The sequence below is a fragment of the Tetrao urogallus genome, assembly GCF_951394365.1.
Source record: "Tetrao urogallus genome assembly, chromosome: 1".
In the NCBI taxonomy this organism is placed as follows: domain Eukaryota; kingdom Metazoa; phylum Chordata; class Aves; order Galliformes; family Phasianidae; genus Tetrao; species Tetrao urogallus.
In genome coordinates, this window is record NC_136813.1 from 124,942,659 (window position 1) to 125,086,837 (window position 144,179).

Below are 144,179 nucleotides of genomic sequence, written 5' to 3' on the forward strand. Positions count from 1 at the left end.
GGGAATGGCTTTAAATTGAAAGGGGAAATTTAGGCTAGAAGTTAGGAAGAAATTCTTTACTCAGAGGGTGAGTGGTGAGGCATGTTCTTGCCTATGCCAATGGTATAGTTAGTGGAAGCACTTGCTAGAAATAAGTTATTTGTTTTTAACAAGAACAGATTGCTTTACTTAGGTCTTTTTTGTTTTTGTTGTTTTTAGTATATTGGTAAAAAGTATTGAAGAATTTTGGTGTGTTTGTGCGTACACATATCTGTGGATTTTAAAAAGTCACCTATAAATGAAATAAACCTAGAATCTTATCAGCTTATTGGAGCTTTTAAGCATGTCAAGAACAGCAAACTTCCCAAATTCTTGGAATAAATTCAATACAATTTTGATGCCTGCTCCATTACGTAGGTCTTGGCTTTCAGCCTATAAAAAATCATGGCTACCTTTAGAAAAATGAACATTTCTAATAAGTGTAAATTTGTAAATTTGTTGTAATTATTTACATAAGTAATCTGATGAGTTAAGTGGATAAAGTTGTAAGAGTGGAAACATATTTTTCCCATAAAACACTTTGGGTATGTTTATTTGTCTTCCGTGAGCATAATAATAATAATAACATATATAATCATCATCCCGAATAAACATCACAGAAGTTAAGTAATGGTTTTAAAAAACATTGCTATGAAAATATGAAATATTCTTTGCTATGGCAGATGTGTCATTTGAAGTAAACTTAAGTAGTTTATAACTCTTGATGAAACATGCTTGTCCAGAGTTGAGAAATGCTGTGTATAAAAAATTTCTGCTTTGGTCGGCATCTGTGATGTTTTTTCGTTTGTTCTGCTTTGTTTTGTTTTTGTCAATACAGCTTCAGTTTTCTTTTCCCTAACAAAACAAAATCATAGAACCACATCCAAATGGTTTTTAAACACATTCAGGGATGGTGCCTCAACCTCCTCCCTGGGGAGCCTATTCCTGTGCTTAACAACCCTTTCCTGATATCCAACCTAAACTTACTCTGGCGCAACTTGAGGCCATTTCCCCTCATCCTGTCACCTGTCACCAGTGAGAAGAGACCAACCCCGCTCTTGCTGTAAGCACCTGACAGGTATTGGAAGAGAGCAATAAGATTTCCCCTCAGCTTCCTCTTTCCCAGACAAAACAGCCCCAGTTCCTTTAGCTGCTCCTTGTAGGACATATTCTCCAAGCCCTTCACAAGTCTTGTGGCCCTTCTTTGGACTTGTGTACTTAATTTGGGAAAAGATTTTTTAGAGACAGACATTATCCTGCTAAAAGAATTGTCATGAAGAAAAAAAAAATTAGAATAGAAAGGAAATCTGTACGTTATGGAATTCCCTTTGGAAAATATAGTCTGTTTTTTATTGACTTTGATACAGAGGCTAAACTACATTTAAATATTTTACAGCAATACAGCCTTTAAATGGGTTATAAATAATTCACTCAATAGCTGAACAGATGTCTCTGGAGAGCAAACTCTCTATATCTTAATGAGTAGATTTAAAAGGGTAAAACAAACTTCCAAGCTTTCAGTTATCAGAAAACAGATGACTGAAAATGATGCTCTTTCCTGTATAAATAGATAAACTACTGAAAAAAAAAAAACAACAGGGACTGCCTAGATTTTTGTTTGCTTATTTATTTATTTGTTTGTTTATTGAGCAGTCACGTTGCACAATGTCATGGCCTACAACATTTTGTTCCTGCAGCAATATTTACAGAAGAGAAGGAAAGAAAAGGATTTGCATTAAACAAAACTTGAAAAATTTCAAAACCCTATTTAAAATGTAGGTTGTTTCTGAAAATTCAACATCAGAAAAAATTCTTCAGGACTGACTTCATCTTCCTGCTGAAAAGGAGAAATAATGTGGCAGTGGAAGCATTGCTGTTCTCTACAACTGGACTATGCTCTCGTTGACCATTTAGTGTTCTGCATTGCTGTTGGGAAGCACTCCTCAGAATACTAGGGAAGATCTTGAAAAATGCATACAACAATAAAACTTTGCAATGGAGAATATTTCCACTCAGGTTTTTTTGCACTTTTAGTGCAAAAAAGCTTATTGACTTGGAATCTGAAAAAAGTATTATGCTGTAAAAAAATTATGTATCTGGAATTAATAATTCAGATTCTTATATTTTAGAAATTAATTAGCTACAATGACTCACAAAACAAAACCCAATGCTAAAACTGGGGTCATCCCTCCAGACTCTATAGCTTCTCTTCTTCCATTTAGCACTTACAGAATGTAAAATGACAAAGGAAAGAATAAGGAAATAGAAAAGGAAAAGAAAAAGGAAAAAAAAAAAAAAAGGAAAGGAAAAAGAAAAGGGAAAAAGAGCAACAAGAAAATAAAAGAGAAGAAACAGCAAAATAGAGCTTGGGTCTTCTCACTAGAAATACAGCAACCATAAAGAGACTGTGTGATGTAGTGGTGCTACTGAAAAAACAGAAATTATATGGAAGTATTTGTCAGTGCTTGGCTGTGGCTGAAAGAAAGAACAACTCCAGTTCATACAGTTTTCCAACTTTGCTCCTATTTCACTTACCACTATTCAAACTGTAGTGTAAAATCCTTTCCTTTGAGTGAAGACTGTAGTTTAGTACGTATTGTATAAAGTATATATACATATATGTATAAAGAATTTGTCTTCCTCACAGTATTTATAAAATTACTGAAAGTGTTTTGACTAGAATATAGTCAAAACTGTTAGTGTTACAAAAGCTCTTTTACAGTACACAAAGTCCCAAACTTTTCCTTGTAAGATTTGAAGATTTTATACTGACGGAGGATACTTGAGAATATCAAATCTTTAAAACCAAGAGATAAAAAAAAGCAAAGAAAAATATCCAGAATGTACTGCAATTTGTTAATTTATCTAAAAGCGATTATTCTTTAATACCTGAATGGTGTTATAGGGAAAGTTACTTTACATATTCAGAAAGTGCTTTTCCTTAGTCTTTTACGTAGCCTTTCCCAACCCTAAAGTAATGTTGAAAGTACATTTTTTTTTGTGTGTCTCTTTGTAAGGTGAACCTCTGAGGGGCAGCAACACAAAGTCTCTTCAGAACAGTAAATAAGAAAGGTTCAAGTTTGTGAAAAGTCTTGTGATAAAGCTGGGGCTGAAGTGCCAAAGGCAAGTACCTTCACGTGCCTGAGTAACTCAGAGTGCTAGACTGGAAAACATGACCTGTGAGTAAGGACAGAGGAAACCTACAAGCAGTGGCATTCGTGCCTGGCTGAGCAGCACACTGCTCACCAGGGGCATCCATTGCTGGCAGGAGCCTGAAACTTTGCAAGATCCCACAGGTGTCCTTGTTCAGCCCTGTGCTCATGAGGGAGTAGCTGCCTGGAAGAACAAGTGTATTGAGTTCCTGTATCATGAGTGAGACCCATTCACAAAGCATGGCTTCAGGGGAATGGTAGAATTACAAATATTTAAGCTCTATCCTTTTGTAAATGATGATGAAGTCTTAACTCAGCCAAGTAGAACTTAAACACTTACCTGTGCCTCCAGACATGCTCTACTCACAGAGTATATTAATTTCAGTGCCCTGTGGTTCTGCTCCCATTGTGTCAGATGACAGAAACCTTTGTATCTATCTATTCAGCGCAGAAGTATTAAAATGCAATGGGAAGCAAAATGGGAAGCTTGTGGAGCAAAGCCAATCACCTACTTGGAGCAGCTAATGTTCTTTTGTTATCAGATTTCTGGCAGTCCATGCCAAAATGCTACATCCCATTCCTTGAATGGGGATGTTGCATGCAGTATGGAGAATTCTAAATTGGACATATCCTGTTTTCCCTCTGTCCAACAGTCATCATGTTAGGAAGGTGTACTTGAATACACCCTCTGCAGGCTGTTTTCCAGCCTCTGTACACTGTCATGGACACTGGCCCAAGTGTATAACAAGAGCAGGCAATTAGATGCTGTGGGATGTGCTCTGAGCCTGGCCCAGGCTCCAAGTAATTTCTCCTGAGCAGTGTGTGACATCCCTCAGAACGTGCACTTGGGAGCAGATTGCTAGTGCCGGGCTAGGCCTCGTGCTTCATGGCAACTGCTCCATTGTTTAGCACAGGCATTTGTGACTGCCAGAAACAGCCCAGGATTGCTGCAGGGAGAATTCAACCTCGTCTCTGTGTGAATAAGCCAAATGTGCGTTGGAAAATGTTGTCCATTAGAGGCATTTGAATTCCATATGAGTAGAGGCACTGCTGAATATTGTAGATAATTTCTGCTGTTGCCTTCTGCATTTGGCAACTTTTTGATTCTGAATGGATATGTCATACAATTCGTAATACTAACATTGTTCCCAAATAGATTATTATATCACAGGCATTGTGTACATATTTCAGAAGCTTTTTCTTGTATCTATTCACAATAACTATCGTTACAGAACATTTTGTCAGTTAATTTTGAGTTTATATTTTTGATTTAAAATTGTGAGAAAAAATTGTGAAAAAATGTTGCAAAGGAAAAGTAAATGTTTAAGAAACACCAGTCACATTTTTAAAATCTAAATGAATGATTTGCATTTTCTTTAAACAAGGATGTTATTCCCTTTAAAGCAACACAAGCTAAATGCTGTTTCTAGACAAAAACTCTGAACTGCTATTAGCTGCAGCTGGATTACTGAAGGACCAAGTAAAAGTAACTGTCTTGTGCAAACAGTATAATTGGTGGAAAGATTTCTCAGCTTTTCTTCTGACAGGTCTCAAGTATTAGGCATTTTTCATTTCAACAGCATCCCTTTTGTTTCTTTTAAATGTATTTCAGGAAATTACTTGCTGTCAGTAATCAGGATGGAGGGAGAGTGCCACTATTATTTGCAATAATAAGATGCAGCATATGATGAGGACTCCCTCTAGCCTTCCCCAGCCCAGCTGTGCCTCAGCTCTCCTAACCAGGTAGGTCATTAGAGTAAGCCAGGGCTGCGTGATGAGGCTGCAATGTCATCAGCATGCTGAGCGCTCAGCTCTGTTTTTCACTGAGATAAGCAGCAACAGCATTACAGCTTTCTCATCACCTAGTCGACAAGTTGGCTGATGAAAGAGCGTGCCAAAGTTCTTGGAGAACTGCCTTCAAATCAATCTCGGTGAGACAAGGGACAACCTTTTTAGCACAAGCATCCTGAGCAGCAGTTTGGACTAGTGTCGGCAGCAATTACTGAGATGGTCCTTTTGCTCTTGTCAAATTATTTTGCAGCCTGTGGATCTCTGTCCTCAGTTCCCAAGTAGCAGACAGGTCTTGTTATCGTCTGGGTGAACCTGGAAGTCAAACTTTTCGCTCTCCTGCGGTGTTTGTTTGTCATATGTGCTGTGAATGTTTCCAGCCAGCTTACTCCAGCAGGTGGGAAATGGCATATAGCTTCCCATTTAAACACCAGGGTAAATTATTGAATTCATTTGGCAACAATACAGCTGCAACCTTTGAACAGACAAAAGTCTATTCACACATCTCTCACTGAGTTACACCGCTGTGAGGATGCCTTATATTAAACAACAGTACTGAAACATCCTGAGTAAAGGAGCAGGAGGGAGGATGATTTTGCAGTCACCTTACTTGTAGCTATCAAAATTGAGAAAGAGACAATTGAGAGCTAATTGTTTGTCAACTTTGGCTATTAGTGATATAGGCCAAATCCTATTTGTATTCCTGGTGTAGTCCAGCTGAAGTTGATAGTGATAGTAATTGCATCCGGTAAGCAAGATTTGTTCATTTGCAATATAGGGTAAAAAGAGCTGGCAGATATCTGTGAAATAATTGGCACACAACTAGAATACATTGGATGATTATCTCAGCTGAGCTCTTCCCAAAGTAATTGCCAAACTAATTTAAATGTGTAGAAATACCAGTGCTATCACAGATAGTTCATCATGAATTTTGCCATTTTATATATTCCTCAATTCCTAAGTGTAGAGCCTTTATAATGAGATGGTCATTTACAGAAGCAGAGTAAGACAAGATTACCATACCAAACATTTTGTAAAGTAGAAGGAGGAGAGGGAGAGAGGGACAGAGAAAGGAAGGAATGAAGGGAAGAAGGGAGGAGGGAGGAGGGAAAGAAAGAAGGCCTATATTTTGTATTTTCTTAGCTTTTTTTTTTTTTATGACAGTGTTTTCTGGAAAACTCTAAGTGCCCTAGAATGAGAAGAAATTATTATAAAACCATTTTTCAGAGAAAATGAATTAGCCTATTAATGCATTTCTGTGGGTAGAGAAGAAAAATTAGTACCTTTACTGAAGAAAAAAAGAAATTATCATTTCTTCCAATTAATGAAATGCAAAATCTGTTCAGATGTCTCAGCCAAAATGTTACTTCTTTCTCCAGTGCAGAACAATATAGTATTTACCTATGACTTTTTCTTTAAAAACTCTGAAAAATGTCCTAAGAACTTGATACCTAAAATGTGACTTCTATCCTCACAGTTGTGCAAATACAATGGATTATATTTTCCAAGGGGTTTTTCCTTGAGATTTCCCATGCAATGGAATCTGAAAGAAGTATGCAACAAAATTCAATTGTGATATCTGAGTCAGTTATATTTCAAACATGTGTTGCATTACTTTTATGGCCACTGAAAGGCAAAAAGACAAGGGAGAAATATTGCAGCTTGTGATGTGAACTGTATGGCAAATGCAGCAGTAGCCAACTGTGTGAAGGGATTTTTGCATTGCAGAGAGTTTTCTGTGAACAGATTTCCCACTGATGCAAGGGAGCTTCAGTGGTTGCTCTGACTTATCTTGTTTGTTATCTGCCTTGGTGAAAGTTGATGAGTGTCATATGTAACTACCTAGAACTGTAGCCATTCTAAAGGCTAAAAGGCACAAATGAGGAAGAGAGTTTATAAGGGCATGTCGTGACGGGACAAGGAAAAATGGTTTTAAACTGGAAAAGGGTGGATTTAGACTAGATATTAGGAAGAAATTCTTTATCGTGAGGGTGGTCACACCCTGGAACAGGTTGCCCAGTGAGGTTGTGGATGCTCCCTCCCTGGAAGCACTCAAGGCCAGGCTGGATGGGGCTTTGAGCAACCTGGCCTAGTGGGGGGTGTCCCTGCCTATAGCAGGGCGGTTGGAACTAGATGATCTTAAAGGTCCCTTCAAACCCAAACCATTCTGTGATTCTATGAAATGAGTAGTAATATGAAGCACTGAGTCTGGTCTCATCTTCATAACAGAAAAACATAACAGAAAAATGTGTGCATCACTTTGTTGACCCAATTTAGTTCAGTTCCTCATCATATGATTTCTTTAATGAAAGGATTCAAACAATATTTTTAAAAAGATGCCACATAGCTGCATTCATCATAAGTTCTTGTGTGTGCTTTTTTTTTTTTTTTTTTGAAATTGCAACCCTCCATGAAGCATTTGTAATATAAATGTAACCTTTCAATCATAACAACACTCAACAGTACTGAAATTCTAATCAACTGTGATTATATGAGAAGTGATGAAATCAAATCTGGGACTCATGAATAAATGAACTGTAATGAAATTGTGTTGAGCTGATGTATGGCAACTATCATCTTTAATACGGTCTTACAATAAAGACTTTTCAACATACAAAAGTTTCTTGAAAAGAACAAAAACTGGAATTCAAATAGATATATGTCCCTGCCATTGAATTTGACAGGTGGGATGGGTAGTGTCATCTGCAGTTCCTTCCAGCAGCCCAACCTCTCTCCTCGGACACTGTTTTTCTTGGGAAATCCAGCTAAAAGTCTCATTGTCAAAGAACCCCTTTTACTTCTAAAAGGCACTGTGTAAGAACAAGTTTCATGATGGGCCTTCAGGACTGAGTTAGCAACTCCCAACGTAGAAGTCATTGGAAAAATCCTGTTATATATGAGTACTGTCACTAAGCAGAATGAAATGCTTTTATATACCTGAGTTCTATTAATTATGATTGAAGGGGGAACTAGGTTTTTATCGGTGTTTTGAGAAGATATGAATGTGATAGATGAAAACTGCATGCCACACAGGTAGTGCAAAGATTCTAGTAAGGCTCAGATGTTTGTTATCACTTCTTGTTTTGGATCGTTGTAATTAAGTTTTCCAAGATATTGTCAGTTTCATCAAAAGGTACATTGAAAGTAGCATTGCATTGATGTTTGTGATGTGAAGCAAGTTTACTATGAAACAGATGGTGATTTCCTTCTTTTGTATGTAGTAATGCATTCGAAGTCAGGACCTGGTCTTACTACAGTGCCTAACATTAGGATAAGGAAAGATTATTTCTTTACTCAGGTTCTCTTTCTAAAATCTAAAAATACATGCTATGTATACCTAGTCTTGTTCCTTTGCTTTGATTCTGATGGAAGAAAGTTTATGTCCCAGTTCAGGATTCCATTTGGAATAGAAGAATATTGACAAATATTTTAAACATCTTTTCACTGGGCACAAGTTCTCTGCTGTTCTTGCAATGTAAATATTTCAGCAATGTGCTAATGCATTCTAGCCAGAACTTGAACATAAATAATCTTTCATTTTCATGTCTGAATTTGGTGCAAATAGTAAAATTGTATAAATGATAAAAAGCAATTAAGGCTATTATCTTAATAACATGTACACACATTAACAGTTCCAGCTAACACAAAGCAACTAATCTACTGCGTGAATGTTTTAGCTATTTAACATGCTTTCAGTGTTAATAACTTAAGACTGAATGTTTTAAATAAATGTTTTAGGCTTTACTCAGTGTTTTTGACAGCACTCGGAATGGCAGTGTTTTGCTGTTTCCTCTGACTTTGTTTGCAGTTCTGTGTGAACAGATCCATATACAGAAGCCTGTTGGAGCTATCAGGAACAACCACCTAAACTGTAAGGAGTGGTGAAGGCAGTACTATCCATGAAAAGATTGGATTAAAAAGGATGAAGTCTTATAAAACAATATGAACAACTTGCGGAAATGTCTTCCTTACTACCTAGAGTATGAAAAAAGTGGATGTTGAGTGTCATTTTGGGAACATTCAATCCTCTTTTTCTAAATACTCACCTTCTGTCACAGAATTTATCCTTCTTTCACAGAGAAGAGGGAAGAAAATAATTAAGTTGATTGTTGATTGAGTGTATATGGTCTACCACATTTACACACTAGGCTAGCAAGTCTCAAGGGATGTGAGAGAAAATACATCTTTAAAACAGCTGAATTTTTATTTCAGTATAATAGAAGAGATAGCAACCTCGATGTTTTATTGCTAATTTTTTTTGCCATATCAGCAATGTGCACCTCTGATGTTGTGGGTCAACATAATAAAATAGGAGGCATTACTTGCAGAGCACCCTTGTAATATACATACTGCAAAGAGACACATAGCTTTCTGACTTCAACATGTCTGTGATGAGCCAGGAGTCTCTGGGGCATAAAAGTCTGGCTCAGATTTCCTCTCTTTCTACAAAAGTGCTCAAAGGGAAGACTGGAAAGGGGATACTGCAGAGAAAAGGAATGTTTCTGGGGAAACAGCCAACAGTCTCAGGATTTTCAGCAACCAGAGACTTTTCAAAAAGTATTTTTATTATTTTATCATTAACATTTTTCTGGAAAAAAAAAAAATCTTTTTCTGAGTCAATTAGACAATTTACAAACTGCCTCCAGAGCAGACCAGATATTGTGGTAAGAGTGTTCCACAGTGTACTGAGTCTCTTGCAAAATAATATCTAACCTATGGCACAATGAATTATACATAAAGAAGCAAGCTGGAAGATGAGGATTTCTGCATAACCATCTCTTATTGATAGTAGCATCTGGGTCAACTTAAAAGTATTTTTTTTTATCAATAAATATTCAAGTTTTGAATGTTAGCAATGATTTTCACCCTATTCTGGAGAGAAGCATAGTTGTGAAAACCTTTTTTAGCAGAGTTGAAGATGAAGTCATAGCATGGCAGAACAAACTTGATGGATTCTCACAGGGTCCTCTGGTGAACATCAGACAAATTTATGCATTTGACTATTGTTTCCTTTTTCCACTGTTGTAAATACTACTTTTTATTGGTCGTTACCAGTAGTGACATGAATAAGGATCAGGACTTGTGATCACTCTTCAGGGTTGAAATCATTGAGGCACTGTAATGAGATACTACAAAGTACCATTTCCAAAGAGATTATACACTTCAGAGTACAACTGCTCTTTAATTTCCAGAAACATCACTTGGAGCTAATCAAATTGCCTTTTTTTACCTACTATTCTTTTGGGTGATTGAATAAAAAGTAAGGACAAAGGGAATTTATTCGAGTTATTGGAAGCTGTTATCTTTAAGATTCAGCACCTTCAGAGAGACTCTGAAGTGCTTTGACAGGAACAGAAGACAGAACAGTTGCAATAAAGCAGTTTGGAAGAAAATCATTATACCATATTATGTATATATATATATTCAGGAAGATTTTTTAAAAGAGCAAAGGAAACCTGTTGTATTCTGACATGAGCAGGATGAAGAAGGTTTGAACTAAGCTGTTTCCCATGTAACTGACTGTGTGTTTGAGTAATGAAACTAACACCATCCTAGGCAGGGAAATAGCAAGAAGAAAAAGGAGGATGGAGCTGTGGTGCTGAAACCAAAATTCATGCGAGAGCTTGTCATCTATGAGCTTCTATTACCATCTGTTTGTTGTTAATTAATAGAAGTATTTAACATCTATTTATATACCTCTATCAAAATACTATCTCGGAAGTTACTATCGTAGAATTTTACAGGAAGTGTAAAGAAATGTGATGAATATCTGTTACAAAACAATATTGGAAGTCCAAATTCTTATATCATGACTTAATGGAGGCTGATGTGTTTTACTGAATTCTGAACTGAGTAATAGAATCTCTGAAACTGATCACTGGATCATGAGGTATTACTTAGAGTATTTTAATTATTTCTTTTCTAGTACTTTTACTTCTTAATTTAGTATATAATTGTTACATCACTCTGCATATCATGCACCCATTCAACTTACTCTATTTCATATATAATTACACCAAAGTAATAGTATATTCAGAATATAATACAGAATATAAAAATACACTAAGAAAGACTCCAAATGACAACTTTTAAACTAGTCAGATTTTAGCTTATTGTCTTCAAAAAAAGCAAAATCCCCTCCAAGAAAATTAAGAAATTAAAATGTTGGAAGACCAAGTTCTCTTACATGCAGGACTAAAAAAGACCAACCCAGTATGAATACGTTTGGCAGACATTGAAAACTTCTTTTTCCCCAGTATACTTCTAGAAATTGCATTCTCTTGATTAAATGTGTGTTTTTGGCTTATGACTGTAAATGCTTTGAAAAGAAAGTAGGATTTTTCAGTACTGCTATATGCAAAAAGTTATAGTGATGTGTGCATGAGTTAACAGCTTTGATTCATCATAAGGTTTTCATGCCATCTGCTTGGTGATATTACTTTGGAAACTAAGGAACAGTTAGGCTGAGACAGTAACATCAGTTCTTTGAAAATCATAAATGCTAGAGTAGAGGAAACATGATACTGTGTCCTTGGAAGACATTAAAAGTATTCATTAGTTAAATGATATGCTATTCGCTCTGCTTACTAACAGAGCGTCCTCAATTTTGTTTCTCAGGTCAGTACTCTCAAAAATACACTCATAATTAGTGAAATCAAACCTGAGGGCCTATTTTCACAGAACTAAGACAACAGAATGAGTCTAGGGCAGTGGCAGCACAAAGCAAACAGATCATTCAAAAATCAGGTGGTCACTGTGAACAGTCTTAACGAGAACTGATGCAGAGCCATATGTAATTCAGCAGTAGCAGCAGAGAAATTCATTGTGATTGATATGATTATGGAGAAAAAGAAAGCCTCAGAGCAAATTCCTGAGTCTTACTGTGATCGTATTTACATGTTGCAAGATTGTTTGCACAGTAGTGTTCTCCTACTTTCAGGTAATGGAGATGTCCTGTTGGGTTATAGGGAAAATCCACCAGAAGGCCATTCTGAGGGCATGGTTTGACATACAGGTCTCAGTTGGATACGTGACTATCCATTCCCAACAGGAATAAATTCCTAAAGCCGTATTTGGGAATGAATCTCATCCTGGTGTTGTAGGATTGTTCCTAAATATGTCAGACTACTCTGTTCTGTACCACACCCACCACTTAATGTAAATTATTTTTTAATTGCTGGAACAAATGCTAAAAAGGATGATAATGACCCTTTGGACACGGTCTTGGACTGGGGAGGAGTAAGAGAAAAAAGGAATAGAGGAGTTTGACAGTAAAAGATAGGAGAAGATGGAACAGAGATGGAGGAAATGCATTTTGGAAGAATTAAGAGAGAGGGTGCGAGAAGCACTCAGATTCCTGGTGTGTGCTGTTGCTGAGGAACAGAGAAACAGAAGGTATTTGAAATAGAAATATCTGGGTAATAGGAGATATGGGTTAGTAAATATCGCAAAGGGATCTATGGAAAAGACCTTTATCCTTTCTTACAGATACTAAGATCAGAAAACACAAGACCTCTTCTTGAATTAGTGCTTTCTAGTTCCCAGCTTAACAATATTCACTTCCACTAGAAGATCAAGATGGAGGCAGCCTAACATCTGTTGCTGAGAAGGTGATACTCCAAGTAACTGGAAAATTCCAGGACATATGAAGGATAGGAAAGTGACTGGGAGTAGTCATCATGTGTTCATGAAGGAAGAGCGATGCCTGACCTACCCAAACATCTTCTGCAATGCGGTAATTGGCATGCTGAGCGGAGGAAAAGCAGGGAATGTAGCCTATCTCAGCTTTAGTAATGCTTTCAGCTCTCTCCCATAAGATCTTCATAGACAATCTAATGAAATACAAAGTAGGTAAATGGACAGTGAGGTAAGATAAGAACTGATGTCAAGCTGACAGGGTTATGGTCAGTGACAGGAAGTCTGGTTGGAGGTATGCCCCAAGTTTTAATACTGGAGACAATTCTGGTTAATGTCTTTGTTAATGAGACAGATGATAGGACAGTGTGCACCCTCAGTAAATGAGTGAATGATACAAAGCTGGAGGAGGAGTTGTTGATGCATGAGATAGCTGTGCTGATGTACAATAGGCTGAAGAAGTGGGTTGAAGGACTCTCAAGAAATTCAACAAAGGGAAATGCAAAGTTCTGCGCAAGTGCATGCCATGGACTGATCAGATGGGGAAAAAAAAAACAACCAAAAAACAAACAAACAAAAAAACCCCCCACAAATTTAACAGAAGCTAGAAAGTGCCCTCATGGCAAAGGAAGTCAACCTCCTCCTGAGCTGCTTTAGGAAAGTGATTGTCAGCAGGTTGAGGAATGATCTTTCCTCTCTACTTAGCCCTGGCTTAAGTTGCCTTAGGAAGTTATGTTTTAAATTCTGGGCTCCTCAGCAGGAGGGAAACATAAACACCCTGGATCAAGTTCACCACAGGACCACAAAGGTGATTAGAGGATCGAAGCCTCTGTCAAGGAGAGGCCAATAGAACTGGGACTACTCAGTCTACAGTAGAGAAGGCTCAGAGGAAATCTTATCAGTGTGTACAAGTATCTGATGAGATTGAGCAGTGAAGACAGAGCCAGACTCTTCTGTGTAGTGCCCAGTGTCAGGACAAGAGGCAGTGCACACAAAGTGAAATACTGGAATGTCTATCCAAGCATAAGAAAAAGCCTTGGTATTGTGAGGATGACTGAACCCTAGCACAGGTTGACCAGAGAGATGGTGAAGTCTCAAAACCCAAGTGGACATGATCCTGATAAACTTGCTTTAGTTGGCCCTGCTTCAGATATATAGATGCTATTAGATGGATACCTCCAGAAATGCCTCTAACCCCAACCCTTCTGTGATTCTGTGATCCTGATCACATTAGTAGAAGTGGGAAACACACTGTGTCTCCAGTGACAAGTCTTTATTACAGTTTTGATTTCTAGGTTCTTGGATCCTATTTATATATTTGGAATGTCTTTGGCTGGCACTGAAACATATGATTTTAAACTTCATGGCAAGATCTTAATGTTCCTGATGACATGTAATTGTCAAATCTTTTTTACTTAATTCCAAAACATAATGTGCCCTCATTTTAGAATAGTATGTCCTCGTTCTTCTTGTATATATTTTTATACTGGATATGTAGTTGTTATTTGATGTACATCAAATAGGTTTGCTTTTGGATGTTTAGTCACTAATGTAGCTTGTGCTAAGCACCTATTGTATTACTACTATCAGTATGTCACTAGTGCTTTTCAGCATTTTCAGGAGAAGGACTGTGCTAAATAAGTTCCACTTTAGAGATCTCCCTTGGTTCTGAAGACAATAACCCCTCCAGCCCACCTGCTAAGCAAAGCACAAGCTCATGCCAAGATGAAATCAATAGGCTGTGTGGAAGCTGGAATCTTTTTCAATCTTTTTTTTTTTTTTTTAAATTAGGTAGAAAGATATTGAAAGGCAGTGTAACTGGATGAAAATTTCTCTTTCAGACAGGAAAATTTAATCTGTTAGTATGGCAATGGTCATATTCCTGACTTGGTCAGTTAACAGCTGTATGGTTCTGAGGTTACCATTTCAATTCACTTTAACATGTTACACTTCTAAAATTCTGATTCTGGCATCGAGGTGGACATAACAATCATTACAATAAAAGCACTTGTAAACACTACTTTACCTGGAAAAGAAGTGTTTGTTTGAAATACTTTCCTTCTTCTACAGGAGATCTCAGAGCAGAAGGATATATCTTTATTTCATTGATGTTCTACTTTCAGTTCTGAAAACTTTAATCTTTAAAATTATGAATGTTGTTCTGGTTGTTTGTTTTCTGTTTCTCCATTTCTTTCCATCATTTTATGTAGTAGAGTGAAAAGGCAGCTGTTGTATTTCCTCTTTCTTGCGGTTACGTTATGAAACATTTCCAATCACAGTTTCCCTCTCATTTGCTGTAGCTGCTTAAATATTTATTTTTGTCATATGGGAGAATTCAACCAGTTATAAGATGAGGAGCACCAAAGAGATTAATGATCAGGACTGTGTGGGCAGCTAACGGAGGAGGAGACTCAGAGGGTGTTACTTTACCACACTGGGAGAAAGGAATACTTCTAGGCTTGATATGCTGTGAACAGAGGCCAGGTGAAAAACAGGCTTAAAGATTTTGATGAGGCAAGAGATGTATAAATGAGGCTTGTCAAAACGCACTACGTGAAAGCATAACTAATTTTAAAACTGCTGTTCTATTGGCATTATTAATTGTGGCCAAGAGGAAGTAAGACAGAGAGATTGTAGCACTGCACTGTCCAGGTAACTTCTCTTCCATTTTCTGACTGTCCCAAGCCTCTTTGGCCATTTTTCTAGTGAGCTAGCTTATTCCTCAAACAGCATGTCTAGTTTAGTCCTAATAACTCCTTTGCTATGTGCTGAAGATAAGCAGCCTTTGATTTGAAAATTTAAAAGGGATTAGTTAATATTAATTAGAGGTATAAATGATGTTATTTCTGTCCTATGTTTTAATTAGTCTTAAAATAACTGTTGCCATAATGTGTAGTTTCATGATTTTCAGTAGAAGTTGAGAGGTATTTTCTTTCCTCAGGTATGTCCCCCAGGTTTCTGCTTTTTTGTCTGTCACTAAAATGTTTTGGAGAAGAGTAGCCCAGGAGGAAAGAACAGAGCTGAAGCAGTTTGAAGTACAGACGTGTAGAAGAAACTTCTCTGAAAACTCTCTCCCTGTTTGTGAGGAGGGTTTTGTAATTCAGCATGAATCACACTTCTCCATTGGCAATTGCTGTAAGGCAATTGAAGGTCAACTAATTACTTTAGTAGCTATTTTGTTTACTAAGTCTGTTCCAAGAAATATTTTTGGCAGAATCCGGGGCTAATTGAATGCCCCATGTGAATACTTCTTTAAGAATGTCTTTTTGTTTTTCTTTCTTTTCTGTTTGTTTTATTTTGCTGAACCAGGCATTTTCAATCTTTCTTGATCTGTCAAACCCTAAAATATGCAACAGTAGGCTCAGTAAGGCACATTTTCTGATAGGAATAAAATGCTTTCTTAGTTATGAGTTTCTTAGTTGCAGCTCCCTAAAAAAACTCTGTGGATTCTCAGACTGACCTATGGATTGCAATTTGAAAGTCTCAATGGCAAAGAGAATAGAGCCTCTTTGGAAAGTAAACAGTTTAAAGAAAATGCTTTCATCAGAAGGCACATTCTTGTCCTTCTTAGTATCTGCACAGTCTGTAGAATATTAACTTCAGAAGACAGGAACTTAGTTGAAATCCTATAAGCATTTAATCTTTGTTTCAACAACTGAGCTCAGCTGCATAATCACTTATAACAAATCACCCACAAAATACCTTGGATTACTCTTGAGAGCTCTAATATTCAACCTCAAAACTCATAAATTTCAACTTTTAGGAGTATTCCCCTAACATATCTTAAATAAATATAGGTTTTCTTGAGGATTTTTGTGGAAACTGACCATAAAAAGTAAATATACAATAGTGCAAACTCCATTTCAGTGACTGCTAGCACTGAAATATCAAATTGTTTTCACATCATCTGAAGACAGTGTTTCAGGAAAAGCATTTAAATGTCTTAGAATACAAACTCAGTGCTGTGCTTTCTTGATAAGACTGTCTAAAAGATGCTGTTTTGTGATCCTTTGCTTTTAATTTGTTTTTGTTCTCAATTAGATCTGCTTCATGTTCTATGACAATCCACGGTAATTAGCAGTTGTAACCAACACTCAATACCCTACTTATGCTTCCAGACTTTCAAATGACTCTTTGAGACCCATTTTAACTTACATATTCTTAGCATGTACTAGTACCTGGACTAATGTACTATTTGTAATATTGGCGTACAGCTCTTTAGCGTATACTAATATCTGGACTAATATACTAATATTGGACCAAACCTCAACTGTCTTGCATAAAGTGTTTGTTTCACTCAACATAAAATATGTCTAAAATATGAATGTTGTGAATGACTGGGCTGCCTCAGTGTCACAGTGTGAAGGAGCATCAGGTGTATGAACAGAGAAGAGGGGTCCCTATTTCTGCCAGCCTAGCAGTATTTGGAGATCCTAAACGGAGAACCACACACTGTCTCATCCCAGTCATGGACTGTTAGTGTTTGATAGTTAATTCATGATCAGATGTCCATCTTCATACAAAAAAAAAAAAAAAAAAAAAAAAAAACAAATATCTTATTTCTCCACAGCTGTTTGTCACCACCCACTTGGCAGAAATCATTGGCTCTGCACGGGCATGATCGCTGCCAGAAGTGTTCAGACATTGATTTCTGATGATGGGAGCCAAGGTAGTCCATGAAGATTATCAAGGCAAACTTGGCTGCAGGGTCAGTGGGCCAAAGGGAAGAGCAGGACATAGTAATACATAACATTATTAAGTGCAGAAGATGTCATTTCACCATGTCTGTAGTGCTTCGATATTGTAACAAAACAGCAGGAATTTCCAAAGAAGTAAAACTTCAAAACGCAAATAATTCAAATTTGGTATTCATCATTTACCATCATATTCTTACAGAATTTTTTTTCTTGCCTCTGTGGTCCCTCAAATGAAAGTCTTACTTTTCCATGCAATTTGACAGCTTGTTTCCCATTTTCTTCATCAAATCACTAATAAGTATTCTCATACAAGGTATCTTGGTGTCTGAACTCTCCCCTCAAAGAATAATCTGCTTTCTGTCCCTTTGTTTCCTATTAGTTCGTCAGTTGTTTTTAAATCAATGAAAATGTTTACTTAACTTCCAGTAGATTTTCTAGGTTGGAAATGGATTTTTTTTTTTTCTTGTAAACAATAGAAGTATCAAGTTGGACTTTTGTTAGTAAAATCTGTAAGAACAAGCACTGCATGCGTGATTTTTCTGTCTTCAGCAGGAACAGAATAGGTGATCTGCTCCTCTTAGATGTACATAATTGATCTGAACAATATCATTCTGAAACTTCAACAGAGAAATAACTTCACAGTATCATGATCGGTATCTTTAATGAGGCAGAAGAATCACTCACAGTTACAAAGTGTGCTGGGTTTCACATCCAAGTACTGAGGTCAGCTTGTGGGAGCCAGTTTTGTAACCAGACACTGTCACCTATCTGTATAGCCAGGCCACAAGCACTATCCATAAGCAGTCCATAAGCTGGAGGCAACCTAGCAGCAATTGTCATGATTCTAGCGAAATATCTGGAGGCAAGCTGAATTTTGCTCATGATGGCTTGTTTTTTTCTGCTAGCTTTTTCAAAGTTCTTACTAAAATTCGAGAAATCATCAGGGAAAAAAAAATGAATAAGGAAAAGAGAAAGAGAAAGATAAGAAAAAGAGAGAGGAAGAGGAAGAGGAAGAGGAAGAGGAAGAGGAAGAGGAAGAGGAAGAGGAAGAGGAAGAGGAAGAGGAAGAGGAAGAGGAAGAGGAAGAGGAAGAGGAAGAGGAAGAGGAAGAGGAAGAGGAAGAGGAAGAGAAAAATTCTGGTATGAATAACTGCTTTTAGGTTAATTAGCCAGACTAGCTACCACAGTTTATAGGGGAAATAAGATCTGTACAAAACAGAATTGTATACTGTGCCTGCAGAAGTAATGTAGGAGGGTGGACATCCATGGCAATGATCCCTCAACACTGGGAGGTTTCAACCCAATCATATTAGGGGAGCAGTGCAAATTCTGCCCTCATGCCCCAGCTCCTGTTTTCATGCCTGTCACAGATTGCTGTTTTTCATGTCAGGAGACCTGTTTTGGCTTCACCTCTTAATCTTCAGAAGCACCACCAAAATACTTTCTCCTTTTGATGCTTTGCCTTTGCACAGTGCCAGGGTGCAATGGAGCTAGGATCTCCCCATGGCCAGCAGCAGAGTTGCATGGGGCAGCCTGAATCCCATTGCACATCTCTGTGGGGACAGGGTGGAGATGGGACATCAGGCTATGGTTTGAGTTGAGATCAACCAGGCCCACAATGAGAGTGTAAGTGGCTCAAGAAATGTTGTTGGCCTGAGTGAGCAGCACCCTGGGGTTGGCAGAGCTGGGAATGGCAGCTCTTGCAGCCACCCACTGGAAACTTGGTCTACAGGGAAGCTGTGGTCATGACCTGGTGCAGGCATATATAAGAAGGTGCAGCAAAATATTATGTCTGCTTGATGACATGTAATTGCTTCTGATTATTGTCTACCATAAAACATCTCTACTGCTCTTCCTATATCCTCCAGTCATTAGAATTTCTGTAGATTAAAAAAAAAAAAATAAAAAAAATAAATCTTCTAGTATACTTTTATAGTATATAACTGCTTCTAGACTCTGCATTGCATTAATACGGCTACTTTTTTAATTAACTACACTAACTGTATACCAAGCAAACCTGAAGGGTGGTTCTGACCTGTCACAGCAGTTCTGCCCAAATTGGCATCAACCAATCTGCAGAAACACACACCAAGTCCCAGTGTGGATACACAGCTAGATTCAGAATGCAGCTGGATTCAAAGGGTCCACATCTGGATTATTCAAATCTTCTTTCTATATTGACGATCTTTTCATTTCATTCTTCTCCTTTTAATGTGAGACATTAGAACACCTCACTTTTCTATCTGTCACCTCACCTTTCAGCTCTCACTGTCTGCAGTGGCATGCAGCATGCTCCCACATCCCTGAGCAGGATGTGACTGCAAGTACCTGGGCTAAATGGCTGCAGCAGGGCTGAAGATACTCAGCTTTTACCAACCTGAGACAGCTTTTTCTACTCTAAAAATGTTATTGTGGAATACAGAATGCTATGGGCATGCTTAAAAAAAAAAAAAAATCAGGGGCAGGGGGAAGGAGAACAGAAGCTGCCACCTGTTAGGAAGGTGAGAGAAAGGATTATTATTTTTTTTTAAAGCTTTTGATGCGTTGTCAGACTGTAAACACCAAAGCAAATGGTAACCGAAGTCACCATAGCAACAAAACCTTGGTCAGTGAAAGACTGTTTCCAAGAAGTGGTGATTATGTCCTTCAGGTAGCAGAGAACAGGGCCTCATTATATTCAACCTCTGAATACTTTAATTTGCACTTCGCTGTGAGGGAAAAAGCAAAATTAGGAAGGGAAACAATGAGAAAAATTGCTTTTGTTCTGCTCTGGGGTGGATGGTGGAGCATAGCAATAGGAGCAACAATAATCCCGCAGCCATCCTTCCCTCAAAAAAGGAACAAAGGATAAACAGTTTCTGACCCTTTTTTTTTAAGATTAGAAAAGATTAAGCACTCTTTAGTGATGCTGGTAACATTCTTTCTTCCCTCTAACCCCTTAGCCTCAAATTAAGCTCTACTGAAAGCAGTAAAATATTGAAAAATATTTACCAGGTGGGAGGTGAAGCTTTCCCTCCGCACAGTCCTGCCTCCCAGCAGCATGTCTCCTGCCACCCCACGGCTGAGCAACCTGCTAGGGCATTAAGCACCGGGAGGCTTTGGGGGAGCCCACCAGCCAGCTGCAAACCTGCCAGTGCCTCAGGGGAACAGTGCCACAGGCTGACCTGGCTGCAAGCCTTCAGGGGCTAAGCTCCTCTCAAAAACAAGTGGGCCTCAGTACCCTCAAAAGCTGAGATAAATGAGCTGATCAGGTACAGCTCTGTTGTTTTCTGATGGCACAAAGAATGAGTGTCTTGACAAGGGGATGGAGTGCACGCTCACTATGCTTCCAAATGGTGCAAAGTTAGGCGGAAGTGTTAATTTGCCTGAGGATAGGAAGACCCTACAGAATGATCTAGATTGGCTGGATTGCTACATCCGATTGTATGGACTTCAACAAGATCACACATTGCTACAGGCTTGGGGCAGAGTGGCTGGAAAGGTGCATAGAGGAAAGTGATTTGAGGTTTGAACGTGAGTTGGCTGAACATGTGCCACTAGCATGCCCAGGTAGCCAAGAAAGTCAGTGGCATTCTGGCTTGTATCAGATCTAGTGTAATCAGGAAAACTAGGAGAGTAATCTGTACTCAGCACTGATGAGGCCACATCTCGAGTACTGTGTTCAGTTTTGGGCCGCTCACTACAAGAAATACACTGAGGTCCTGGACTGTGTCCAGAGGAGGGCAGTGAAACTGGTGAGAGGTCTGGAAAACAAGTCTTACCAGGAGCAGCAGATTGTCACAGAGTATCTCTAGATCTAAGTATATCCACCACAGAGGGACAGCAGGCCCACAGGCCCACCAGCCTGGAAAAGGAAAGGGGAGTGGAGTGTCGACAGTTTTGTGAATAATGGGGCAGGGAACCCACGGACCCATGCCCTGGGAAAGGGGGAAGGGTAGAGAGATGGGAGATGGGCCTAAAAACAGAACAGTGGCAACCATCTGAAGAGGAAAATTAATTTACTAAATATGATATCGGAATGCAAGATAGCACAGTATAACACAATATATAATTGGAATTGAGGCTAATAAATAAAATAAAATGAGAGAGAGAGTGTCTGAAACCAAAGGCTTTACTTTAAAATTGAGGGCCAGACAGCTGCAGAGCACACCCATACAAGGTCAGGCAGTGAGAAGGAGAACAGTATCATGACTTGCAAGGAGTTTTTGTCTTTCCCTCTGAACATAAAGTCCTCTGGGGTATGCAGTTTTTTGTGAATCAGGTACCCGGAAAATCAGCAGTCCACAGAAGTGGAGCATTAACTCTTTAACTCCGAGTGCTTTACATGATGTTATGATGTGGTATACCGATAACGAAAATCATAAAACCATGACACTGAAGGAACTGGGGTTGTTTAGTCTGGAGAATAGGAGGCTCGTAGGAGACCTTGTTGCTCCCTACAACTACCTGAAAAGAGGTTGTACTGAGATATGGGTTGGTTTTCTCTCCCAGGTAACAGCAACAGGACAAGAGGGAATGGCCTTAAGATGCATCAGGGGAGGTTCAGGCTAGATATAAGGAAAAATTTCTTGGAACTATCTACCCAGGGAAGTGTTGTATACATCTTCCTTGGAGGTGTTCAAGAAATGTGTGGATGTGGGTTGGGGATTTAAGGGTCCATCGTTTAGTGGGCATGGTGTTCATGGGTCGTGATTGGACTAGATGACCTTAGTGGTCTTTTCCAACTTCGATGATTCTATGATTCTATGATCACAAGATGTCTGGTCATGAACAATTTGTAATTTGCTTTCTTAGGATCTGAGTTATCTTCATACATAACCCTGGCCCAAAATGAAATGCTGCTTGCTCTAGATTTCCAGAGAAGACAAGAAGATATTGTAGTAAACATATTTAGCACCCATTATAGAGAATGACTTAAAGTTTCCTGTTAGAAATACTCTATGTTAAGAATTGCTTGAGGAAAGGATGTGGGGCCTAGCTACCAGCCACTAACACACCAAAAGCAAACAGTTCTAAGAATCCTTTTAGATTCTAAAAACAGTCAGAGCTGGCATTCTATAATGTTCTGCCTTAAAACAATAGTTTTTGGTATTTGATGCAAAATTACAAGACTTTGTGGTCTTCTTCCCCTTTCTTCAACTCTGTTAATCACATGCAGACAGAAGTATGAATTCAAAACAAAGAAAGATTTAATCTTGTAGAAGTCTAGACAAACGTTTAGTAAGAACACTGGCTTAATTGATTTTTATTCTCTGAAATGCATTTTGAAATGCTCTCCTTTGTGATATGATTTATCCTGTTGTTTTTCATATCAGGCAGTGTCTGAATGGTACTTTCACCTTCCTAGAATTCAAAATCAGATCTTACTAATTAAGAAATAATAAAGTTTAGTCTGGAAATGTAGGCCTTGATCTGATATGGGATTATGAATCTGGCATCTTCTACTTCCAGAGAGTAATTCCCATTTATTCTTCACGTTTGTCATTTGACTTTAGCACTGTCTGTGGTTAGTCCTGTTGGCCCTTCAGAGCTAATACAGCTAATACTGAGTGCAGTTCCTAACTCAGACAGCCTAATTTATACATACAAACATGGATTATACACCTCTAAAAATAATTGAGGTTATGTATTTTTTTTCACGTGTATGGCTCACTGAGCTCAAACAGGCCAGCTAAAGCATTGTACCACTCCACAGGACTTCTGTTCTTCTGTGTTGTGTATGTGATGTACAGAACTCTTTTTGAAGAGCAAGTGGAATGTGTACATAGCAAGCAGTTGTGAAGTTCCTTGCTATGATCTATGATTCTTTGCTGCTAAACACGATGTGATTTTTAACAGAAATCACAGAAGGCCTATAAAGTCAATACTTGGATGCCATTTTCACAAATGTTATACTTTCACATATGTTATATTTTTTTATAACATTTGTGGGAAATCTGTCAGAAATAACAATGTTCATAGAGTCAGAGAGCTATGCAAGCCTCTTGGTTTTATGAAAAGGTAGAAAACTGTATTGTTGTGTTCTTTGTGAAAGCATGAGAGGAAGGAAGCCAAACATGATGACGTGGTCAGGATTCTCAGATAAGTTAACTGATAGTATCCAGCATTCAGCATTTTTGTTGACCTGTCTGCATATAAAGCTGTATGCATATTTTTGACTTTTGCCCATTTTCATGAATAAAGCATGTGTATGTTGCTGTTGAAATGCAAAAGTGCACAGTAAGTCTGTAGCAAGAGGACAGCTGAGTAAGACGGTTCGACAAGTGTTTGCTTACCTGCTCATCAGCTCATTTGCCCTACGATTACCTGGCAGACCACAGACGGCTTGAAATCTGATATCTTATATCCAATATCTTAAAGAATAGCCAGAGGAAATATTTTGGGAAGTTATTCAGTTTGACATTGCTGAGATGTCAAGGAAATTTGGCACAGCTGTTGTGGAGGCTGAAAATACGCAGAAGTGAGAATCTGCTGGTTGGAAAACTCCAAGGAAAAGACAGCAGTCTGGGAGATGACAGGATGGTTCTTTGCATATTTGTCATCTGTCAGGGCCATAATCTTGGTTTATGTATGGAATCTGTTAATTAGAGCTGTAATGAACTGTTCATTTCCCTTTGTTCATGCAGTAACTTGCAGACATAGGGACAAAAAACAGTGCCTGAAGACCCAGGGGACTAATTAAGTACACAGTGTTTCAAGTAATTAACATCCTAGTCAGATGGTTTCAGTGACAGGAAGTATGTTATGCTGTCATTTGCCCTGACCCAGATCATCCTTAGGCCAGGCTTTTTAAACACTCTTGTTCTACATACTGTATCTGTTAACCTACACAACTGTCAGGAATTCTTTAATAACATATAAAATAAATTTTCAATAAAAATTGTTCTTTCCAAAGTAGTCATTGCCATGGTGAGATGACCCAACTTGTGATCCTTAAAATCAGTTATTTGCACAATTATTTTAACTAACTAAAACTATTGGCAGACAAGATTTTTGCATAGAGATGTAAATCTGATTTAAATATGCCAAACTACAATATTATCCTAATTGTACCTGTGCCTATGTCCATATCCCTACAGTTGTTTCAGTGTCGTTTGAGTGGATGAGATGCAGCCTTGATCCATCCATGATAGGTCACTGGAATACTCTTGTGGAGTTTTCTGCCTCTTGAGGGTATCTAATGCAGTGAGCTATCTATAATTTGCCATGCCATGACACTGTTAGTGGGTTAAGTAGGAAACATGGAGAAAGAGGATTCAATATTGTTGAGGCAGTAGAGCCCAAATCCCAGGTGGGTCAGAGATCTACAGATTTTTTGTAGTTTTTCCTTCTTCCATAAGTGAATAATAATTCTTAGGTATCATCTAAGACTTTTCAGCCTTGGATCCTTAAGCTGATTATAAGTCAGATCAGTGCCTTTATACATACTTAACAAGTAGAAAAGCCAAGTAATGCAACCAAGCAAAGTAATGCAAGCCAGGAGCAGGGCACAGGCCTCCAGGATGCCAGAATTTTGCACTTCTAGTAAGATTATGTTGTCCATATAGATTATAAGATCAGTTAGACATCTTGTTGCATACAGACAGTTTGTCCTTTTGCTCTTGCACCTCTGTAAACAGGAGGTTCATAGTGGATTTAATATTGCAAAATGCCACAAATGAATAATTAGCAAAAAATACCAAAAGTCTCACACTTATGTCAGTAAAATAATAAACCTGAGCAAGATGAAAATGAGGGGAAATACCATCAGTACCTGCCACTGTGGCAATGGCTGCATGCATTCCCATGTATTGCAATTGAACTCTAGTTTTGGTGCATGCAGTAGGCTAAAGCCCAGTGGAAGTAAGAAATACGCACCTGCTTTCTAAACAAGCAGAAGTCAGTTATCAAAAAAATGTTTAATCTGAGAAAACAGATCAGATCAGCCCTTAAAAACCTGTTCAAAAGGAAAAAAAGGTAAAGTAATTCTGAGCCAGCAGCAAGATTTTGTTTCTAGTGAGCCAGTTCCTTTAAGTGGCCTGAAACAATGTTAAGAAACGGCTTGTTCGTTGAGATCAGCTTGTCAGTGTTTGCCTGATCTTCTGGATTAACTGTTCACACTCATGCTGAGATCTCTTCATCTTTCCTTCCCACTTTCTGATTTCAGGAAGTCTGTGAAAGTTTATGAGTAATTTTCATGATTTTGCAGCTTTAGAAAGAGTACTTGTGATAATTTGCTGTTTCCTTTGAGACTCCAGATTGAATGTAGGCCTGCTTGCACCCTCTGCTTTAACTGCTTTATAGTAATTGGAGGATATGGAATATCACCTTTGTTTTTGTCCAAGTATTATCAAAATTTATGACCAATCCTTCGTGCTTGTAGCTAGCAAGAAGATTGGCTTGCTTCTGAAAGTGCAAAAGTTCAGTTTTAGACATTCATCCACACCCACTCATATGCACACGATTATCAACTGCCTGACAGCATTATAATAAATGCTATTTTCATCTATCAAAAGGGCTCAGCCTTTGTACAACACAGTGCAACAGAACTTGACTCCATTCTCTCCTATACAAGACTTGCACCACCATAAATCAGATTTGCACAGAATTATGTTATTATACAATGGAAGCTGCTGCAAATCATACTCATTGCAGCTCTTAGTGATAAATTCTATGCATGTTTCACTGAGATTGTCAGGAATTCCAGAGAACAGATCAGGAGGAATACAGCAGTGCCCAACATAAGACCTTGGCTCTGTCTGGTGGACCTGTGTATTTTTGTTCAGTCTTCTGCAAAAATTCAAATCTTTTTGTAATGTTAGGTATCGTCAAGTATTTGCCTATTTCTTTCCTACAAAGGACAGGCTCCTTAGCTATCTTTATTAATATTTGATCTCTACGCACACACTCTGAACCCGAATACAGTTATAGTTTTCCTTCAGGGTCAGTGAGTAATGAACTTTATTTTGACGCAGCTGAATGCATTGACTTAAAAAGAGGCTATTCTAGCCTCTTTTTCCACATTGTCACAGTTAGAAGAGCTTATCTGCTGTACATTGTCTGCATTGTCTGCTCTACAATAGTTCTCTATCACTATTTTTATTCCTCAGACATTATTTCACAACAAATACGACTGTTGTGAAGTAGCAGCACAACTAATGCTCCTGACAACCTTCCTTAATGCTTGCTTCTTTACGGCAGTAAATAACCTTCAAAAGGAAGTACCTGCGTCTCAAATGGAGCAGCAGGATTTCAGAAGGGGTATCCCAAAACTTTTCTTTCCTTTTCTTTCTGTTTAAATGTATTGGTGCATTTAAGACATGTTTCTACAAGCCACTGACTAGAAAACATACGCATGCACTTCTCCAAGATATTCAGCTCATTTGTCTCACTGGAAACACTTTTCCAGTTAAGCTAACCAAGTTACAATTTCTCTTGAGGCATGAGGGTCAGCTGCTTCTGTGTAGTGCACGAGGATAAGCTTGACAGATAACCTTGCTTGTAGGTAAATTAGTTTAAATGTATTTTATTTCTTATATAGAATTACAGTTCTGGGGACCTAACGGCCCATAAGGAGCGAACTCTTAAGTATGCTGTGATCTGTTTTGTCCTGCCACACCCGATAAATTATGCTAATCCTTATTAGGATATACTGGATCATTAGCATCGCTTCCAATTTTAATTTATTGTAGACAGAAGAAATTGTGCTTGCATCCTTGTTTTTAATTTTAAGGAAAGGCTTCCGAATGCAGAAGCAGACATAAAGGGGCATGGGGACAGACAGAGAATACAGGAAACGTGGCTAGGGAATCCCCCCAACAGCTGGCAGAGCTGCATGCTTGAAATGCATGGATAAATGTTCCATTGGGTCAGTATTTCACCCTTGGCTGTTCAAGGAACCAAGAAAGTTAAGAGCTATGCAGCTCTTTACACTTACTTGCTAGCTAATAAATACCAAAACTCCTTGGGTCTGCTCAAGGATGGATAATATTATGGAAACAAAAGGCTGGAAGTCCTCTCATTCTGTCAGGCCTGTGCTAGCATACGCTATTATCTCATCCCTCCTGAAATACATGAGTTTTTTACTTCTCTCTTTTTTTTCCCTTTTTTTTTGGTTTCCACTGATCTTAGTTTATTGTTATTCCAGAATGTCTGTCCTCTGATTAGACAGGCACCAATAGGATAGAATCCTCAAAATCAGAAATTCTGCTTTTATAAAAGCACCAAATATTTTCAAGGAAGTTTAAAATGCCCCAGAGACGTCTTTGCTAATCTTCAATACTACTGCTAGACAAGCTAGCAATATCAGTCAGATCTTTCTTAGAGCCCTGGCATGAAAAACACTGAATAACATCTAAGGAGACAATCTCCGTTTAAGAAACTATTGAGTCCACCTCTTACGTTCTCACTCATCTGAAAAAAAAAAAAAAATAAAAATAAAAATTCTTGCTTCTATAATGATAACATGGTCACTCCAGAGCCGCAGTTGGAAGATTACAGTTTTACGAGCAATATATGGTTGTAAAGTTTTGACTGCCATTCCATCTTGAATTAAACAGCCCAGTTCATTTTAAATATTGATTCCTGATAGAATAGTACAACTTACATCATCACACATTTCTAATGGAAGTCTTACTTATAAGGCTGTGCATCAGCCAATGGTAGGACCAAGATTTCGTCAAATGTGATCTCAAAAATACAACATGCTATTTAGTAGGGACAAACACAAAGTTCTATATTTAATCAGAAATAATGGGTTGAACTAGATCACAAGGAATGATCACAGGAGTTATATCACTGAGATATTCAGAATAGGGCAAATATATCTAGTTTTGTAGAAATATAAATTTGGCTTGCAATGTAGGTGAATCATTTACTTCTGTTTCGTACTAGGGAAGTTTCACATGGAGCAGTGACCAGTTCAATATGTGATACTTCATGTAAAATGCAGTTTGACTGGGGACACTCTAGCATAGAGCAATGTAATCAGAGTTCTGGCAAAGACAACTTGCAGAGAAAGTATGAGGCAATGGGGATCAGTTTACCTGAGAAAAAGAGGCTGAAGAAGGATGTGATTAAGATATGTAAGAGGCTGCCATAAAGGAAGGGGAATGTTTCCAGTGTTTGCGTGTGGAAGGACAACAAGTTGTTGATGTATGCAAAAGAGTGACCTAAAGTTGATATTCAAGCATATTAGTATTCAAGAAGATAAAGTGTTCTTAATTTCCAAATCAATCACGGATGGTCAATAGTTTGGTCTGCCTGGGCAGCATTAAGTGAAGAGGAATTGTCTTGATGCAATTATATGTAGATTACTCTGAAAGTAATGCCTCATGTTTATTTCCATGGAAACTACAACAGATACAAAGAGCACAATAACACTGTTTTCATTGAGAAAATTCTCAGCTACAAAACAGTATTCATCAACATATCATCAGCATTAGCCATGCTGCTTTGTATTTGAAACATAGTAAATACCTCCAGTGTCAACCAAACATCCTATTTCAGATTCAGCTTCCCCAAGCTTAATTTTAACCAGAGGATCTGCTGGCGAAGATTACTCTAGCCCCGTTCAGTCCCTAGTTTCCATGGCTAACATGGGGATATCAGATTTCCTACATCTCCACAGATAAGGACAATCTCCCTTCCAGTGTCCCTCCTCTCTGCAATTAGCACGCTGTTCCTCTCCTAGCCAGGATTCCACCCCCAGCTTGCCCCTCCTGGCATCACTGGGATGCCAGATGCCCCGGCCCCAACCCAGCTCTGAGGCCTTCAGGTGGGTTTTCACCCCATATGGGAAGACCAGGAGTGGATGCAGGAATCCACACACGGATTCTCAAGTTCAAAACAACAACAACAAAAACCAACAGAAGAACATTCAGGGGTTTAGGGTTTTTTGCTTGTTTTATTTGTTCATATTTAATTTTTTCTGTTCTAATTTTTTAAATCTTGTCCAAGATTGAAAGAGTCCTTCATGGTGAATGTCAGCCTTCCTCCTCAAAGTCTGCTGCTTCTCCACAGAAACAGTGGCTGTTCCTGCTGCCTTTGGTCCCTTGGTGACACCTTTGACACCTCCTCACGTCCCCGGGCAGCTCAGGTCCCTCCGCTGGACTCCTCCTGTTGCCCCGCAGCAGTGTCTCAGAGGCTGCCAGTCCCTGGCCTTCCTTCTTCCTCTCGGTGAAGAAGAGATGTCCTCTCATGACTTGGGGAAGATGGGGAACTTGAAGATGAGATGTGATCCTCTCATGACTTGGGGAGGGACGGGAGGTGGGGACAGGAAGGGTGGGTTCACAGGAACCTTGGCTGTCAAAAGAAGAATTCACAGGAGATGAATGTCTCATGTGAGCCTGCAGAGAGGTCTGACAGCTGGGGCTGTATCAGATAATGATAAACTTACAGGATGGGAGGATCAGGGTTGGCATCGAGGCGGCTACCTGCCGGGAGGTGGACCGGACCTCAGGCCACTCCAGTAGTAGGGGTGGGCTCTGGGTCTGGCTCTCCTCTGCCACTTCCCGAGAGCGATGGGCTGATGGTGACTCTGCCCTGATGGAGGCGGATCCACCTCCATGGGCTCCTCATCGCTCTCGGGAGGGTCCACCTCCATGGGCTCGATGGTGGGGAGCCTCTCCATTAGCCGCCTCTTCTTAGGAGGATGAGGATCCATTCTGCCTCCTCAGGAAGAAAACCATCACTTGGCTTGCGAGCTCAAAATTGCCACTGGCGTCTCAGGCTCAGCGACTGGGGTTCTGGGCCCAGGGTCCCCCTATTTGTAGGGCTTGTAACAATGGGCTGTGAGGAGTCCTGTGACATCAGGAGGCCATGGTGATGCCGTCCTCAGAATGTCCCATGGTGACCAAATGTCAACGGTCACCATGTTGGGATTTGCGGCCTACAGCCTAAAACTTGCCCCAGTTTTGAAGGAAGAGGAAGGATGGGGGTGCTGAGGTTCCCTTTCCTGGGGATGGCTTTCCCATGCCATGTTGCTTGCTAAAAAGCATATCTTCCCCTTGGGCACAGGCTCTCTCAGGGCTCCAGCCACCTCTTTATTCCAGTGTGTCCCAAGTGGTTTGAGAGATCTCCATAATCCCACCCAGTTGCCTGTAAATGGAGCCACCTGGACATGGAGCTGCTGCTGTTATTGGGGCAGAACCAGTTGCAAAGCCACGTGAAAGGCTGAGCAGTCATTGATCAGTTGGACTGAGTAGAGTTGCTGGGCAGCTCTACCAGTACTGTAACTGAAGATACGGGGATTCCTTGCTAAAACATTAGTGCTCTGAGAAATTGTAGCCAGCTCGTTCTACTACCTGAAAGCATTTGCTCAAGCAGGTGGATAACGTGGAGTGGAAATAGAAAGGACAGTTATACCTTGCCTCAAATTTTGCCTCCGTTTCCATGAAAACTGTAACCATTTCACTGAGTACAATAACACTGCTTGATTAAACAAATTCTCAGCTACAAAACACCCTTTTTTTTCCAGATGGGCATCACCAGTGGCAGATTTTGTATGAGCTGATTGAAACGCTCTTCACTTCATAGTGAGACAGCTGTGCAAGGCAATATGAAACATGACTTATCTACCACACTGCTGTCATTGCTGTTGAAACACACTACCCTCCTCCTGAATAAAGAAGAATGGTGAAATGGTCACTGTGAGCCAAGCTGGTTTTTTTGTTTTTTTCTTTTTTCCCAATGACTTTGAATGCAATATACCATACAGCAAAAGAAAGCAGTGAAAAAACAGTAATAACAGGTATTCATTCATTAGTATTAAAAGCAGATACAGATGTCAGTCTTCTCAGTTTTGCCATCTACAAATTTCTATGCAAATAAAGTATATTTCTGCTCTGAATTTTAGTTCAGAAATTAGCTTCACTGTTATTACCAAAATGAAAACCAAAAAACATCTGGCAAACTAATTTGCCAGATGCTGTGTGCTAAAGATCCAACATCATCTTAATGATTATACAGTTTGACAATAATAAGGATCTGCAAGTCCTGTTAGAGAAGCGAGTCAATTATTTTTAGCATATCAAAGCCAGCAAATTATTAAATACCAAGATGCTCTAATTTATGCCATATTTATATGCATCATCTTTCTGAAGTCCTCAGGTCTCATCTCTAATTTCTGTACGTATTTAATTCCTATATCGGCATTCTCTCTGAGTCACTTTTTTTTTTTCTTTGGCATTTTGATCCTCTTCTCTATTTTCATTACTGCTGTTATCAGTTTTACATGTATCTTCGTAAATATGGTCAATTATCAGAAAACTATTTGACATCATTTGGTCACCCGTGCATTTCCATCAAAAGGATCTGAAAAGAATACTTTCTTTTGCTTGACTCATTCTGAGTCTCTCTGAGCAAGTCAGCATGCTTGAAGTTCATCTTTACCACCAACACTCACAAGAAGACCTGAGCAGTCTGAAGAGACTATTGTTTGCAGTCTGCAAATAAATGCCCAGATGTCAATAACCATAGGATTGGGAGTGATAAACTGCAGAGCTAGGCAGCGGGCAAGTAAATGCTCACCTTGTTGACCTATTCCATGATCTAAATCTTCTAAAATCCTGCAGCAACGGCCAGTATCTATGAGTAGACTTGTCTTGGCCCTCCCTTTGTCAGCAGAAACTTCACTACAAAGTTGTTACAGACTCTGTTTCACATTTCTAGATTAGGCAGCCCTTCCCCAAAAGCTTACAAGTCATAACTGCAAAGCTACTGACTTTTTGTTGCTGTTTGAAGCCAGGATGTCCTCAACAAAGAGCTTGATGCAGTTGTTCCCTTTGGACTACACATAATAAGGAAAAGAGAAAGAGAGATATTATATATATGGAATGCATATACTCCCAGTTGCTGCTTTTCTTCTAACTCATTGAGATTGCTATCCCATGAATTTGCTGGCAAAGCAGACTATGCACACTAAAAGGCAGAGTCAGCTGGATTGCCTCAGTCACCAAGGCTGGATCACATAAATAAAAACTTAAGGTGAAGGAAGATGTTCTCTGAAAAGTCCTTCCATAATTCAAGTTTTATCTTCAGGGTTTGAAGATCCATGTTCTCATATTTTCAGAATCCAGCACTTTTTGCTATTAATATGCAGAAATAAATTTTTTCAATTACATTTTCCAAAATATCCAACATTTATTGACCTAGCCTAGGAGAATATATGCAGATCTTCTATTTGTAAGCTTTTTAAGATTTGCTAGGGTACTTTATTTAGTATTATCCAGATTACCACTGATATGTCAGTGCACTAGCAGATGGAAATTGAAATAATAATGCTTTTAAAAAATTAAATAATTAAAGTGAGAGCTGTGAGACTTCTTCAAAATGCCATTATGAAAATGCATTCTAATGAAATTAGTTCAGTCTGCTATTTGAAAGTTTATTTGCTTCCATGAATATTCATACAAGCTGCATTTTTCTTAGCAATAACATTCCTTAAATAAAACCCTGAAATTAATCAAGCCAATATGCATTTGCCCTGAAAGTGATTTGAATTCCCAGGTGACTGTTTGCACAAATTTTCATGCGACAAAACTTACTGAAGTTTTCTTTTTCCTTAGAAATGTGATTGGATGATGGAGCCAACCAAATGAACAACCTGGGATTTGAGAAGGTAACAGCACTACATGAACAGCACATTAAAATTAAAGAATGCCGAAAGCAAGGCTGGGCTGAGACAGTTAATGAGCAAGCTGTGGGCAAGAATATGATAATATAAAATAAAATAAAACAAATAGGCCGAGTATTTTGTAGAAATTAAATTGAATGAATCCAGTGGCCAAGTAGCAAACACAGAAATAAATGATTTGTAATAAATTCATTGTTCAGGCACCTATAACTAAGAAGTGAACTAATGTCCATTACTCTTTTCCTGAATTATTTTATCCCTGCCTTAGGATAATGAACAATCTTGCTGTAACCTGCAAGGAATGAACAACAGATTGCCTTAGCAAGTTCACAGCAGACATAAGAGATTGACTTTTAATAAACGTAATACATTCATGATAAGCTTTTTAGAAAAAAGTCCAAAAAAAATCCAGCATTGTTTCCTAACATGTGATAAAGCCTTAATTCTTGCAAGCAGAATGCCAGAGTTTAGAATCAGCATTAGGTTGCTCCCTCAGTTTGATCTCAGAATGACAGAGCACATACAGATATTTGCTGCTCTGGGAACTAAAAACAGAGTTGAAACAAACCTCAAAATGTAAAGGACCTGGGTTGAGAACTTTGAAAAGCTGGAACAAAGCTTGGTGGCTTATGATTTGCTTTTGTAGTCACACCACTCCAGCTTTTCTACAGTTCATGCATAAATGCAGTGAGTATTCCTCTAACGTGTTATTATGTTGTAGCCAACTTAAGTGTTGGGGTGATCGCCTGCATAACTATTAGGTGATCATGCAGCCTCCGTGGTAAACAGCTTCCAGTAATGAATACCAGAGAAAGCCTATTCACCCATAGGTGAAATTCTAACATAAACAAGTTGAAGAATTTGAAGCTGGGGAAGAAGAGGGAGGAGTGAAGAAGAAGGAGGCTACATGTGCTCAACGAGGAAATGAGGGTTACCTAGAGATGCACCCACAGAAAAGCTGTATGACAAAGCAATATGAATAATTCAAACCTTTATTTAAGAAGAACACAGCTAAGAAACTTCTGAAAAGGGAGAAAATGTGTCTGCTTCACTAAAAATTAAGGAATCTTGTGTCATTCATGTAAATACATGGAATTACCTATCCAAAAGAAAAATAATCAGTGTTTATTTTCTAAGAAAATACTACCCTTATTAGAACAAAATTTATAAGTAATCCTCTAGGAGAAAATTGCTCAACAATGAAAATTTTATTTCCCCAACCAATTCCAGAGCCTTATAATTATGCTCTAAAAAAAGGGTGGCTAGCATTGTCATCACATTACAGTGACGAGTCTCCTCCCAGAGCCACTGCCTGCTTTGTCCTGCCTGCTATCTATCATGCTAAAGAATTACTGGTTGCCTTTTAATTGAGTGAATGTGCTCTCTGCAGCAGCTATATCCAGGCCGGATTCTTACCCTTTACTAGTAGAGAGATCTTGCATTTGCCTGAGCAAGTCACTGGCCTGCAGCCAGTCAACTACTTTGCACACACTGCAGTACCGAGTATATCCAGTTTCTCAACTTGACTGGCCTCCCATCATTCTGTGACTCAGCCATCTCCTTAGGGTACTTTTTTGGGTGGTCCTGTATGGGGCCAGGAGTTGGACATGATGGACCCCTGTAGGTCCCTTCCAACTCAGGCTATACTAAGATTCTATTATTTCTTACTTCCTATGGATTTTAAAATATTAAAGACTTTAAGGCTCTAGAGAGGGGTGGGAGCTATGGAAGTACCTAAGACAGATACACTGCAAAGATAGAATAGTCAACAACAAATTACCCTGCAATCACTGATAAATTTCGTACCAACTTCTTGATTTTTTGCTGAGAGTCACTATTTCATCTTACTGAGAGGCAGAATCAAACTCAGTTGAATTCTTCCATATTATTTTTTACTTTCAGATGTTGTTGTATAGCAGAAAGAAGCCATGCTAACTTTATCTGTATGTACAAAATTTAGCACTCTAATGAATACGGTGATTATGAGAGATGGAAAATTACTAAATTTCTGGGATAGATTCAGTAGCTGAAGGGTTTTACTTATCATTTGCTCGATCTGGTCATAAAATATCAGCTGAGTCAGTGAGGAGGAAGAAGGAACAGATATGTCAGTTTTAAATACCAGCATTGTTTAACTCAGGTGTACATTCTGTACTATTACACAGAGAGGGCACAGTGAGGTAAAAATATCAAGTGACTAACTTTCAAATTCAGTCAGTTCTGAGCCTGAAGTACCAGGAATCCTGAATGATTCTGCAGATGGATCCAATTCTTTTTATCTTGAGGCATCTTACAAACTTAAAAATTGCTTTACTGAAAGCTTTCTCCTCTGGATAATATAGATGAGTAACAATAAGACAATCATGAGGACACATAACCCCAAATCCTCCCAGTTTGTTTAGAGCAGAGGATTACCAGGTAATCCTGTCAAACTCTTCAGTTAGCTGGGGATTTATTAAAAGGAAAAAAAATAGAGGAATCATAGGAAATCATAGGAAAGATATTTTTGAAATTACAGTTATAAATGCCAATAAACATTCTCCTGGAACATGCTGAAAAAGTAGAGCTAGTATGATAAGGCAGAAAGACCTGCTGAAGTAATGTCTCTCAATTACATTCATTAACTACTGAAGGTTGTTATGAAGTATGCCCTTTCCATTCCACATAGTGCTTTGAATGCAAAAAAAAAATAAAATAAAATTATGCAGTAGAGAGAGTACTGGACAGATAATGAAGAAGTTTGGATCCCCATCCCCCTTGACTGGCTTTCATCTGAAAGTCAGCTGCATAGCACGTATGTCTAACGTCCACATAATAAAGTGTCCATTTTAAGCACAGCCAGGGACTAAAAGCTCAAGGACTTCCCACAAGGTACTTTATTTTTCAAAATTCATTAATATACTCCCTGCCCAACTATCAGAACTGTATGTTTCATTTAATATAATTGGCACCAAACACAAAGAAGATTCAGCTCAAGTGTTTTCTGTCAGTCTTCTGTTAAGGACAGAGCATGGGTGATTTTAGTTCAGGTTTCGTTTATTCAGAAAAACATTTCCTGACAGGCTTAATTTGCATTTCTTAGCAAGCAAAACCAAAGAATTTCAGCAAAAATGGGAAGAAATACACAAGCGTTGCTCCAAAAGTAATGCCACCTATTTTATAATGTTGGCCCACAATGGAACAGGCAGATTTTGGTAGGATAGCAGTAGAAGCTGAACCTTCCCACCAATATTCCATTGCATTTTGCAGCTGTGTGACAGATGACAGCAGAGGGCAGTCTGACAAAATGGCATTTAACATAGGGGAGCATATAAAGCCAAGGTGTGAGACTGAATTCCTCCATGATGAAAAAAAATGGCATCCACTGACATTCATTGACATTTGCTGAACATTTATGGAGACCACACAGTGGATGTGAGCACAGTGAGGAAGTGGGTGATGCGTTTCTCCAGTGGCAACAGCAACATCAATACCTCCTCTGGTGCAGATTTTTACAAGCAGAGCATGCAGATTTTTATTCAACACGGGGAAAAATATATATATAATGTTGGTGGCTATGATGAAAAATAGTGTTTTGTAGTTGAGAATTTGCTCTAACAAATAATGTTACTGTGCTCTTTATATCTGTTGCAGTATCTATGGAAATAAATAGGAGGTATTACCTTCAGAGCGACCTACTTTCATATGGAAATGTATGTGAAGAAATACACATTCTTTACAGAAAGGGTTGTTAAGCACTGGAATAGGCTCCCCAGGGAAGTGGTTGAGTCACCACTCCTGAGTGTGTTTAAAACTGTTTGGATGTGGTGCTCAGGGACATGATTTAGTGGAGGGTTGTTACAGTTGGGGTAGTATGGTTAGGTTGCAGTTGGACTTAATCTTTGAGGTCTTTTCCAACTGAAGCAATTCTATGATTCTATGATTCAGTCCGATTCAGAGAAGTCTTCTCAATTTTAAATCCCTTGGGTTGCTCACAGAAGCTGAGCTTAGAGTTGGTTTAACTCCCTTCAAGTTTCCTTGGAAAACATGCAAAAAATCTTGATTTGGATGGCTCTGCATTGCTTTTTGGCATTTAAGCAAACAATATTTCCGTACTGTCACTCACGTAGCACAATGTGATGTGACACCTTGCTTCATCAGCATGCCTGGTGATGTCAGTATTCTCTTCCCACAATCCAGAGAGACTGTGGCTTGGATAACATCTTTGAGAAAAGTAGTATTACTCTGTGTGGGAGAGGAGGCTGGAGTCAGTGTGTTGAGCCTGCAGAAGAGATTTCTGGAATAATCCTGAGGGGATTAACTTTATCCTTATGAGGAAATTGTTTTCTGCTTTAAAGCACTGATTAAGTTACAATAGGTGTCACAGGGCCAGGTAAATTTGTTGTATCTTCCTGTCACTTACCCAGTGGCAAACTATCAATGAGATTCTACTTGTATAGTACTTTAAATATAAACTCATTTTGCTCTGCTGTTTTTTTTTTTTTTTTTTTTGCTATTGTTGTTTTGTTTTGTTTTGTTTTACATAGAGTGCCTTCATTAAGTCCCAAATGAATGCTTCAATCTAGCCTATTCAGACCAACCTGAGAAAGCCTCAGTATTTCTTGTTTCTCAACCCAACAGTCATTTAGTGCACACATCTAGATGCTGTAGTAAATTCTAACTGAGTCATTGTAAGGTAATCATTACACATTCAAATGAAAATTTCTTAATAGGTTCATCCTAGGGAAATAATAAGTACTACCACACTGGAATTTGTTAGTTTCAATAAAAAAAATGAAAACAAAAACACAAAAACAGGTGAATAAATACTTATTGCAAGAGACAGATAAAATTAATGAAGCTCTGAAAACTAATTTCTTGATCAGCAGTAGAATAATTGGAAGACTGAAGTTGCTCCTGAGAAGGTTGTTTGTAGGTTCTTCTGACTGTAAATAGACTTTCATGCAAAACTCCTTGCAGAGCTAGGTATTTTGCTGCATAGAGATGGATAGGCTTCCTACCAATAGAGATGTGAATTAGTCACTGGAAAATACATCAATAAATAACAGAATGATTGATATAATCACCTGAAAGTGGATGGCTATTCTTAAATGATCACAGTGTTAGAAACTTCAAAGGTACACTACTTCTGCATCTGTATCTTTGTGTAGGGCTTACAAAACACGTATTATAAGACTTCCAGGGTCATTGAACACCTTCTAACAGACAGTATCTAGAGCATTCCTAGTAGGCCAGAAAGCATTATTATACAAGAGAAACATGCTGTGCTTCTGCATCATTCTACAGGAATAAAACACATGTACAACAAGAAATAAGTTCTACAAAGTCAGAAGAGACATTCTGGGACTTATTTAGAAATCTCTCCATTTAAAAATGTTGTGCAGTTCAGGCTAACACAGGTCCACTAGACATATTCATCTGTCTTTCATCTCTGGAACTTACAATTTTCTGCTTTGGCACACCCACCATCTCCCAGCTGTGTTATTACAGGCTGTCTAGCATAAAAGCTAGGAAACCAAGTCAGCTGTACAGAATACATTCAAAGGAAACTGTTTCTTCTCAATTTTAGAGTGGTGATATTTGGCCTCTAATATATTCTCAACATCTACTTATAGGCAATTGGCTTAACAGCTAACTCCAGAAGATTCAGATTTTCCTATGTAATCACTGTGGACAGACAGAAGTTTCTCCAGTGACAGTGCAAGACAAAATCTGAACTCCAGTGTTGCCTTGCTCTGTGGAAGAAAGGCTATCTCTGTGTCATACAAATAACCTGATGTCTTCTCTAGACCTCAACTCCCTGATTGTGGAGTAGGAAAAATATTCCCTTTCCTCACAAAGTTATTGTGCAAAATAGACTCAGAGTTGCCCGTGAACAGTCATGGTAGGAGCACTGAAATATACCTAATGAAGTCTCTTTCTCTTACACATTGTGTATATTTGCTCTTCAACATCTAAAATAAATAATTATTGGACTTTAATTGTGTTATGATTTTAGGAACTGTTCTGCTTAATTCAGACTTTTTGTTTTCTTCTGAAGAAAGAATATTGAAGGATGAAATGTTTTTTCTTTGCAAAGAACTGGAGGTTTTAGAAGCAAGAAGAAGAAAAAAACATTTCTGAATCATTTCAGGTTCCCGGATCATATCTTTCTTTGTGCAAAGCAGACAAGAACTACAAGAATGGATAAAGTAGTTCATCCATATAAGCCAGAAGGTGAAATTGATTTCACAATAAATATGAAAGAAGAAGATTATGCTCACCAGGTTGTTGAGAACAAAAAAGTGCAGATGTGGGTATTATTGAGTGAGTTCAGTAAGTAAGTGGTTTTCACTGGAAATTCAGGCAAAGACTGGCTCTTCAGATGTTGATGATGTAGTACTCTGATTTCTGTCCTAAAATATCTTTCAGGTAAAGAGCATGCATCTTATTACTTCTCTTCTAATCCTGAAACCTGCTTTATCCCTCTACATTCATATGCTTGTGAATAGCCTTATTGTTTATAGTAAGTGGAGTCTCACCTCATACAAATTTGTCACAAGATAAGGCCTCCTTTGCTTAAGAAATATTCTTTTTCTTTTGGTTTTTAACTTTCTTTGTGGTTTTTAACACAGTAGTACAAGGCTGGTGAAATCCATTCTTTAAATTTGTTTTTTTTGACATTGACTTCAAGCAGATGGAGCAAGGCTGCAGTTTGGATATTTGTAAACTGAAGAGGTTCATGGTCTTCACACAGAGTATGAAAGAAATCAACTATATAGCAAGTTGACATTTTAAAAATGACTATTAAAAAGCAAATTTCATTTCTTTGGTACGAAGTCTATGCTGAAAAGGTGGTTAGTGATGATCCAAACAATATCTTTATTTTTGGCCATGCAGTTTGTATTCAGTCTACATCAATTCTCTTCTTCTGAAAAAGAAGAATATTCAATCATTCCTCCTTTAAATGGCCTTCACAGAAAAAAAAAAGCTTATCTGCACAATGAATTGCTTAGACTGAGTGACAAGTTTTAAAGGCTGGGCACAGCACCTTTCCATTCATTTGTCTAGCACAATTCTTTTTATCAGAACCCTCCAGGCTCCCTTCACACTCTGTGAGGGGGAGATAACAAACAGAGTAAATTGTTATAAAAAATGTTTTCTATTTAACAAACCTCTCTGTTGTTAACCTCCTTATAAATGAGTGAGACAGGATTACCCTATAGGTGGTGAAATAGCCATTAAGCTGATAAACCAAACTTCAGTAGCAAGTTTCATTTTTCTTTGTCAGCTGCCCAGGTCAGAGGGGAAGCAGGTGATTTTTAACTTGGAGGTGGATTCTCTTATCTGCTCCCCACCACTCCCTGCTCTTGCTGCAGGTAATACAAAAAGTAGGAGGTGGGCTTGGGTGTTTCTTAAAGTCAGTTCATAAAGCTGCTCTAATGTATTTTTGTGCATTTGCAGAAAACTTTGGAGTTCTGTATGTCAGTCTAAAATGATCGTGAGCAGAAGTGAAGAAATTCTATGAATGTAAACCTAAGTCACAGAGTCCCTTCTCTCAAGTTTCTTTGGAAAAAGAACCTATGAAAAATAAGCTAAATACTATGTCACAAAGGCATTCAGCTACTGAAAATGCTTTTATTTGCATATCCATATGCATATGCACTTATCTATATGCATAAATTGAATAAATAGCTTATCCACTGAAGTTAGGTACAGCGCTTTTCATTTGATCTGTTGTTTTCTTTACTGCTTTGAATGCCTGCAGGACTTGTTGCTTGAAATCTGACAGCTGTCTTGCCAAGGAAGACACCTTTGCTCCTTACTCCCTCTGGGAGGTAGTTATTCTTAATTCAAATCAGATTTAAAAAAACAGTGGTGACTTGCTTAAAAAAAAAAAAGTAGCTATTAATCACTGTCAGGAAGAAAATATCCTTTGAAGACATCTAATCCTTTAGGTTACAGAATAACACACGTTTTATTTAGCTATTATGTGTTTGGGGTTCTATAATGTATTCTTCTTTGAGCGTATCATTGCTGTGTCACCTCCAGGCACCAGGGACTGCAAGTGGGGATTTGGCTCAATTTGTAGTTCAGGCAACTGCGGAGGTGAAGCCATCATAAATCACAACAAACCATATACGATGTCTGAAGTCTACAGAGTGCAATATTTTCCTTCTTTCCCACGTAAATATCAACTGACATAAGATTAGCTTGTGTAGAGCTGAGTGAATAATTTATAATGAACAATTAGTCTGACTGTGTCTGCTTCCGTTATGAGCTTATTATGAAGGTCAGAGATTGGATGTCTGAAATGATTTGTGTATTTCTTCAAAACAAGTTTTCCACGTGAATATCTTGTGAGTAATTCATTGTGAATAGCAGAACTTCAGCCTTGATGATGGTTGCTAAGTTTTGTAAGTCACTGGGATTGTTTGTGCTTTACTAATTCCACTGTTTGCAAGTCCAGACAAAACACTGTAGGTTTAAATTATTAGAACTGAAAATATCATAGCAATGTAATAAAAGCTGGCAAATATTAATAGAATCATAGAATGGCCTGGGTTGAAAAGGACCACAATGATCATCTAGTTCCAACCCCCCTGCTATGTGCATGGTTGCCAACCACCAGACCAGGCTGCCCAGAGCCACATCCAGCCTGGCCTTGAATGCCTCCAGGGATGGGGCATCCACAGCCTCCTTGGGCAACCTGTTCCAGTGTGTCACCACCCTCTGGGTGAACAACTTCCTCCTAATATCTAACCTAAACCTCCCCTGTCTCAGTTTAAAACCATTCCCCTTTGTCCTATCACTATCTGCTCTCGTACAGCCATTCCCCTTCCTATTTATTCTCCTGTGAGATTGATTGAGCATGCCTGGTTGACTGCACAAGCTTACTTGTGAAAAGCAGAATCTGAGTACACTGAAATTTTGTATCTGAGCCTCTATGTAGAACCTTAACCATTAGCTTACACATTTTTTTTTCCTCTGTGGCTTTTAAAAATGGCCATCTTTCCTTATTATTTGAATGTTGACTGGGTATTCACTGTTTCAAATTTTCTCTCTGGGTAATGATAATCATACTCATGATTAAGGATCTTTGTTGGCATTTGAGTTTCTTCCCTCTGTGTAATGCATCAAATCCATGACAGCAAGACTTTCACTCTAAGAGTTTTGATGAATCCACAAGCCATTAAAGTCAGCTATATACTTGCATAGCTGAGAGCATATCACAATAAGGAAATTTTTCAGCTCACATCTGTGCTTTGGACACCCAATATCCATGGTTCTTTTTGCCTTCATCTGTGCTTTTTTCCCTTCATGTAGAAATCAAGATTTTTTATGTTCCATGTGTTTTGTAATGATCAATTAACATTTGTGAATCCCAACATAAGGGACATCAATATGCCCAGGAGGAAAATAATCATTCCATCTTCAAAATGAAGTCTAAATTATTTTTCAATTAAAAAGGCATGCACCAAACATTGCATCATGAGAATAAAACTAAAATTTGAACAGCTGCTGTTTGAGTGCTGTATGTCCTTTAAAGTGGGCTATCTGATCATGGAATTAAAAGCAGGATTGTAGCATGTGAACACCAAATAAATAAGTGATTTTGCAATCTGAATCATGTTCCTTTGGCTTATCCACACTCTGTGTGAAGGATGTTGCCCACATTCTCAAAAGGGTTTTATTAGTATAAAGAAGTGAAGAAGGGAGATGTCCTGGTCAAGCAAAAATGAAACTTGTGTTAACTGGTAAATGTTTATGGGACTTGAGAGTCATGTGAGTGAGGGCTGCTGAGACTCAGTATTTCACTTGAAAAAAACATACATTTAGCAGTTTCAAACATGCCCTTCTTTGCTTTGGTCACACAGCTGTAGCATTTCTAAAAAGATGTAAAATACTAAGATGGAATAGAATGACAATTCACAGCTCCTCACATATAAGGATTTTTGAAATAAACATAAAATTTCATGGCATCAGCTGTTCTATCTAGCCTATACCTGATGATATCAAATAGATTTCCTTCCACTCATTTTTAATTGCCTTTTTGGTTTTTTGTTTTTTTTTTTCTGAAACAGTTATTTTGATTCTTTTTTATTAATAGTTACATATTTTTCCTCTAGATCACTACTCTAATCACATCTATCTTCCCAGATGTTTTTTATATCTTTGAAGCATATATCTTAAAGATATATACTTAAGAAATGCTGTTCCAGTCTTTACAAAAAATCAGTGACTCTCCATATGGTATTCAGGAAGTCTCTGAAATGAATCATGTTATGTGATTAATATTCTATATTTCAGTTGCCTTGCTGTCTGTACAGAGTTTCCAAATCTACTATTGTTGTGAGCTCACTAACATTTCAGATTGCCTTTGCTTTTCTAGTGTTGCTGTACTTTGAGGTCACTAAACATTTGAAACAGGGAGTTTATTGATAATTTGTGCTTATGGCCTGCAAACATTGCTTTTTCTCCCTTATAGAAGAAAAATATTTTCTATTTATTAGTAGTAGTAAAGCCATTTGTGGGCTGACTAACTAATCATCAGTCATAAAGGCATCCAGACAAACAGTGGTAAAAAAAATTTGCAAATAAGGAGTCCCAGGGTGTCTCTGCAAGATCTACAAGAGTAATAGATAATAGATAATAGATCATGCTCTGAACAAATATTCCATCTTACTATTGGAATTTATCCCAACTGGAATAATCATGTACTCAAGGCAGAAGTGTGCTACATTTCCACTTGTGCTTATCCACCTTACTGAGATAAGTGACTTTTGCACTCCACAAAGAAACATTTGGACAATACTCTCAGACATAGGGTTTGGTTTTGAGTGTTCCTGTGAACAGCCAGAAGTTGAATTCAATGATTTCTGTGGTTCTCTTCTAATCTGAAATATTCTATGGCTCTGTGATTCGCCTGAGGTTCTGTCTGAGGTTCTTCACCTCAGTTTAGTTGGTTTGAACTTTGCCTAAAGTTGGTGTATCCAAATCCACAAAGACAGGTGATTCTCTGCCTCTTAATTCATCTGCCTCTTAATTTATTGTGCATTTCCAAATTTCCCCTAGGCATCTCCGTTAAATGACTCATGCCTGTGAAGTGAGTCTTCCCTTGATACTTGAATGCGAAGAAAGGAGATCAATGAACTTTGGCAAAGGTATTAAAACTTTGCCATACTTACATTCATGAACAATTCTCTCTTCCTACATATGAACCAAAACATCAGACCACAATATTTTTCCATTTCATGCAGCAAACTTTTCTGCCATCAGACTGCAAAATAGGCAAAAACTACATTAGGCTGAACACTTGTAAACAACTAGAATGTTGACCTTTACATTGAAAAACTGTGCATTTTGTTTGCAAGCTTTTCTTTTCTAACATGAAAAGCTGGAGGACAACCACAAACCTGGAGCTAAATCTTACCTTGTTGTGAAATAGTATATCCTAGTTCAGTCACTAAACCTCCCCCAACATTTGTCAGCTGAATAGCTGAATTTTGGGCACTCCCAGCTTCGTCAAACTTCCCTTTATATCATTTTCTGTGCTTATATTGGATATTCTGTGTCATTCTAGTGTGTAAGCCAGGTTGAGGCAAGTGCTCAGAGGCTGCTGTCAGTGACTTGTCTACCTCTGTCTTTTACAATGGTTGTAAGTGGATAATAATTATTTTAATTATTCAAGTTGACAGGCAATGCATTCTGCTAATCCAAATTGCATTAAGGTTCATTTGGTTAATCTTTTGTTGCTGGTGCTGTTTCACCTTGATACGCGTAACAGGCTTCAAAGTTTATACATGAGGTGTAGAGGCAGCAGTGCTGTGTTCTCCCAAGCAGGAGTTGGGTATAGCTGGCTTCTGAATCTTCAAGGCATATGCTTATGTTGGTTTGTCTTAGAGAGTTCATTTCCATTGGAAAGCTGGAATTCATTGCACTGATCTGTCTGATCTCTGCAAATGGTTCTGTCTCTGATTCTCCTTCACAGGAAGAGATGATTTTCAAGTGTTCTGCATATTAATATAATTTCTTGTGGCATTTCTTCACTACGTGTTGCAGATTTGTGAGCAGGGGATTGTTCACGTATGCCAGCATTAATGAAGAGACAATATAAAGAATCATCAGGGAGCCTCCTTTTCTTGTTCTCTTCTTACTAAGCCCCTCTTGGAAGGAGCCCTTTAACAACAGTGAATATTATTTTAGTAGTACTTCATCTGTGAGAAGTCTGGTGGGTCTTGCTGAATGCTCATATACATTGTTTCACTCAGTTGTACCTCAAAGCCAAGGGCTTACATCAGTGTAAGTTAGACATGAAAGAAGATACATAGGATTACTCAAGAGTTGCACTGGAGAAGTACACAGGGAGCAAGTGGTGCAGGACTCCCTACGTTTTCAAATCTTTTCCCCTGAGATTCATTAAGGTGTCGTCCTAAAAGGTTTTTGCTGATAAAGATATTTTGAAGTCAATAGGAGCCATATAATAGGAAACCAAGACAAGAACATGATTTGTAGCTTAGAGTAATTTCCATCTGCTTCGTCTTGAGTTCATGTTTTTCTCAGTTCAATTAGATGTATCCACCTCTGCTGAATGCATAGATATGAAATGGTTTTAAATCTGCTCACCTTATTCACATTGCAAGGCCTCAGATTAGGATCTTGCCTTCATTTGGTGGTGACTGAAGGTATATACAAAATAATGATGCACAGTGCAATTGCTCACTACCCACTGATTGATGCCTGCACAGTTCCTGAGAAGCAGCTACCCACCTGAGCAACTCCTCTCAGTTTTATAGTTTGTTTTTTTTCTTCACACAATGTCATATAGTATGGAAGATCCCTTTGGCCAGCTCAGATTAGCTGTCCTGGTTCTGTCCCCTCCCAGATACTTGAGCCCTGTCAGCCCCTCTTTGGCAGGACTGTACAAGAAGCTGAAAAACAAACATCCTTGGCTGTATGCAGCATTTCTCAGCACAATCAAACATAGGTATGTTACCAATATCGCTTTTCTCTTAAAGCCAAAATAGCATCATACTAGAAGCTATGAAGAAAATATATTCATACCAGCTGGAACCAGGACACTGCATCAGGGGAATTAACCTGTTTGTTTACATGGCTCTTGGTACTAACTATGCAGGCTCATGTTCTGACTTAGGGCATTCTATTCCTGATTGGGCTACCAAGGTAAATCCTATATTATAGAATCATAGAATGGTTTGGGTTGGAAAGGAACTTAAGATCAACTAGTTCCAATCCCCTGCTATAGGCAGGGACACCTCCCTCTAGACCATGTTGCTCGAAGTCCATTCAGCCTGGCCTAGAATGCTTCCAGAGAGGGGGCATCCACAACCCCACCTGGCAACCTGTTCTGTTGTAACACCACTCTCACAGTAAAGAATTTATTTCTAATATCTAGTCTAACTTTACCCTCTTCCAGTTTAAAACCTTTTCCCCTTTTTCAGCTGCTACCTACCCTTATAAAAAGTCCCTCCTCAGCTTTCCTGTAGGATCCCTTCAGGTATTGGAAGGTCTTTAATGTCCCCCAATGCTTTCTCTTGTCCAGGCTGAGAAACCTCTCAGCTCTCTGAGCCTGTCCTCACAGGGGAGATGCTCCAGCCCTCTGATCATCTTCATGGCCTTCCTCCGGACCTGCTCCAGCAACTCCATGTCCTTCTTGTGTTGGGGGTCCCAGATACATTAAGCATGACTTTTAGATATATATCCTTTTTATTTCTTTATAACTTGATAAATGCTCAGGTTTATGATTTCACAAACCTGTCAGGAAATGGAAGTTTTCAAGGGCTTACACATGTTTCAGGAGCCCCCTATAACAGTAGCTGCTAGAGAGAAAATCAGAAAGTGAATGCTGCATTTGACAGAATAAAAACCTTTCAGCTCCCTTCATAAAATATTCAGGAGAGCCTAATGGAGGTTTAAATTTACACATGCTTGCAAACACTTCAGCAGTGTCCACTGCATCCTGGCCAGCTGTGTTACTGAGATAGGAAATGTCTCACACCTGGGCCTGTTCTGCTGACTTGCTGCACTTCATTCTCACTGTTCTTTCCCTCTGATTCAGGTAGACTCAGGCTCTCTTCTTTGGAATGCTGGAAACAGCAGTTCTGCGCTAATGCCAGTTCTTTCTGCTGGCGCAGTTGCTGATCTGTTCAGTTTCCCAAATCATGTGTCACCCTCACATTGTGTGATCTCATCCTTCCAAACATGTGCAGTATTTGTCTGCTGAGAGGTGAGCACAGGTAGGCAAGTGGCACCTGGGACAGTGCAACAGCTGGCAGCTGCTTCAGCTCCTGATACTTACAGTACAAACTCAGAAGGTAGTTTTAAGAAAATTTATACTTAATAATGTCTTTAAGCAGCAAATTTGTTAGAGAATTAGGCAGAACAAACATACTTCTCCTGAACAGCAAGAATCGGAAATGAATCAAATGCAGTCAGCTTTGGAACTCAGATGATCCTCATCATGGAAATAACCAAGTGCTTCCCATCCTCTCCTAAACCAAACAAACACCAAACAAAAGCCTAACAAAGCTTAAAGGAATTAAGAAAACATAACTGGGGGGAAAATATCGATGGTAGGTGGATGATTGGACTAGATGGTCTTGGAAGTCTTTTCCGAACTTGGTTATTCTATGATTCTGTAATTCCTGTTCTATAGGTGGGGGAACATAGTAGATTAAATGTCAATTTCTCATAGCAATTGGCTTCAAAAAAATCAGGCAGTAATAGCTGTTATTTTCACTAATACAACTTATTATCAAGCCCAGTATGTAGCAGAGGTACCAAGAAGAGAATATAATTAATGTGTAGACACCACACAAATTTATGCATGTAACTTTGTCTGTGAGCTTTGATGCATAGCAGGGAGCCAGAATATTCTGGAGGGGCGTCAGTAGTGAATACGTGATGGCATTTTCTGATATTAGTGCATGTTCAATGGCATCCACTGACATAATTTCATAGTTCCAGGCACTTTTGTTGGTTTGTGTTTAGACTGAAGATTCAGACCCAGAAACAAAGTCAGAATTCCCTTCTGACTGTAGTATATTTCTTGGATCAAGTACATTTTTTTTTGGCTTGTTTTCTAGAAAGATAAAACAACCAAGCACCATTTGGGACTTTTATTCAAGCTACTTTTACAGCTATCAGGAGCTTTCTTGATGGTTACATATTGATTTGTGTGACGTGAAGTGAAAGCCTGCTGCGAGGAAACAGCACCATTCTTTCAATGAGAAGGATAATTTAATATTGATCTTTCACTCACAAAATGCAAGGATAATTCTTTCAGTAAAAACACCTTGCATCAGGGCTCCTGTGGCTTTCCCAGTTCAACTTGAATTTCTAAGCACTAAAGAAATCTCATTATTCAGAAGTGAAATAGCAGCTCCCTCGGCAAAAAGGTCACGAAGTGTGAAATAGCCTTTGTGCTGTATTCAGCAGTAGTTCTTGAATATAAGCATTACTCATCCATAGGGTTCATGTTTAAATGTCATTTACAACAGTGATCCTTCTTTGACAGTCATTTTACTTTTTCCCTCTTTTGCCTTGAATAAAGCAAAGATTAAATGGTTTACAAGAACTATTACTTTGAAAGTCACATTTTATCCATGTGTCACTTGCAATTATGCAGGAATATGTCTTCTAATAGAATACTTAAGTTGGTGGGTTTGGAGGTTGGATTGAGTTTCAGCAAACCCAAAGTTTTTAAACACATCTCTGAGCTTTGAGGTTTTCTCCCTGATACCATGCCAGTTGTTTTGGCTTTCCATCCATCCCCACTTCCTCTCCAGCCTTATTCATTCATTTTTATTTTCTTTGGTTCTGTCATTCTTTCCCCTCAATTTCCCCTGGTTTGCCTTTTGTCCTCACTCACCTCATTCTGCAATTTGATCTTTTTTTTTTTTTTTTTTTTTTTTTTTTTGCATTCCAGCAACATCCCACAGTTAGCTTGATCATTAAAATCAGAGGAGTTTAAAGATGCTTCTTTGATTTTTACTTTTTTTCCTCAGTCTAATTTTATTTAGGCTTGTTTTTAAAAAGAGAGTTTGTAGAAGAGGTATAAATAACATTAAGAAGCTAATTCCAAGGGTTTTAGTGCTGTGTTGTGGATTCTTTTCCCTCTGAAAAAAAAGCGTTGCATAAGCATACGGAAAATCAGAAAGTGAGTGGATGGGGAATTCCTGAAAACACTAGAACCAAGGTATTTAATGGGAGGTTACTTCAAAGGAAAATACCATGGGGATCTCTGTAGCTGAGGAGGCATACATTGTACCTTTTGTTCTTACATTCTTGCAGTTCTGTGCAGAAAGGATTGCACCACTGCACCCTGGGAAATCCACAAGCTGGTGGCCTTTCAGAGATCCCTGAAGGGAAGAGGAAAGAGCATTTTACTGGAGCAGAGAGCTATTTGTGGACCATGCCGAAATATCTATTTAAAATGAATATATATTGGAGTGTTGCACCAACGTCAGGAAGAAGTGCCCGGAAAAGTAGACAGCATGAGTAAAACTGAAATAAACCATGGAAGTAAAGCTATGGGGTTCAATGGCAATAGAATTGGTCAGAGATCATGATCAGAAATTTAAATTTTATGGAGATAAAGAAGTTGCATAAAGAACCTTGTCCTTCACTATGTGGCAGCCTTGTAATCACATTGCCTAAGCAAGAGAGGGGAAAAACATTGAGAAATAGTATGTAATTAATATGAAAAGTCTATAGTGAATCTGTAATACAAAATACAATTGTACCATTGCGCAGAGCAGTATCACAGACTAAAGGTCTGTACCCAGAGAAATGACACTTATTAAAGGAACAGAGTCCAAAGATGGGTCTTCCTTTGGCTTAAAGCTTTGATAAGGAAGTTTTCTCTCTTTCTATGTTGGGCTGACCTACCTCTTAAGCCATGCACTTAAAGATGTGTCTGCAGTGGTCCCTGCCTTGTGCCAGCTCATCAGAACACATGGGCAGCTGAATCTAGCGAGCGCACGCAGCTTATCCTTCTGTGGTGCGTCTCATCTGATGGGAATGTATTCATTTATGCATTCCAACTACATCCAAGAAGATCATGATTGTATTTTTAGGCAAAGAATAAATAACAAAGAAGAGCATGTATATATCAGAGGATGCTGTGGTATAGCAATTGATAAGGGCACTAAGAAAATGCTGGAGGCTTAACCAGATCGTGTATACCAAATTCACTTTCTGTCTCTAGCAGAGACATCTCAGTGGCTTCACATCCCTCCTTCTCCCTGCCACCACACTCACATGAACACACACACACACAGGCTCCTTTTGTCTTGCTCTTCCAGGCACTCTCTTATTTATGCTGGCCAGAAGTGAAACAATTCTCCACACTGCAAAACTCCTCAGTACACTGCCTAACAGTTTTAACTTTATGCCTTTCAGTTCTGTTCACTGAAGTGTGAATGAATGCTCATGAGTTAAAAGATGTATTTCTGGTAAGGGTTAAGACATACTCAGGGGGAGATGTTGAGTTGCTAGTAATTTGTTATCAGTTTCCCCCTATGAAAAGCTATTTTTTCCAGTAGGAGATAATGCAGTGATACCCCTGTCTGCCTGCTCCTGCCTGCAGGCTCCAAGTGGAGTCTATGGCTTTGTGTTTGGGAAAAATGTTGGCAGGCTTGAAAGCCACAAATAAGGTCACAGCAGTTTTCCCCGTGGGACAGTGAGGCTGAACTGGGAAACGATATGCAGATGTCTTCCAGGAGGAGAAGAAAAAATTGCCTCAAGGATAAAGTTTGAATCCACTGTCTCCAAACAGGGTCTAAGCCTAGGAGACAGTTTGTTCTCTGACCTGATACAGAAAATAAATAAATAAATAAATAAAAAAAATAAAATTATTTAAGCGATAGGCTTTTTCTGGGTAAAATTTGTCTTCCATGCTTTCATGCTTTTTCTGCTTTTCTTATTTATAGTGCCAGGCAAGGCCTTCCATGAGCTCCACTAGTGTAGTGATGAACTAGATCATGTCTTGAGATTTATTTTAAGCTCTGTCCAATTTCTATTGTGAATATTGTATTTATGATTTTACAGCACAAGCGCTTAACTACTGATGGATAGAAGCATTGTCTGTGTTCAGTTTTATTTTATGTGGTAGTGCTCTTAAACCACAAGGAGGTGATTTATTACGTAACAAGATTTCTGGCTGACACTGGTCTTTTTGTGTAAGAAGGATCTAAACGTCTTTTGTCTTTTATAGTAGCTAACAAGGAATAGACATGCCACAGACAATGCAAAACTCAGGTTGTGCAGCTGTGGACATGATGCTGACAAACTCCATTCCTCAGTGAGTGGCGATCTCTGACAGGTTTTATGAGTTGGACAGTGACAATAAATGAAAAAAATGCCTGAAAAGTGTTTCCCATAATTGCCACCTGCAATCCCAGAGAGCGGAGGAGGAATGAAGCTGTAAACAGCAAGAAAGATTTGTCAGGCTGTGCAAGATCAGAGCATTGATTCAGCCTTGATTAGACTCCCCACCGATGTCCCTTATGTCAGGTTAACCTCTCACTTTCAGCAATGACATCTGTTCCTCATCTACTCATTTCATGGAACATACTGTGGTTTCCATTTTGTCTGCTAGTTTTCCTTCTTCTGATTTCTTTGGAGCAAAGCTGGTGGAGTGGTTTTTATATCAATTATGTTTAATGCAAAATGAATGCTTGCTTTGAGATAGGGCATGCGATAAGACTTTGTACATTCCATAAAACCTACGAACAACACTCAAGATGAAATGAAAACAACGGACCTAACAGAGAGGTTTACATAAGGCCAAGGCAGAGGAAAGAACAGGCCACACCATGGGATGGAAACTCCCGGGGCTGCGGTCGGGTCTGTTTCATATGAGGATGATGTAGTGAAATATCCATAGTTCTGTACTACATGCGGGTGAAATGCAGCTGATAGGAATTTGTACTTGTGTGTATAAATGTGTCTGTCTGCCTGCCACTGCAAGTCTGTGTCAGTTAGTCTGGTAAGTTTAACAGATTGATTTTTGAATTTAGGCTTGCTGTTTTCAGCTTGGATAAGTGTCTATTTCCAAAGGAAATTTTGGTGATTTTTCTTTCCTTCTCTCCTATGGATATTAGTAATGCAATGCTTCACTTCTGCTTGTACACAGAAATGTCTGCACAAAAACAGATCCTACAATTCTTAAGCAACACTGATGGGGAAGGAACTTTAATGTTGCTACAAATGATGCTCACAGAAAAGCATTATGCACCTTCTGGTAGGGATGGTGTGTTTCTTAGTCTACCTAGGTAATTATTTGCTAAACAAACTGTTTTGCTCGGATAGCATATAGTCACATCCTTGAGACAGAAACCTTCACTGCCTCTTGTCTCTGCTTTTTTCTGTCTTTCTAAATTGTAACGATGAACTAGAACTTCTATGAGAGGTTACAGGCTTGATTTATAAGCAGCCCTGAGGAGAAGGATTTGGGGGATTTGCCTGGGCTACAAGTATGCTGGGTTGCATCAAAAAAAGTGTGACCAGCAGGTTGAGGGAGGGAATTCTGCACCTCTACTCTGTTCTCGTGAGACTCCACCTGGAGTACTGCATCCAGTTCTTGGTCCTGAAAACAAGAAGGACATGGAGCTGCTGGAGCAGGTCCAGAGGAGGGCCATGAAGATGATCAGAGGGCTGGAGCTTCTCCAATATGAGGGAAGGCTTGGAGAGCTGGGGCTCTTCAGCCTGGAGATGAGAAGGCATTGGGTGACATTATAGTGGCCTTCCAGTACCTGCAGAGGACCTACAGGAAAGCTGGGGAGGGACTTTTGACAAGGGCATTTAGCCAAAGGATGAGGGGAAATAAGGATGAGGGTTTTAAACTGGAAGAGGTTAACTTTAGACTAGATATTAGGAAGAAATTTTTTCCTGTGAGGGTGGTGACACACTGGAACAGATTGCCCAGTGAGGTGTGAATGCCCCTTCCCGGGAAGCACTCAAGACCAGTCTAGATGGATCTTTGAGCAACCTGGTCTACAGGGAGGTGTCCCTGTCTATAGCTGGGAGTTGGAACTAGGTGATCTCAAAGGTCTCTTCCAATCCAAGCCGTTCTATGATTCTATAAGCTTTAGCACTGTTTCATGGAAATCAGTCATGAATTATGCAGAAGATAAGACTAGCTGATACCACATATTACACTGCTTCCTTAAACGTGCTTGATTATCCAATTGAAATCTTGCATTTTTATACAGAATTACTAGCTTCAAGGAAAAAATAAAAAAAAAAAGAGGGTATTACTTTAAGTACTATTTGACATACAATGCTTGCAGTGCTCTAAATTTAATTCTAGTGTTGATTCTAACTAAGGTCATTTGACCTCTTTATTCTGGCATCCCCGTTGCACAATGTACATGATTTATGTTCCTAGCTGCATGGGACAGCAGTCTCATCTGATGCCACATATATTCTTAGTACTTAATGAGCAATAAAAACAATTCTACCTTGAAGGAGAAAAGAACCATATGAGCAAGGTAAGAGACTTAATAATAAGGAAAATCTTATCTCTGAAATAAACCTGAAGCTGCTTTCTTGTGCAGGAAGATCCATAAAAAGCAAGAAAATCATAAAGTAGGTAATTGTGTGATTTCCATATAGACTATTTCAGCATTCTTTCCCCTTACATCCAATTTCTTCTCTGTATTTTATTTTAGGTTCCTATTGCTAGAAACCTTTCCTATTCAGGGAGCTTTAGCATTACAAAAGCAGAGACTTTAACCTGATAAATCTTTCTTAATTTTGCTCTGGAATAGGAGGGTATTTTAAAAAATTGTATATGTTTTAAATCACCCAGGCCACACAACTGATTCTTAAAGTGAGGGAGTCACTCTAAGAATTGTCATTACTATGTCATATGAAAAGTACTCTGCAAACTTTAACTAATCCTCACAACTTCCAACACAGAAGAGTTTAACTCCTGTTAGAAGATAGGAGGACTGTGGTCCACAGCAGGAATTTACTCAAGTCAAAGAAAATAGATGGAATTGAAGCTATAATTAGTGTCTGTGATCAGCTAGCGCTGCTCTCTGTGGTGCCTTGGTACACTTTTGCCAGCAGTTGATCTCAGAATGGATATGAGATGTTTGTACAAAGGGATAATTCTAGGCATTTTGATGCCAGTCAGATCTCCAGTTACCTATGAAATAAACAAGTGACTAAGTATCAACATAGAAAACTGAGACTGCTTCAGCTGGGTAATAGTGAAAGAAATGCAAGAAAGTTTCAGTCAAGATTGAAAACTCTGTTTTCATGACATTCATGTATTTTGACTGCTGGCCTTCAGATTTATAGCATAAGAAAATCTTGGCTATACTGACAAATATTTGGAATAAATTTATTTGAAATCAATGATTGCTCATTATTGTTTATGTTTAGGAATGCCCCATTATCACCTATATCTAGAGTGTTTTATTATTCTGAATGTCTTGAATCTTCAACTTGCTCCAAGATGCTGTTTCATTTCAATACAGCTTTTCTAGTATTTTCCAGAATTACAGAAAGAAAGCACATGAGTCTTGCAGTATTTTGATTCCCCTTGTCGATACATAGATAGATAGATAAATAATGCTATTAGATCAGTGCTAGTACTCCTGTAACTCAAATTATCTTTGGTGCTCTACAGCACCCCAATTAGTGAATACAAAAAGAAGTGCATTAACTAGGTATGCCATTATTCTGTCAATCTTAAGTCCCTTTTATGTAGAATTCTACTTCAAAGCACCCTTCTTGTTTGTTATGAGATCGCTTACATAAGCAACTAGCAGATGTGACTAAAAATAACTGTTTTGTTATTCCTTCACATCTGCATCCTTTTCTACTGATAACCTCTTATTCCTACCGTCTTTGGGAGTTTTTCAAACTGATGATGTAGCTACCTTTGAAACGGTGGACACTTTTATCTTATTGACATTCATTTTTTTTGCTCCATGTTCAGTTTTTCCTCATAGGATTACCAAGGTTAGAAAAGACCTCCAAGATAATCTAGTCCAACTGACAACTACATCCAACATTTCCTCCACTAAACCATGTCCCTTAATACCACATCTAAATGTTTCTTGAACACCTCCAGGGACAGTGGCTCAGCCACATCCCTGGGCAGCTCACATCTTATACACCTCTTTTTTTCAGTCAGCACCATTGCAATTTTTAAGATGTGAATAGGGACGTTGAGAGTAGGGCAAAACAGGTAGGGGGTGCAAAAATTTGGGCTTAAATCACTTTGGTGATTTTTTTTGGTGATGATTTTAAAAGTAAATGAAAATGGCCTTAGGGTAACTCAGAGCCAGATGTTCCATGCACAGAGCTTGTTCTCACAGACTATGATCTTCTTGCCATAAAAACCAGCACTCTGGCTAAGTTGCCTCCTGCATCAGCACTGGACTGGAATCCTAACTTCCTGTTGGGAACACAGGGAATTTGATTTCTTCATATGGGACTACAAACCCTGATGGGGACCATATTTTCTAATTTATGCTACAGAAGAACAAGCTCTGGTTATCCTCCTAATAAACAGCCTCATTTTTGTTGAGTCTGATATGAAACAGCACTAAAATAAAGGCAAAACATCTATTCCGTTAAACTAGGTCTTTCAACTTCTTCCAAGACAGCACCAGAGAAAAATTAAACTTTACAAATGCAGGTATGTCTTTGAAGTATGCACTGGGATTGAAGTGTAATAATGTCTTTCAGTGTGTTACCTTGGTATATTTGTTTGTCCTTGAATACTGACATTGAGATGCAAACCTAATAGGAAAAGTAATTGCTAACAGAATGAAATACTGCAAGTACCACCTGTTCCTCCTTTAAATACTCAGCCTTAATATGGGACATTTTATAGCAGTCAGGTTATCTAGAAATACTGCACAGTCTGAGTTAATTATCTGCAAGGGCCTCTACTGTAAATAGGTGTCAGGCATCTCAAAGCACTCCCAAGAATTACTCATGTCAGAGGTGTGAAATTCAGTATTCCTTGGTGCACTTGCAGAATGCCCCAACAAAAGCAGTTGTATCTGCTTACAGCAACCTGTCATTGGCTCCAGCAACAATTTTGCAAGAATAAACAAGCTTGAGAAAAAGCAGCCCTATGTCAGACAAAAAATTTGCAATGGAATTAATGTTGTGAATAGCACTGCAGAACTCCGATGTAATAAATCATTCAAGTTCTTTGGGTGGAGAAAATGAAACATGAAAGTCTTTCCGTTGGGAATTAATGCTGGTTAATTGTGATTTCCAGCCGCATGACTAGCCTCTGCCTGTCAGTTGCAATACTTTGCCCAACATCGTGTGTAAAAGCTCTTAACTGAATGCAAATGAGCATAGCTTGAATTAAGTCAGAACTTAGAGATTGACTTGGATAGCTCTTTCAAATGCATTTTTAAAACTAGATGCAAGCAGTGTTTGCACAAGAAACAAAAGCCATGATGTCAAAAAACACAATCCAATTAATATTGTCTTTTGGAAAACCAAACATCCCAAACAGTCCATGGTCTTATCGGGCTGAGTGTCACGCAGGAAAAGAGAGACTCTGCCTTGAGTAGAATTCAAGCTAAAGAGACAAGCTAGAAAATGAAACAGAGAAAAGGGAGAAAGAAATAAGGTAAGTGACTAATCCAGAGAGCTCCAAGGGAGTCAATAACAGAGCCCCAATATAATGTCAGTCCTAATTTGCAAACCAGGCTTGCAAACTACTGAAAAGCCTACTTTTATTGTATTACATGTAGGAATGCCTAAACTGTCTTAGATCCCTTTTGTGTTTGTTCTTTTTTTCACTGCTAGACGAGCCTTAACTTTTATTACGCCCCAAAATGTTCCAAATGAAGGCTTTCAGTTAAGTCTGAAATTTGTGGGAAAACTTCCTTAGTGGTGGCAGTGACACTGAGGTGTTAGTCCAGTTAACATTTAAAAGCAAATCCAAAAGAAATTCTACTTTCTGTGCTCTGTTTGCAAAATATTATTTCAGCACCGTGCTTATGCCTGGAAACTCTGGAGGGCATGGTGACCTTTTATGAGCTTCCCAGCCATATGCTTTTCTCCTTTGCTTTTGTCTTTGAGGCTACACAGATATTAATACGATGAACAAAGTTCAAAGTAAATCAAAATAATTGACAAGAGAAGGAGGTGGGAGTTCTCCTTTAACTAAATTCATTGCTCAGGGGCTGATATTTCCTTTTGAAGTGATGTTTTCCATCTCTCTTCCAAAGTGAATGATGCTCTGGGACTCAGAAATCATTTCCCTTAGTCTGTCAGTGATATGATCTATGACCCTGGTCAAATAGTTTTGACTCACTTTATAAATATATATACTAAACCTTTGTATTTGAAGGACAGAAGTGCTATATAAAAGCTAGACATTACTATGCTAGCTAGTTCCATTTCAGTAAATCAGATTATGCAGTAAATTCAGTAGGTTTTTCTTCCTGTGCATCTGCTAAGAATAATTGACCAAAATTTCTTCTGTACTGTCCAATACACTCAGTAACAAATCTTGGATGCACTTAAGTATAAGTGGTAACCAAACAAAACATTTGCCACTGTTTGCTATGGGATAACAGATTTCCTAACAAAGGAGAAAAATGGTCAGTGTAAACTTCAGAAGCATCGTAGGAGAAAACTCAGTTGACATTCCCTTCCCAACAAGAGGCATGGCAATTTAATTAGTTTTTCTCCACAAATAGCCACGAATGTTTATGTTCCAGGGAATATCAGCTATTTATATTCCAGATCATTTCCAGCTACTCTGATTCCACCTAGATCAATCCTGTAAGCTCATAAAGATATAAAAATTGGATTTTATCCTAATGCTAGAAAATCATGTGGGTCATTAACTGTAATTTAGGCCTTGTAGGCTATTTGCTGGCTTTTCCAAATAAAAACAAATCTGTTTCTCCCTCTCAGAAAGAACTCCTTTACTTTGTTTTGCAGATCTGGGGAGTTGGGGGACAGTCAGTCTTTTTTTTAAGTGTTAGTATTTATGCAGGTGACAGAAACCAAAGGTGTTAACCCATAGAGATTTTTCCTTCCCTTTCTCAGTACACTTTTCAGAAAACAGAAATTGGCAATAGAGATCAGAAACAGTAAGCAATTATTTGTTACTGGTTTTGAAGACAGTCTTAGAAGCCTGATACACAGGTACGTACCTGCATGCCTGGGATCTGCCCTGTATCCCTTGGTCCTGCAGGGAAAAACATGTGCTTGCTTGGTTTTTCTCCATCTGATTTTTTCCCAAGTCTGTCAGTCAGGCTCCTCAGGACTCTGGTAGGTGTCTCAAGATCTCCTCTGGTGAAAAATGGACACAGATACAGCTTTTAAGGAGGAATGGCTGCATATTTTACAATATTATTATTTTTTTTTCATTAAGCATTAGGAAATAAGAGCTGTCCTGTAGCTCAGGATGTTCTGTCTATCATTTTTATTTCCCAAGAAATCTCACTTATTCAGCTGTCTTTTAAAATGTTTTCAGCTTATGTGTCAGAGCCACCCTTCTGTTTTTAATGGGATTATGCTCCCAAGGCATGCATAACTTACAAAAATGACAAACATACTTCAAAATTATTTAAGAGATGGGCGTAATAAAACTGTCCTACATGCTGAAAATATCTTCCCCCTGCCCCGGGAAGAAAGCTGTCAGCAGTGTTTAGTACTACCACAATGTCCATACGGACAGAGAACCTTGAGGTGCTTTGCTAATGCAGCTGTCAGTGGTTTTGCATGGTGTCTGTTTCGTGGCAATGGGTTTTTTTTTGGTAGTATGCAGGAGGCAGGCAGTGGGATTCCTGCAAGTGGGTGTGGGTTAGAGATTGCTGTACCATTAGCTTCAGCTTTGGTATATGCATTTGTCAGAGCTTCAGCTTTCCCTTTTAAGGCTTGGGGCAGATGATGTGCTACTGCTGTGTACATTGGGGGAATATGATAGCCATTTTTTTCTGTTTCCTGTTTATAAGTTTCTCTAGATAAATAGACTTAAAACAATGAATGAGAAAAAAGAGGCACAGCAGGCCTTGATGCTCAGGCCTTCACGTTTCCTAATGCTTGCAGGAGAAATTTCTCTCCAAAATAAAAGAAGTCACTAGCACAGAAACTACCATGAAATCTGTGGCAGAAACTATCACAGTATGTTAAAAATTAATGCCATAAGCTAAATGATGATGATGCACATTGAGGGAACTAAGTGGTGAGTAGAATGACAGACACGAAGTATCAATTTCCTGATTATTTTTAATTACACTTAAGAGAAAACCAAGTCAATGTAGATGTACTCTGGAGTGTTGATGCCTTACCTCTTTTTTTTCATAACATAGTCTACCAGCCAGGCAGGTCTCCCCTTGAGTCACGTTGTCTTTCCAGCTTAATTTCTTTTATTGATATTATTTATAAAGGTACTCACATTCTTGGAAAATTATTTGGGTCAGCTGGAATATGCTTCTGGTTGAACTGCTTTCCAAATTACAAAAGTCATAACAGAAGCAATCTAAAGCAGAAGCTTTGCTCACAGAAATGTCTTAAGTGATGAGGTGCCACAAATACTGTTTAATGCTTCATTAGCAGGCGAGTAACATTTCATGGTAGACATAGTGTCTCCTGTTAGAGTTCAGCTATGAAATAAAGTGTTTCCTTTCATTTAATCTGTCAGCTTCTATGAAAACGCGAAGGATTAGGGTTCCAAATTCTGACGTTCACATCTTAAAAAAAAAAAAAAAAGTCAAGTTTCATGGTCCATGGAAACACTATCCTCTATAGGTTTCTCTTTTAGTATGTTTCCATTTTCAAGAAAACAAACCCAGATTTTTTAATCCCTTGGCTGAATGCCTTCATTCAGCATCTAAAATCAAAGGCCAGAAATATCTGCTGGAATGTCTACCAGACAGCAGTATTATTTCTGGGAGTTTAAACTTCATAAAGAATAGCCTCACAGCCAACTATAGAGTAAAAATCATATCAGATCAATTCAGAATTTAACTATTCATCCAGCGACAATGGAAAAAGAGTAGCTACTTCCAGCTCTATGCCAATATAAGGTACAGATCGAGCAAGATAAACATTTATGTTTACATTTAAAAAGCCTAAGGTTTACAGACATTGTGGTCCTATGTGTGCTGCAGGATTAAGAGAGACAGTTACAAGGAGATCAATAGATAGTGGCCAAGTTGTATACTCAAAGCCAGAGGATTCTAGGGAAAGGAATGATTGTATTGCTATTTATTAGTGGCATAAAAATCACAAAACCTAGCCCTATTTCACTCTTCCATATATGAGCGTGGGAGTGAAACTGGTTGCAGTAGACCCAGAGAGCATTTCATTAGCCCAGTGCACATCTAATTTCAGAGAGAATGAAGCTGTCTGCATTACCAGAAGTGTACACGATGAGAAGTCAAGAAAAAATAGTGTAGCAGCACAGTTTTTCTTCCCCTTGGTTGAGTTCTGAAATTGGTTACTGTGATGTGGTTAAAGAGAAGATACATTGTGTGATACTTTTAAAAATAAAAGTGAAGAAAACTCCAAGCCCTACAACAAACCGCCGTATGTGGGAGCTCATTATGATCTCAGAACACACATGTAATGTTTTAATATAAGTGGGTCTAATGGTCTACTATTAAGGTGACCTTCCCATTAACATTTTGTTCTCAGCTGCTGAACAATTTTAAAAAAATTAACTGCTTGGGTCAGAATTGTCAGCCTGGACTAAACATGTGGGGTGAAGAGGATGAGGAAGAAAGAGGAAGGGGCACAAAGTATCTCAGCCAAAACTAATCTGATTCATTTCCATGACAAATGCTATTTCAGTCAAGGAATTTGAGTTTTTTCTTAGCCCTAGGTTTTGGAGCAAGCATGTCAAGTCTTTCTATGACAGATGATTACAAGCAACGATTGTAGATGTGACTTCTTTCACTGTGCAAGCACTTTTCCAGAAGCTCTGCTTCAGAAAATCTGGAGGTTCTGTGCCTGCAAGGATTAACAAGACTTAGAGGAGCTCTGCTTCATACTCCCCATTCTCACTGACTATACAAGATGAGTGGTGGGTATCTGGAAATGTGTCTCCAAACCACGGAGAAACATAAAGCAAATCAGTGTGATAGTTACACAAATGGCAGACATTTCTACTTGTTTTCTTCTCTACTTTTTCTGTGCAAGTATGTGGTCTGTGTCCCTCGTGGTGAAAGCTGCTAGGGCAGTGACTGGGTCTGTCATATTCCTCGCTTTGCCAACACTTTGAGGCATGCAAGGCAGTGCTCTGAACACAGCAGGGGCCATGTGCAGGACTTGCCACAGCTGTTCCCAAATTCTCATCTTGGGAGCTAGAATGTTTATTCTCAGTACACTTTTCTGTCAGGGGGCTGAGAACTATAATAGCTTTTAAAGCCACTCAGAGGCTTTAATGGATTTAATTGCTTTACCCAGGCTCATGGGACGAACTTTAGTTGTATATCAGGAAAACTTCTTTACAGGAAGGGTTGATAAGCACTGGAATAGGCTCCTCAGGGAGGTGGTTGAGTCCCCATTCCTGGATGTGTTTAAAAATTGTTTGGATGTGATGCTCAGGGACATGATTTAGTGGAAGGTTGTTAGTTAGGATAGTATGGTTAAGTCATGGTTGGACTCGATGATCTTTAAGGTCTTTTCCAACCTGAGTGATCCTATGATTCTATGACTGTTTCTGGTTGGAACATCAATCTTCAGGTTGTAAACTGTTAGGATATGTCTGACATTTTTTTTCTTCTTTCTCAGTGTCATAGAAAGTAGTTTGGGAGGATCATCAATATTTATCCTCTAATTTTTCCTATTTAAAAACAGCAGGGAAATAAGTTATTTAGGCTACCAGGCAAGCCAGGAGGACATGTGGCTTCTTGTTAACATCTTCAGCTATACAGTTTGTAAACCTACCATATTATTAGATGCTGTAAGCAGCCTAGCAAGATGTTTTCCATCTGGGGAAATACTGAGTTCTTAGAGTAGACTTCACAGCTGAAACAATCCGTATTGCATTTACACAAGCCGAGCATTTACAGTCAAAATGTCAGTAACAGAAGCCTGGTCACTGTCTAACATAATGTAAACAAGCATTTGGTGGGAAATCTTAAGAACAGCATTGGCTTCTCTGGCTCCTACTCATTTCTTCCCTTCTGTATAATATTCAGTATCCTTTACTTGCAGCAGTTGTGTGCATGTGAATGGCGGACCGAGCATCTTAAAGTTATTTTCAACTGCATGCCATTCCGCTTCCATAAAAACAAACATAGTGGGAATGCCTGGCAAACTGTCATTTGAATCTGCTGACTTCAAATTTCAGTTCTTTATCCCCCACATAATAAATTACTGTTGTGTTATGCAAATTAGCTTCAGTTTTACCGTGCTTGTGTATGGTGTTCAAGAGTTCACTTTCTCGAAGTGATAGGCTGTTGATTGCCTATAGATTATCTTTTTAGCAGTACCCGTTACATGGCTTTGGGGTTCTGGAAATGGAGGTTCTTACCACAGGATTGGTCATGGTGAATAGAGACCTGTCGCACCAAAGTCTTCAAAAGTTAAATAAAAAGCACCCTGAGTGTTTAACTACTGTAGTCAAAAACAAACAAACCAAAGGAACCCAACATGTACTTTTTATCCTTTGAGGACAAGTACTTGATTGCTTTAGGGAACTGTAGGAATATCTATTAAACTTTTGAACACTGAATTTTACCTAGAAAGAAACCTGTGCTCTAAATGTTGGGTAGAGGGAGGGCCTGTTATCTCCTGCTGATATCAAATGTACTGGATAGCTCAGGGTACACAAGAGGTTCTTTGGGTCTAATATGAGTGCTCTGGGGCACCTTTCCATAGCCAGAGGCTGAGTTGTGTTGGCTTAGCTGGAAGCTGTGACACTTGGAATAACCAGCTTTATCCCAAGTAACTAGCTCCTTCTGTTTCTTTTGCTTTGTTGGCCAGACTATTTGCTACTTTACTAAGCCTATATTTCACTGGCAAACATTAGACTTCATTTTATAAAATCACCCGCTAGTGGGGAGCATGAATTAAACCAGAATCTTAAAAGCAGAAATGTAATTTGATTCACAGCAAGATGGAAAGCGATCTTAGTGTCTAGGCCCATTTGTTCCAGTGGGTAGAACATTACATGGCATAAAGTTAAAATTCTCTTCAAGCAATAGTTTATAGTATGTATTCAACTAGACAAACTCCTGAAAATGAATTTAATTTTTTCATGAAATCCATAATATGGAGACTGTTCATTCAAACTACTGCAGTTAAAGCTTGTCAAAGTTCCTTAAGATGTTGTCCAATGCAGCTTTATGGGAAGTTATGATGTTTTCATAAGCCATCTCCTATGGTGATCTTAATATTTTTTCTGAAGTTACCGTTTTCTGATTAGCATTTATAAGGAATTTTCTGATAGACTATGTCTTTATTCTGTCTGAAACTATGATCATGTCAATCCACAAAATTGTCTTTTAGAAAAGAACAGAATTCTACTGATGTATTCGAGGGGGAGATTTCTGATTCATAATTGTTAAATGGTTCCAAAATGTGGAAATGAAAACTGTCAGAACTTTTATTTTTTTCTATTCTGGAATCTGAATGCTTTTGGGTTTCCCTCAAAAGTGAAAAGGCAATCTTTGCAGGTCTGCTTCTGACGTATGTAGGTTGCTCTGAAAGTAATGCTTCCTATTTATTTCCCTGGAAAGTACAACTGACACAAAGAGCACAATAACACTACTTGATAGAATCATAGAATCATATCATAGAATATCTATCATTTGATAGAGCAAATTCTCAGCTACAAAGTGCTGTTTTTCAGCATAGTCACCACTGTTAGCTATACATTTTCACCAGTGATGAACAAGAGCCTGCATGCCATACTTGCAAAACTCTGCACGGCCATTTGAAATGTGGTTCGTCTTTCATGTCACTGTTGCCACTGCTGAAATGCACGATCCACTGCCTCACTGTGCTCACACCCACTTTTTGGTCTTCATAAAAACCTGCAATAAGCATTAATGAATGGCAATGGGTGCCGTGTTTTCCTCTTGAAGAGGAATTCAACAACGCACCTTTGCTTCATCCATGCTTCCATGTTAGACATTTTGTCAGGCTGCTCCTCTGCTGCCATCCGTTACCTGGCAACAAAATGTAATGGAATATTAGTGGGAAAGTTCAACCTCTACTGTCATATCACCAACATCTACCTCTGAAATTGTTAGTCAACATAATAACATAGGAGGCATTACTTTTGTAGCAGCTCTCACAAGGGTCCCATAAACGTGAGGGTGAGCTGTTGGCTCTTAATTTAGAGGATGTTTCCCACTGGTATGGATCAGGCTAGAGTTTTTGCTTTTAATCTGATTTTCAGCATAATAGAATATTTGAGAGTATACTTTCTGCAGTATATTGGAATGTTGAGTTGCCTGGTTGTGTTGATAGACCTGACTATCATAACTAACAGCCTGATTTCCTCAAAATGAATGTGCTCAATGATTGCACTTGACGAAGATGATATCAGCAATAATATTTTGACATTCATCTGTTTTTTTGGATCAGTTCCTTGACCTTGTTCACAACATGGCTGCTCAGAGTAGGGCAGATGCTCTGTTGTGCCAGGGACTACAAATGAGATGCACAGAGTGGGAATTCTGTAAGCATTGCCACAGAGTTTTTTTCTTTCTTAAATAAAAAACAGCTTTCAGTTTCACATGAATCTAGAAAACCATCTGGGGGATTGGATCTCCATCTCATGTGGAATAATTACCAGCTATCACCAATCATTGGATTTTCTCCATTTTGTCTCTTTTAAGATATGAGACATAAGACTTGAGTTGAAGCGACTTATAAATAGCATTTAATTCCTGAGTAACTTTGAGGATATCTGCAGTATGCAATTTACATGGTTCTCATGTATTTGAACAATAATACTTCATAATTTCATTATTATACTCACAGAATTTACTTTAAGGGAATTTCTGCCTAACCTTGTTTTTTTTTCTGATTCTTGGTCTATTAATTATGGCGGTTTTTACCCTTTCAAGGCTTCAATTAACAATTGGAAGATGGCGTACTGTGGGCTGGCTCTATCAGTTCTTATCCCCAGCTGTTCCCTCCTCTTTTCAGAAACATTTCTTCCCCCTCTGCAAGCGCAGCTGCTGAACTGCCTTAGTACAGCTGATACTCAGGTAAATTGGCAATGATTTCATTTTCTTGTAGCATTGTAACTTCTGACAGTTTTGCAGCTGTTTTATGAGATGAGGCCTCTCTGAAGTAGTGATAACTTCTGAGTCAAACGGGAAGGGCAGCAGAAAAGCAATCACCATCTAAGAATCAGAGTCCTCTGAGGCAAAGATCATGGCCACTTCAATTTTTCATAAACTGAATGCTGTGTTCGTGGAAGATGTAAGTTGTCATTTTTGTGTTCACTGATGGATTGTAATGAGATGTCTGAATTTGTGTGTGCAGCTACAATCAGGGCCACGTGTTCTGAGGGAACAAGGATGGACGTTTGTGATCTGCAGGGGAAAGCTTCACAGGGAGATGTCTGTATCCAGCTCAGCCACACTGGTAACACAAAGAACATGACAAGTAGGCTCAAACAGTGTGAGGAGCAGTGGTTGGGGATTTTGTTAATGACAGTTGTCAGTTTTCTAAGGATAAGAGGCTCAAAGCAGGAATACAAGATAGCACTGTGATTCATTGACCTCACTTTTAGCCCAGTGAGGTACATTTGAACAAGTACTGCAGCTATGTCCAGGCTGAAACTGGGGCATATGCACTCAGTTTTCCTTCTGTTGGGTCGATGTGAAAAATCTGTCTGACAGCCACTGTAGGCTGTGGTGTTCCCATAAGCATTATCCTAGTACAGGAGTTTCTGGAAAGGCCCTCGTGCTGACAACAGGGTTGCCTTCACTTTGGCATTTAAAGTGAAACTTTTCACTTACCAAGCTAGCAGAAGGTCACGCTCTGCCCAGTTCAATATGCAGTAATAGTCTCTGTTTCAAGTTCAGTTCAGGAGTGGTCATTTTCTTTGAAGCAACGAAATAGGTAACTCTCAGGATTCCTCTTCTAAGCAGAATACTCTTACTATTGATCACTGATCATTTTGGACTGTTCTCACAGTAGCATACACTTGCATGTTCATCCTACTTATCTGCTGTTCCTTGCATGTCCTGCTAAGCTGTTTAACTTCCTGCTGCTTCTGATGTTTTTGTATTTTTTGTACAGTAGCATGTATCAAATAAGTGTTGTTCAGCTTAAATCCAAATAAGCTTACTGCAGTGACACCAACCTTCCTTAGCCCCCTCACTACTTACATGTAGACTGCATTCTAAATTTACTGCTGCTTAATCCCAGTGGCCAAAACTAGTATACATGATCTTAACTTGCTAGTACTGGTAGTTTTTGTATCTACTTACATTTAGTCCCCATTCTGTTCATATCCGTGTATCACGCTCAGTGATGTGCCTTGCAGAACCACATTAGGTGATAATGGTGGCCATCTGTCACAGAGCTTTGTCTTTCTGCAGACTGCTATTTCTGAAGAATGTCTAAATAACAAGTCTTTTAAAAATATGTAAATAGTTCAATTCTTTTGACTACTTCATAGCCATTCCTAGGAACTAACTCTGACTCCAGATACGAAACAACTGTAAATGTGCTGCTCTTCCCTTCCATTTGTAATACTATGAATGTTTTAGTATTCATATCCACGGAAATAAGCTGGTGATGCATGCTGAAGAATCTGACGCAGTTTTTTCTGAACCTCCACTGCTTGCTCACACCCTGTGTAAGAGTACATCTCAAGACTGTTTGTAGCATTTTAAAACCTGTGAACTATTTGAAAGCATCTGCCGTATTTGTCTACTTAAGCTGCTTGAAAAGTAGCACTCCTTCTCTCCATATGTCTCTTTCCTATAATGCCTGAGTACTGTGTTCAGTTTTCATATTTCCTGGGAATCCTCCACAGCAAAAATGGAAACAGCCTCTTGAAGGAATAATATCCTCAGCTGTGTTTAGTCTGTTAATGCAAACTACGCACACTTGCACGCTCACTCTTAATAATTTAGGCATGTTTGTCCTGCATTCAGAGATACCCATGAAAGCAAGCAAGACTACTTCTTTTGCAGATGTATGTGCTCGGAAAAATAGGCAAAACACTGCATGCTGTGTTGTGTACTTCTGGGCACAGTCTGTTGTCTTATACAGACTAATGTCATAGAAAGTTCTTACAGCTTTGCGTACATGTTATGGCAAGATTGCAAGAGGTGTAAATCACTTGTATATGCATTACCTCTGATGTTTGCCTTCGGTGAACACCCTTTGTACGAACTGATTATTTTTGTCGCACACTTGTATCAGCAAGTTACTTGGTATTTTAACACTTATTATCCTGTTGAACCATGCTAGAAGCTTATTAAGAAGCATCTACCCTTTAGGTCAAAAAGAAAAACAAACAGAAAACCCTAAAGCCTCTCAGCAGATGGTTGGCCATTCTTCTTCCACAGAATCTGTAGCCGTATCTAGCAGATCACATTGCCTAGGATGGATTGGCTGGGGGAAATTCCTCTGCATGCACAGCCTCTGTCACTAAAAATAAAGAACTGAAGTACCTTGCACTCTTAACAAGATTTCAGAACTGAAAGCAACTGAGGATATTTGCATTTTGTTTCCTATCATCAGTGCTGTGCTTCAGGCTAGCATATTTTCAGTATTTAGGGTTTTAGAAAGGGTGTTTCTACAGAAATGTTGCACTATTAAGGGTTAAGGAAACAGATTCTGTGATCTCTCTTACTGGAGGGCCACTGTTTGCAGTTGCAGGCTCTGAATTATCCCTAAAGGAATGCAATCCCTACTTCAGAGAAAAGGAACATAGAAAATCCAAACTTTTTTTTGAAACTTATCTGTAGGGGGGAGTAGAAAGAATATGGATAAGTGTCTTCGTTTCCACATGCAGCAGCTAAAAGCTTCAATGCTCAGCAATTCTAGGAGAAAGGAAAAGTGTAATTTTGTTTGGCTTGTATTCATCTGCTTACCTTCCCCTTCTCGTTGTTCAAGCAAAAGCTTAAAGAACAATACAAATAGCAAAAGATCTCATGGGGGGAAGTTAGGGGGAAGCTGGAAATCCCATGAATTTGTTATTGGGAACCTTCGTCCAAAGTTTCAGAGCTAAATACTCATAATGTATTATGTACTCATAATCATATTGCAGTTGCCTCCTGATGGCCACCTTTCTCCCCACGAGAAACCCTGTGAGAACAAAGAATGCCTACCCTATCACAGCACTAAATGGTCCAGTGCTATGTAATGGCCTGCTTTGTACTTAATTACTAACAATTTATTCCTTGAGCAAGTAAAAATGCTTAAGATATGGGAAGACTGAGCCACTTTGCTGTTGTGCAGGGGAAGAAACCCTCAAATTTTTACAATTCAAGGACATCTCCAGCAAAATTGTTCAAGTTCTGAAAAGTAAGAGAAAGTATGATTAACTAAGTGCAATAATTGTCAGCAGTGGAAAGCAGAGGTTCTTCTCTGCTTTATCCTGTGGGTATTGGTATTGATAAAACAAATCACTCTTCACCACCAATCCCAATAATAAAAGGAAGCAGAAATCATATCTGACTTAACTAAATCTTTAATAAGAAATTAATATTTTATACTTGTTTTGATGTAAATGCATAACATCCATTGCCATAGGTGTCTGACAGGAAATATTGACTAAATATGAGATGTGTAACCTATTTTTAGAGCAGAAAAAGGGGGAGACTGAGATAGCACAAGATGTTGCTGTTTGTAGCTCTTTAATTTCACAAATAATTTTGAGAAGCTTCTGTTTGGAAGCTTTGATTTTATTTTATTTTTTGAGTTTGACTTTCTCTAGATATTTTTGCCTACCAAGGTGTTCTCGTGCCAGAAATCTGGACATGCAGCAGCAGAGGTACAGATTAAGTGTAGAGTTAAGCTTTTGGCATTGACATCCTGCTGAAACTCATGGGGGATTTCATATTGACATTTTTGTATATAGGATAAGACATGACTGGCCTAAGCTAATAACCTGCATTGCTAACAGAAGTGTGCCTGAGAGATATTTCAGCTCCCTCAGATATTGAAATAAGCATCTCTGTGACAAATATCCGGTGTATTTCTGCTTGGGGTCAGAAACTTCCCAGGAGCCTTGAAACCAGCTACGTGGGTAACGTCCATCATGCATGCTGCTATCCTAACAGGTCTTTAACTGAAGGAATTAATTGCTCCCAATAGGAAATGAAAGTGTGATGTTTTTAAGAGATCATATGAAATAAAGTAGATAGTCCTGACCCTTTGGTCATATTCTATGGCTGGTTATATAACTGTAGTTTTTGTTATTTCATCATTTTGCAAACTTAATTGGCATTTACCTTACATATTCATCAGGTCAGAAAAAGCCTAAATCTTCTAACTTGTGAGGAGTTATCTTTATGGTGACTAAGTAATGATGTTCTAAGATACGTATGCCATTTATTGTACAGCAGCTGAAGGTCATGAAAGTTTAGTGAGCCTGAAGAATTTCCATTACGAAGGAGAATATAGGACTTACTTCATCTAGAATGATTCACAGACTTTTAAACGAGGATAGTCAACAGATTCGGACCTTGTATGTGTCTGGATTAGGAGAAACAATGTGATTTCTTTGATGTAAAGGGAAGTGTGACATAGGTCTTCCAGTGACTTAAATAACCTCTTTAGAAAATGTGTGATCCTGTGTAAGAATTGCTGCTATTGTTGTGAAGCCAGAGCATAGTAGATGTTCTTTCTCAACTTCTGTTTATTTTTAAAAAGTACCTTGCTTTCTTTGTTTTTAGAGGGAGATCATTTTTAAGTTGCTCTGTTCTCTGAAAATCAGTGGATTCCAGTTTTGATAGTTAACAATCAGCAGCAGTGTATTATAAGAACAGCCTCCAATATAGGTATAACTATTTATGGAAAAGCCTGATCCACAAATACATTAACAACAAAAGTAGGGCCAAGGAGAATCTCTATTCTTTATTGGATACAGCAGGAAACATTGCCACTAGGATGAGGAAAAGGCTGAGGTATTCAATACCTTCTTTGCTTCTGTCTTTAATAGTCAGAATAGCTATCCTCAGGGTAGTCAGAACCTTGAGCGGGAAAACAGGAATGGAGAGCAGAATAAACCCCTCATGATTCAGGAGGAAACAGTTAATGACCTGATACTCCACACAGTCAATTGCAAGTCTATAGGATAAGATGTGACCCCAGGATACTGAGGGAGCTGGTGAAAGTGCTCACTAAGCCACTTATCAGCAGTTCTGGTTAACCAGGTGTCCCTGACAACTGGAGGCTTGCCAATGTAGCACTTGTTTACAAGAAGGGTTGGGAGGAGGAAAAATTTCTTCTCATCAAGGGTGATGAGGCAGAGGAATAGTCTGCCCAGAGAAGTGGTGGAGTCACTGTCCCTGGAGGTGTTCAAGAAATGAGTAGATCTGTCACTCTGGGATATGGTTCACTTGCTATGGTGGTGATGAGTTGATGTTTGGACTAGATGATTCTAGAGGTCCTTTCCAACCTTAGCAATTCTATGATTCTGTTATTTGGGGAACAGCTGCTTAGTCCTCGGAGTTGGCCAAGTCACGTTCCCTTGTCGTTTCTAATTTTTAAACTACACTGGATAGCAAGATTCTTTGGTTTGGGAAAAGTTTCATAAGATCTTTGCCAGCTGTGTTGTTCAGGAAACCTCCCTGAGGGTTTGTGTTCTGAGCTACTGAAAGAAGTATCCATGTTTCCTGCTTTCTAGTTAAAATATCAAAGTACAACAGCAAGTTTTGGTCGTTCTTGACTTATTTCAAAACACAGAGTGAATTTTCCTTTCAATTGGTTCATTCTTCCATCATTCTAAATACTGGCAGTGTCACCACACCTCTCTGGTTAATCTCAGATCCCTCCCTGAACTGGAAAGCAGAAGCAGAACCCTGCAGCAGGCATGTTAAAACCTTCCTTCCCAGACTATCTTAACAGATTCTGTGTGCTGACCACTTAAATACGCCTTATTCCTACTACGAATTTGTGAAGCAGTCTTTCAAAATAAAGCAATGCATTTTTGATAGATAGTGTTAGTTGCAATACAGTTGATGTAGATGTTACACTGTCCTGTGTGAACATGGGGATAGAAAGAATATCTCCCTATTAGTCTTATGCCTCTGAGAGGGGATAGCAACAGTTGCAATGCATATATAATCTTTTTTTTTTTTTTTAAATTCTGTAATTTCTGATTACAGAAGCTATCATGAGTCTTGATATAGGCATGAATAAAATGAGAATACAGCCATGAGCAGATTGCTGCCTTTAGGTTTGGCTAGGATCATATAGATAAGCAACGCCCTTGTCCAGTGGGTAGAAGTACACAGGATAGCCTAGAGAGAAATAACACCAGGAGATTCACTGCTTCTGTATATATTTTAGAGCTATAAAGAAAACCCAGATGTTAATGGAGAAAAGCAATTATGTCCATACTAGGATTTTTTTAGAAATATACTAGAAATGGTTAATGAGTAAATTTTACATCTTTCTCCTATGCTGAGGTTAATATTTTCTCCCTGCATACCTGTGCATAAAATGTACAAATAAATGCCAGTGGAAGATATGAAACTCAGGAATTAAATTCTGGAGAACTGATGTGTTATCTGCTGCCTTTGAGGACTAAATCATCCATGCCAATACCTTGTCCTCACGTATAAGTCAGGATATTTGATACGGGTGAGTTTTGGGTGAGATAGTTCTAAAATATTACTTCTCCGAAGCATTTTTATTGAAAACAATCACAAGTCAGTTACAAGTTTGCTTGTTTTCTTATGAAAGTGAAAAGTTGTGAAAAACAGCTTTTGGTCTGAATCGGGTATTTTCCTTAGTGGTTGGGTATAAGGGAATTATTTTATTTCTCCTCTCAGTCTTTGACAAATGGAAGTAAAATACTGCAGCTGAAAGGATGTTCCATAGTGTGTAGAGGTTGAGCTTGCTTCCCTTAGCCAGATGGGAGCACTGAACTGATTACTGACATCTGCTGGGGCATTAGGCACATCTGGTCTGGTCTCCACCAGAGGAATCATAGAATCATGCAATGACTTGGGTTGGAAGGGACCTTTAAGATCATCTAGTTCCAACCCCTTGCTATACGCAGGGACATCTTTCTCTAGATCAGGTTGCTTAAAGCCCCATCCAGCCTGGCCTTGAGTGATTACAGGGAGGGGGCATCCACAACCTCAACAGACAATCCAGTTCCAGTGTCTCATCATCCTTACAGGAAATAATTTCTTCCTAATATCTAGTCCAAGTTTACCCTTTTCCAGTTTAAAACCATTTTCCTCATCTTGTCTCTACCTGCCCTTCTAAAAAGCCCATCCTCAGCTTTCCTGTAGGTCCTCTTCAGGTACTGGAAGGTTGCTGTAAGGTCCCCCCAGAGTCTCTCAGCTCTCTCAGCCTGTCCTCATAGTGGAGGTACATCAGCCTTCTGATCATCTTCATGGCTCTCCTCTGGTCCATGTCCTTCTGTTGGGGGCTCCAGAACTGAAATAGTCTTGACTATTAATATTTTTCTGAATATTTATTGAAACAAAGAAACAATGTACTGTGTGTTGCCTTTCAGGCTTACACATGAGAGCTTCCATTTGTCTTCTTCAAGGCCACATCCACCTGCTCCTCCTGTTCTTCACAGTCTACAGCTCTGGCCCAGGTCCTGCTCCTACGGGGTATCCAGGGTGTGACTCCTTCTGGTCACATTCACTACAGCACCATGGGCTGCACATTGAGATTTGCTTCACATGGTGCCTGTGGGCTGCAGGAGGACAGCCTGCTCCTCCATGGATCTTTCCTGGAATGCAGGGAGCTTCTGCTCTGTGCCAGGAGCATCTCATGCCCAATGTCTGCATTGATCTTGGGGCTGCAGTGCTGTTTCTCTCACATTTCTCACTCTTCTCTCCCAGCTGCTGTTGTGCAGCAGTTTTTTGCTTTCTTGTATCTGCTCTCCCAGAGGCACGCACACCCAGTGTTGCTCATAGCTTAGCTCTGGCAGCAGCAGGTCCATTTTGGAGCTGGCTGGAGTTGGCTCTGATGTGACATGCAGTAGCTGCTGGGCTTTGTTCACAGCAGCCACAGCTGCATCCCCCTGCTACCAAAATCTTGCCATATAAGCCCAACTTAGAATGTACACCAAATCAGAGCAGAAATTGTAGTCATACATCTGCATTCATCGGGAAACATCCAAACTTTTGATTATTCAGAGGAAAGGGGTGATTGAGAGCACAGAGAGATGCCAGGTAACTCTTCTTACCAGTTTTGCAGAGGGAAGTGGAAAGACGTCTGTCAAAAGAATGGTGTGGACTGAAACCCCCCAAAATTAGAGACTACCTTCAAGTCCCTCTTGTCCCAGTGCAGTTCTAGCTCTAGCTGATGCTGTGTTTCAGTATTGAATATTAAAACATACTTTTCAGTGACAAATTGCACAGTCAGCTTGGCAGAGGGCAGGTCTCATCTTGAGATAATGTGGAGGTAATGGGTGTCAACAACTGTGAACAAGCTGATGATATGAGTAAAAACTCCTATTGTATTATAGAAGCACACAAGTAGCTTAGGCATTGTTACCTATTAGATAGAGGATATCGGGCTGTGGCTGGTATTTTGAATATACAGCTTAATGAGGGTGTTAACTGGGAGTGAGAGTAAGCAAAGATCATACTAAATGTTTCCCATTCTGGGAACACTGGGAGCTGGGACTCTTCAGCTTGGAATAGAAGGCTGTGAGGTGACCAGATAGCAGCCTTTCAGTACCTAAAGGGGAGGTAGAGGAAAGAAGGGGACAAACTCTTTAGCAGGATCTGTGGCAACAGAACAAAGGAAAATGATTTCAAGCTCAGAGAGAGTAGATTTAGGTTAGATATAAGGAAAAAATATTTTAGAGTGAGAGTGGTGAGGCACTGGAACAGGTTGCCCAGTGATGTAGTTGGTGCCCTGTCCCCGGAGACTTTCAAGGTGAGGCTGGATCAGGCCCTGGACAACCTGATCTAGCTGTGGTGTCTGTTCATTGCTTGGCAGTTGGACTAGATGGCCCTTCCCTTCCAACTCTAAGGATTCCATGATTCTAACACTGAAACTGTTGAGCTTTTAATTTATTTTCTACAGATTTAGGTTCAGTCAAGTATGGTTTGGTTTTTGAGGACTTACCCACAGGTTAGCTCCCTCTTGAGAACTGACATCTACATACCACTGTGCTGCAAGCTCAGGTCTTACCAGTAGCACTGTGCAGTTCCATATTGTGAAATCTCAGTGCTGTCAGGCCATGTTGTTAATCAGACACCTTCCCTTGTATGTCCTCCAGCTACCAGATATAACAAGCAAATTGAGGATTCAGACTCTGAAATCATTCCTAGGCTGTGTACTACATTGATAGTACATATTGAATAACTGTCTCTGAACTCTGGAAATTAAATATTTGCCTGCTAACCTGATAACAGGGCTTCTCCCCTGGAAACAGCTGTTCTCTCATTCTCATGTGATCCGGTGCCACGTGTCAATTAATGTTGTCATGAAAACGTATGTGTAAGTCCTAAAGCAATGAAAAAGAATCCTGTGAGACCTCTGGAATAAAAATGTTTGGCATGGGCTTGGCTGGCACATTTCTGGGGTGAAAAGGGATGGCTTGACAAGGAATGCATCTCTCAATTTGCCACCAGTAGACAATGTGGTATATACTTCGTTATCACAAGGTAGGGTTGTATTTACAGCTTTACTGTTAAGATGGGAACTAGATCTGTGCCTAGACCTTTCCTGCATTACTTCTTCCTTCACCACTTTTATCTCAGGTGATGAAATGTAGGTGGTGAACCTTAATGGAGGTCTTTTCCAATCTTAATGATTCCATGATCTTCAGTTGCTTCATCCGGTGTAAACATATTGTGTAAGGATAATTGAAGTGAAGAAGGCTTGGAACTTTGTTCTCTTTGTTCTCCTTTTTAACAAGATTTATAAGAAAAAAATGAGGATCTAATTTGAATATTTAACTTACCCTGAAGATTTTTCTTTTGGGAACATTTCCTTTAAAAGATCTTCAAATTTTTTAAACTAAGACATTTCAGTGCCACATATAGACACCAAAAAACATAGAAAGTATGTTTTTAATCTGTTTCCCATCTCTCAACAGATATATTATGGGTCTTTAGGCAATTACTCCTGTTAATCCACTTGCAGTTTGAGGTAAAACTGCATCCCTGGGAGGAAAAGCTCTTCCTTCTTCTAGAGGCTTCATTTTGACTCCCTTCCCCTCAGGAGGCACCGAGGCAGCCTGGGATGGGTGTCCTGACAGGAGGGAGCAGTCACTTTGGGTGCTTCCAGCTGTGTACGGAAATGTTGTTGTAGCTAGAATTGTATGGAAAGGGATAAGTGGGATTGAAATGGAAAGCACTAGCTCAGCTCTCCCTGGGAATTTTCATTATACTGATGATCAACCTGTAGCATGTTTGATGAAGAAGTAACAAGGTATCTACAACTGGGATTATTAATGTGTATTTCATCCTTTAGGAGTCTTGTTTACTTAGATACCAAGATTGAAAAACCTTTAGGAATATATGTGCTGCAGAAAATCTGCTTGTTGAAGGGAATGCTTACAAAAACAGGTTCTACTTTAAACCAATCTCCTCCTGCTTTATGTTCTTAGGAAACCTGTTACTGATTCAATAGTTAGAAATTATAGCTGGGACAGAGTATTTACTCAAAGAAAAGTGAATCTTAAAAGGAATACTGGTTGTTTACATAAAGAAAGTGAGACTTTCAGATTCATGACTTTAACTTCTAATGAAAAAAATCACAAGGGGTACTGCATGGGAACAAACTGCAAGTTTTTTTTTCCTCTTCCTGTTGTATGCTGTCAAATACTCAAATTCTGAAGCTGTATTTGGAAGACTGTTGTGGTCTAAATTTTTGCATTATGTATGTTAGTATTTCATGCATAAATGTTTCTAAGTACTGACCTTAAATCTCCACAAAGATCCTGCCGTCCCTCTGAGCATACAGTGCCAAATAACAAACTGGGAAGTATCACCTTAGAAAAAGCTTCAGCTCTTTCACTTATTGCCTCATATACTTTAGCCCAGAAAGATCAGTTATCCTATGTTTTGCTGTTTACTTGTGTTATGATGCAACACAGAATTCTTAACAGAGCCACAGAATGTCTAATGGACCAAAAAAGAGGGCACGTTAGGGTGAATTTTATATGCCCTCCTCTGAAAGGAGATCTGTGACAGAAAATTGATCCAAAGTCTAGCAGGAATCATAATGAAAATTAAAGGAACCTTACTTGCCTAGTCCCAGTATACAGTACTTTTCTCAGACCACTGTCAGCTACCATTTAACATGTATTTCCTCCAAATTATATACATGTTTTCCAGTGGGGGAAGAGGAGGTGGATAGAGCCCCACATTTTTCTTGGTAAATATTCTCAAAATAGTATGAAATTGCTAGACTCTTCAGATATAGAAAAGTGATTTTAATAATCTGTCCTCAAGGTTTCAGACTGAATATGGTTTTGAAGCTTGTTTTGAGTAGGAAAGGAGGTGATATCCTGCCTGGTTCACCTAGATCTGGATATGAGTGCAAATTCTTCCTTGGAAGACCAAATAAAAGTGGAATCTTAAAGTATTAGGTTTTACTTGAAAACACTGCATTTGAAATTAGAATAGCTCCTTCTGAATCTACTCTTTTTTTTTTTTTTTTCTCTGTTGAAAGCTGTGAACTGGCTTGTTCTGATATTGTTTCTAATGAAAAAAATCTTTTTAAACAAAATGGTTCTCTGCGGGAATCCTCCCTTAAAAAAAAAACACGTGTTTTTCCTCTATTCCTTCTGACCATCTTGAGTTTTCTGGTCTGAGATGAGAGGGAAGAACTTTGAGCATCCAATTCTGTATTCTCAGTAAAAACTATCTGAACTAAATCAGTTTGTTTATTTTTGTTGAAAGTGTTAGCCAGCTTTGGATGCATTTCTTCTGGTCTCATTGATCTGGGTAATAAAATGGTAATTAAATGGTCCTTAACATGCTTCTTCTTTACTGTGGAGTAGCACTTGTCACCATTAGCTAATCAGCTCCAGCTGCTAGACTTATTACTTCACCACCTTCACTGGGTTTCAGCTGCAGTCCAACTTTGTCTCCCCAGCTACACCTTGCACAGGCAATGCTTCTGTATGTATCCCAAGTAGCATGTATGTATCCCTGTCTCAACTTTTGACTTCCATATACTCCCCTTTTTATTTTGTTTTGATTACTCAGAATTCTATATTAAGGTAAGCTGGACTCCTGGTGTGAATGCTCAGTTTTCTGGCTCACCCATTCCTTGAAAGTTGATCTTAAAGATCAGTCAGCTTTTCTAAGCCTCCTTGCCTGTCAAAGTAGTGTTTCACAAGGGTGCACCTGTACAAACAAGCCTGGAAGTCCCAGGTCTTGCTCTGCCACTTCTCTTCCTCTGTCCTTTAAGATCTGAAATTGTTAAGTCACGATCACTATGGTAAAGGCTAAACCAAACACACTCCCGACAACTTCTTCCTTAGTCATAAGTAGCACGTCTAGTAGAGTAATACCTTGAGCCATCTTTCCAGCATTTGTATCAAAATTCTCCTGGATAAGCTACTTAAATCTCCTGAATTGCTTGAATCTCACTATATTATCCTTCCATTATGCTTCAAGGTAATTGAAACAAAGGCCTTCGTTCATTAGGCTTCTTCCTTTTGATCAGATGAGGTTTTGATTGGGAGGTATGTAGCAGGCATCCATTACAGCTACCCCTGCTTTGTCATCCTTCTGTTTCTGGTCCATAAGCTCCTAGGCCCCTACTTGCAATCCTTCAGCAAAGATCTCGTCATTGAGGTTAATGTTGTGCACAGTTCCTTCTTGCCTTCTCAGTCTTTTTTTCCTAAGAAACATTTATTCACTCATTAAGGGCTCTTTGAGCTATCCTAACATGTTTCATATCATTTCATTGTCATAGTTCCTCAGGTTCATGCAAATCTGATTATCCTTCTTTCCTTTACAAACACTTCAGATGGGTCCCTGATTGTATCCTTTTCACAGGGAGAATGTGAAAACCTCCACTGATTTGTTGGGTACATGATGGGTACATCCACACTTCCTCCATTTCTCATTCCTTCCCTTTTTGGACTTCAGGTTCAATGGAAGTTCAGTTTCAAGGCTTCCTCATAGCCTAGAAAACCTGTTGAAGATATTTCTGTTCTATTTTACCAGGGAGATTTCATTTCTCCCCAGGTGCTCCCTAAACAGCATCACTTAATCTTAGAAGCCTAAATCTTGCTGGTGCAGCTCCTGGTCCCTATTTCCTTCGTCTTGCACTTAAATTGGTAACATGTGTTGTAGAAAAACATTGTGGCCTTCAATATGTTTGACAGTGAGGAATGCAGTGTGCCTTGGTGTATGGGAACTGCTGAGTCACGGCCTGAACCTCTGATTGATCACCTGAGGCGAGCCATGAGCCAGCCAGAGGAGCACAGGTGAAGGCAATTCAGCTGTGCTGCTGGAAGGGGTGGAGCCTGGCTTCACCCCTCCTAGACCTATTTAAGAACTGGCTACGAGAGGGGAAGGATCTCTTCTGGAGATTACCTCTCTTGGTGTTTTGTGGTGAGCTCAGCCGAAGGGTAAGCTCTTCCACCTATTCTCTTTTTGTGATCGTTGTCTACTTTGCCTAACTCTCTTGATTATACTGTGATTATAACACCTTGATATCTATTGATTATACACTTGGTAAGGTAGTTCAGGAGTTAATTTTCCTAACTGTAGCCAAACTATGCCATATTCTGAAAATATCCAGCATCTTCCACTGGATCTTAGGAAAGTTTTGTCTGCTGGAGTATGGGAGAGATTCTCAATTGAAGGCTTAAATGCAGTGCTTCTTATCCAGTGAAATACTGGACCTAGTCCTCTTAAAAATACCAGACTGAACTAGGAGTTAAAATGTAAAGGTAGTGTATCAATCTATCGTATGTCACATGAACCTGTTTTTGCTTTTAAAAACAGGCATCTATTTTCTCTTTAAAGCCAGACGTATTTATATTATGTGCAGCTTTTCTGTGGTTTTTTTTTTTTTTTTTTTTTTTTTTTTTTTTTTTTTTTTTTTTTTGTTATAGGTGGTGGTGGTGGTGGTTTTTAAAGCACATTTCACTCTCATCAACCCTATTGTTCAAAATTGCATGTAGTTTTAGGCAACCTTTGGGTAGTTGAGTGGTTGCTCCCCCCTAGAGACCACTCTCTGCTTGCTGTGCTCTGTGGCAATACAAATGTTAGGGTCCTGATGTTATGAACCTCCTATTCCTTTTCTCTTGCCTATTTTTTTCCCCATCAGCAAGAAGGAAAAGAAAGCCTGCTACTCCCCCACACATCCACCTCCATGAATTCACAACTGGGCTCAGAGCTGTATGTAGAAAAACTGACAGGCTGCAATTCTCAATTTTAAAATCTTCATAAATCTCTCCTGTAATTCCTGTGTTGAAAGGGGTTGCGTGCTAAATATAAACCTTTCCAGACAACGTACGGAGAGAAACAGTGAGGGAACTCATGGTTAGAAAAAGAATCTCCGAACCGATATTCTGATGGCAGATTACCAGATGCTATGTATCAATTTAACCTGCATTGGAGATTTCAGCTGTTTTTGAGTTGGAGCAGTGCTTTAAATAATGTGAAGACAGGTGGCTTGAGAGGACGTCTGACACTGCCCTTCTGGCTGGGCAAGGATGGAGAGTTTTCTTTATTTTGGAATGTTACAAAGCTGGCATCCAAGGGAATCTGCTCTCTGAATTGATTTTTTCATTCAGACCTGCAGTTCATCTGAATGTACATGAAGCTTGGAATACGTTCGTCAGTAGGCAGCCACTTTGAAACCCATTATTTGTTTCTCAGACACATCAGTGGTGACAACTGACTTGCTAACAGGTAATGTTATTTATAGTCCTTCTTGCAGCTATTAAAGAAATGACTATCATTAATATTGATCAATGTTCATTCTTAAATACTTGGCAGCACTTTTCCCTTTCAGTTTGTCAGCAGTTCTTTGAAGTGTAGTGATCGAGTTAATGCTCATTGCCAAAATCAAGCTTTCTGACAGATTTCTGGAACTAGCATTAAAACAAAATAGATTTTGAAATCTAGTAGCTTTGCTTGAAAGCTTTAGTTCATGCCAAAAAAAAAAAACCCAAACTTGTGAGATATGTGCAGAGAAGTTTCTGGTGTTAAGTTAGAGATTTAATTTTTTTAATCAGACTAGCAAATTAATCTAGATTTCTCTGTCAGGAGACCATCTGCATGGTCCAAAATGACTACGATTTTTTTTTTTTTCTGAGGATAACAAATGCCATTTTCCTGGAATTTCTACTGTAATATTATTCTAATCTATAATGATGCTACATGTATTTAAGAAACTACTGTTAGTTTGTTTTTAAAGTGTTCTTTAGCAGAAAAAATGAAATTATTTGGGAATTGAGAAATGTGCAAGCCAAAAAACTTGTCTGGTAGAATGGTTTATAAAAGAATGTTCAATATATCAAATATGGGCTCCTGAAGCTCTTCAGTTCCTGAAAAAAACAGCATTCTGCTTCAAAATGAATGCCTAGAAAAATGTGATTTATGTTTCCAGTCTCTCGAGTCCTAAGCCATTGTATCAGACAGGAAAAGGTGACTTCTTGTCCTCTCTCAGCATGCTGAGAAGGGAACGGGCGAGTTGTTAGCAATGAGAAATAGCTATGTCAGTGTTTCAGTGAAAGCAGATCAGACACTTCAGATTACCTAGTTTCTGAAAGCAATTACTTTTGCAAATGATAAAAATATATTATGGATGAACTGTGTAAAGTGACACAATTCTAATAAACTACCTTTTTTTTCTTGTTTGACTGAAAAGGTTGCTTTGATGCTTTGCAAGCTTGCTTTGTCCTATTGCATTTGAACGTTCCTGAATACAAATTTCTCCCTAAATGGATTTTTTGCCTGATCTGTATAAGGGACATTTAAAGGAAAAGGATTAGGTTTGATCCAAATTCCCTTGTGAAAAGGCAGACTGTTAAAGTATTGAGGCATCCAGAATTGTTTCTGTTCCTAGGATGCAAATGTGATACCCTTTTCTTTGCTAGACTTCTTCCTAAATTGAAGATGGCTAGAACCAATTGCAAGTAGGTTTGAACTATCTGACTCTTAAGATGAATAAACAAAAAAATAATTTTGACAGGCACGTTAGCAAATGAGCTCACAGCAGGGATTTGTTATGCTTTCTGTACTTCAGAGTATAAAATTAAGGCAAGACTGTGGTATTGTCTTTAGACAGTGGACTCGTGCTAACTGAAAATATGAGGTGTATTAACCATCTGGCCCCCATGAACTATAAAGAAATGCTAAATATGAAATCTACATGCCGTATTTCCTCCTGCAAAGCCATAGTTCCTTCACTTTGGAGGTGTTCTATTGTGGTACATGTGCCAAGGGTGAAGTATGTTACAAGTAGATCTTTTTCTCAGAAAGCAGAGAATAGGGATAAAAGTGGATATAGTAGCAGAGCTGAGGAACTGAAACTCCTGATTATTTTAGATGTCTGAGGTCTCCAAGAATGATGTTGACCAGGCAGTAAAGTGAAATTCAACTACAACTCCTGAGTCAGTCAGAGTTCAACATCTCAGCAGTAGAACTGTCCTTCCTCTTTGAAGGATTTGTCTTAGCCTGCATATCTAGTTCCAGGCCTTCACATTCAAACAATTCAAATAAGCATGTTGAAATATCAAAGTAACCCCAGAAAAAACATTCTTTTCTTCATGGCTTTCAGGCCTGTTAGCCATGTAGACTGAATTGTGTCAGTTTTGAGGGCAATTTTGTCTCCTGGTCGTCCTATGAGCCAGCAGCAGATTGGACTGACTGACACTAAAATGTGCAGCTGCAGTGGGGAGGGATGGGCCCCTGCAATGCTCTTTCAGGTCCTATGGAGGAACCCAAGAAAGTTCAGTAGGACTCACCTATTTAATGCAGCAATAAATGAGATGTATGTAAGCACCATTTTGGGGAAAAAGGAATTATCATTAGAAGTTTTAGAGCAGATTTTCCCTTTCCGTGTAGATGTTAGCCAACTCTTTTTGCGTGTAGATGAAGGATGTAGTTTCAGGAAGGAACTGTCCTGCATAGTTGTAGACATGTAAGAAATAGAGGGTTTGAACATTATTGGTGATTGTCTGTTTTCTTTTTAGTGGGTAAGAATGCCATAATTCTCTAAAGTGAAAAATGCAACAAAACATTTTAAAACTGAAACCATAACTGACCAAAAATAGTGCAGAGTGGAGGCATTGGTGCTAGAAAGCAATGATCAGAGAACACACATCCAAAATGGAAGTGGGGAATGTATGAGAACCAACTTGTTTTCCATTTAGATGTAGAACTGAAAATCTGGCATATTACTGCCAGATTTGTTATTGTAAATGTTATTGTAATAAGCAGTTCACAAGCCAAATGTGTCTTTCTCCTCTTAACCAGGGGTCTGAATAGGGTAAGATGCTTTGAGGTGAGAAGGCAAACCTCAAAGGGGTGAGGAAAAAAAAAAACCACAAAAAACACTGACCTGGAGGACTTTCCAGTGTCTTGTGAATTTTGTTTGACATCTGCTGCTTTTAAGGCTGTCTCCTAAGCAAACATTTTGGCCACATCAGACTACAGACTTCTTTACTTATATCTCAGTGTACAATGTACACTGGCAAATTCATTACCACTCAACTGCATGAATTTTTCTGTAATTACCTGTTATAGTACTGAAATAATACAGGGATTATTGCTATGCATTATGTATAATTCCAGAAGCCTGATTTAAGAACCATTATACTAAAAGCTGCCCAAATAGCATACTAATAACCATCAGTTGTTACAGAAGAAGATTCCATCACTAAAATGTAATGAAATATGAAACTGTGAAGTATTATAAAATGAGAAGATGTACCACATTCATGGTGATACAATAGATGGTTGGGTTGGTTTTTGGGGTGTTTTTGTTTTGTTTGAATGAATATGTAATTGTTCCACACTGATTTTTTACTACTGTGATGCTAATTGTTGCTACCATTTTGAATTTAAATAAAAGTTGAAGAATAAGTTAATAATGCTGCTGCCATAATGTATTTGTGGTTGCATGACTGTGCCTCACTGGTTATTTAGATCATGTCTTTTCTGCATTTTTGCTTTGCTATCTTTTATTGAGGCATCCATCTAACACAGGACAGTCTTCTCAGAGTTTGTTTGATCTGTTGCTTTGCCTGGAATATAATAATCTGATTATGAGTCTAGGAAGAGTCCTAAAGCTGAAAATCCACTTAGGTTTGTCCAAACAAACCTAACTTTAAATGCTTAGGAAAAGTGTGTTTAAAAAAAAAAAAAAAAAAAAGCACCTATAGAATGATAATAAACTTGTTTTATATCCATACGCTTTTTCTGACGTCAAACAGGATGAAAAGTATATGTTGAAATTAGTCTTCTGGTAGAAAGTTTTCTACCAAAAAGGAGAACATGATGATCTTGACAATGCTTGTTAGATAAAATCACAGTAATTTCCCAGTTAGTTAAGTCTTAGTGTCACTCTGTCCTCAGAGGTAAAGGTGCCTTGCAGAGGTGAAAAGAACATTTGTCAGGAAGAACTCCTTTAAATTAAAAAAAAGAAAAAAAAAAAAAAAAAGAAAACAAGTTGCAAGGAGCTAGTAAATCTAAACAGCTTTGTTGCAGTCTTAGTGATATCACGGTACTTCACAGATGAGGAACTAAGAACATCTTGAAGAGGAGGAACTAACATATTTTGAGTATATATTTACCCCACATATTTCTCTGAGTGGCAAGTGCTTTTATAGTGCTTAAGCACAGATATGGATCTGGGTAGCAGAAGGCAGTTCAAGTCCTTAAGTCCGTAAATCATATAATTATGTTATCAGATCTTCAGATATGATTACCTATAAGAACAAAAGAACTTTAATCTCATAAACACAAGAAGACAGGGTAGTCTCTTCCAAGCTGTTCTTAAAGCAAGATGAGATTGCTAGGCCTAAATTAAGTGAAACAGGTGGCAACTAGAAGTTGCTAAATAAGATTGGTCTTGGTAAAGTGTTATGAAGCACAGAGAATTTGGCATTAATTTTCTGAGCTGACATCTGCCTTCATCCCATCTCCCCAACTGCCTAAATTTGGACTCTGAAATGCATACTCAGAAGCAGAAATAGATATTAACAGTTGTGGGCTTTTTACATTATTTGTACATGAAAGTATCACTGGTTTAGATTGTTACTGTACAATGAAAAGCCTGAAAGAAAGGTCCCTATGTATAGCTCAAATTCTCTATTTATTTGGTCTAATTCTTTTAATGGCTAAAGAAAAGTGCTGTGTATATGAGCAATATATGAAATAAGCAATGAGATTAGTAGGAATAGTTAGAAAGTGTTGAATTATTGATGACAAAAGAGAATTTTGAGGGTTGTCTACATATGTGAAAGCTTTGAAAAATCTGCACAAGCTGGTGAACAGGAAGCTCCGCTTCAGGCTTGCACCCTTAGAAGCTTACTGGAAAATGGCCATCCTTCAGGACACAGAAGCAGAACTGATTTTCAGTGTGAAGCCCTCTTCCACTGTGGTATTTTCAAAGAGCCATTGGAAATTCAAAGGAGTCCAGCTGCCTGGATCAACTGAGAAAGGAATCTCAGAGGATATAGGGAGATGAAAATACTTGCAGTTTCCAGGAACCACCAGTATAAAATAAATAACTGCTTTGCTGGGGAACTAAGCATCCTAAGTGATGGAACCGGTTGGAAGATGTGCATGTATGAGAAGAGAATGAATAGCAGCGCAGCGTGGGCATAGAAAATGCTCAACAGAACAAATAAATGAAAGAATAAATATAGAAAGGAGACGTGATTAATGTACTGGAAACTAGCTACAGAGGATGTGATCTGCTCTGGACACTCTGTTCTCTGCTCTTGTATCATCCCCATGGTATCTAGGCACTTAACTGGCAGATGAGTCACTGAGTCTTTGTGCTGCAGCTTGTTTCTCCATTAAATAAAGGTATTCTTTCTACTCTTGGAGTGGTGCTAAAAAGGATTGATCTGTAAAATGTTTTGAAGATATGCTAGCATTCATAGGCCTTCTAAAGCCTAGGTACTAATTGCAAAGCTTGCAGTTAGGTATTTTTGTTGTCATTAAAATATATTTAAGTGCAGTAACTCTGGTATTTTTTGACATTCCTGATACATATGATGATGAAAAGACTAGTTAAATTTTTTTGGAATAGCATAATATCACTGAATATATTTGCACTTGCTCCACAGTGAGATTCAAGAAAATCATTGGTTGGGAATAAAATTACTTTGTTTGCAGGCTCTCTGATTCAAGGCTAATGTTTCTTCAGCTGATTATGCAATATTACATTTCAACCTTAAAAACTTTGGTGTGTGACTGGTGAGCAACCATAATCAAGCTCCTCTTAATATGTGAGGCTGTACTAATGCTAAATATAGGGGGAGAATCACTTTGGCTGGTTGTGCTGTGTTTAATGCACCCCAAAATGCAGTTTGACCTCCTGATTGTCCACTACTGTCATACTATTGACTCATGATAAGCCTGTTGTCCCCAGCACTCTCAGATCACTTCCTGGTAAGCTGTTTTTCAGTGTCTTGTCTCTGTACTTGTCTGGAATTGCTCTATCCCAGGTGCAGCACCCGACATTTATTCTTGTTGATCTGACTATTGCCCAGTGCTCCGCTGTATCCAGACTCTTCTGCAGGGCCTCTTATCTCTCCAGAGAGTCAGCAGCACCTTCCAGTTCAGTATCATCAGCAAACTAGCTGTGGATGTGCTTCACTCCTGCCTCCCAGTCACTGATAAAAAACGCTGAACAGAACTGGCCCAAGAATTGAGCACTGGGGAACTCTGCTAGTGAAGCAGCTGCCAGCCAGATGTAGCCCTTTCACTGCAACAAACCATTGAGCTTTGCATTTAACACGCAATATAGCATGGATTTGTTCATCTCACAGCAGGGCAACTTGTCCATGCTGGAAGGTACAGCATCAAAGGCAATATTATAATCCACAAAGAGACCATCCACCATCTTCCCTTTACCTACCAAGTGGCTGACCTTATCATAAGTGGTCAAATTACTAAGGCAGGACTTTCCTTTGATGAACCATGTCCACTATGCCTAATAATATATTTTTCATTCCGGTCTACAAATCCTATGTCATTATTTTAAGCTCTACTTTAGCTCTGTAAGATAAAGAGCAACTGTTAGAGCAACTTTCTCTTAATAATCCCATAACCATTATAACGAAAATGGTAATATTAAAGTAATTTGGAATTTAAATGAGCTCACATTGTCCAAAAGTCATTATTTCCAGCTAGACGTTTCCCTTTTTTTCTCAACACACCTAGAAAACAAAGTTGATGTTATTTTATTATCTGTAAATGCAGCCATTCTGCATAAAATCAAATCTTATTTAGAATTACTTGAAAACATGCTGTAGTTGCTTAAGGTTATAATAATTAGTGAAGCTTTTAACTTTGGTGTTAATTAACACTGTTAATGATTAAATTACTCTAGTAGAAAAGTAGAAGAGAATAGTTATGATTCTGCCACTGAAAGGGAGATATGTGATCCTTGCTGTATTTGACATTTAGTGGACCTCATTGCTATATACTGGACTTGATTTACACTAGTGGAGCACTGAAGCATTACTTGAAATGAAATGTTTTATGTTATGTTTTAGGTCACTTCCATTGTGTCATACCATCATAAATGGGCCTTCATAAAACAGTCCAAGCAAGCTATATTTCAGAAGCCCAAATGTCGTCATCTCTTACTGGAAGGAAAGTCACTGTTGTGGTTTCTGTCAGAAAGACTTCTCTGCAGAATTGGGCTGAAGGTATTATTGGATCTCATGGTAACAAAAAAAACATAGCTCTACTGGCATTTTGATGATCTCACTGGGATGGAAGACAGAGTGTGCCAGTAGTATATATATTCAATCTAGAGCAATTCCAATAATTACAGTTTTTGCTCTTATTTTTAACCTATGTAAGTTGAATGTACTGTGAACTTATTCTGATAAAAAACAAGATTCTTTGTTAGAAAGCTGGAACAAGGTTTTTTTTTAACCTTGTTAAAAACCTTGTGAATCACAATGGCTTTTTAAACAATCTTTAATGGAGTTCTATAGCTGGCCTTATATATAGTTTACTTTCAAAACACACGCAACATCAAAGTAATTGAATGGAACTTCATGGGGAACACTCTTCCCCTTTAATTTAAGAAAGCATTGCATTGTGTCTCTCTTTGACGGGAAGCACAGTGACTACAGATGAGGATGTCTAAAGTCTATAGATGTCATAAAAGAAAAGACTCTCCCTAATCTCACTTTTCTTGCTGCCTCAGAATCACGAGTTCTCCATTTTCTCCTTTTCCAGATAACATGTTATTCTAAATTATTTCAACTGAAATTGAATTATATTTCTTAGATTCCTTCTTGGTATTGCCCTAAATTTTAATCACCTGTAAGAAAAGTAGCATCTATATGATGATACAGACAATGCCATTTCATTTTTTGAAGTTTTGTTTAGTTTTGTTCAGCATCTTCATCAATGATTTAGATGAATGTATAGAATGCATTGTCAGCAAGTGATGATGATACAAACCTGAGGGGGGTGGCTGATACACCAGAAGACTATGCTGCCATTCAGCGAGACCTGGACAGGCTGGAGAGTTGAGTGGAGAGGAGCCTGATGAGGTTCAACAAAGGCAAGTGTAGAGTCCTGCACCTGGGGAGCAATAACCACATGCAGCAGCACAGGTTACGGGCTGACCTGTTAGAAACAAGCTCTGCAGATAAGGACATAGGCGTGCTGGTGGACAGCAGGTTGACCATGAACCAGTAATGTGCCCTTGGGTCCAAGAAGGCCAGTGGTATTCTGGGGTGCATTAGAAAGGAGCACGCATGACCAACGGTTCAAGGGAGGTTCTCCTTCCCCTCTACTCTGCCCTGAGTGAGACCACATCTGGAGTACTCTGTCTAGCTGTGGACTCCCCACTTCAATAAAGACAAGAAACTTTGAGAGATAGTATAGTGGAGGGCCACAAAGATGATTAGAGTCTGGGAGCATCTGTCTCATGAGAAAAGGCCCTGGGACTGCTCAGCCTGGAGAAGAGGAAACCAAGGGGGATCTTATCGATGCTTATAAATATCATAGAATCATAGATTCATACAATGGCTTGGTTTGGAAGGGGACCTTGAGGAACAGCAAGCTCCTACACTCTGACATGGGTGTGATTGCCTCCCACTAGATCTGCCCAGGGTCCCATCCAACCTGGCCTTGAATGCCTCCAGGGATGGGGTAACCACAGCTTCTCTGGGTAATCTATTCCAGTACCTCACTACCCTCTGAGTAAAGAACTTCTTTCTAACATCTAACCTATTTTTTAAAATTTTTCTAGTTTAAAGCTGTTCCCCCTTGTCCTATCACTATTAGACCATGTAATAGTCACTCTTTTTCCTGTTTATAAGCTCCCTTCAAGTAGTGGAAGGCTGCAGTGAGTTCTCCCAGGAGCCTTCTCTTCTCCAAGATCAATTCCCTCAGCCTTTCTTCATGGGAGAAGGGCTACATTTCCTTGATTAAATATCTAATGGATGGGAAGCAAATGGATTGGCCAAGCTTTTTACAGTGGTGCCCAGAAATAGAAAAGGGGCAATAGACACAAACTAGATTATAGGAAGTTCCACATGAGGTAAAAGATTCTTTACTTTGAGGACTACAAAGCACTGAAATTGGCTGCCCAGAGAAGTTGAGGGGTCTCCTCTCGAGATATTCAGAACCTGCCTGGACACTTCTCTGTGTAAAATACTGTAGGGAACCTGCTTTAGCAGGGTTTGGATTCAGTGATCTCCAAAGGTCACTTCCAACCCCTATAATTCTGTGATTCAGTGATTCTAACATTGCTGCCTGCTATCAGATTCTAAGTGACAGTAATAAAAAAAGCCAGATTTAAGTGCAGGGCATTCAGTGCAAATTACTTTGTACCACTGTCTCTTTCTGTTCATATGAGGAATTTCCTAGGTGCCAGCACTAATTTCCTGATCCTATTTGTTTCCCCTTCTCAGAGGTGAAGGAATTTTCTGGGATGATGGCCTGCATAGGCTTCACATGCTCCCATGTATCTGATGTCTCTGCACCAAACCCAGAACTCTTGATACTGTTAGCTAAAAATGAGGTGGAGAATAGGGCAATGTAATGTGTCAAATTCCTTCTTCTCCAGTCTTTGTTGAGAAATGGCCTAAAACTAAAATGGCAACTTCAGCTACACAAACCCCTCAAGAACCTCAAAGAAGATTTGACTTTCAACTTCTCTCTGATCTCCCCTGTGCTTTCATTTAGCTACAAGGGTCAAAAAATAAATCTCAAATAGCCTTCAAGACTCCCCACTTGGTGGAGAAAACTATGATAAATACATTTAATTTTACTTCCTCTTTCTGAAGGAAGAGAGGGATAAGGAATTTTTCTAGTGTCTGCAGAGAAGCTGTTAAAAAACACCCACCAAACCAAAACAAAAATACTTTAGCTATTAGCATATGGTATTTATAAAACACTTAAAGTCCAGATATCCAGGCACTGAGGTGGATTATTAGACAGATGCTGCTTAAAAATCTCTTGAATGGCGCTAATGCCTCATTGAAAGAACTGCTCTAATGCTAAGTCTTCTAAGCTGCTTCAGGAATCTTACTACCTAACTTTTCAGTTTCTGGAAGATTCTTAAAATGTATTCAAAGCATCAATTCTAAATGCTAAACAGATTTTTATTTTAGATGAGTTCTTCTCCCTTTAGAGCCTTTCTCATATTGTTTTTCTTTAAATTTCTTGTAATTAGATTAAATCATACCCCCCTTACTGAAAATTCCTCTTAAAGCAAAAGGAAAGCCTTCTAAGTGCTCAGGCTGTGTGAAGCAAAACTGCATAAAAACTGTGAACATAGTTGGCTGTGCCATGTAAAATAATTCATTTCTAATTCTGTTTAAGCTGTTCTCTTACTTGAACAGACTTGTTCTGCTCCCTGCTCCAGCACAGGGAATAAAATCACTACAAAATCAAAGTCGCACTCACTTCCAGGAAGAGCCCTTTCTGAAGACTGCATATCCCTTCTATATCCTGTCTTCTTCAGAGATGTTTTCTACCTACAGAGATATCTCTCTCTTCTGTAAAATATAAACTCTGGATCACCACATTTAACTCCAAAACTGTCTTTGCACCAAAGTATTTTTGTCTTTGTTTAATTAGAGGGAAATTTCTTGTTCTATTTATCCTAAAATCTGACTGGAAGAAAACCATAAGAACACTGGTGTGGTCTTTAGCATATGCTGCAGTTATCTGTGATTTTTCACATATAATCACTTTGTCCTTGTGCTTTCTGTCTGTGAGCATTCCAGGATCTCATGCTATCTTAGTAATTAAGGGAAAAAAAAAAAAAAAAGTATGTTAGTTATTACTAAAGTCTTTGTCTTTCTCCGTTGTTATGCAGTTGATGCCTACTACTGTAGTCAGACTGCATCTGAAAGTACCAGTTGTAGCAGAAATGCGAAGTCACGGCTTGAACCAGTGATTGAGCACCTGGTGGGAAGGCAAGACCAAACTAGGGGAGCTCAGGTACATGTGATGTATCTGAGTGACCAGAAGTAGTGGAGCCAGGATCCACCCCTTCCAGACCTCATTTAAAGGCTAGTAGTGGAGGTGAGTGCATCTCCTTAGAGATTCCTGCAGATCTGTGGTCCTCTAAGAGTGAGTAGCTTTTTTCTTCTCTTTGTTTTGGTGTCTGTGGCTGCTGAATTTGTGCATTTTCTCATTTGCTGTGGCTTAGGACTTTGCTACCCTGCTATCAGTGTTGTGCTTTTCTTTGTATTATAGTGTTACACCAATGCAGAAAGGACAGACTATATTTTTCTTAGTTGTCTGTTAGGATTATTTTTTTCATCAAGGACAAATGAGGCTTTTGTCATACTACTATATGTGCATCTTTTATATGATACAGTTGCTTGATTCCTGTGTTGACTAAAATATTCAACTTTATTGAGTAAACTGATAGCGCCTCCCTTATGTACTTGCACAGTAGCATACTGTAACAGATCACTTGGTCTTGGTGTTAGGTATAGTCTAACTTCAAGAGTATAGGTAGTCCTGCCAAAGTCACCTATTACACAGAACAGCAGTAATTGTTAGGTGTAGCGATGCCGAGTGTTTCTGTAAGTTACATTTTACTCATTTTGCAGAATACAGGTCAGCACTGTTTAAATACTGATACAGTTTAGGGAATGATTGTATGAGTTTGCTAGAAGACATTGCTCTCAATATCATTTTCTTTAAATGAAGCACCATTCTACTACTCCTTGACTACAATCACCCCCCATTTTAGTCCATAAGTAGAGAATCAAAATAGTTTAACTAGTTCATTTCAAAGCCAGTTAATTCCTGAATTTAAGCAAGTGACTCAATGTCATCTTAAGAATTCTTTACATGTTGCCCACCAGTCTAGTTCAAATTTTGCTACTAGTTTATTACTATATAGCATCCCCCCAGCAGTTCTTACAAGCTTTGTGTACATAGCTCCACAGAAATGTGGCAAGCTCAAGTTTTTACACTTTTGCTGCAAAACCATAAGCAGAAAAAGCTCCTGAAATACAGTGTGAAACCTGTACTGTAGTAAGAAGCATAGTACTTACCCCTATTCCTTTCTGTAATATAATGTTGGACATGCATGGATAACAAGGATAAACTTGTTAGTATCTAGAACAGAATTTGTATTGCATCATATGTTTTTCGGGAGCTGTGTTATTTCCCAACATGAGCTGCACACTCCAAAATTGCTTCTTACACTTTTGAAATATCTGGTTGTGAACAACTTTGACTACAGTGCTTAGCATATTTCTTTTACAATCTGGAGTATCTCTCCCTTATTTTTATGGCTTATAATCTCTTGATCATGGTGGCTGAATTGCTTTCCTCACTTGTAAAAAAGGCATAAGGAATGGAGTATAATACATTTAAGGGCAGGGAGAGTTCAGCTTATAAGTCAGTGTTTGTAAAAATGCTTTGATGTTAAGCAGGAATATTACTGCAAGTGATGTATTTCACATGGCTTGTTTACAGAGCAGTATGCTTTATGCACAACCATACTGGAGTCCACATTCACTTTGTATCGTCAGTACACTGCCTAAAAAGTGATTTAAAAGATTTGTAGCCTTTACATTTGCCAGTTGTCTCTTATCCTTAGTAGAAAGATTTCCTTCTTGGGTCATTGCTTCTGTGTAATTGCTATGTGAAAGCATTTAAAATCCTTTATCTTCTAACTTAGGAAAATATTTGAAGGAATTAAAGCATTCGAATGACAGTTGGTGAATCAATAGCAGAGATGTGAAGCTGTGATGTAGAGGAGGTGGAGTTCCTTCAATTTTTCTCCTTACTCTTTTATTACCTTGTGGCATATCCTTGAGTATACAAGCAGCAAAAAAGTTCTGTGCATAAGGAGAGTACGTAATGGGAGGGCATCATAAATGCCTTCTACTTGGACATGCGTTTTCAGTCTAAACTTGTAGTAAATCAGGATTGTGGCACACAAGTAGATCAAGGAATAATTCTTGTATGTTTTTACTGAAGGTAAAAATCTGTGCATGGGAAGAAATTATTTTCTAACTTTAGAGAAAATACTGCATTGGCCATGGAAACTGAAAAATGTTTCCTATTTCCTAGGGACGTTGGCCAGGAAGAGCATAAAATCAAGATTATGTAGGGAAATTTCTTACTAGCAAGGCAATACAGGCACCTTCAAACATCTGTGCTCTCCAGCTGGCAGTGTTAGAAGTATCTATTGCCAAATGGAATGCAGCTTGTTTTAAAAAAAATTGTAGTAGCTGTTATCTAACTCATTTGTGGAGTAATGAACTTTTACAGAAGTACTAAGTAGAAAGGCAATAGTGAATATCCAGATATAATATTGCCCTCCCTAGAATGCATTGTTGCTACATTTTAATTTTGTATGACTCATTGATGTTGATGAAGTATTCTGATACCTCTGATTGAGTCTAACATTTTTTCCAGAACAAAATTAGAAGTTTATTGCAGGGTAGCTGATAATGCTTCCTTGCTATTGAGAGCAAGGCAGAGAATTTGTTCAGCTGGAAAGAAACTTCTTAGCACAATGCAGTTAAGAATTTTCTGTGATTTCCACTGCAGCACCCTTTTTCCTCCACTGCTTTAATGCATGTGTGCAGAAAAACATCATTCACAACAGTTCATTCATTAAGTTTTGATTTTTTCCATCCTTTATTTTTCAATTTGGATTAATACCCCACTTCTAGGAAGTTGGATTTTTCTCATTAAAGATTTTTGCTGTGAAATTTGACTCTTTCCAATTAACTTCTTTTACCTTATTGGGAGGTTCAGCGTGGAATAGTGTTGTGCTCAAAGAAGAGGGGGGAAAAAAAAAAGAATGAAACAACAAATCCAGTAGTTAATTCATTAAAGCATTGAATAATATATTGTAGATAACTTTGATAGGAATTCAAAAGGCTTATTAATAATGGATAACCAAGACCTGTACTACATGTGTCCAATATGGAAAGTACAAGTAGAAAATATCAGTAAGGAATTGTGTTGACACTGTAAAATTTTACCAATTGCAAAATGACTTTTTTTATCTTAATCCTTTTATGCTCTTAACACTCTTTTGGAATTGTTTCTGCTTTTGCCATCCTGAATGGCTGTGTAGAAAGTTCTAGCTTGAGGATATTTGCAGTACTTAATTGGAAAAAGCAGTAGCATCTTCATGTTTCTTCCATACTCTTGCTTTACTATTAAATACTACTCTTTAAATAAGCATTTCAATGTAATATGAGAAATTCTGGAAAACATTTTTATTTCTCAAAAAGTAGAAGTAAGAACCTACTTTGTTAAGTAAAGCTTTTTTTTTTTTTTTTTTTTTTTTTTTTTTTTTTTTAAACTATAGACCATTTCTACTAAATGGATGAGTGCAATGTACTTCTTGGATATGAAGAACTCAGGAGGGTTCAAGGAAATCAGTTGTCTCTCCTTATGGATACTACTTCCAGCTCTACGTAGGGAATAAAACAAAAATGATAATTGGATATCTCAGGACTTCCAGATAGAAGAGCAGTTCTACAGCTTTCTCAGTGGAGGGGCAGATTGAGCTTTGGTGGGATGGAAATGGGAAGGGAGTTCTAGCAAATAATAATGTGATTTTTATTAATCCAGAAACAAGCTTTAAACTGCATCTTCCAGAAACCTAGTGAGAAATGTTTAGAATAGGAAAAAAAAAAAAAAAAAAAAAATGCTGGGGGAAGAGGGGAAGAATAAAGGGAAATGTTCATTAGTGTCTCTGCCTCATAGCTTACAACTTATACATTTTGCTAAACTAATAGAGTCCATCTGCTGAAGAAGCTTGAATTGATTTCTCAGGGCAGAGTACTGATCTTGTAACACCACAGAATAACTCAGGGTGAGGAGACCTTGAAATCTCCAGTCCAAACTTCTGCTCAAAACAAGGTCGACTCTGAGGCCAGAATTATCTGGTGGTTTTATCCAGTCAGATCCTAAAAGCCTCCATAAGAAAGAAGACTCCACAATCTACATTTTGCATGAATAATATTTACTGGGACAGAGAGTGAATGCTGAGTGACTCTAATTTGTTCTAATGCTGGATAATACCGGCACTTGCTGTACAAAGCAAAAGAGGTTTGGCAAGAAGACCTAAGATAGAGTATTAATCTGCAGGAGAAAGATGTACATTCACATCCTGGTCCTAAATGAGTAAGAGTAAATACAAGTACCAGGCAGAAGTGTGCTTCCTACAGCATTTCCACTGAGTGTAAGCAACTGCTACAGCTTCTTTGGTTCTTGAAAGTGCTCACAGGCGTCTATCTAAATGTGCCACTGTGCTGCATGAAAACACTTCTGCTGCTGCCCTGGAAAAATGTAAGATTTCAGTGCTGCTGCAAAATGAATCTCAGACAAATTAATTGTATCTGGCAGGTAGGAAATTGCAAATAAACCGTAGTAGTCAGGAGAAATGAACGTAAAGCCTTTTGCAAGGCAAGTTGCCTCCAGGAGATCTGACTGCTGAGGGCAGGAGGAGGCACAGCAGTGCTGGCAAGCAGCTGAGCAGCAGTCAGGCTCACTGGCTTTGTGCAGTAACTTCAAGATGATGCCTTTATGCCTGTCTCATGCTCCTCAAACTGAAGTCCCATTCTCTGAAGTCACCTACAGCCTTGAGCCCAGCTGCTGGTCTTGGTTTGCCACTGTTATCTTCCTACTGCTAAAATACCTGCGCACTCAGAGTTGTTACATGCTTGCAGAGGATGTTGCTCTGGTGCTTTGGAATGTGATTTACTGATCTAGCAAGTGAGGGTCAACAATACAAATGAAGCAATCCCTATAAGGAAGATAGAGAAGAATGTAATGTATGAGCATCATCACACAGCTGAGATATCAGAGATGGTTCACTTGATTTGATTCCTGCTTTTTTGTTTTCTAGTGGGTTTCCGTGACAAGCAAACACTTCTTCCAGAACCATTTCATCTCTTGCTGCTGCCCTCCATGACACCTAGAAAGCTAGAGAGATGTCCTATTGGCATTACTGTTTGAATTTACTAGTCAATAATAAAACTAAACTTTAAAAAAACTCCTTTGTGAACAGAGAACTCATTGTTCTCTGTTCACAACTGACAGCCACTGTGATCTTTGTGTATGGTTATGCTCAATTGGATGATTTGCCTCTAGTTTCACATACCTCTCTGCTTTTGGAAATCATGTGATAATAGTTTGAATCCCACTTGCTTGTAATGGCTTACTGATCTGATACACAGATCATAAAATAGGTCAGTCATCAAAGATCAGGAGTTTAAAGCCTAAATTTTTTTTTTTTTTTTTTTTCTTCTGATGTAGGTTCAATCTACAAGGTTTGCTTATTCTCTTGTTCTAGAGCCTGAACAAAGTAACGAACACTTTCCTCCTGCAAGCATAGGTACTGGTGGTATTTTAGAACATTTCTTTGGCTTGTATGGTCTTTGAGCATGAGGCTGCACTGAGTGGGAGTATCAACACTGTTCTACAGCCCTTGGATTTGTGTTTAGTGGGTTCTGTAGCAAAACTGAGAGCCATGGTAACTGCACATGTGAAATCTCAGGCTGTTATCAGTTGATGCCCATGTAATTGCTCTGAATCATCCCTCCAGTAATGCTCTGTGCTGACCTTGAGGTGTTCCTGCCAGAAAACACTGTGCTTGGCTCTGGTGAGTGCCCTGCAGATGCGTTGCCTTGTCAGAGGATCACTGAATTGTAGGGGCTTGAATGTCCCAGGATATCCTGCTTCTCTAGTTCTTCACAAGTTATGGGAAGGGGGTCTCAGCTCTGTTTTGCATAGTCTGTGTTCCCTATTCAAAGTCATGTATAATCCATCAGTGGACAGATTCTTCTGTGTACGCAGGAGAAAATAGGGGTGGAGGAGAGGGAAGTTGTAATGGCATTAGCTAGGCTCTGCAAGACCAATGGACTTATTAAATACTTTGGCGTCATGAGAGTATTACGGGTGACTTAATGTATTGTCTTTGCCTCTGTTTTACCCTTGTGTGATAGCTGCTACAAATCATTACAAGATGATTTATGGCCATCTCCCAGAAAACAAGTTCAGCTGGAGCTTGCAATAAAATAACATGGACAATGGCAGATGAAGCAGAATGAATGGTTTGGTTATTCATAAGGCATGTGACCCCTAAAGACAGCAATAAAAAGCAATAAAGATAGACTCTAAACTGGTGTGAGGCTTCAGGCAAAGCGATTTCTGGGTTCAGCAACAAACAGAACATTCTAGTTTATAAGCTTTTGAATGCATTTTGGCATCATCCTGCAGAGACCTTTTCCCTGCTGTTGAGACCAGTGCATAAAGTGGTGTTACTTTTAGAAACTGTAATATGTGAATGACTCTTCCACTGTCTATCAGTCCACCTGTGCCACAGTTAACTGAAGGGAAAGGACCCAGTATCACTCACATTTTGTTTGAAGCCTGCTGCTCTTTCCTTGGATCTCCCTGGCATACCAGCTTCCATTGGTGCCCCTTTATGGAGAGGTGTTTGGAAGAAATACATCTTGTACAGCTAAGCTGGAGCTAGTTTTTTGTCTTGTTTTCATTTTCTGAGCTGGATGCTTTGCTATCTACAAAGAAGTGGAAAAAAGATATTTTGTGTAATATTTCCTGAGAAATAAGACTAATTAATTAATTGCAATGCCTTCATTTGCACATGGAGAAAACTGGTATTTCAAATAAACCTGAATAGAAAAAAAAGTAGCACATGGCTTGTTCTCTAGGTGGCTTATGCATTTCTATACTAATGTTCATCTCAAACATATGGGTGTTACTTGTGTACTGTATTGCATTCATTTGTTGTTTGTTTGGAAGAACGTCTGCATTTCACTTGGTAGGTTGAAAGCAGTACTATTTTTGTACAGTGTTTTGTAAAGTGCTGTACAAATGCCAGAGAAAGATGTCCTAGTTTTAAGGAACCCTTGTAACTTCAAGAGAACTAAATAATAATCTTTATGCCAAGTCATTGTAGTAGCCTCCATTTATCAGCAAGTCTCTGAGAGATGCCATGTGCTCACACACAAGATCGAAGCTACCTTGAGCCCTGGAATTTTTGTCTCTGTTTTTTGTTTATGCAGGTCCCTGTCTGATGTGTTTTTTTAGGGGGGGAGGCTAGAAAATGTGAATTGAATGTAACTAATTCAGATTATTACTTGAGGCATCTAAGATAGTATTTCCCAGGGAGTGTGAACTTCTTATTCATCTATGAAATGTAGCAGATAAAAACTGACAAAACTGCCAGAAATAGACACTCATTGTTCTAAGATGCAGTGAATGGAAAGTACTTCAGCTTTAAACTTATAAAATTATTTATGTTGATTTGGCTTATAGGTATTTACTGGTAAGGGGTAGAGCTCTGTGGATTCACCTTGTTTTCCGTATGAAAGCAAATACAGGCATCCATGCCAGAAACCACAATCCAAAATTTTACCTAGTGTTTGTCTGTAGCTTTGTTTAAAATGAGGTAAATGAAGCAGGGAAGATAGCAATCGACAGACAAATTGGCGTCCCACCTTGCTGCCATTTATGAGAATTCTTTTTTTTTTTTTTTTGGTGGTTTTTTTTTTTTTCAGCGGGGAAGAGGCAAAGGAAATGAGATCTGGGTACACTTCCACTCTTTCCAAGGAGGAATTCAAAAGACTTATTTGAACAGGATCTAAACATCTGCATATTTACTGGTAGCATCTTAATCCTAATTAGAACTGCTCCTGTAACTTAGAGTATCTGGTCTCCTTCCTTTTCCCAACAAAACTCTCTGCTAAATGGTTGTACCTTATTTGTAATGAATAGCCAACTGTCCAGCTTTCCTCTAAGTATCTTTTTCTGTATCAAAATCTCACTGGTGTTTGCCAAAGTAAGAAATTACAGCACAAGTCAGAAATCAGCCTCTTGTTTATGGTTTCAAAGTGAGAATGAGTTCGAGGTCTGTTATGCTGGTGTAAGTCAAATACAAGTAATGAAGTTTGATTCCCTACGTATTACTGTGAACCTTGGATTCCAACTCTGTTCCATCATACTGGTAATTATAGAAAAATTGATTTTCCTTAGAGCTTACATTAATATTGGACGTATTCTCATGATAGTAATTTTTCCTTCTACCTAATGCTACATGTAAAACCAATGTTTTATTTAAGGAAATAGGGAAAGCAAGTTGTTTTTTTTTTTTTTTTCTTTAACTGTGAATTTATTCATGAAATATCTCTGGGATCTTGTAACTGAACAAAGGAATTGTATGTGCTGAGGTCATTTCACTGGGAAAGTATGTTGATTAGTTTTCTATAAAATGACTTGAACTCATAAATGAGACCAGTCAGTATAAAGAAATACTGTTTACTACTTATCTCTGTTCATAAACACTTTAACTGTACTAATGCAACACACAAAATGCAATATTCATTTGATTCAGTGCAGTTGTGTACATAATATTTAATATAGCTGTTGTCATTTTAATTAAAATATTGAGAGCTCCATTTAATACTAGTTGAGTAAAATAGGGAAATATGTTGTCTGTACTCATAAATCACCCCAGTGTTTTATTTACTCAAAAGAGCAGAATAGTACTCAGAGCACTGAAGAAGCCACTATAATGCTCACACTAATAACTGAGTATACCAACTGATAGTCAACTGTAAATGGTTTTGGCTTTGCAGAAAGACTGTTTTGGAAATTTAAAAATCCTCTCCTACTACTTGAGCTCCTAAATGTAAAACAAACTGATACTTAGTGAAGAAATTTTCAAACTAGCCAATCTAAAACTAGGAGCATCACTTCCATTTGATCTCAAATAAGTTGTTGAAATTAACAAGTTATTAATGCACAACAATGTGAGAGAGAGTTCCATGGCATTCCATGGCATTTGTTAATGTTTCAGTACTGCTTGTTAGAGAGCTTTTCTAGAATAACTGAAGATTTCTGCTTTAATGCAATACTTAACCTATTTAATGAGCTATTATCCAACCTAAAAATAGCAGTTGATCTGCTAACTACTGCAAAAAAATTACCAATTTCACTCAGCTCTGGGTGTTCTTTTGGTTAGTTGAAGCTATATACCTCTCTTCAGCATTGGGGTACCTTATAGATTAAGAACTTACACATGCTGTAGAAAGAAAGTTTTGGTTCAGCAAATCTGTTCAGCTCACACTTAAGTTCACCTCTCTGCTTTAGGGTCTTTGCTTTACATTTATGCACTTGTATGTTCATTCAGGGAACCTTTTCCATAAGAAGAGACGAGGCATCAGAAGAGGGGCTCCTAGGCTTGGTGGGCAGCCCTAAGTTCCCTGCTGTTTGTTGGGCCTGTGAGGGGGGCATAAGAAAGTAGTGGAGCATGCTTACTCTGTTTAGACTTTCCAGGAGGAGCTAAGAAATCCTTTCTGTGTTTGAAAGATAAATTGTAGTAAATGACACAAGACTCTGCCTCCTGTGACCTGTTCCAGTGCTTTTGTAGAATTCTATAGCTGATAGCAATAAGGCAGAAAGCAGCAGAAACATCCAGAAACAACCAAATAGTGGAAAACTCAATGCGACAGATAATGCCTGCAGTATGCATTGTACACAAAAAGTTAGACAACACTTGTGGTTCCTAATTTGCAATGCTTGAAGCACTTCAACTTTTAAAAGGCTTGCATGTATATCTCCTAAAATGCTTCTTGTTAGTGCTGGCAAAATGCTCTTCAGCAACTTCAGTGTGATCCTTTCACAAATGAGCACAAACTGATTTGACAGCCCATTTCAAAAGATCTCTGATTATCTGTAGAAGCTGATGTTACAGTTAGTCATACCTACTTACTAACAATTGGTGTTGATAATGACTATATTGATTCCCTGAGTACCTGCTGAGGAAAAAGAAGCTTCAAGTGGAGTTGCAGAAGTCTTGCAGCATGGTGGCACCTCCTGGCTTAATGTACAGAATAGGCCCAGCAGGACACGTTCTGGGCAGCTCCACAGGAGCCATAGGCCCAGCTTCACCTAGAAGTTATGACTGAGCTTTTTTTGCAACGTTGTTTGCTCACACTATGAAGGCACCTGTGATTTGATGAGTAATTTAGCTGCATTTCACTTTGAGGAGCAGGGAGGTACTTGAGCTGGAAGTGGAGCATCACTTGAGGATGTGATGAATCTTTTTTGGACTCCCTTATGTGCAGATGCTACTCTCAGAGAAGGACCTGGGGGTCTTGATAGATGAAAAGCTTAACATGAGCCAGCATTGTGCCCTTGCAGCTCAGAAAGCAAATGGTAAAGAGGGGTGGCCAGCAGGGACAAGGAGGTAATTGTCCCCTACTACTCTGCTCTTGTGAGGCCCCACCTGGAGCTCTGTGTCCAGGTCTGGAGTCCCCTGTACAAGAGAGACAGAACTGTTGGAGAGGGTCCAGAAGAGGGCCATGAAGATAATCAGAGGGCTGGTTCTTTACTATGAGAGCAGTGAGGTGCTGGAACAGGCTGCCCAGAGAGGCTGTGGATGCCCCATCCCTGGAGGTGTTCAAGGACAGATTAGATAGGGCCCTGGACAACCTGGTCTAGTATTAAATGGGGAGGTTGGTGGCCCTGCATGTAGCAGGGGGGTTGGAGACTCATGATCCTTGAGGTCCCTTCCAACCCTGGCAATTCTGTGAGGATGCTGTATTTATCCATGCAGATAAACAGAGAAAGCATAGTGTTCATTTTGTGATCCCTACCCCTATCTGAGGAATTAACTTTCGAAGAGGGTCAGGAAGCTTGATACTCATCTCTTTCCATAGGAGGTGGTGGAATGTTGGGCAATAGGATCTGCTGAGGGAAAACCTCCCTGGTGCGTGCAGGGGTCTGCAAGTCTAGGCAACGCCAGCTACTGCCAAAGCAGTTCACTTCAGCAGTCTGGAGGATGAGAGGAAATTTATTAATAGTAAATATTTGTATCCTCTGTGACTGAAGAATGTAAGGTCCTCATCTTTAGGACAAGTGTAAAGTCTCCAGTGTAGTGCATTAGTACTTGTCCCAGCTGGGAATGCCCCCAGAATGCGAAGAGCACTGAGGTCCTTTAGATCACCTCAGTGTCTCTTTCTTCATATTGAAGTCTTCAGAAGGTTTCTGTACGTGGAATGTCTGCTTGGCTTCCATACTGTTCTTAATTACTGGTGATTTGATCAGTGGAATAGCATCTCCTGACATGGAGCCAAGCTAAGCTTTAATTATGCAGCCTTTTCTAAAAACACTGGGGAAAGAAAATGGCAAAAGGGGCTCTGTTTTTGCCCTGATGCCCAATCCCATCTCTGTCCTGGTTTTCTTGCTGGTCACTCAAAGGTTTTCCTCTGTTCAGAGGGAAGCATGTTGTGTTCTACACATAAGCAGCTAATGGATATTTGAGATCAAGAGCACAGCACAATAACTAACGGAGACAGTGTGCAGGAATGCACTCACTTAGTAACAAGATTAAAATGACCCAAAGTCAGGATTTTCTCGCCACAGACAGCAAGCCTGTAAAAATAAGTAAAAAGGTGGTACTGGGGTAAATACTCATCCTTTAGTCCTTTACTGATCGTCAAAATACTACAGCCAAGTAAATGGACACCTTTCCTATTGATTTGGTCCTGTGTGGCACTGAACAGTAATGCTGAAAATGGTTTATAGTTTGTCCTATTTTTGGTTAATGTATCTGTTTGTTTGTTTTTTTTTAATACAGTAAATTCTACAGGATTTTGTATTACCTTTAAAGCAAGGTTATAGATGCAAGACAATTGAAAATCTTATATTGCTGCTCAGTAAGTTTATTTAATCTGTATCATCAGAGTTAAAAGGAGCAATCCTGTGATTAAGTATTTGAGCAAGAGTGTTATCAGTATTTTAGAAAGCACCCTTAAAGTTATATAAGATACTGGTCAGAAAGCGTTCTTGAAACTCAAAAACAATTGTTTTGAATTTTGAATTAAGCAGGGGAAAAAATATTTGTTTACCTTAATGTTTTCATTCTAAGAAGTGGGATGAATTGAAAGTATATTTTGAAAGTGGATTTGTATTTTTTAAATATAATACCTAAACAGCTGTTTTTGTGGCAATAATTCAAAGATTACAATGCATCTCAGTTCTTCAGTGCATTTTTTTCAAGTATTTGCAGTGATTTTATGTTCCACACTTAGAAGCATTGGCCATTGCAAGTAGAAGGGACACTGAATACTGATGCTGAATGGAATTTTAATACAGCATAGCTCTATAACAAACAACTAACCCTGTGATTTTTTTTTTTTTTTTTTTTTTTAAAGCCTTGAAAACCTATGCCTTTGTAGTATCTGTCCATTTGATGCAAAGCATTTCCTCATATCTATTGGAATGCAAAAGTCATGCATGTAATAACTATTTCAGTAGTGCTGTTATACAACTCTCCTCACTTTTCTAGAAGATTTGTAAACCTCATGGGAAGATTGTTGAGTTGAAACCTCAGCATTTGAGTTTGTGGACCTCGGATATATACATAGATGTCTTCAAAATAAAAACTAATATTCAAAGGTTAATTTTCTTTTTTGTGAGGGAAGAAAAAATAAATGTTTTAAAGCAATAGATAACACAATCACTTCAACACTTCCCAGAAGAAAAGAATGAAAATTTTCCCATTTCACTGAAAGCAGAATAGGTCAATACAATGCAGTACTGAGGAACATGGTTGAGTAGGCAACATTGGTGGTAGGTGAACAACTGAACAAGTTGATCTTAGGGCACTTTTCCAACCTTCATGATTCTATGAAAAATCATGCGGAATTCAAATTAGCAGCTAAGGCTCTATTCAAAAGAACTTCACAAACCAAACTGATAACTCCCTTGCTTTCTTTCAAAATGTCTGTGGTCCGTATTCTCTTATGCAATGAAAGACAGTTGAAAGTCTGCTGAAACTTGTTTGATATGCATCAAATGAACTGAGATGGTGTAAACCTCGTATTTGTATAGAAATCCTCAAATCTCTTACTATGAATTTTCTGAATGAATTTGTATCTAGTTCCATTTGTACACACAAGAACACTGTGAAAGGACACTTGGAAAGCTATGTATTTCTAGCTGTCAATATTTCTGCCATATGCTAAGCTGACCTTTTGGATGATAATCTTTGTATAAGTGAAGTGAAAAGAGATTGATTTTGTTGCTTTATTCTAATTACACTATAATATAGCAGTACTACATGCTTTGGAAGGGTATTCAGGAATTGAAATGTCAACAACACAAACAACTTTCCATCTGCTCCCAATTTAATCTGAATGAGTTTGTGATTTTATAGGACGTTATTTCTGCCACTGGCAGTTGAAAGGTGGTAATCAGTTAATCAAAATGCATTGATTGCTCCAATTATTGCATCTTGAATAGTTTTTTAAGAATCTTAGTCACCCACAGTTGAATTTTAGTATATTTTGCTTTTTATCATAGGCAAATCTATTGTTTACAGAAAAACCTTTTGACTTCATGAATAACTGAAACTTAAGGCCAGGCCCACCACAACATGCTGATGAAGATGCACCAGGCCAGTTATGTAAATTGGCTGGAAACCAAGCTGGAAACCAAAATCTGCTTGATTAGTGACTGTGCACAGTTCCAAAGACACTGAGTGTACTAGTGAATCAGTCTGAGTCTGAATTCCTCAGAGCTTCAGGATATTATATCTAAAACAAAGTCCTTTCCTGCGTGGGCTTCAAGCTTTATCTAAAGTTTTTCATTTCTCAAAAGAAGAAATCATTGTATTACTGCTAATAAAGCAGCATTAACACAGCTGGGGAAAGTAAGCAAGAATCTCTTTGCATTTCATCTTGGGCCATAATTTAAAATCAGCACTTGTTCATTATGTTTGTATGTGAGTCAAAGATAGCACTGCTTCATTTCCCCATAACCAGATTAGATGCAGAAATAAGGGGCTAGTGGTTTATTTAGAGCACACTTAGTGCTGAAGAAATGCAATGTGGAGATCTCTTTCTAGGAGATAAGTTCAAAATCAGAGAAGTTTGGCCTGAGTGCAGATGTGAGCCTGTAGGAAATTGGTTCTGAGTTTAAGATCTTAAAGATACTGACCTTAGTGAATAAACAGGACTATTTGCAAATAAATTAGTAAATGTTAATGTATTATTTCTGTGAGTAAAAACTAAGGTTAAATAGTTGAATAGCAATCACTCTTCAGATATTGATATTAAAACATTATAGGAAAAAGAGCACATAATCAAACTACTATGTATGTTATATGTGTAAATGCCTTCTCGCAGAGGTGTATTTAAAAAAAAAATATATATATATATATATATATATATATATATGCCTGGATAGTTCATTTCAGTGGTCTTTGAATAAAGCCTTCAGTGATGCTGGTGTTTGGGTTAGGAATCTGATAGTTTAGTAATTTTTTTTTTTTTTTTTTTTTTTGAGATCTCCAGAGAAATGCTACATGGCAATAACAGGGTCTAGAAGGACATGAATGAAGCACAGTCTACCAAATCTAAACCTAGTTGATCATGTCTTGTCTGAAATGATGACAGTGGCCCTAAGAATTCAGAATCAAGTCCTGAAACAATTAGCACAAATCATGAGTAAACTATTCATTTAAAAAAAAAAAAGCCTTAACAACTGAATGAACTATCCACAGAGCAGAACCTGTGGTGTGAGAACCACAGTCATGAATTATGATAAGTGTGAAAATCCACATTGGAGACCAAGACTCTCCTCAAAGGTGAATATAAGACCTCTTTGCCTTTTCCAGTTTAGTGTGTTGCTGTAGAAGTCTCAAGCTGCAGAAGTCTCCCATATTGATCATGTATGGGTGGTACTAGAACTTTAGTTGGAAAATACAAACCATCTTAATTTCTTTTCTAAGAGATGAAAGTATGTATCATCTTGAAGACACAACTAGTTATTTATCTATCTAAAAAAAAAAAAACTGTATGTTCTGCATCTAAATGGAAACATGACTGTTTTCAGATAGTATGCTCTTGAGCTAGGAGGGCCCATCCTTCCTTATATTTGGTTTCAGCAAAGCTTCAACCTTTGGCAGGCTTTTGACATTTAGATATGAATTAGTAGTTCCCAGAAACTTTTTTTTTTCCCTTCTGGGTATCTTGTGTTATTAAAACAGGTAGTAGGTTATTGATATAGATAAGGAAGTACTGGATAGAAAACAAGGCTGACATTTAAAGTTGTGTATTAAAACCAATCTTCAGGCCTTTTCCATATAAATGCAAAGTTGTCACAAGATTTACTGCTTACAAATACATGCTGCTGTCAATTAAAAGGAACAAGGTAGATTCCTTAGTCATCTGCAAAGGTAAATCTTTCCATCTACTTAATCCCACAAACCTGGGGTCAAATATTGTCTGAACTAAGTTCACATTTGTAATGTAACCTTCTCTTTCCAAACCCAAGGGAAGCTGAGAATTTTAAGGTAAGCAGTGAAATCAGCAGAGGATCTGTGAAGTTTTTACTGAGACACAGGGCAACTAAATCTCAAGATGAGAACACTCTAGAAACTGTTAACTGTGCTGTCTTTCATTCCTGCTTTTATTTAATATTGAAATTTACATTAAGCAATTAAGGCTGGTTTATTTCCCATACCTATAGTTTTTGAATCGTACGGGGATTTTTGAAGAGACATGACTCATCAATACTTATTAGCAGTGTATATTGCTGTTTAAACTCAAGCAAATTAGAATTGGTAGCTTTGAGGGGGGGAATGAGAAGTTGGTGATGATTGCCTGGCAGACGCTTTCATGCAACATCCATTCTCACCTCATCAGCTTTGTCAGGAATATGTCATTGTCAATGGGACGTTTGGTAGTTTGACATTTATTTATTGGTAGAAAAGAATCACAATGACCAGATTTTCTTGAACTATGTAAATGAAATGAATCACCTATATTGAGCAACTGCAAATTAACAGACTTCAGTTACAGCAAAGAAGATTGTTGTAACAAAGAGAATGATATATTGAAACAGCTGAGCTGTGGAGATTGGGGGGTCTCCATTATTACAGTCCTTTAAAAGCAGCTGAATGAATTTGTCAGAAATGTCAGAAGAGAGTTGATCTTTCTTTGTGAATGAACGAATAAAGGATCCTCTACTAAATATCTCCCTTCTATCCTTGAAGATCCTTGCTTCCAGGAAAAAGCAAAGTGGAATCATAGAACTACAGAATTATATAAAGTTTGAGTTGGAAGGATCCTTTAAAGACCATGTAGTCCAACTCCCCTGCAATAAACAGCAACATCCACAGCTGTCAGGTTGCTTGGAGCCCTGTCCAGCCTGACCTTGAATGTCTCCAGGGATGGGGCGTCAACCACCTCTCTGGCCAACCTGTTACAGTGTTTCATGACCCTTACAACGAAAAACTTTTCTATCCAATCAAAATTCTCACCTCTTTTAGTTTGAAATGATTTTCTTTTGTCCTATCAAAACAGGCCATCAAAGACTCTGTCCCTTTCTTTCTTATAGCCCCACTTTAGATTCCAAAAGGCTATTCTCTCATCTTCTCAGAGCCTTCTCTTCAGGCTGAACAGTCTCAGCTCTCTCAGCCTGTACTTCTAGGAGAAGTGTTCTGCCCCTTGAATCTTTTTTTATGGCCCTTCTTTGGATGCACTCCCATATTTCCATGTATCTGTTGTGCTGAGGACTCCACAGCTGGACATAATACTCCAGGTGAGGTCTTATCAGTGTAGAGAAGAGGGGCAGGATATCTATTTGCCCTGCTGATCACACTTCTTTTGATGCAGCCCAGGATGTGGCTGGCTCTCTAGGCTGCAAGGGCACGTTGCTGGCCCATGTCCAGCTTGCCATCCACTACTATCCCCAAGTCTTTTCTAGCAGGGCTGTACTCAATTCTTTCACTCCCCAGCTTGTTTTGGAAGTGAATGTTGCTTCAACTCAGGTGCAAGACCTTGCACTTGGTTTTGTTAAACTTCATGAGGGTCTCTTGGACCCAATGTTTGAATCTGTCTAGGTCTCCTGTCCCTCAAGTGTGTTGACCCTACCACACAGTTTGGTGTTATCCACAAACTTGCTGAGGGTGTACTGGTTCCCACTGTTGAGGTAAGTTATTAAAGAGCATCAGAGCATCAGTGCCAGTACTGACCCCTGATGAACACCACACATCACTAATCTCTATCTAGACACTGAGCCACTGACCTCCACTCTCCGGGTACAAACTTGCAAGCAGTTCCTCATCCCTCAGACACTGCACCCATTTAAATCCATATCTTTCCAGTGTAGAGAAAAGGGTGTTGTGGGAGGCTATGTCAAAGGCCTTGCTGAAGTCCAGATAGATGACATCAGTGGCTCTTCCACTGTCCATTGGTTATGCAGTCATAGAAAGCCACTAGTTTGGTCAGGCAGGACTTTGTTGAAGCCATGCTGTTTCTCTTACATTATCTCCCTCTCTTCCGCATGCCTTAGCATAGCTTCCATTTGATTTACCTATGTACACTGGCATTGCCTAAAATCTTCCTACCTTGGAGGCTCTCTGCTGTATAAATTCAGTTTGATTTCAACTGTAGTAGCAGATGTCCTTGTGTCAAAGGACAAAAAATAATCCTGTGTTGTTTTTGCTGTGCAGAATCAAATCAAAATTGTTTTTCTTCTGAGGACTTAAAAGCAACAGTGCAACTTTTTGTTCTCCTACTCCAGGAGCAGGCAGAGCCTGGGGCTCTGCTAATCTGATACTGGACACTAGCCGACATCTTTCTCTTGCCTTTCCTTTAAGTAGCGTAACTCACTCTGAATTCTCTTGTGTGTGTGAGTGATATGTGACAAAAATGAGTTTTCCTCAAGAATTATGTATGAGAAGTATACCAATGTTTTCTGTTAGCTGCAGGTGCCATTTTGGCTGTTTTATGTTGCTTTTTAGAGGCAGAATCATCAAACATCTGTTCTTTTGCTCTTCAAATGCATTAGCAAACTACAGAAATGAAGAAGAGGAGAAAGTAATTTCCATTAACGTTAATGAGCAACGCGTAGCTTAGAGCACAGGATTTAGAAAGTGAAGCCTTAAGGAGTTCTGACTTAGAGCGGACTTAGAGACTGCAAATAATCTGTTACGGGGACATTAGATACATCTGTAAAAGGATTTTGAAAGGTGGAAACAGATCTATGAAGTTATCCCATTTCTGATGTCTGTAGGCTCAGTAAGTTTCAATAAGGTGCAAGCTAAATTGGTCCTTAGATGTGATATTCTAAAAAATTGGACAGAGGTCAGAGGCAAAAGTCTCCTGCACTTTTCTTCAGCTACAGCCATGCATGAGGCTCCTGTAGTTTCCAAGTACTATTAACCATTCTTATAGTGGGGTGTATAAAGCTCCACTCTGATAGCTCTGTTGCTTAGCAAGTTGACCTTGAAACAAAACATGATTGTTGTTCCTTCCTCCTTCTATTTATTAAACCTTAAAGCTAAGGTACTGGGCTGAATTCACCAGTGTGCTCTGGTTGTTTTGTGCAGCCTTGGTGATGCACGAGAGCTGTAAACTTATACCAGGCAAACAAAGTCAGTTTTATAGCCTCTGAGTATTGCCAGAGAAAGGCAAAACAGCTGGAGTGCTTCACGGAATACATCCACAATCTTAAATTCTGAACTGTTAGTGCTCCTAAGTGTCCTGACAAGTATTTGTTAAAATGATTTATAATTGGTTAATCTTTCTTCACCTAGAAGCCTGCACTAGAGAATTCTGTCTTTCCTGTAGAAAAGTTTGGTTTGATCTGTAGAGCTAGAATTGCTTTTGACTTTTAATAAAATTGACTTGAGGGGGATTTGTGTGGGGAGACAGCAATTATAGCAATTCATTATTTGGAAAGAGCAGTTCCTCCCTCCTGCATTTCCTCTTCCATCTGGTTCACAGTTCACAGACTTTTTATCTTTTTTTTTTTTCCCAAGTACTAACTGTAAGTCACTATCTTCCTCCTACTGCCTACAAAACAAATGATAGAACTCTTCATTCAGCCTGTTTCTTAGTGGAAGCCTAATCAGATTGCACACCAATAGCACCAGCTTAGTAGCAGTTTCAGCAGAATAGGCAAGTACTCAGGGACACTCCTAAAAGGATTCTTCTGAAGTAGAGCTGAACTCTCCTCCCATTCCATCCCTACGTAGTTCCCAGTGGTTGCTGTGGGGCATCTCATCAGGATGCTCAGACTTCAGACACTTTTCTTATCTAAGATATGTAGCTTATCTAATGATGAGGAAGAGCTACATACTAGGGACAATAAATACATCATCACCAACACTTGAAAGATGAGATTGATCCTCAGTTCCTACCATACTGATAGGTTTGGAGAATTCCCTGCACCCCAGTTCCTTGAAATCACAGTCATAGAACGGCTTGGGTTGGAAGGGACCTTTAAGATCATCTAGCTCCAACTAGGACTTATTCATTTCTTCGCAGCAAGATATTCATTTCTTCGCAGCAAGCAAGAGATCCTGTAATTGGGATGAGGACATACTAATCTTTCTTTAAAGGAAAAACAGAATTAAGCTACTAATGTGAGCTTTGTTTAAGACAGTCATCTAAGTAGTTCATCAAGATTAAATTTATGACCTCTACAGCCTCTCTATTCCCACACAGTTACTGTACAGATTACTTTTTAATAGCCTGTATCTTAAAGAATTCCCACTTTATTTACTTTTCACATGTGGCACTTAATCTCTTGTACATAACTTTGGCTTTTAACAGAACGTGTCTTCTCCGGCACAGTTTTTGCTGTGTTCTTTTTATAGTTGAAATTAGATGAAATTACCTAGAAAGCAATATCCTCTGTTTCGGAGGGGACCCACATTTTGGGCTATGCTGTAAACTATAAATGTGTCTTAAAAAGCTAACTTGCCTTTTCAGACAGGGGGTGGGGAGGAGGAGAAGGGGAAGGTAGCTATTAAGGAGCTGTACTCTAAAAATATAGATTTTTTTTTTTTCAAGTTTGTCTAATGTTCTTAGCCAAGTAAAATGTTGAGTTTATACATAAATAGAGACAATAAATGATTACAACTCTGATGAAGAAGGGCTGCAGAAAGCTAAGGATTTTTGATGTTTTTCTTGTTTGAGTGAAGAGTGTTGTACTCTGAGTTTCAAATTGGAAAGCAGACGGTAGATTTCTCTTTCATTATAAATGAAAAAATGTCAACCAAAATATTGAATATTAAAGTGTTCTAGGGATCTGTGACTATAAGCTTAAAATTCCCAGATTATTTGACCTATTAAGGAACTTGGTCAAAGTAATCTAGGGTTTTACTGAGAGAATAAGGTGATTTCTTTGTCAGATATGTTTGATAGACTTCAGAAAATCCAAGATTTTCAGAGTTTTGTACTCTTTTACACATGTAGGCATTGGAGGAATTAAATGCATCTCCTTTACTTAGAAAAACAATCAAGAAACTTATGGTTTTATTAATGCCTTAGAAATGTTGACAGATACTTCATGCATTTACAAGTAGATGCACCTAAGATTACCAAGGCAGATCTTCAGTTCTGGCAGAGTGTGGCTGTGCTTGTGTAGTTTGATTCTCATATTAGACTTTATTCAGTGTTTTATGGCACACAATATTCAGCAGGTTTCTGAAGCGCACGGGAACTCAGAGTGCATCATGTTTTCTTATTACACTGCAGAAAGGAAACATCCCAGCTTGCTGCTCTTAAAATGAATTTCTCCAAGTTCTAAACAAATCAGTGGATTTCATTTTGCCCATATGCTTGAGAGAATGCACGTGTATTAGAAACAGATAGCCCTTTGTGGTGTCTTTAGCTGAGATGAGTGCTGACTGCAATGCTGGAAGCTGCAGCAAGACCTACTACTGCTCTTGTAACTCTCCAAACCCAACCAACACTGCTTTTTCTTCTCTTTGTTCTACTGCTTTGCCATGAGCTAAAGAACAGCTCTATGGTTCTGACAATAAGGATGAGCAAGTGGGTTTTCCACTGTAAGCGCAACCTATATGCTTTGTGAAAGTCTACTTTCACTTAGCTCAGTTGTAGAGCTCAAGAAAAATAAGCCCCAGATTTCTTTTTCTCCCCTTTGTGCTTGGTAGGTTCCTTCTTCAGGGTTACTCAGCCTAGAATTTCAACTCATTTACGTGCAACAGTTTCCACCACCACCTTATCCAGATATATTGTCAGGTTAGGCTTCAGCAAAGCCACAGAACCTACCAAACCTGTACCAACTTTTTAACAAGGTGAAAGGTAGATTAATAAACTGCATAAACAGAAGGATCTGTTTTGGTGGTTGAATTATTCTGTAAATAAAACTACTAAGAATAAAGAAACCCCAAATTTCTTATCGGAAGACTGAGCTGAAGCATAAAGTCTTGGCAGTTCATAAAGATTTAAAGAATGCTTATCTTCCACATTAGCTCAGTGAACTCTGAGTCCCTCTCTTCCCAGTGGAAGCTTCGAGACTTATGGATTTGCGTGTTTTTGCATCACTGCTTGCGTGCATATTAGCTTGGATCAGTAACAATATGAGCTGGACAGAATAAAAATGATGAAATCTTACCAAGAAAATTTTAGCCACTTTTTTTTCCCCACTTGCAGTAATCTCAGAAGTTGATTATCAATTACATTTTTGTTGTTGGAAAAATGCTTATGATAATTCAAGGAAGAAGGAATATTCCTTGATTCTTTTCACTTTCTCCATATGTGCTAGCTACATCCTTTCTCACAGCTTTGCCAGAAACAGTGTTGCCCCACTTCTGTGCTGCCATAAGATATTCAAGTACATTTTCCAGTACTTCTGGAATGTTCAGTTCATCCAAAAATACAGTGCCTTGCCAAGATGGCCTGGGCCTTTCTTAGTAAGTGGTTTTGTTGCATATGTAATAGGGTGAGCTTTTCTTTGTCTTAGCCTCTCTCCCTAGTTCAGCTCAGTAGACTTAGTCTTATAAAAGCAGATTTAAAAATATTTCATGTTGCTACCTATCTGAGTTTGTCCCTGATTACATTTTCTATTCCCTGTAGTAACAGAGAGATACTTTCTTGTATTGACTTCCCATGCTGCTATTGTATTCCCAGTAGCTTTCACTAGAAATAGTCTCCCTATAACAGTATTAAGTAGTGGTGATTATCTGATAGTGTAATGCTATATTTTGGGAATATCAACTCCCACGGCCTCATCAAAAGAAGATGGGCCTCATTATTCTAGAGAATGTGTGAAATAAGGAATGGCAGGTATTGAAGAGATGAGAACACCACTGTCAGTACTGTGAAAGTGCACTGGCATACATTTGAAGGGCTGCAGTTGCAGGTAGGTATTGTTCCATGTGACGGACTCCTGCTGCATTAACCCACAAATAGTTTTTCTTAACCACAGTTGTTGATCAACATGCTGTGGCCTCATTCTTAATTGTAAAAGTTCTGAACAGTAAACAAGATGGTTACCATAGTGATCGATATAATGCAATTCTTACTAATGGACTTGCACTCAGTAGCTCCCATAGGCTGACCCTGTAGAGAGTAGAAGAGTTATCCCATTCTTGCATTTCTTTTGAGGCTTCTTATGAGCAGCTGGTTTAAGGAAGGTGCCTTGAAAGTGCTCTTCTACCTGCTGTTGCATGCTGTGGTCCCTTTTCCTTTCAATTGCTCTATTTTCTGGAGCATTTTCTGGAGAGTCTCTCATTGGTGCAACTCATTCTTTGGAAGCAAGCAGCTGCGTGCCTGTTCCTATTCCTCCTTTTTCTCATTCATAACTTTTTTTTCCGAGTGAAACCATTAAAAATGCTTCTACTGAGAGCACAGATGGAGCTGAAGGATGAGTAGGTAGGAAATTGCTAATGGATGTGATGAGCTGGTTCTTTGAAGGCTGGGTTGGACAGAGAATCCTGGAAGTATGGTTGAGGCTCATTTCCCACTTCTGGTTCCTTGTTTTCTTTTTCCCAAATCATCATTCTTTTGTCTAAAATGCTTTGCATATGCATTCCAGCTGTCAATGTATTGCAGAAAGAGGAATGCCATCAAGTTGAGCCTAGCACAGGTATGTTCAACCTACAGTCCATGGGCCACATGCAGCCCAGCTTGGCTGGCAGCCACCTCCTGCCCCATGCTATAATGGCAGCAGCTCTTCACAGTAGAGTGGCCCCAGACACATTCCCATTGCTCGGGAACAGCTAAGCCATCAGCATACTTTTAACACTGTGTCAACTGAAAGCAGGGCACAGGGAAGGCTGTGCTGTGCAGTGGTGACTCAAGTGATGGCACATAGCTGTATGTATTCTGATACATTAGCTAAACAAAGGGCTCTGAACAGCAAAGAATATAATGCAATGCTTTCCCTTTTGACAAACGAATTTGAGAATAGATTTCAAGATTGTAAAAAAAAAAAAAAAAAAAAAAATCATCATTTTATGTTTGCCAAGACCATTTTCAATTGATATAAATGTGATCTGCAAATTTTCAAATGGAACGCATAGAGCCGCAATCAGACATTTAACTCAAAATCTGATAATGTCTCTTTATTAGACTTTCATAATCCGTCTCGTATCAGAGAGAAATATCCCTGGTTTCACAATTGCACTTGATTCAGGTCATCAGTTTCTGGCAGTACAGTTGTTAAGGTTGAAGCACAGAATGACTAAAACTTCATCAAAAAATCTCTGATGAACTCCATTAAGAACCCACTAAGAATTGTAACTACTGCCATCAAACCAGACTGATACAAGGTCAAAAATTCCACTATTATATATTTTTGTTCATCTTTTTTAAATAAGAAACATAAAATATTAAGATAAGTTTCATTTCTTTATATATTATAGTTTATATATATATTGCATAAAGGCTGCTCTGAAAGTAATACCTCCTATTTTATTACGTTGGCCCATGACATCAGGTGCAGATGGTGGTGGTATGGCAGTAGAGGTTGAGCCTTCTTGCCAATATTCCATTCCATTTTGTTGCTGTGTGACAGATGGCAGCAGAGGGGCAGTCTGACAACATGATGTCTGACAGGAAATGAATATGATGCAAGGCTCTGTCAATGAATTTCTCCGTGTGAAAAAAATGGCACCCGTTGACATTCATCAACACTTGCTAAGTGTTTATGGAGAACAAACAGTGACTGTGAGCACAGTGAGGTGGTGGGTGGTGTGTCTCAGCAGTGGTAACAGTGGGTCACCTCTGCTGGTGCAGATTCTTATGAGCACAGTGTGCAGCTCTTGCTTATTGCTGGCAAAAATGCATTGCTAACGATGGTGACTATATTGAAAAATAGTGATTTGTAGCTGAGAATTTGCTCTATCAAATAGCGTTGTTGTGCTCTTTGGTATCTGTTGTAGTTTCTGCTAAAATAAACATGAGGCATTACTTTAAGAGCAACTTATGTATATGGGCCAAAACAATTCCTCTTCACTCATGTGGCCCAGGAAAGCCAAAAGGTTGGAAATCCGTGATCTAGCATGTTGTTTTGTCTGGTTTTGACCAATAGAAAGCTTTTGTCACTGTTACCGTAGAGGCATACTAAGGAAAATAAACTCCAAAGAGGCAGAAAACAAAGTAGGGAGAGCATCAGTTCTGAGGTAGGTAGCAAACCATGTGAATTAGAAATGTTTTTTAGAATTCTGTAAATTAGATAGGGAAGGGAATTTGAAAATATTGTTATTTAAGGAAATGAGACCTTTTTATAGGAAATCCATCTAAAAATCCTTTCCTTTCTTTGATTCTCATTAATATCTTATTAATAGCTTTAAAAGATCCTATTAATAGCTTTAAAATTTTAACTTTAAAGCTTGAAATGCAAGGTTGCTTTCTATTTCATTTGTGTCACAAACTAAAGGTATGATGTCTATACTAGTCATTGGTATAGTAGGTAATAGACGATGACAAACATCATATTAGCATTCATCATGGTATAGTCATACAATCAGTAAGGTTGGAAAAGACCTCTAAGATCATCAGATTCAAGCATCAACCGATCACCACCACTTCCACTACTGTATGCAAGTGCAGTAGCTCCTGCTTGATATTGCCAGACCCTTACAGATACCATGAGGCATCTAAAACAGCACAGGACACTTTCATTGAAATACTTGAATCATTCTCTAAAACCACTAGGGAGTTAGTTGTTGAACTGGAATTAACTTAAAATCTGAAGTTCTAATTATACTGTCTAGTCATTAAGCATTCAGAGTTTACTTCTGCTGTGTGTCAGAAGAGACCAAGTGCTGGCATTCATCACCCCCTTCTGTTATTCAGCATGTTAAGTGCTCAGCAGTTGCCGCCCTCCAGCCTAGTGCTCAAAGGCACTGTATTCCTCACGTTAGAAATACAACATAAAAATAGGAAATTTTACATGCTTTGCTATGTAGCTTTGTGCTGGTGCTTTGTTGTTGGTTTTTTGTTTTTTTCTTGTTTTTTTGCCTTTTATTCCTGTTGGTAGCAAAAAAGTTCCAGCACATGCAAAGGATGCTGTCATTGCAGCTTTTCTCTTGTTCCTGGCATGACTGAGCTTCTGACCTCCTGGGGACCTCACAATTGAGGAACGCTTGTGGGATATGTAGAAAAGGTTGTATTTTCTTCCCCTCTTTTTCCTATCTTTTTTCTTCTTTCTTAAGCTGACATGAATGGAAAGAGTAGACAGTCTTTCCTCAACATGTGAACTTCATGAGGCATTTCATAGGCAAATGATAATTAATGTATTGCAAGATCTAAAAAGACATGCTCATTCTGTCTTGGTAGAAAAAGAATAATCAAAACTGCAAAAATACGTTCAAAGAAGTCTCATGCAATTAGATTCATTGAAAGCATTTGTTTTGACTTTTGTCTTAAACAGAAAATTTATATTGACTGCATGAGGTTCTTTTTGTGAAAATAAGCTGCTGTGTGAAAGCAAACCATCTTCCATGAGTGATTCTGCATGATGGCATTTTGTGCACAGGTAACAAGAGGGGAGATCTGTAGCAAATCCCCCTGCCTCCAATCAGCAACTCTGAAATCCCACAAGTTCTCTGATTGGGCCTGATTTTGCAATGGTCATCTCAGGATTTATTTTTGAATACAAATCCTTTAAAAGAGTAAGACCTATGCTACTTACATGCATTACAAACCAGAATAAATTATAAAGCTAGGTTCATTTATAAATATGTTAAAACAAGGCATTTCAACAGTATTAGTAGAATCATATATTTTTTTATTTTGATTCCATCCTTTTTAAACGGCCTTACCTTTGGCTGCTTCTTGGTTTAAAATATTTCTATATAAAATTTATTGTCAGTTTTTCTCTCATTAATGGGATTAATTCAATTTTCTTTCAAACAGGATAGCATACAACACAAAGTTGCCACCTCTCATCAGTAACATCTGACTCAATTGTACTATTAGGCTAGGGTAGTAATTTATATGGCAAAAGATTGCAATTTTTCATGTTCCTACTAAATATAGATGATATAAATACACAAGGATTAACTGGGGAAAAAAAAACCCAACAAACAAACAAAAAGAAACAGCAGAACACTTTTCAAATCATAGTCCCAAATTATCTATAGGATCCTCTTCTGCTTTGAGGACCCTAATGACTATATGTTTCGACACAAAAATGTGAAGGAAATATCTGAATGAAGTTGAGGCAAAACTGAACACACTCAACTTTACAGAGTAAAGGAAAGTTTCTTCCACTTCTGGATTAAAAAAGAAAAAAAGCTTTGATCTGGGGCCATTGCCCCCATATCACTGCCTTCACTACTGCTTTACAGATTTATTTGTACTGCTTTGTCAGGTTCAGTGCACAGATATGGGTCAAAAGACCAAGTAAGAGGAATAGGAGATGACAAATATTGTTCGGTTTTCTTTATTATAAGGACTTCTACGGCTTTTTCTGCTTTATCAGCTTGAGATAAGTATATAAATGGAAATTAAGATCAGAGCATAATATCTCTAAAGAGATGTCCTCGAAGTCCAGAGTTCCTGCCTTACTAAACAGTACTTGTATTCTAATACATACAGCATCCTTCACACAAGTGTGTGCTCCAGCTCAAAATATTCTGATTGCATAGAGAGTTTGAAAGAATAAAAAGGAAATATAAATATGAAGAGGGTTTTTTATTGTATTGCTAGCTCATCTTTGCTCTTAGTGAAGTCAGTGTCTCTAATGGCAGCACTGACCAGGCGGTTCTGCTAGTGAAACTCATGAAAAGAATGACCTAAATATTAAACCAAGTGTCTTCAGCTTCATGAAATACTGCTTGTTATAATCCCTGGCACAAAGGAGGTGGCACTCATGCCTGATTCAGCATGCTTTATTTGCATTTCCTGTTCTACCAAGTATAGTTTCTATTGCAGTATAGTATATAGTATATACTGTACATACTATAAAAGCCTATGGCTTTTAACCTTCCAACTCCAGACCTGAACGCCAATCTTTGCACAAATTGGACCTGTCTCTTAAACTGCTGTCATTTTCCACTCTCCGCTGGCTGAGCTGGCAGAATGTGAGTACAAAGCGCTAACAGCAAAACAATGGTAACAAAGAGTAGCAAGAAAATTACTTTTCCTTTTTGTTTAGGGATGGAGAATGATTCTTTTTCTTCTTTGCAGAAGAGTGTTGTGTATGTAGGAGTGTGCTGGGAGGCGAAGGTGGCACGAGGGAGAAGCAGAGAGATGTATAAATGAACTAAATTAATAATCTCCATGAATTTTGTAGTGCCTTAATGAAACTGCTGATACGCTTGATTTGAATCCATTCCTTTTTTTTTTTTTTTCTCATTTGAGTGGCATTAACATGTCTTTCTATGGGATTCCCTGCTCATAAAAAAACATAAATTATCACTTTCCCATTTCACTTTTATTAAGCAAGTAGTATGACTTCAATATTGGAAGTTTTCACTATATTTAGTAGAGGTTGCACCTAGCAGCCACACGCATTAATTTAGTATTATTTCATTATATTTAAGGTAGTGTACATAGGCAGTGAAAGTCAATGACTGTAATAAATACTTTAAATGGCAACCAGTAGCAGTGATTAAACTTGTAAATAGGAAAGAATATATCAAAAATTGAGATTTTTTTTCTGGGACCCTCACAAGAAGCCCATGTCTTTAGCTCTAAAAATTTTATTTGCTCAGAGTCTGGAAAACTTAGCAAAGCGTATTAAAGCTAGGTTTTAATAAGCTGTTATTAAACCACACCTTTCACCTCATTCATCTTTCTGAAGTCTGTAATTTCCCACTCTAGTATCTCTTCAAGTACTTCGCTATTGCTTCTTGTCTGCTGCCTTCTGGCTATGCCTAACTATATCTACCACCATACTTCAGCATTCTGAATGCTGGGCAGGAAGAAGTAATGTTCAAAATTCAAATGTACGCATGGGAAAGATCAGTGAGAAGATACTCATTGTACTGTGGGCAGACGCTGTGTTTGGAACTTTCTTGAACTCAGATTGGCCAAGTCTCTTTTTCTTTTCCTCCATCTGGCACTAGAAGGAAAAGATGGATACCTTCTAAGATTTTAAGGAAATACTCACTTATTTCTGTTAAAATACATTTTTTCCAGTCTTTTATTTGTTGGTTTCGTACTACGAGTAAGTTAAGGATATCACTACAGTGTGACATTACAGTAGTTGATAAATGGTTTAACCTATGGTTTAATCTAAGTATGGGATACACATAATTACAGTTCTGTCAGTGTCTCCCTTTGGTGAATTATCAGTCTTCATCAAGAGGTCTTCATCTTCAACCAATAGGATCTATTTGGCTGCCAGGCAGGATCAAAGCGATAGTTATATATGAAGAGCAAAGGGCTCTAAAGTAACTATTTTCATGCAGGAAAGAGATCATAGAGTTATAAGAAGACTCCTAGGAACACAACTGCTCAGAGACAACCAAAATTTCAGTGTTTTATATTATTAGGAAACCAGTAAATAGTAATACTAAACAACTCCATGCATTTGTGGTGTGCTTTCATCTTTAATGCCAGATGTAGATTTGATTTCTCACCTATTTTAATTGGCATGTAATGGTACTTTCTAGAAAAGAAGTTGAGGATGGGCAGCAGTAAGCAGTATGGCATGGCTTCTGTGTCAACAGAAATACAAAAACAACAAAAAAGTTTGAAAAATTGTACTCGAAAGAGAAGAAAATCCCTCCAAGCACACAGGCATTTCTGCTAGGAGCTTCTTTAAAATGGTTGTGAATTTATCCATGGAAGGTCTTAAGGTCTGCATTGAAGTCCCTTTCCACCCACACCTATGCATCGGTCTTTTGTTTTAGTTGTTAAAAGCATGGATACTTGTGTTCTTTTGTTTCTAACATTTTTAATAATTTCATTTTGTTTATATTGATCTTTTTAGAAAGATGCATGATTCAATTCTGCAATGCTGTAGAAATTACAAAATTCTGATTTTAGTTTCATTGTGCTGAGTCTCTGTTAGAGAAATTTTCTTTTCAGGACGGTTAACCTTTACTATCTCTTTTCTGTCTGAGTCATCAGCAATTATTTTGTCCCTGAGGAGTGTTTTCATGGCTTCCCAGAGATTTATGGGTAACCATCTATTGGTAACATAGCCACAGAAAGGATTTTATTTCTACTTTTCTTAAAATAGTTCAGGTGTGCATCACCTAGAAATGAGTTAATGAGCCTCCATCAGCTGGTATATAAGCCAGTTTATATATTGCCTGCAGTAGTAGGTAGGGTGATATGAGCCACGGTAAAATGAAGGAGAGGTCTTTGCAGTCTAGTGTTGTTTTGTGGATCCTTTTGGTAATTAGGAAGAAGACTTTTTATTTTTATTTTTTTTAATTCTCCCAAGGATGTTCTGCATGTAGCCAAAAAGCTAGTGTAATTCTTCCTTTTGGCACCTGTGTCAGCATGACTTATTTCTTTTTATGAAATTAAGCATCTATGAGCCTTATCCTGTGAGTCCTCAGGGATCAGCTCCTCTGTGATGGAGCAAGGGATGTAGTTATCATCCCTTTTTTCAGATGAAGTTATGATTTTTATTCTGGTTGGAAATCCAGCAAGGCACAGGTAAAATATGTGGAATTTTTATCAAGGTATATGTTCCATAATGAGCAAACAGCAACTCTGGGGCAAAGAGCTTCCAAAAGCATATAATCCAGCTGCATTGGATGAAAATGAAATGTGCAGGCATTACTAAAATAAAATAGAAAATAAAATAGTGGGTTTTGACTGACGTGCCTTGGTGCATTTCACTGCAGGAGTTTAAGTGTTCCCAGCTTTCTTTCCAGTCTTGCTGGCAGAGATTACCAGCCCTCTATTGCAGCCTGCAAGGAAACTCAGACCTTTGTCATTGCCGTTTCAAGGCAAGATTTGGATATTTATCTTAAATCGCTGAATGTGTCCTAAGACACCAGGCTCTTAACTAGATCATTTCTGCTTTCTTTACTGCTGTAGTTTCCACCAAAAGGGCTGGGCAGGCAGCTGGGAGTACTGACACCTTGAATATTCACAGCAAGATTTTGCAGAGCTCAGCTGTCAAAACTGCAGCTTCTCTTTATGTTCCTCATATACATCAATAGCCTCTGCCACCAGGAACGAAAGAAGAGTATCAAGAAAGGTAAAAAATGAAAAACAAGGTTAGACAGCACAAGTTTGTCTTCTATTCACAGGCTTGGTGAAAATTCAGATGATCTGTTCCAGCTAGGAAAGTTCACCAACCCCTAGCTTTGGTTCCTGTTAACCATTCAAAATGGGGGGGAAAAAAAAAAAAAATTACAGGACATCTGGACATAGCACTTAGGCAGCCATCATGTAGGGTAGACAGAAACACTCTGCATTACCCACTGTTGGGTGGTGAGACAGCCTACAACCATTTCAAGCCTTTTGTTGGTGGTATTGCTGTAGTTTCTCTAAATGAGCTTTGCAGTAAGCTGTTCTTTGAGTATACAACTTCTTCATGAATACAATTTTTCCAAATTTAGGATTTGGGGTGCTGCATCCTTAGCTGCTAATGCAAGCGTTTCCCTGGAACACTTCATTATTAAGCACTGCAATTATTCAGTACCTCCTGAAGTACTTGCAATCCCGCTGTAAACATGTAATGTTATTTGAATACATTTTTCAAGTGTGCCAAAAGCATAGCTGAATAAATATCAAGAGCCTGATCTAAAACCCAGTGAAATTTCAGTCATTTTTGGAGCTTAGCTGAGGGCTCAACTGAATAATATTGCTGGTTTTGCTAGTCTCCTGAAAAACTGGTGGCTATCGAACATGCAAGGCCTACATGGTAAATTTTGGTATAGGTTTCCCTTTTGCTGACTTTAATGTTTCCCACTTCAAAATCTAAATTCATACAAAACAGTGCGATAGTAGGGTAGACCAAATACAGCTTTACCTACCTAGCTACATACTTCTTGTGCTGAGGTGTTTAAAATTAGATGTGGGGGATAGAAAAACATACAATAAAGCAAAATGCCTCATCTAGCAATAATTACGGTGATCTCATTAATTTGTATAATGCAGTTGACTCTTTCAATCCATTTCTTCAACCAGATGTTTAATAACTGGCCCCAAATTAAGCCATTACTCATGCACACTACTACAAAGAAGGTTAAGCAATATAGCCATAAATTCATAGATTATTTGAGGCATTAACTTCCTTTTTTTTCCCCTGTTTTCCTGGTGCAGAGTGAGTTTTCTGTCTGTACTGGATACCATGGGCCCAACTTTGATACATTCGAAAAACAACTCATGATACCCAGATAGTGAGATGCTAACTTAAGACAGACAAAATTTTTAGATTGCAATCCTTAGTCATTCAGACTTTCTGTCTGTCTTTCTGTTGGTCTTTCCCTCCAAATTTCAGTAGGGGGAAAGGTTAGCTTAGAACTATTAGGATACATAACTGGCCGTGACTTGATGAAGTTACTTAGATACTAGACAAAAATAAAATAAAATAAAACAGTAAGTGAATTCTGAGACTCCCCCTCCCCTCCCCTCCCCTCCCCTCCCCTCCCCTCCCCTCCCCTCCCCTCCCCTCCCCTCCCCTCCCCTCCCCTCCCCTCCCCTCCCCTCCCCTCCCCTTTTTTTTTAAATGTCATTAAATGTTTAAATGAAATAGTAAATGTCTGGAACTCTGCACTGGTTTTAGCAATAGAGGAAAGCCAGAAATGAAACTTTCACTCTTGTCCTCTGAAAATTCCCTTGCTGGTTGCAGAGCACTTGATCTCCATTCATTGGTGTCACTTTGTGTTAAACAGGTAGAGTATCTGACTCTGGGTGTGGCACCATGGGAATGAAGCTATGTCCTATTAGAAGATGACAAATACTAAGAAACTGCATAATGAGAGCTGACAGATCCCCAGGACTTTCACTGCTATCACTTCATGACTAGTCTTAGAACATCTGCACTGTGTTATCTAGATAAACTTAAAGCAATTTGTTTTTAAAATATTGCAAAGCAACAACACAAAATAAAGAAACAGTTTTAAGTACTAGGAAAACAACTGGTTTTAATTTTTAATGCGACATACTTTTTAGAGTCTTGTAACTATTTACTCAACCTCTTTTTTCAGCCTGGTTCAACATGTATTATTAAAAGCTTTTAACAAGTCACATACAGCACTGTATGTGACTGTATCTGCCCACTGTTTACTTAAATAGCATTCTTGGGAATAATAAACTGCAGACTTTCTTTAAAAGCGCTGCAAGTGAATGGATAGCAGAATCAGGAGTTATGGTTAAGTAGCTGTGAAGACCTTTACTAACCAAGACTGGTGCAACATCACTTCTGCGTGCTGCTTCAGAGTATTTCTCAAACATACTTAGCTCCTTCTTTGAGGTAACACTTCCATCCAAAGGGTCACTTGGAACTCTGAAAGACCTTAGGTAGGTTATCTAATGCCTATATGTAAGAGTATATAATAATCCCATGAGTCCCAAACCTCTGTCTGCCACTCAGCAGCTGCAACGCTGAGAACATGTGCAGGGCTGTGTCTTGCCTGTGACCCAGGGGCTCCCCTTCTGCTGGAAGTGTGGAGAAGTGCTAGACATACAGCTAACAGAAAGTGCTGAGCATACAGAGTGTTTTCAAGTATCTGTAAAGTCTCCTGTAAAGCCAAAAGCTTGCACAAATGGCCCTGATTCTAGAAAGGCCATTAAGTATGGAGCTAATATTGCAGCATATATACTGAGGCCTGTGCTTCAGTCCTTGTTTTACAGGGTTCAGTTTTAAAAGAACTCTTTGGATGTTTGTATGTTGTAGCTGCTTTTGTATAACGGGTATTCCCTGAAGCTGTGGTGAGAGGCTAGGAAGTGTTCAAACCCATCAGCCTAGCAGAGGAATACTCATTTAAGTGAGAGTAGGGAACACTGTGCTTTGTAGAAATTGGATTTATAATGCTTGAACAGCTTTGGCCCAAACAGTGAGCCATGCACAGTGCTAACAAGCCTCTCCAGGGATCATCATGTCCTCTGGAAGCAGCCCTGCATCACTGTGCTGTGAAATTGCCTGATAACGTGGAAAGTGATCAAAGAGTGACTCCGGAAAGGCAATATGGACCAGCTATAGGCAAGGAAAACCTGGCAGTGGAGGGGAGCAATGGGCGGAAGGCTGAGCACCACTGCTCCAGGAAGATCTGCTTTGGAGTGGTAGGGGAGGAACCATCTGCATTGTTTGTCTGCAAAGACATGTAGGAGTAACTTCTGGTGGGCACAAACAGCTGGGAAACAGAAAATAAGCATGCTCAGGCTTGCTAGAAAATACTTTTTGTGGTGCCTCCCTGTGGCCTTGGTATTTTGAAAGCTCAATTTGTAATAAACAACTCAGTCAAGAGTGCCAGTGGATTGCACGTTCAAGCATCTGGCTACTTTTAAACAGATGAAATGCACATTTATGTAGTTTGTTAAAGAGGAGTGGACAAATGAACATGCATAGTGTTTAATGAGTAAATCTGTTGAGGTCTCCTGTGATCAGTGTGGTATGACTTTGGGTGAGAAAAGCTTCGACAGTGCTTTTTTATTTGTATCCCACAAAAACAAAGCAACATCTTGAAGATGTGAAGTCAGCCCTCAGGAGCAGGAACTAGCTGTAGCTTGTGACTGTGCCAGTTTCTGTGAATTGGATAGCCCAGCCTGAGGATGGACGTCATTTCCCAGCAGAATGGCATGGCTGGTAAGAGCAGACTGTAGGGCCTCGCTGTGCCTGGAAGCCTTGCATCCTTTCTGCAGGGGCTTTAGGATGTAAAAAAATATGCCTGTTTGCTCTTTCTTTCATTTTTCCTTAGTAGAGCAATTGAAGGACCCATTAAATAAAGGTTTATTGATTTAATGGCTAAGTACTAAGGCCAAGTGTTGTTCTTGCCCAGCCAGGACAAGCTGATAGCTGATGGAAACAGAGCCTAGAGTTGCTGAAATACATGGTGTAGAAGGGTACCCCAGGGATCAGGAAAAGGAAGTGATAGATCCTATAGTGATGTCTTATATGGGACGTGAACTGTGCATTTAGACAGTGGTAGCCAAGGAAGAGATAAACTGTTTTAAGAAAATGAATTAAATTGTCAGACTAATGATAGCATACCAAAAGGAGAAATATCCACTATCCACTCTCTCTCTCTCTTAAGTATGTATTCCAGAGAATCATATGTCTGTGAGAGATAACTCATCTTAATGCTTTATAATAGAATGGTCCAGTTCCTTGGAGGTTTGGCTCCCACTGAAATCATCTTCTAGCCAAACATAAATTTACTGTCTACTTCAGCTTAACACTGTGCACTTCACTTCTCATGGAGCTGAAGGTGAGTAGGGGACAAACAACCATCTGCCCAAGCTGCATGACTGCAGGTCTGGGGATGGCTGTGCTCCCAGCCCACCTGGGCCTCCGTCACTTCTTGAAGGACAAAAATGTTTGGTTGTGATGCTATGCAGCATTATGCTGCTGTGGTCAGACAGGTAGTTCACATGCAGCCGTGTCCAATGCTACAGATATTGTCAAACCTTTTCCTTCCATAGCCTCAGTGCATCTTTTCTTCTCAGCACCCTCATGTAGCATCAGAATTGCTCCACAAAGCAAATTCTCCTTCTAATCAACTTCTGACATAGTGAAAGTCAAACAAAACTCTTGCTAATGTCACACTGTTCCGAAAGGCAGGGTCATGGCACTAAGCTACCGGACTTCAAACTGCATTTGGACAATGCTATCAAACATAGGGTTTGAATTTTGGGTGGTCCTGTGTGGAGCCAGGAGCTGGAATCAATGATAGGGCAGTGAGGCAGTGGCACAGGCTGCCCAGAGAAGCTGTGGGTGCTTCATCCCTGGGCCCGTTGAAGGATGAGTTGGGTAGTGCCCTGGGCAACCCTGCTCATGGCAAGGGGGTTGGAACTAGACAACATTTAAGTTCCTTTCCAACCCAAGTAGTTCTGTGACTCTGATCTGTATGGGTCCCTTCCAACTTAGGATATTCTGTGATTCTATTCTATGATCTGTTGTTACAGACAAGAAAAATCATAATTGTGTTACAGTAGAACAGCATTTTTGGCAGACTGGGAAAGTTTGGTGATTACATGAGTTAAGGGCTGCACTTTGCAGACAGAACTTGTGCTGGCCACCGGTAAAATGGTTTTAACTTATGCCTGGTGAGAGGCTGTCCTAAAAATCATGAGTTTGAGAAGAAACATCAGATGAAGCAAAGTCACTTATGTGGCAGTATTTCATGAGAGAAAAATGTAAGCACCCAGCTCAGCTCCCTCAAGCACATTGCCTTGAAAATTCTAAACCATGCAGAAGAAGCAATTTTAAAAATAAAATAATGCTGATGCCTGGCTGAGTCCTTTAAAAACTTACTGCTTAGGGCAATTGTGAAGGGAGGAAGATTTCAATAAAAAGTGAGAAATAAGAAACAGGCTGTTGAATAAGCAATGAGATATGCTATTGTCAAGGAAAATGTATAGCTAGCAGCAAAGAAAGAAGGACAAGGAATATATATCGCTTGATGTCTTTTGACCACAATTTCTTTTTGCTGCAGCATTATGTATCCAACCCATCCCTTAGCTCCACTGCTGCTCATGGCCAGGGTGCAGACAGCAACCTTCTCCACCCTTCAATACAAAATCCACCTGCACAGGGCTCTGAGACTGTACCCACGGGTACCGCAGGTATTCTCAGGAACTCAGACTGATGAAAATTGCCTAAATGGTCTACAGAGAGAAAGGCACATTTCCATGCAAATTCGTGAAGCATTTCATATTTTTTTCCAGGGAGGTGGTGGAGTCACCGAGCCTGGGGGTGTTCAAGGAAAGGCTGGATGTTGTGTTGAGGGACATGGTTTAGTGGGAGCTATTGGGAATAGGTGAACGGTTGGACTGGATGATCTTTTAGGTCTTTTCCAACCTTGGTGATTCTATGATTCTATAAATATCATGTCTTCTGACCATTGAGGGCACTCTCTACCTTAAATGGATTGCATACTAGTACTGAAATCTTGGCAGTGTCACATGCAAACAAAATCCCATATACAGGCTTTGCATTTTTACCTTTGATGTAACAACAGTTTTGGAGAAAGATGATTAAAATACAGCATTCCAACATCTGCATGTGTTTCTTTAGCAATTATTCAAAAAATGTATGCATTGGAACCATCTAGATAAGTTAACACCAGCAACTATTTTTTTTTTTTGTGGTGTTAATTCATTTCTATATTGCATTCTTAATACGACAAGAAATATAAAAGAGCTAATCACAGACTGTAGGTGGAGTGTATTCATGGTAGAACAGCAAAGATAAATGTAATAGTCTTACAATGAGATCATGAAACATAATAATAGGTTTTCAGTATGTGATCATAAAATAGGAACAATGCTATCATGTAAATTAAATTAGTGTATTTGAACAGTTACATGAGCTTGTAAGCGGATAATATAAGTAAAGAATATTTTAAACACTCCTGAGATATTTTAAATATCTCAGGCAGGAGGAAGCTGGCTGTAATCAGCTTTCTTTGGGAGCCTCTTTCAGTATTATTTTTTTTAATAACACGAAACATACTGTAATAATAACCCTGAATGATAAAAATCAGACAGTGGTAGGAGTTCCACTGCAGTTCAAGGTGATAAAAACTTCTGGAATTATATTTTGCAAAAAATACAATCTTTCTGAAAACAAACACACAATCTCCTGGACTGATGAAAGAAGTGGCAAAAACAGACTTTTTTCTTCAGGTGACAAGATTCCAAGAAATATTGATTTCAGTTTATCTGCTCATCTTTCACCAGGGAATTTGTTTTTCAACCTTCAAGTGTTTTTGTCACCTGTTTGCAAATTTAAAATTCTCTTATTGAACCAATGCAAATGCAAACAGCATTTGTTGGAGGAGAGGGAAAGATGGATGACGTTTAACCAGCTTTAATTTTGTATATTTGCTTACATTCGTGTTTCATGATTGACTAGAGATACAGAAAACAACATTATGATGGAGAGTAATTTATTACAAGGTTCTCTAACTGGAAATTTCTTTTGGAGGATCAGGGCTTCTGTGACTGATTGTATACAAACTAAATGGAATCCGAACTGTGATATGTAGGTCTTAATCTTTCTTCTCACACTAAGAAAGGCCCAAAACAGAAAATAATCTGGGGGATGGCAAAGAAAGCACTGCAGTTGTTGTAAAGGCCATCCTCCCATTGGACAAAATCCAAATGTAATCTGACATAAAACCAAATCTTTTTTCTTTTTTCTTTTTTCATCTATTAAGATGCATCGTTCTTCTATAAGTTTTGCAGAAGATTTAGGCTATGACTGTTGTGCTTGGGTAGCACGGCTGTTAGAAAAGAAATAGTTAATGCATCCTCACTTTGACCAACTCCATAACACTCCTTTCATTTTAGGAGACCATAAAGGCTGAGCTTTTTAGAAATTATCACCGAAAAAATGCTAAGATAGGTTTTCCTTCAGAAAGAGATGTCCGTGATTAGAAGCAGCAGAAATAATGCATTATTAAAGATAGTATTAGGAAATGAAAGCATTGCACAGCAGGGACAGAACAGACCTGTAGGCTCATCACCTGGATTCCATATGTCAGCATTTTGTTGTTGCACAACTTCTTCTCCAAGGATAAGTGGATGTTTTGCACAGCATGTTTGTGAGATGGAATTGTTGGCAGGGCCACCAACCTCCAGATCTAATACTAGTCTAGGTATGCTTGTTTTGAAAAAAAAAAAAAAAAAAAAAAAAGTGATTAGGAACTCTGCTAACATATGGCATTGTAAGGCTGTTTCATTCTGGAGATTTGAAGGAATACATTGTTTGGAGATACTAAGAGGTGGAGACCAAAAATTATTAGTTGCATTGAGAAAATGATAGCTCAGGTTTAAAAACAATATGAAAATAACATACAGCCTTATTTTCTGTGCTCTTCCCAATTGAAATGTATCCATGGCAAGCACAGCAGAATTATGTTCAATTAAAAGTCATCATCGGCCAGAAGCTGGAAGGGATCTTCCTGTCTCAAAGTTGATCTCTCCCAAAATGAGCACATACTTTCATTCTGCTCAGCGCAACAAAGAATAATATTCCCTACAAGAGAGCTAGTCGTGAATGTGGGTTGTTGGTTTTTTTTTCCATATCTATACTGCATTTATGACACACATTCTGACCAAACACCTCTCGTTTGAAACGTGGGGAGGAAATGAGAGACCCCGCAGTCCTGTAGCTGCTAATAAAACAGTGTGCAGTGAAAGCTGTGGCTTTAGTACCATAACCACACCTATCCACAGAGTTACCCTGGGAGCACACGCTGCATCTCTACAAGCTAATTTTCTGCAGCTTGGCATGAGGGTGTTTAATTGTTATTGAAAGGCAGAAGAGGGTTGGTAAAGTACTGCAGGATGAGAGAACCATATGAAATGCAAGTATTTAATTAGTATTTAGCACAATAGGGATAGCATGGTAAAGACTGTCTAGCCAACCCCTAGCTTAACAAGCTAGTATTTAGTACAATTTAACTGTCACCCATCTGCAGCGTCTCCTTTTTTTCTTTGGTTCATAAATATTTACGGTCCTTTACAGTGTCACTGTATTGCCTCACTAGGATGGCTTCTTGACTTATTTTGGAGCCATTTGGAAGTGACCAGGCTTAGAGTGCTTTTGATATATAAACATCTGTTAACCCTCAGAAGGAAAAGAAAATCTCTTATGAAACAGAAACTAATTCATCAAACCTGATTGCTAAATGTCCATGTGTGAATTCCCATCTGACAGCTTCTGCCAGTGTAACCGGAGCTAGCATCCCCATTTTCCCCTGCCCTTGACTTTTCCTTACACATCCAGGAGCTACAAACAGTAAATTGCTGAAGACACTGTTTGCAGCACGCTGCGCTAAGGAGCCTTTTGCAGAGCACCTTTGTAGTGAATCACGTACCTTGCAGCAAAAATAACCCCAACACAGCAGGGCATTGCTTTGACAGTAGCTTTTAACCAAAACAACAATGAGATATGAGTATTTTAAAATCCCTAAAGCAAAGTTCATCAGGTCAGATACATGAACTTTGAGTCTGATTTATTATAAGCCGTACTTTCTTTTTCCGACTTATTCCCCTTTGAAAAATCTTGGTTTGCAGGCAAATGGTGAACTTCAAGTGGAACAAGGTTCATGCATGTAAAAGGAACCTCTCAGATTTTGCCACTAGGTCTCCTTCTTATGACTTTTTTCGCTTGATGCATATGTTGCTCTGAAAGTAATGCCTCCTATTTATTTCCGTGGAAATCATGACAAATACAAAGAGCACAATAATACTGGTTGATAAACCAAATTGTCAGCTACAAAATGCTCTTTTTCAACATAGTCACCACCGTTAGCTATGCAGTTTCGCCAACAATGAACAAGAGCCACCCACCAGCTCACTGTGCTCACATCCACTGTTTGGTCTCCATAAATATTAAGCAGACATCAATGAATGTCAGTGGGTGTCATTTTTTCCACATGGGGAAATTCAATGACACACCTTTGCATCATATTCCCTTCTTGTCAAATGCCATTTTGCCAGACTGTCCCTTTGCTGACATCTGTCACACAGCAACAAAATGTAACTGAATATTGGTGGGAAGGTTCTACCTCTACTGCCATACCACCATCATCTGCCTCTGACACTGTGGGCCAACACATTAAAATAGGAGGTATTATTTTCAGAGCGGCCCTCATACAATTCTATTGCTAGCTCTGTGCCTCAGTCCGAAAGGAGATTTTGCTCTACCTTTCTCTCTCCAAACCATTTGTAAAGTTTGTGAAAATCAAGTGTTTGCTTTTCTTCTTGTTTCAATGGGCTGTGACTTGACAGTGTGTATGTTAAATGAATGCCATTAGTGCTTTTATGTATCCATATAGTGAAGGCTGTGCCTGTCCAGCTTTCTGCAATTCCAATATTAACTGACAGAATAAGCAATATTCTTCTTAATAGTGTTTTCTCTCAATTCTTTCTTTTGACGTAGTACAGATTTTTCTGTACTATGGGATTTTTATGCACAATGGGTGCTTTATGAAAGAGTATATTTTAATGGAGAAGAAAATGTGTAAGGAATAGAATGTTACATTTGCCTTAAGAGGTATGAGTTCCAATTCCTCATTCTGGGGCTATCTATTTAACAGTTTGATAAATAATTTCATCTCACTGTGTGCATTCCTATGCCTGTAAGACAGAGACATTTATGTGACACATTCCTCTTCTGCAGAGTCTTCAGAGTCAACATGGGGAGACACAAGGCTTTGGCTTCATGCACCAGACCTTATTATCTTTTTCATGCTGTGTACCATCAAAATAATAACCATATGGTTAAATAAATAACAGTATGGTTAAATAATAATCATATTGACATTAATCATATTCATTATTCTCAAATCTTTCCATCTTTTTTCTTTTCTCCCTCAGTACTGTGTGTAAGAAATCACATACTGTTGCTGGGGGATGATTCCCCAGTAGCAATTCTTCGTGTATACATTGAAAACTTTGCTTTATCTCTGAGTAATACCCTTCAGAAAGGCCCTTCTGTGTTATAACAGATAATTGCATTATCTGTTCAACTGCTTTAATTAAGAAGCCCCTTTGGGAAGACTGGCAAATCTTCTGCTTTTACCCTGCAGAACTGAACAATGTTGGAGAACCCAGAAAACATTAAATGGCCACCAGCAAGGCAGTACTGCCTGGGAGTTTTTCCTTCACAGAGCTTTATTCCTTCTATGCCCTGTGTCTGTATCAGTGCTCTGAAAGGATTGTACAGCAGGTTGTTTCCTGAAACAGCAGTTGAACTTGGCATTTCTTCATTTTGTCACAAACCTCAGTTAAAAGCCAAGACTGAGCAAGCAATAACTGCGACTGAGTCTTTGCATCAGTCAGTACCTGAAAAAAATACCTCTGGCTTGGTGTACACAAGAGCCACAAATGGCTTCACCTTGATGTCCTGTTGATTAATGCTTTCTCTCGGCATGCAGTCCCTCAGATGGTTAGTGTCAGCAGAACATGCCTTGCTACCTAACCCAATAAATCACCGTTATCTTTACAGAGAAGCAGCGGCAGTTTGCACTCAGCCCCTCTCTGGGCAGTTCAGCACAGCAAGCAATTTTCCACATGCTGTGTTGGACCCGTCCATTGTGATAACTGGGTGCAATCACTGCACTGTCACCATGTCCCATGAACCAGGTTTTCTTCCAGTTCAAATCTCTTATCACCCTCAAGCAAGATGCTTGGGGTCATTGCCCAGAGTCAAAGCAAGGTATCAGCATTGCAGCTGAGTAAATAACACCCAACAAACCAATGAGCTGAATTTTTTTTTTTTTTTTTTGCTCACTTTTCTGTCTTCAGGTTATAGACATTTACATATTGCTTCAGTTAATAACTTTACAGTTCATAAATCAAAAAGACAGTCCCAAATTATGATTAATAACTGTTATAACTAAAACATTGAAAGTCTTTTGGGGGAATTTTTTTTTACCATTTTTCATTTTCCTACATAAGCGACAAAAAAAATTCTTGTTTTCTGGGTTTAATTTTTTTCATTTGCCACTGCACCTCCCCCCTTTCCTACTTCTACCAAATGCAGAAGGTTGGGGAAAGGATGAAGAAAGGAACAAATGTGCAGTCTTACTTTTATTGCTTATTCTTGGCAAAAGCATGGAGTCAATTATTTGTTGGTTAGAACTTTGGACATGAATCTAAAAACAAAAGTAATTTCATCGAAGGAATAATGAAACCCTAAACTATGTGGTGCTCTGGGACCATGAATGGGAGAACTTTAAAAAATAAATAAATAAAATAAAATAAAATAAAATAAAAAGCACTCCCCCCCCCCCCCCTCCCCCCAAAAAAAAGAGTAATTATAGAATCACAGAATAATTAAGGTTGGAAAAATAGTTCAACTATCAAATAAAAAAAAAAACAGAGGAATAGCAAGAGGACTCTCTCCTTTATTCATTGCATCCCACAAGCCAGGTCCCTTCCTCCAGTTCTGCCCACAGTGCACCAGCTGTCATTGGCTTGGTGGGCTGAGGCAACATGTTGCCACTCCCAGAGGTCCCTATGGAAAGCACCTTACAGCTGATACTGCCTCTGTGTCTGGCTCTTCCTGAGGACAGGGGTTCACACTGATTGCTCTCTGGGGCAAAGTGAGCTGCCTTTCCTGTCTAGGAATTTGGGCTGTGAATCAAGTAGTTTCTTGAGTGCTATGGAAAGGAAAAGCAGTGCTTTGGAAAACCAAAATGGAAGATGGATCTAGGGTGCCTCACATGTGCTAGAGGGGCAAATATGATGATAAAAGGAGGCAGAGGGGAAAATGTGAGAGATTAAGTTCATCTCTCTGTTGCTCTCCTTTGCCATTTTCTTCTACAGAGTATTTTAGTGAAAAAGCCTTTCTAAGTGATGTAGATGTGCTGCATTCTGTTATGACACATGGCAGTTTATAAATGCTTTCCTTTCCTTGTAGATCTATTTCTCTTCTGTATTTCAATTGTTTCAGTAGTTATTAAAAATAAAGGAAAGTAAAAAAGGCATGTTATGAGGAGAATAATGGATTTAATTTCAATGAAAAGATGGTTTTGTGTTACAAAGGCAAGAGTGAGAATGTGTCAGTCTCATGACTTTGAAATTTCCTGACAAGTTCAGGAATGTTTTTTCAAGATTTTCAGGTCATTTATAGCCTGACCTAAAACCATCAGAGGTGATGGAAGTCTTTACGTTGCTTTTAATGTTTTCTGAGTCAGGACCTTGGGCCCTGAGACTCCAGCTCAGTTGTACCAACTTTGTGCAATGCTTAATTAAATGGAGACAATAAATATGCAGCAAGCCACCTGCAAAATCCCTGTGCAGCAATAGGCTCTTAATACCAAAAATGAATAATGTTTTCAGGAACCAGCTTTCTCAAATGATTTCTTTTACAATTATGTGGGATGCTTTGTCCCTCACAGTGCTAGGTTTTGTTTCAGTTCAGTGCTCATACACACTGCATGTATTTTTCTCAATAATTATATATTTTTCAAGCAATTGTGTATGTGAGAAAGTGTTTAGGGAAGCAGAGAAATATTTCTTTCAAACTCCCTCTTATCTGACATTCTATAAATGTACGGGTATTTCCCTTGCCATCTGAAGTCCTCAAATCTAATATGAAAGGAAACAGTCTTATCAAAACATCTTGCAAAATCTTAAGTAGGAACATCTTGCAAACAGAGGTAGAACTAGGATAAAGTAAAAGCCACCAAGTACACAAAATCTTCTTAAAATAATTCTCTACTCTTCAATGGAACTACAGACACTTGAAGCACAAACATCAGAAAGAGATTATAGCCACTTCCTGCTGGCTTCTCTTCCCTATCCTGTCATCACATTACTTTTTCATGATAACAAATGTCATTGTTTCTACCAGAAAATGTGCTCAGGTAGCATAAATCATGGTAACCGCTTATACGAGGTTGCTTTCCTATTTGCATATTAATAATAATGCTGAGAAGTAAGGAGCCATTAAAGCCAACTCTAACTGAAAATGTTTCACATTTACAAACAACACATTTTTCATTTCCACACAGTACTTCCTAGAATATATTATCAGGAAATAGAAAATTTTCATGGGCAGCCTTGCTGATAACTTACTGGGATTCTCTCCACAATAGGAACCCTGAATCAATACAGTGAGTTAATTACATCTTGACTGCAGACCATGGTTTTTAAAAGGACCTTTGGACTAGACAACATTTTTCTGATTTTGTTCTTTGATAATTGTCAGTGACAGAACTTGAGAAGCAAGCACACTTCACTGCTGAGCTGCCTATAGAAGAGAATAAGTATGTGGTCCTTTTGATTTAAGTTCAGTCTGTCAAGGAGAAATGTAAGCTGGAAGCCACCAAATGTTAGGCAATAAAAAAAAAAAAGAGAGACAATTTATAACTGGGAAGCATAAGTGGATTGAAGCACTGCTTAAAGTACAATTACACTCTTGAGATGTGAATTTGGGAAGAGTACCCATGTGAATGAAGAGTTCTGCTGTTTAAACACATTCAGAGTTCTGTCCTGATTTAGACTGAAACTACATGTAATTTTTGCATTGCTGTATCTTTTTTTCCTAGCATATAATTAAAAAAATATAATCCTTATTTTAACATTAATGCATTTTCACTGACAAGAGTTGGTACAGCTATCGAAGCACTGTCAGTTGGAGACCTAATAGTTTCCTGTCGTTACAGCTACCTTTGTATACATAAATATATGCAAATATATATATATATATATTGTATAAATAGCATAAATTGACACAAAAGCCCCGATCAAATCTAATAGAAATAATATGGCTGTGAAAGAAGTATAGTTTTTTTGCCATATTATCAGCAGAAATACTGAATTTCATACCCCTTCTGTTCTCAGATAGAGACAGGTCTTTATGCCCTGTTGAAAATAACTGAAATCAAAGTGAAGGTACTGCAAGTCTGCTCAAGAGCCTGCAGATTTCATCTGGAGTAAGTCAGCAGAGAAATATTCAGCTCAGTTTTGTCCTCAAGCTGTTATCACCATATTAAGGCCGAATACAAGGTAGCTCTACTGAAATGAATAGTTACACTTCTCTGAGCAGGCATACCCAACAAGTATATGCTAGAACTGGAACCTGAGTTTCAGCCAATAAAATTTGTTGTATGGGTTAGTGGAGGGGCTGTATGCCAGTGTGTTTATATATGGGAAGGGGCTAGGCAAACGGACAGTCATGCTGAGCACACTCAATTTGAGAGGCATTTAAAAACAAATAACCACAGATTTTCCAAGTATTTGGTCGGTCATAAGCAATTTCACTTATTTACCTAATAGTGAACTAGCTGCCTCTTGTGACACCACAGGAAAATATCAAATATGTCATCTATGCCTGTAGTGCATTTGCAATGCCATGTGGTCTCAGGGATGTACGTTGGGCAAACGTGACAGGAGACCAGTGGTCTTCTGGGATGGCAGTGGCTGCCAGGCAAGCAATAAAGGCTTACATGCGTGCAATTGGACTCCACCTTCTGCATATGGATATTTCAGTGTTAGGCTGAATGGGAAGGACCAACATCTAGTTCTCTTAACAGGATTTTCAAAACAGGCTCTCCAAACCCAGCCTCAAAGTGCTCTGGACAGAATGCACTGGCATTGCCAAAATCTGTCCAAGCAGATATATCTCGGTATCTCCTTTGAAATAAAATATCAACTTCCACTTGATATTTCAAAAAAAAAGGCTGATATCCCTGAGTGCAAATAAAGCTGGAGAGCAAAGTATTCATCCTGTTGAGTGTGCTAAACATAATGATAAGCTCCCACTAACATGAGCACAGTAAGGTTTTGATGAGTTATCAGAATTATTGATGTTGCTTGAACTCTATACGCATTGGCCTTTAAATCTCATTTTAACCAACAGTCCAACATAGATGTGTTGGCTCAGCTTTCATTTGGATGCTACAGATTTATCTGAGGAGTAGCTAAGGCAACCAACTGATTGCACATGCCAAGAGGCTGAATTAAACTTCACTTCCCAGAGATTCTCAAGTGATTCCAGAATTTTGAAACATCAGATAAATAAGAGAATATTTTGTAAATAGTATAAATGACTCAACATAGCTATTCTGTGCATTCATAATTTGGAATCATTATTTTTAACAATGATGATATAAAAATTCAGGATTGTTTGATGACAGTTCTTCTCGAAAACATTACAAAGACATTAAAGTGACAGGAAGTGTCTAAGTGAGACTTTCAAAATTTAAATAAATGAGCTGAGATTATTGAATGCTACTGTACAAAACTGTTTTACTCTTTTGAGCAGCCTACTTGAGCCTGGCATGTATAGTGTGTGAAATATTCTCTGGCCCATCTGCCCATCTGTAAGAAGTCCACAAGAGTCACATTGTGTCCAGATACTAGGAAGAGGAAATAGTATGAGAAAATTGTCCTTACCGGCTTTCTTGAGTCCTTGTGTTCTTTTTACCCTTTTTTTTTTTTCTTTTCTTTTTTTTTTTCTTTTTTTTTTTTGCATTAAGGAATCACAAAATCACAGAATCACAGAATTGTAGGGGTTGGAAGGGACCTCCAGAGATCATCGTGTCCAACCCCCCTGCCAAAGCAGGTTCCCTACACCAGGTAGCACAGGTAGGCATCCAGGCAGGTCTTGAACATCTCCAGAGAAGGAGACTCCACCACCTCCCTGGGCAGCCTGTTCCAGTGCTCCGTCACCTCACTGTAAAGAAGTTCTTGCACATGTTTGTGCGGAACTTCCTATGCTGCAGTTTCTGGCCGTTCCCCCTTGTCCTGTCTCCACACACTGCTGAAAACAGTGTGGCCTTGCCACTCTGCCCCCCACACCTTAGATATTTATAGACCTGGATCACATCCCCTCTCAGTCTTCTTTTCTCAAGGCTAAATGGACCCAGTTCACTTAGTCTTTCTTCACAGGGGAGATGCTCCAGGCCCTTCACCATCTTTGTGGCCCTCTGCTGGACTCTTTCCAAGAGATCCCTGTCTTTTTTGTACTGGGGAGCCCAGAACTGGACGCAGTACTCCAGATGAGGCCTCACCAGGGCAGAGTAGAGGGGGAGGATCACCTCCCTCGACCTGCTGGCCACGCTCTTTTTAGTGCACCCCAGGATGCCATTGGCCCTCTTGGCCACAAGGGCACACTGCTGGCTCATGGCCAACCTGTCGTCCACCAGGACACCCAGGTCCCTCTCCACAGAGCTCCCCTCCAGCAGGTCATCCCCCAGCCTGTACCGGTGCATGCAATTACTCCTCCCCAGATGCAAGACTCTACACTTGCTTTTGTTAAACCTCATCTGGTTTCTTACTGCCCAGCTCTCCAGCCTGTCCAGGTCTCAATGAATGGCAGCACAGCCTTCAGGTGGTGTCAGCCAATCCTCCTAACTTCATATCATCAGCAAACTTGCTGAGGATGGCCACTATCCCCTCATCAAGTCATTGATGAAGATGTTGAACAAGACGGGACCCAGCACCGACCCCTGAGGAACACTGCTAGCTACAGGTCTCCAATCGGGCTCTACACCGCCAATGATGACCCTCTGTGCTCTGCCAGTCAGCCAGTTCTCAACCCACCTCACTGTCCACTCATCTATCCTATGTTTCCTCAGCTTTGTTATAAGGATGTCGTGGGAGACAATATCAAATGCCTTGCTGAAATCAAGGTAGACTACATCCACTGCTCTCCCCCCATCCACCCAGTCAGTGACAACATCATAGAAGGCTACCAGGTTGGTCAAGCATGACCTCCCCCTGGTGAACCCATGCTGACTACTCCTGATAAACTCCTTTTCTTCTAGTTGACTGGAGATTGCATCCAGCACCAGCTGTTCCATCACCTTTCCAGGGACAGAGGTGAGGCTGACTGGCCTGTAATTGCCTGGATCTTCCTTCTTGCCCTTTTTGAAGACCGGGGTGACACTGGCTATCCTCCAGTCTTCAGGCACCTCCCCCATTTTCCAAGACCTCTCAAAGATGACAGAAAGCGTTTCAGCGATCACCTTTGCCAGCTCCCTCAGCTCCCGTGGATGCATCCCATTGGGTCCCATGGATTTATGAACATTGGTGTTGCCTGGGCGCTCTCGGAGCGCCTCTTCTCTGACTAAAGGGAAGTCTTCCATTCCTCAGATGCTCTCACTAACCTCCAGGGTCTGGGATTCCCAAGGGAGAGCTTTTTCACTGAAGACAGAAGCAAAGAAGGCATTCAGTATCTCCGCCTTCTGAGCATCCCCCGTTATAAGAACACCCCCCTCACTTAGTAGGGGAGCCACAGTCTCCCTAGTCTTCCTTTTACCCTTAACATACTTAAAAAAGCCTTATTTATTATATTATTTATTATTTATTGTTATCACCTTTGCCAGATTAAATTCCAGGCGGGCTTTAGCCTTCCTCGTCTCATCCCTGCAGGCCCTGACAACAATATAAATTTTTTTTGAGTGGAGAAGCATCAGTTAGTTCAAGCATTAAGCTTTCTTTCTGTACTTCGTAACAGCTTCGTAACAGATTTAGTAGTTACACAATCCTTCTGCACTATGAAACTGAGCAGGTGAGAACAGGAATGTGCTTCTGGCTTAGCTGAAGCTGCTTTTTCCACCTGCTGTACTGCAGTAAGATCTGAGAGGGCCATTAGCTTCCTGTGCCAACAGCTCAGGCACCCAGAGGTGCAGGGCAAGGATTCAAGACTGTGCAGTGAGGATGCTCTGCACTCTTGAGGCGCGGGGCACTTCAGGTCAGATGTCGTTGCCACCACAGCCCTGCAAACTCTAAATGCTCCCAGCCACGCTCACACCTCCCTCCCATCTGTTCCTATGGCTGCCAAACCTTGGATACCACACAGTGCAAAGCATTTTACTGCCTTTTGCTGCACAATTAACATGGCAGGGTGTATCTGGAGTGTATGAGTCATCATCACACTGGGCATTTTGGCAGCAGCTTGAAGTCACAGTCCTGCAGGCCCTGTACTTGTTAACCAAATGCAGGTGATGCTGGGAGCTGAACAGTCTCCTTTTTCATTCAGAGTGGCTCTGGCAAAGGTATCCATGCCCTCTGTGAAAATCCTTGAAGGGGACAATGTGGGAAGCTTTCCCCACAATGTAGGCAGAGAGAGGTTAAGGTTACCTGAAGGAAATAGCCAGAGTGCTTCAGGTATTCCAGTTTTGATAATGCAAACACTGGCAGTCCACAGCCATTCTGCATTTCTTCCCCTTTTCCTCATTCCAGCCTAGCTCTTCTTCCTCAGATCTCTCTGATGTGCCCATATTTTACCCTTTCACACTGGCCTTATTATAAGCAATGTCACCACAAATTACCTGAATGCTCTTCAGGTGTAATGCAGTTTAGAAATGACATCTTTTGAGAGTGCTCCTGCCTCTTATCTGGATGCAGTCCCAGCCTAATGCAGCAGCACAGTAATAAGTGATTTGAGCCTGGAACTGCACTGTGCAGATATGCTCATGGTGATATTGGACTTTACAGCAGCAAAGTCCCAGCAAACGAGTCATTAACTGCATACCCAGCTGTCCCATCTCACTCTTCCTTTCTAAGCAGAAGGGAGAGAGCTGAGTTTCTATCAATCACCACTTGCCTTGCAGCAAGCGTTATCTTCCTCAACAGTAAGCATGTTACCAAGTAAGATAAAGCCTTCGTTTGTTCATCAGCACTGTTGCTGTGGTGATTCATCTAGCTTATGAATGGATGTAGTGCTCACCACCTTTTCCTTGCTTCTTCTGTAGACAGTTCCTACTACTGTTCTTACAATTTGTATGCAGGCTTAACTTTTTGGTAGCCCAGATAAGTGAAACAGTTTGGGTGGCTTTTTTGTTTGTTTGTTTGTTTGTTTTTAAGGCACAATTTTGAGTTTGTTTGCTTGACTGACTCTTTTTCAAGCTCAACTCCAGTTAAACCCTTCTCTGTTCTTACAGCCATTCCCATAGGCCCTTTGAATCTGCCTGGCAAATCTACTATTCACGCAGTTTGTGTGTTTTTCTCCATGGTTTCTCTGCTCAGCACTGCAGCCCTCAGCTGCTCTCATGATCCTGGATAGCTACGGTATAAGATTCAGGCTTTTCTGTCTCAAAAGGCCATGCAAAGCAATAGTAACCACCGAGTCAAATTCCTCAGCATTGGCGAAATAATTTCTGCCTAGTCAGTTGATATCTTTTCAGAGAAAGCACCCAAGAGAATTTGATTTTCTTTAGTGTTGAATTTTTAATTCTTACTGAGACCAGGCTAAAATTCTGGCTAGATATTTAAATGTTTCATATCCAAAGATATCCAACATTCCCAAATTTGTCACTTCAGTACTGATCTGTAGAAAGCAGGACTGCTAGAATGTGAAATCAAAGTATTGTTCGTATATTAATAGCAGTGGCTTGGTACCACTGGAAACTGTGTACAGGGAAGGAGTGCTTCTCCCTGCACAGCCTACTAAAAGAACTGACTCTGACCTCCCACGAATAAGACCAGCCTGGATCCTTGCCTGTTCAGAGATGTGTACTAAGAAGACGAACACCTTTGTAATCTCCTGTGTAGGCATCCTCATTCCCTGGTATAATACTTTCCCTTTTTTCTCCTTTCCTTTTTCCTCTTTTCCTGTTTTCCTTTTCTCCTTTTCCTTTTTTTTTTCTTTCTCTTTATTTTTCACTCTTTCTTCCTTTCTCTATCATCTAGTACTGTTCTGTTTTTTATATCCTTTGCACAGTATTCACAGTTGTGACTATGCAAGTACACTGTGTTCGGTCTATGATATGCACGTATCATAGCATTAAATACAATAATGGCAATATAATTATAATACGACAGCAGAAAACATTTGCTGTGTAGAGAAACCCCTAACAGCAGCCTGAGTTGCTGTGAGTTAAGCCACTCATTCTTCATAGCCATGTCTGGACATTTTCTTGAAATAAAAAGGCATTTGTTGTCAGTCATGTTCACCCATCGCCAAAATCAAGCATTTAGCATCCACCACTACCTAAACCAGACATATCTTAATTTAAGAACTTACCAGCCTATATAAAAATATTTCAGCACTGTTCGAACAGTAATGAAGCTACTTTGTTCATCTCTATTATGCGATATGAACAGTGTGCATCAGTTTTTATTCCAGATTATTCTCTATCTGTCTTCCAGAAATACAATTAAGCTAAGCTGACCTCTAGAAGTTTGTGCAGGTGTTGCAGTACATATGCTGGTGTTGCCTTAGCCCACTCTTGGTTGGGTCTACATATATGTTACTGTCAATGGAGAGTTTCAGCTCATCAATAGCAGCAGTCCCAGACCCAGTGACACTCTCGGAGGGAGTTAACAGCTCTCATTAACAGCTGGCACACTATTACTGCAGCACTCTATTATCTTATCTAACAGGATTTTATGGCTATATTTAGTTTAATTGACGAATGTCCTAGAAGAGGAATTATGACAAGTTTCATTATCAATACATCAGTTCACATAATGACAAAATTTCAGAAAGAAGAAGGAGGGGGTGGAAATAGAAATGGAACCAGAAATTATTTCTGTCAGTGAAAGTCCTTCACCATTTTGTTGACGTGTTGCTTGTATCTAGTCAATGGCTGATATGATCTATGACTAGATCTTTTTCTTCTAGACATTTTAGAACTCTTGGTCAAAACTATGCTCATTTCCATTGGATAATCATTTATTTACTGCAAAAGTCTCACTGAAATGAATTCCCCACGGAGGGAATATTTTTGCAATGTATTTTGACATATATATGAAAAATATTTATTTTGGCCTGTGAGAAAACATTCTACTCAGGAAGAAAAAATAGCAGAAATCAGACACATGGTTTTAATTTCAGGTTTTTGTTAGCAGATTTTAGGATGGTTTGGTCATAGTGCCATAAGATAACTGAAGTTGGAAAAGACTTCAGATGGCCCCCAGCCATCCTCCAGCTTGAGAGACCTTATGGCAGATCTCACAGCATGAAGGGTGAGGCAGAGAAAAGCCCAGTCTGTGCACTGGGAAGTGAATTAGTGTGCCACCCTGCTTGGGTTTGTTAGCCTGGCTGATGACTGTTTTATTAGTGTGGCTGTACTGCTTTTGACAGAGAGATAGCTCCAACAGGAGCCTTCACAGGTTTGGGTACTTCTTAGCTTCTGTGGATGGACATTTTCAAGTCTCTTAGGACTTTCTGATACTCTGGAAATTATATTTTCATTGTTTTATTTGTTTCCCTGAGATGAGGCTAATTGCCCTGCATTTTGTATACTTCCTGAGCAGCACATGCTGCCTCTGTAACAGCAAGGTTTTCGTTCACAAGCCACATATACTAAGAGAAGCTGCGTTCAATGCAGCAGAGTTGATGCTTCAGGACCAGTTACATCGTCCTCCTGTTGTCACCTCATTTACATACCTCATGAATATGGTTTCTGTCCCAGCAGGTGTTTCACTAGTCTCGCTTCATATACAGTGGCAGCTTTTCCCCTGCTGGTCTTGCTTTGTGGGGAATGGATGAGAGCACAGTGAAAATTGCCTGGACACTTAGTGATTTAAGAGCCCGCTGGCATGAGGCTCATGCTGTGAAGATGTCACATATCCTAATCCTTGCATCTCAGGCATGTCTGCTACGAGCTGTAGTGCTTCCCTGTTCCAGCAGCCTCAGCCAGCTTAATGCTTCAGTTTCTAATGCCATTTCACAGGTACCGACCACCTTTTCTTTCAGATTGTCTAAATTATTAACATAAGCAGTCTAACGCAGAGAAGTCTGCTAACTTGCACTTGCATTCAGCTGCAGTTAGCTATAAAGGTTGCTGCTCCCACTTAAGAATTTTATGTGCCTGTAAGCTTGTCTGTTTGTCTTGTGCTACTGCTAGTGCTGGGGTTTTCATAGGGTGGAGTCCATTTAATATGGGAAACTGATGCTTGGCTTTGTGGTATAACATACTGCTTTTCTCTCCCACCATAAGGAAGAACTAAACTGTTCTCCAAATGGTATTAGCACTGGTTTTTCAACCAAAACCTAAAAAATGGCTTTTTTCTGAATATCTGTCTTTATCTACTGAAACAGCTGCTCTGTCTTTATTGAAAAGGACTCTTTGAAACAGAAAATGTTTCCTTTATCATTATAGCATTGATGTGCCATGTCTTCACCTCCATGCTGAAGGCAGATATCTTTGGTAAATCCTACAGTAAACGCATCTGCTAGCATGTGCGCATACACACCAACAAAATCTAACCAAAAGCTTGGACATGTGTTCTTATACAAAGATATAATGTTTTCCCTTTTAAACCTTGAAACACCTTGGATTAGGCAACTGAGAAACAATTTTTGCTGCTTTTCATTTGTATTAGTAGGCTCTGGTTGTCCTTTCTTATATATCACTGAAGATACCAGATTACCCTTAGAGGTATCCTTGATCAAATCGTTTGGTATGGCCATGAAAGCTGTGATTGCTAGGGTGTTCCCGGCTGTTCACTGGCTTTTCTTGTACTTCAAAAGTTAATACTCTGTGGAGAATAGCCTAGAATTTGTGCAAAAATAGTAATGTTCTCTATGAGTCTTACGCCTTCCACAGACTGTCAGTAAAACATGTTGCTTCAGTATCAGACAAAATTTCCGAGATTTAACTTACACAAAGATACACATTGTACATCATTTGCTTACTGTAGGTTTCAGAGATCCCCAAAAGAAGGCAGCAAGACTGGGCCTTTAGGGCATCTTTGCAGAAGGTATTAAGATCAGCTGC